This window comes from Phyllostomus discolor, chromosome 5 (genome assembly GCF_004126475.2).
Source record: "Phyllostomus discolor isolate MPI-MPIP mPhyDis1 chromosome 5, mPhyDis1.pri.v3, whole genome shotgun sequence".
Lineage (NCBI taxonomy): Eukaryota > Metazoa > Chordata > Mammalia > Chiroptera > Phyllostomidae > Phyllostomus > Phyllostomus discolor.
In genome coordinates, this window is record NC_040907.2 from 40279028 (window position 1) to 40419281 (window position 140254).

Consider the following 140254-nt stretch of genomic DNA (forward strand, 5'->3'; position numbering starts at 1 on the left):
TTAGTTTTCTATTGCTGCCATAACAAATTTCTACAAACTTAGTGACTTAACACATTTTTTTTTTACTATTGAGATAACATTGGTTAATAATGTAACTTCCAGGTGTACATTATAATTCGGTTTCTCTATACACTGACTATAGTGTGCTCATCACCAAAAGTCTAGCGCCCAGCTGTTTCCCTATATTTGACACCCTTTCTCTGATGTGACGTTGAACATCTTTTCATGTGCCCTCACCCCACCCCACTTTCCCCAGTGACCACCAATTTGTTGTCTATATCTGTGAGTTTGTTTTGTTGGTTTACCCTTTGTTTTATGTATTCTTTTTTAAAAAAAAAGATTTTATTTATTTTTAGAGAGGGAAGGGAGGGAGATAGAGAGAGAGAGAAACATCAATGTGCGGTTGCTGGCAGTTATGGCCTGCAACCCAGGCATGTACCCTGGCTGGGAATCGAACCTGGGACACTTTGGTTCGCAGCCCGCGCTCAATCCACTGAGCTACGCCAGCCAGGGCTGTTTTATGTATTCTTTATTTTATATCTCACATGAGCAAAATTATACAATTTTTGTCCTTTTCTGTCTCATTTAGCATAGCACCCTCAAGATCCATCCATATTGTTGCAAATGACAATATTCTCTCTATTTTATGGCTGAGTGGTATTCTAGAGTGTGTGTATTTGTCCATCTGTCTATGACACTTAGGGTGTTTGCATGTCTTGGTTATTGTAAGTAATTGCTGCGGTGAACATAGGGGTACACATATCTTTTCTGATTGGTGTCTTCATAATATTTGGATAAATACCCAGAAGACAAGTTGATGGATCATATGGTAGTTTTCTTAATTTTTTGAGGAATCTCCATGTTGTTTTTTGTGTAGTGGTTGCACCATCTGCATTCCTACCAACAGTACACAAGGGTTTCATTTTCTCCACATCCTCTCTGACAGCTGTTTTTTGACTTTTTGTTGATAGCCATTCTAATGGGTGTGACATGATACCTCATTGCGGTTTTGAGTTGCATTTCTCTAAAGATCAGTGATGTTGAACATCTTTTCATGTGTTCATTGGTCATTGTTATGTCTTCCTGGGAAAAACATCAATTCAAATTATCTGCTCATTTTTTAATTGGGTTGTTCCTTTTGTGCTGCTGCTGTTGAGTTGTATGAGTTCTTTATATAGTTTAGATATTAACCCCACGTTAGAAATATTTGCAAATACCTTCTCCCATTCAAGTGGTTGCCTTTTTGTTTTGCTGATGGTTTCCTTTGCTGTGCAGTTTGATGTAGTTCTGTTTATTTATTCCTGTTTATTTACTGTTGTTTTTATTCCTCTTGTCTTGGGAGTCAGATTCACAAAAACACCACTAAGGCCAATGTCCTGAGCTTATTGCCTATGCTTTATTTTATGTACTCTATTGTTTCAGGTCTTACATTCAAGTGTCTAATGAATTTTGAGTTCATTTTTGTGTCTGGTGTAAGATAGTGGTCTAGTTTCATTTTTTTTTTTTTTGCATTTGACTGCCCAGTTTTCCCAAACCATTTATTGTAGAGTCTTTTCTTTCTCTTCCATATATTTTTGCTTCCTTTGTCATAAATTAGTTGTCCATATATGTGTGGGTTTTTGTCAGAGCTCACAGTACTATTCCATTGGTTCGTATATCTGGTTTTCTGCTAATACCATGCCATTTGATCAATATATAGCCTTGTAGTATAGTTTGAAATTGGGGCCTGTGGTACCTCCAGATTTGTTCATTTTTCTTATGACTGCTTTGTCTACCTGGGGTCTTTTGTGGTTCTGTACACATTTTAGGAATTTTTTGTTCTATTTCTTTGAAAAATGCCACTGAAAGAAAGGGACTGCAATGAATTGCAGTAGATTTCTTCAGGTAAATAGACATTTTAACAATTTTAATTCTTATAATTCATGAACATGGAATATCTTTTCTTTGTATCTTCAGTTTCTTTCAAAAACGTAGTTTTCAGTGTATAGGTCTTTCACCTCTTTTGTTAAGTTTTTTCCTGGGTATTTTATTCTTTTTCGTGTGACTGTAAATGAGATTGCTTTGCTTATTTCCCTTTCTGATAGTTCATGTTACTATATAGAAATGCAGCAGATCCAATATAGGTATGGCTACACCTGCTTTCTTCTTGATAGCATTTTCATGAGATACCGTCTTCCACCCCTTCATTTTGAGTCTGTGTGTCTTTGGAGCTGAAATGGGTCTCTTCTGAGAAGGATCATATAGTTGAGTCTTATGTTTTACTCCATTAATCTATTATGTGCCTTTTGATTGATGAGTTCAGCCCATTTACATTCAGGGTGATTATTGATATATGTCGACTTACTACTGCCATTTTATCTTTTGATTTCTGATTGTTCTGTATGTCCATTGTTTCTTTCCCCTTGTGTTTCTGTCTGATATTTTAGTTTGGTGGTTTTCTGTGATGTTTTTCTCAATTTCCTCTTTTTTTATGTTCAGATCTGAGCTCTAGGTTTTTGTTTTGTGTTTACCATAAAGCTTGTATAAAATGTCTGACAGATAAAATAGTCCTTTTTATTCCGATAGCATCTTATCTTCAATTGTGTAAGCAAGTTCATTCTTTCTATCTTCTTTTTTATGTTTTTGTTGTCACCAATTATCCCTTTATTTGTGTTCACTACCCAACTGAGGTCACTAAAAATTGTTTTATAGTTCAGTGTATTTACTAGCAAACTTACAGGAACAGCACAGAAGACAGACAGCATTAGAATCATGTACTTGCACGTGGGACAAGTCAGAAAATTACAGTGAATGGATAGAACCTACTGTATGATAAAAATGAAGTAGCTAAAGTTTTTAATGCTTTTTTCCCTTTGTTATATTTAAGTGTTTAACATTCTATACTGAAATAAAGTTACGATTTACTGCTTCTGTTAGACACCTTACTCAAAATTTTGTGTATTTTTCTTTTAGATTGAGATCCTTTCAGCATCTCTCATAATGTGGGTCTTGTGGTGGTGAATTCCCTCAGCTTTTGTTTGTCTGGGAAGCCTTAATTTCCCCTTTATATCTGATGGGTGACTGTTAGAGAGAGTGTTCCTGGCTGGTGATTTTCTCTCTTGTATTTCTCCCCCTCCTGGCCTACTGTAGGGTTTCTGGTGAGAGATCTGGTGATAATTTCATGGTGTTTCTTTTATAGGTTACTGTTCCCCTCCCCTGCCACCCTGCCTCCCAGCAGCCTTGAATCTTCTTTATCATTAACTTTGGGGTTTTAATATAATGTGTCTTGGAGAAGGTCTCTTTGCACTGAGGTCATTAGGTGTTCTGTTAGTTCCTTGTGCTTATATACCCTGTTCCCTTCTCCTTCTCTTCTGCTTCTGGGATGCCCATTATCTTCATGTTGCCCTTTCTAATGGAGTTAGATTGTTCTCATAGAGTTCTTTCATTTTAAAAAATCTTAGTTTTCTCTCCTCTTCAATCTGAGTCACTTCCAGATTTCTGTCTTTGAGCTCCCTAATTCTCTTTTCTTTATGATTTGTCTGCTCCATTTCCAATACTTACTAGTTCATTCTTCATCTCATTTATTGAGTTTCTCAGGTCCAGAATATTTTTTTTAGAATTTCAATCTCTTTGTTAAAGTACTCCTGTTCATTAATTTTATTCTTTTTTTATCTTTATTTTTACTGTTGACACTAGTACAGATGTCCCCATTCCCTACCCCCTCCCTGTTTGCCCACCTCCACCCAGCCTCTGCCTCCCTTCCCTCTGGCCATCACCACACTGTTGTCTGTGTCTGTGGGTCATGCCTATATGTTCTTCGGCTAATTCCTTCACCTTTTTCATCCAGTCCTCTCACCCCCTTACTCTGCTCTGACAGCTGTCAGTCTGTTCCATGGGTCCATGCCTCTGTTTCTATTTTGTTTATCAATTAATTTTGTTCATTATATTCCCCATATAAGTGAGATCATATGCTATTTGTCTTTCTCTGACTGGCTTATTTCACTTAACATAATGCTCTCCAGGTCCATCCATGCTGTTGCAAATGGTAAGATTTCCTTCTTTTTTTTACAGCTGTGTTGTATTTTATTGTGTAAATGTACCATGGCTTTTTTATCCACTCATCTATTGATGGGCATTTGGGCTGTTTCCAGATCTTGGCTATTGTAAATAGCCGTAAATATTGTAATGTTGCAGCGGACATAGGGATGCATATATTTTTTTGTATTAGTGTTTTGGGATTCTTAGGATATATTCCCAAAAGTGGAATTGCTGGGTCCCCTTTTTCTGAGGTTTTTGTATCGTGTTGAGTTTCTTTATGACTGCTATTTTGAATTTTCTATCATTTAGATCACAGTCTTCCATTACTTTGAATTCGGTTTCTAGGGAATTGTAATTTTCTTTTTGCAATACAATGCTACTTGGGTTATTCATGGTATTTGATGTGTTGTTCCTGTTCTGGAGCATTTAAAGTAGTGAACATGCTTCATGTTTAGGTACTATGTTGATTTTAACAGTTCAGCTGGTTGATAATTAGAGGTCTTTTGTTTTCCAGTAGAAGATGCTACAACACAGGTTTTACTTTCTCTTATGTGCATACTACTTGTGTCTTCCTCATCTCTGGTGCCCCATGCTGTTGGCATCTTTGTTGTGGGGGGGCGTGGGCGGGAGGGCATCACTGTGCTTGTGGAAGTCGCCACCTGGGTAATGAGGGTTGTGGGTGCCCCTATGTCTGGGTTGCCTGGTTTTGGGTCACCACCACCATGGCAGGGAGAGGTGGCAGGTGTGGGGGTGACCAGGTTTGTGAGTCTGTCGTGCTGTTACCTGGTTTCCTTTGACAGCTGGTGATATGGCTAGGAGGCTGGAGACCTGTCTCCACTGCTGCCACAGGCTCTGCTGGTAGAAGCACCACAATCCATGGGAGGGAGCCAGGTTCTCAGGTGCTGATGCTGATGCTGGCCCATACCTTCTGCCAGGCAATGGTGCAGGGGCCACACCTCAACACCGCCACTACAGCATTGGCTAGGGATGCAGGCTCCACCCTGGCATTTAGAGAGCCCCCACCTTCTGTCTCCGCGATGCATACCAATACACCCACTTTCAGATGTGCTGATGTGTGACTCTTTCAGGTGTCCCAGGGTGCTGAGCAGAGGAACCTTTATTAGGTTATAAATGTCCTAATTGTTGATTTAAGGGAATATACCAAGGGGGTTGTTTCACTCTGCCATGATGCTGATTTCACTCTCAAAACACAACTTTATCTCATAGTTCTGTAACTCAGAAATTCAGCGGGCTTAGCTGGTGTTTCTGCTTCCAGTCACACAAGGCTGCAAACAAAAGTGTTTGTAGGGCTCAGGTCTGGGGGAGAATCTTTCAACTCTCATTCAAGCTGCTGGCAGAATTTCACACTGCTGTGAGACTGAGTTCTGCTTCCTTTCTAGCTCTTGACTAGAGGTCATTCGAAGCTTTGAGAGGCCATTACCATAATCTGAACTATGGCTCCCTTCACCTCAAAGCCAGCAATGGAATGCTCGTGGTTCAAATATCTCCTGCCTCTTCTTCCACTGCCTAGCTGACTGGCTGACTTCTGATTTTAAGACCTGTGAAGTCAAATAGGCCTCACCTGGATAATCTCCCTATTTTAAGGTCAGCTAGTTAGCACCTTAATTTTATCTATAAAGTCACAAAACATATTTACAGGTGCCAGGGCATGGAGATGGTGGGGGCCAAAGTTCTGCTGACCACAGCCATAGAACAGGAAGGGAAAGCCTAGAAGATCTCAGGTAACGACAGACCTTTATGCTGACGGCTACTGAAAACAGAACAAGCAATGAAGATGCGACCTACGTACTACTGATGATGGGACCATCCATGTTTGTACACCTGAAAGCGGCTTTTTGAAAAAACCTTGTGCTTTAGTTGCTTTAGTTCTCGTTAACAACACATCGAAGTCCAGATCTATAAGCCAACATTTTAATTTGCTATTCCAAACTTAGAAGAAGGAATTTGTATGTATTAGTGAAAATGTTTTTCCTTTATCTCCCAAATTCCATGGGTGGTTGGTGCTTGTGATAGGAAATTTGAAAAGTACAGGAAGTTTGAAGAAGCTGAAAAGAAAATCATCCTAACCCTGTTACCCCGAAACAACCCTTCTAAGGAATTTGTCAGTACATATCCTTTTCCCCCTCTTCCTACTCTTCTCCTAGAATCTATGTTTTAAAAATTCTGAAGATGTGCGGGAGGGAGCCTGGTCAGCAGAACGCTGTGTCACCTGGGAGGACCGCGCGTCTGCAGAAGTGCTCAGACGAGGCAGGGAAGGCTGTGTGGTTGGTGTCATTAACAAGCCGCCAGGGACTTGGCCGGCAAATGAGTCTGTGTGGGTCAGTGTAAGCCTCTGTTAGGGTCAGGGGCCTTTGTATGCTTTTATCTGACAGAATGTTACCTTTACTGGTATGTTTTCATGCAAACTTCAAAGTAAAATGAAGACTGTTTCTATTGAAACTTTATGGTAGATTAGGGTTTCTAGGAGACACATAGTGGCATCACTGAAGCCTTAGTTATAATGTTTATGTACATTAGAGGATCTTGCAGATCCATAGTGTGAGAAATTGTTTCAGTGGGATGATGTAAAGCAGGGGTGTCAAATCATTTTCACCGGGGGGCCATATCAGCCTTGCGGTTGCCTTCAAAGGGCCAAATGTAATTTCAGCTCCTTAACAGTTAAGGAGTAGTTACATTTCTACAGTCCTAAAATTATTTCAGCCCTTTAAAGGCAACCGCAAGGCTGATGTAGTGCCCGGTGAAAATGAATTTGACACCCCTGGTGTAAAGAATGGAAGAAGTGGGGGACTTCCAGCCCAGATGGAGATGTAGGTAGACACACTGTGCCTCCTCACACAACTAAAAGAAGACAACAACAATTTAGAAACAAAAAAACAACCAGTACTGACAGAAAATTGAACTGCATGGAAGTCCAACAACCAATGGGTTAAAGTAGTCATATTCATCCAGACCGGTAGGAGGGGTGGAGTCGGGCAGCTGAGTGGACTGCGGTTGCAGCAAAAAAAGTGGTGGCTGGTGGACCCCAGGCGAACAAGGCAGCAGCAGGTGGACCCAGAGAGGTAGTAGATTGTGGAGGGGCGTGGTGCGCAAGGCGGCTGGCGGAGCAGGTGGTCCCACTTTCACACGCAGATAAACCAGGTGAAACTGGGGAGCGAGACCACACAACCCAGGGCTTCAGCATGGGGAAATAAAGCCTCAAAACACCGATTGGAAACACCTGTGGGGGTTGAGGTGCCGGGAGAGACTCCTAGCCTCACAGGGGAGTTCACTGGAGAGGCCCACAGGATCCTAGAATAAACACAAACCCACCCACCTGGGAACCAGCACCAGGAGGGCCCAGTTTGCTTGGGGGAAGTGGCGGAAGGGACTGAAATCTGGCAGAGGGCCGAGCAAGGGCCATTGTTCCCTCTTGGGCTCCTCCCCCACAAACAGCATCACAATGCAGCAATGCGGGTTGCCCCGCCCTGGTGAACAACTAAGGCTCCACCCCTCACTACATAACAGGCATGACCAGACCCCTCCCCCAAAAATGCTCAAACCAAAGTACAAATCAAAGCCCCAGAGCCAATATTTTTAAGTGACCAAGAGATAGCCAACCTATCAGATACATAGTTCAAAGCACTGGGATGCTCACAGAATTGGTTGAATTTGGTCACAAATTAGATGAAAAAATGAAGGCTACGATAAATGAAATAAAGGAAAATGCACAGGGAACCAATAGTGATGGGAAGGAAACTGGGACTCATATCAATGGAGTGGACCAGAAGGAAGAAAGAAACAACCAAACAGAAAAGAATGGAGAAATAAGAATTCAAAAAATGAGGAGAAGCTTAGGAACCTCCAGGACATCTTTAAATGTTCCAACATCCAAATTATATGGGTACCAGAAGGGGAAGAGGAAGACCAACAAGTGGAAAAGTTATTTGAACAAATAATAAAGGAGAACTTCTCCAATCTGGCAAAAAAAAATAGACTGCCAGGAAGTCCAGGAAGCTCAGAGAGTCCCAAAGAAGTTGGACCCAAGAAGGAACACACCAAGGCACATCATAATTACATTAGCCAAGGTAAAAATGGAGAGAGTCCTAGAAGCAGCAAGAGACAAGGAGACAGTAACCTACAAAGGAGTTCCCATCAAACTGTCAGCTGATTTCTCAAAAGAGACCTTATAGGCAAGAAGGGGCTGGAAAGAAGTATTCCAAGTCATGAAAGGCAAGGACCTCCATCCCAGATTGCTTTATCCAGCAAAGCTTTTGTTTAGAATGGAAGGGCAGATAAAGTGTTTCTCAGATAAAGTCAAGTTAAAGGAGTTTATCATCACCACGCCTTTATTTTGTGAAATGTTAAAGGGACTTATCTAAGAAAAAGAGGATAAAAAACATGTATAGTAAAATGACAGCAAACTCACAATTATGAACAACCACACCTAAAACAAAAACAAAAACAAAAACAAACTAAGCAGTCAACTGGATCAGGAACAGAACCACAAAATAGAGATCACATGGAGGGCTAGCAACAGGGGAGTGGGAGTGGGGAAGAGTGGGAAAAGGTACAGACAATAAGTAGCATAGATGGTAGATAGAAAGTAGACGGGGAGGGTAAGAATAGTATGGGAAATGTAGAAGCTAAAGAACTTATGACACATGGACATGAACTAAAGGGGGGTAATATGGGTGGGAGAGGATATGCAGGGTGGAGGGGAGTGAAGGGGGGAAATGGGACAACTGTAATAGCACAATCAATAAAATATATTTTTTAAAAAATGGAAGAAGTGGGGCTGATAGTGAAATAGAGATAATCACATTGAGTATGGATAAAAGCAGTTATTTTTCCTAAAAATATAGTTCATATCAACAAATACTAACTAGGTACCAGTTTATATTGAATCAAATGGTTTATACTTTAAAAACATAGAAAAATGTTTAGTTTTAAAATCCTATGAAATATATCTGTAAAATTATTCCATCCCAGCCACTTTTTTTCAAGTCTTAAAATTTGAATTGCAATATGTATTTTTGTTTTAAACATCTTCCAACTTCAGAAAAGGCCAGGTACTAAAACTGCAACACTCAGCCCTGGCTGGTGTAGCTCAGTAGATTGAGTGTGGGACTGCAATGCAAAGGGTCACCAGTTCGATTCCCAGTCAGGGCACATGCATGGGTTGCAGGCCACGTCTGTGGTAGGGGGCGTGTGAGAGGTAGCCACACATTGATGTTCCTCTCCCTCTCTTTCTCCCTCCCTTCCTCTCTCTCTAAAAATAAATAAAATCTTTAAAAAAATAAAACAGCAACAGTTGTACACTTTTAGGACACGTTTATTTATGTTACTGCATTCCAGCCTGACAACAGCCCTGTGCAGCAGATGAGGTGAGTGTTCTTAGGCCTGTTTCACTGAGGAGAAAGGGGAGACGCAGAGCTGAGTCATGGAGTTAGAACAAGAGGCGATGTGATAAGATGCAAAGTGTGTGGGACAGACCCATCTTAGTGGAAATTAGTCCCATTGTGACTATAGGGTTTAAAATCCTTCATGTTTTGACCAGGTGGCAAGAGTAACATGTGCATGATTCTCTCTTTTACAGGATTATTCCATGACTTCACCTCCTTCCTTGCCCACAGGCCATACCTTCCCTGCTCTTCTGCCATAGTGTTCACGGGGCAGGTCTGACCGTGATGTGGGAGGGGCTGCAGTTGCCCGAATGCCCTGCCTCTCAGTAGGTACATTTAATTCAGGGGGATCCAAATAGAAATAAATATATTCCCAATTTTGGTACCTTAATCTCAGCTCCCAAAAAAGAAATCTTGGAGCCATTCCCTCATTGTTTCTCTCACGTCTAATCAGTCACCAAGACATCTGTTTCCTTTCCTTTGTAACTAATGGGGCTCCTGGTCTCATATATTTGTATTGCTGCTGTCTTACGGTCAAATGCTCTTTTGCCTAGAATATTGCAAAAACAACTAGCCTCTCCTAAGTTATCACCCATATTGCTGTGATTATTTTTTCTTTTCTCTCTAGACATCTGGCTTCACCTTCCTGAATAAGACCTTTGATAAGAACTCTGTCACATTCTAGCTCCAACCTACCCCATCCTAGCTCATGCCCTTACCCCAGACACAGCACACTCCATTTCTGTTCGGTTTCTTCCTGGTCACCAGACAGCGTGGACTTGCCATCTCTGTGCCTTGTCTACCAAATGTGCTTGTGATTAGGCCAGGCTTCAGTGCCACCTTCTCTGTGAAGCCTGTCTCAATCTTCTAGGCATTTCACTCATATCCATTTCCCTCTCTGAACTCTGTAATACCTTTAGTTCTTGTCTTCTAGCATGAGGTTGGCCTTTTTTCGCAAATGCCACTTGGAACTTGAAAAAGAAAGAAACTAGAATCTTAAGAAGCAATCTCATAGCATAAAGGATAAGACCATGGAGTAAATTCACACCCTGAAGGCCAGAATCACCCTGCTAAAGAGGCAGTGTACATCATTTGAAATACAGAATGTTACTAACAGCTCAGCTTAATTTTCTTTACTTTCATGTAAGTAAAAATATATGTGAATTCTGTTATTTGGATAGATAAATAAAAAGTATTACTTATTTTGGACAACAGGCTATTTTAAACCAATACAGCATAATTTAAGTGATAGGTGAAATTATGAATAAATTACTCTTCAGTATATGGTTCCCAAAAGAAACCAATTTTGAGCAGCATTTTGAGTCCAACTTTGGTTTGTGATAAAGCTGAACACTTAGACCTTGATTTTTTAAAGACTGAACTGTAATTATTTCAAGATTACACTTTGAGTATTTAAAAGAACTGGGTTACACTATTTTTCCAGAATTATATTACACCCAATTTAAATGGACAGCATCTTTTAGAAATTCTAAACACTCGTGCACCGATATTAGAAGTGTGCTCACCATCTGTACAACTCACTGGGTAGTGCCATCAGGCATGATTTCTTACTGTGGATGTGGCTCATTGAGTAAGTGCTCAAATGCTGGCACATGCAGTTTCGCATTCTGAGCCAGCAGTGAAATAGATTCTTAAAATAGACATGGAAAGATAACCTTTTAGGAGCAAAACCTACTAAATGTGGAGGGTTTGTTTTCTCTCCTAAGGTCCTAACGAAAGCTTCCGCCATCTCATTTTGAGACATAGATTGGAACTGGTGTGAGCAGGACTAGTGTCTTAGAACTGGCTCTCACTTGTGCATCCATACATTTGATGTCGCTCTTCCTAAGGCGACCAGCCTTGATGCCTGAGAAAAAAATTAAAAAAGTGTATTTTGAAATAGAATCCAGTTGAGTAGTGAGCAGATTTCTGGGGAATTTCTTATCCAGTTTAATATTTTTATGGGCCTTTAAAATGTCTGTTTGTAAATATGCTCTGTAGAGAAGTTTGATAACATACTCAGGAGACAGAATAATAAGGTCTCTTCCAAAGTAATGCTCATAGAATGGGGCATTGTGTATCTAATTTTCAATTTTTTTCTGAACATAAATGCAGTAGTATTTTCTTGAAACTGATGTATACAACACTGTTAAATATTTAGAATTCATGATTTGAAATATAAAATCAAACCACTTACTTGAAATTTAGGTGTTCAATTAGCACATATCCATCTATAGAAACAAAAATCACTGAAAGTTATAGAGATAATGCTTTGAGATTTTTTAAAACAATGAAATTTTATGGGCAATAAGCCAATAACTTACATTTGCCTTTGGAATTGCGACATATCACTAGATTTTCTTCAGTGACATCAATGACTTCCAGTTCTTCTCCAGGGGTTATTGGCAAATCGAATATCCCATTTCTTGAATTCCAGGAACATGCCACTGCTGTGTTGATGACGGTAATCTCTTTGTCATACTGAAACGAGAAATTACTAATCAGCTATGCTTGTATGGTTTTTGTTTTTTCCTTATAATAAAATTAAGATAGTAACTTGTATTTAGCTGTGACACACATTTAAAAGTAGCAGGAATGGGTGTGGGGGCAATTCCCACTCTCCTTTTGTGGTCAAGGACAAGCATTTGTGAAAAAAACTGATGAGTGATTTGATATCTGATCTCAGGGGAGGTGTTTTCCTTTTTCAACGTTTTTAAGTAGCTGGCCTATACATCCACAGGTACATCACCATCTAATGCATTGCAATCCATTGACTGAAAAATAAAATAGTTCCAGAATATATAGGTCATTTACAGATGTCTACTTCACCAAATTTGGGTGACCAAACATCTCCCCCTGCTCAGGACAATCTTTATTTACAAATACTAGTTATGATTAGGGGTACCTCCCCCGACTCTCAGAACTCTCCTGAATTTGGGAGATGGGTAAGATCGCCCTGTACCAAGTGAGATCTGACACCCAGGAGAGATGCTTCCGAACTGATTTCTCTCCCTTTCTGGGCCATTGTTCAATGTGAATACACAGTGATTTTTAGAATGCAAATTAGATTGGGTCACTTTCCTTTTTATACTTCTAAAAATTCTTCATTGCTTTCAGGATAAGATCCACATTTCTTAGCTTGACATTCCAAATCCTTTATAAATGTCATTCCCCATGCACCCATTTCAGTCCCTTTTATTGAAGCCACATCAGGCTATGGGATAATCCTGAATACACCACCTACCTCTGTGTGTCCATGCCATTGCTCATGCTGTTTACTCTGCCTGGAAAGCCCTTGTTTTCTTTCAGCACCTTGCATGAGGACTTTCATGACTGCTATGTATAATTTCCTGTTTTAATTGCATCTTGTATATATTGGTGTTATAACATTATATAAACATTTTGTCTTTAAAATGAAAGTGGAGGACACTTTTATTCATCCTTGTGCCTTCAGTGCCTGGCACAAATGTGCCCAATATTTTGTGATTTGAGCTGAATAAAAGTGGTTGAAATGGCATACTTTTTTTCTAGTGGAATATCAAGGAAGCCCACCATAGGGGATAGGGAGAGCGATGGGGTTGCTGTCCCACATGAGACAGTCCAATGACAGCAGGGAGAAAAGCACTAGGTGCAAGGCCAGGGTCTTTTCAACAAAAATTTGTTACACCGTTGTTTTCAACTAGTCAAATAACTCCATAGTTTTCAGTAGACATTTTAATGCCACAGTTCAGTAGTATGAAATTACCTACTGCAAACATGTATGTCTTCACAACATGAAGAGCTGCGTGTACCATGTGATGAGGCCGGAACTTGATCCACTAGAAATGGGGACTTTGGAAAGATTTAGGCAGAGAAGTAACTTGGACAAATTTTCTAAGCAGGATACATACTCTGTCTCTCTCACTCCAGTGACAGGCACATGGGAGGTGTTCAGTATGTCTCTTAAATCAACAAATTCTTATTTTGACAGTATGTGAAATCAGAATGGAGGATCTTTTGATTTAGTTGGAATTATGGAAAAATGCTCTATGGACTCTCAATGATAGGATAAGAAGTCAAGGAGCTTCAGATGCTTCATTCATTCATTTGTGCAGTGATTCATTCACTCACTGAACACTGTGACCAGTTTTATGTTGGGGGCTGGGAGCAAATCTACATGAGGCAAAGTCTTTCCTTCCAAAAGGACTCAGGAGTTTTAGTCCCAAATGTGTGTGTGCACACACAGGTTATAATACAGTTCAGTGTGTTTACAGGTAAGTGTAGAATAGATTTTTTAAACTGTGCTGAGGGAGTAACTTTTCCTGGAGGAGAGGAGTTAGGGAGGAGAAGGTGACATCTAAACTGAGCAACTTAGGAATTTTTTCCAGCCAGAGGAAATTGCATATACAAAAGCATGATAATACAGAAATGCATCAGGAAACAACAAAAATATTCATGCCTTAATCCTGGAGGGGCAGAACTGTAACACACTTACAGAATCTCTAGAAACAGAAGTTTCTAGCCTTTGATATTGATTTTTACCTTCAGAGGAGAACATACCTCAAATCTTTCTCTAAAAAGTTTTTCTTTTTCCATTCTGTCCTTTTCTAAGTTTTGCTGCTTGGTTCTGAAGAAATTGCTAGGTGATAGACTGGCAAGAAAAATGCAGGTTGGGTTAAATAAAACTCGAGTTTCCAAATCTTAGTCATCCTATTTCAGGATAAACTTAGGTATAATTTTTGTGTGTGTATAATTTTATATACATTTTATTACATTTCCACCAAAGCAGGTTGTCAAAACCACTAAACAGAGTAATACCAGTTCTTCCCCCCTACAATTAAAAACCTTTTTTTTTTTGATAGCAAGATAACTTGGACTAACATCTAACTTGTTGAAAAATTTAAGTTAAACAAGAAACTTCTCTGAATCAGATTTACAAGTATAACTAATTTAAGAAAGAAAAACTCAAGGAAAGTTATAAACGGTCCCACTCACCCTCAGATTACTTAATAAAAAAACAGTAAGAGTGAGTAAATAAGCCCTGGCTGGCATAGCTGAGTGGATTGAGTGCAGGCTGGGAACCAAAGTGTCCCAGGTTCGATTCCCAGCCAGGGTACATGCCTGGGTTGCAGGCCATAACCCCCAGCAACCGCACATTGATGTTTCTCTCTGTCTCTCTCTCTCTGTCTCTCTCTCTCTGTCTCTCTCTCTCTCTCTCTCTCTCCCTCCCTCCCTCCCTTCCCTCTCTAGAGATGGGTAAATAAAATCTTAAAAATAAAAGAGTCAGTAAATAGCTTATATCTCACGGTTCTCCAATGTTTCAAACCTAATTGGGGAATCAAAAATCTCTGTGCATCGAAGAACTTTCCAGTTTGCTGAATGATTATGAAGAAGATAGAATTAAGAAAATAGTCCTGGTTGTTGTGGCTCAGTGGACTGAGTGCTAGCCTGCAAACCAAAGGGTCTCCAGTTCAATTTCCAGTGTAGGGTACCTGCCTGGGTTTTGGGCCAGGTCCCCAGCAGGGGGCGTGCAAGAAGCCACCATGCAGTGATGTTTCCCTGTCTCCCTCCCTTCCCCTCTGTAAAAATAAATAAATAAAATCTTTTTTAAAAATGAAAGAAAGTGCAGGATGCCACAAAATCCATGCAAAAATTCAGTGCATAAAACTGCATAACCATACAGCAGAGGCTGATTACGGTTTCCTTCTGCCTTTTCCGTCCACTCTTCACATGGGGGCTGGTGCTCCACTGTAGTAGTTTTAGGTATTGATAGAGGGAAACAGGTCAAGCAGGTCTTGAGAAATTTTTTCAGAAGTATAACCTTTATCTCCTTTGTTCTGTCCAAGATTATAGTCGCTGCCAGACTTTAGGCCATGGCCACTTTGCATCAGAAATACCACCTTCCTCTTGTCTTTCCTTCTGCGAATTCACCTGCATACCTGCCACCAGTCATATTTCTAAAATTTAACTGACCAGTCACTCTCTCACTCAAAACCTTTTAATCTCTACCGCCTGCCAGATAAAGTCATACATTTCCATGGTGGGAACACCTTACAAGGTGGGCTGTCATACCTACGACTTTATACCTGTCATACCCATCCCCAGCTTCTCTGAAAACATACCATCTTTGATTAATAAAGGGATAATGACAGGATTGTACTAATATCAAAAGCATTTCTTGTTGGTAGAATATGGTAGAAACCATTCAGAAAGGAATCAAGATCACATGAAAATTGAGATATCACTCTAGGTGTAATGATAGCTTCAATCTACTGCATTTTTAAATTTAATACATTTTCAAATTTCTCCAGTTGAGAATAAGAGTAAAGTATCAGTTTGTTGTAAGAATAAAAAAAGCACTAGAAAAATGTTTCCTAAAAAGACATGTGTAGACATTAAAGTACTAAAAAGCCTTTTTTGGAGGGAGGTGGAGGGTGGGCAGTAAAAGTTTCTATTATTTCCTCTCTTGGAATTCTGTTTTGCTATGTTATGCAAAGGTACGAAGTTTAAGGTGGGAAGTGCTTTCTGGTCTGTGAATACATCTTTCCAACTTGGAAAAAATAAATTACATCAAGTCTAAACACAAAGAAATGAACTTAAAGGAAGGGTCATTGTATGCCATCCTCTGCATTTAAATTTGGTATAAACTAATGCCTTATTTCTTTGGGGGTGTCCCTGTAGGACTTTTCTAGAGAAGTTTCCCAAAGCAGAGACCACACAGTGTTCCCATTTTCATGACTTACTTAGACAAGGGTTTCCTGAAGACACTGGGTAAACCTCAGATCTGCCCCATCTCCTAGCAACTGAGGGGAAGATTGGAGCACTGAGCACCAAGAGAACATCTGAGACAGTAAAAAAAATCACCTCCCCAACAGCCACCTGGGAGCTTGGACCACATGAATGAAGGGTAGATTTTGAATTGATGAAACATTGTTTTGAAATTCTAGCACTAATGTAGACATAAATAGAATTATTTTGTATTTTAGGGAAAGCAGTCTTACTGTATAACACCTAGTTTATTTAAGTTCAAATTGGTGTGTTATTTAAGGTTTGTCTTATAGATGGAAAGTTGCTTCAGCCTGAAAGAAGGCTGAAAATGTTTCATTGCCTGACAGGACTGGCTTGAAATCTTTCTTTGCTCCCTATTCACCAAAAGCAGGGATGATGGTGATGAAGATAAATGTGTGTGGTCCTTTCTATTTTCATATTCTGTGTCTCTTCTAGTCCTCTCAGCTGTACTATAGTTTAGATGCGAGTGTTCTCATTTTGTAGATGAAGAACCCAGAAATCACTGAACCCAGAAACTTACTGACTTGCCTGAGTTTATGCAGCTGGTGAGCGGTATGAACTGCAGCTGGGAAGCGGTAATGTAGGGACCCCTGTGTACTCACCGGTCTGATTCTTCAGCACTTTTTTTCCCCTTTGGTTTAAAAAGCTTCGGCTTCCAAAATTTTACTTTATCTTCATCTCTGAAGAGAAAAATATTTTTGATCCAGTAAATTATGATTAAACTAAACCAGTTGTGAAAGCCATCAGTACTTCCTGCAAAACAGTCAGTACTTTACAATTATGTTTTACAAAAAAAATTAAGAGTCATCTAGAAGTATGTTTTGATAATCTATGACAAAGCCAGAGAGTAAATACTTTAGGCTCCGGAAGGCATAACATCCCTATGATAACCACTTAACTCTGCTCTTGTGACTGTATTTACTACAAAGACAAGTGGTGGCTACGTTTAGCCCACAGACCATAGATTGCTGACCTGGATCTGTAGTGATCCGAATTTGAAACCAGAGGCAAGAGATCAACCTGCTTATCATCACACTTTCTCTCCTTCCTGAGCCTCAGTTTCTTTGCCTCTAGAACCTGAATAATAATATTAACCTCCACCATGACAAAAACTAATCCAACTAGTGTTTGGCATTAGTAGGAAAGGATTCAGGGAGGGGTGAGGGTATTATAGAAAGAACTAATACTTTTTGAGCCTCTACGTGGCAAGTTGTATGCTTTCACATATGTTAACAGATTTTTCATAGTATCCTTTAAAGTAGTCATTCATAAAGCTTTACAAAGAAGGAAATAGATAATCAGAGAACTATCATAGTCACAGAAACAGTGGCTTTGAACCTCCAGGTGCCTTTGACTCTGAAGTTTGTGGTCTTTTACCATACTTGCTGCTTCAAAAGGTTTTTTGGGGACTTCCGGCTAAGATGGAGGCATAGGTAGACACAATGTGCCTCCTAACACAACCAAAATAAGGTCAGCAACAATTTAGAAATAAGATAACAGCTAGATCTGACACAAAATTGAACTATATGGAAGCCGGACAACCAAAGAATTAAAATATACACATTCATCCAGCCCTGTAGGAAGGGCAGAGTCAGGCAGCCAGGTGGAGAGGGGTCATGGCACTAAAATCGATGTGTAAGGGATCCTGAGCGCACAGGCGGCTGGCAGACCCAGTGAGGCGGTGACTGTGAAGTGAGGCACTGCACGCAAGGCGCCTGGCTGTCTGGGCCACATTCACGTGCAGATAAAGCAGGCAAAATTGGGGAGTGAGACTGACTGGGCAACCCAGGGCCCCAGCGCCGGGAAATAGAACCTTGGGACACTGATTGAAAACACCTGTGGGGGTTGAGACTCAGGGAGATACTGCCAGCCTCACAAGAGAGTTGGTTAGAGAGACCCACAGGGTCCTACAAGGTACACAAGCCCACCCACATGGGAATTAGCACCAGAAAGACCCAGAACTGGGGGAGGTGGCGGAAGGGACTGAAATCTGATGGAGAGAGGAGCTAGCGCCATTGTTTCCTCTCAGACCCCGCCCTCACATACAACGTCAAAACCCAGCGACTGGATTGCCCTGCCCTTGTGAACACCTAAGGCTCCACCCCTCATACATAACAAGCATGACCAGACCCCTCCACCCCCCAATGGCTCTAACTGAATTACAAATCAAAGCTCCAGAGCCAATATTTATAAGTGACCAAGAGATAGCCAACCTATCAGATGCACAGTTCAAAACACTGGTGATCAGGATACTCACAGAATTGGTTGAATTTGGTCACAAATTAGATGAAAAAATGAAGGCTATGGTAAGAGAAATGAAGGAAAATGCACAGGGAACCAATAGTGATGGGAAGGAAACTGGGACTCAAAACAATAGAGTGGACCAGAAGGAAGAAAGAAACAACCAAACAGAAAAGAATGGAGAAATAAGAATTCAAAAAATGAGGAGAAGCTTAGGAACCTCCAGGACATCTTTAAATGTTCCAACATCCGAATTGTAGGGGTACCAGAAGGGGAAGAGGAAGAGCAACAAGTGGAAAAGTTATTTGGACAAATAATAAAGGAGAACTTCCCCATTCTGGCAACAAAAATAGACTTCCAGCAAGTCCAGGAAGCTCAGAGTGTCCCAAAGAGGTTGGACCCAAGGAGGACCACACCAAGGCACATCATAATTACATTAGCCAAGGTAAAAATGAAGGAGAGAATCCTAGAAGCAGCAAGAGATAAGGGGACAGTTACCTACAAAGGAGCTCCCATCAGATTGTCAGCTGATTTCTCAAGGGAGACCTTTCAGGCAAGAAGGAGCTGGAAAGAAGTATTCCAAGTCATGAAGGGCAAGGACCTCCATCCAAGATTACTCTATCCAGCAAAGCTTTCATTTAGAATGGAAGGGCAGATAAAGTGCTTCTCAGATAAGGTCAAGTGAAAGGAGTTCATCATCACCAAGCCTTTATTTTATGAAATGTTAAAGGGACTTATCTAAGAAAAAGAAGATAAAAAAAACATGTATAGTAAAATGACAGCAAACTCACAATCATTAATGACCACACCTAAAATAAAACCAAAAACAAACTAAGCAGTCAACTGGAACAGGAACAGAACCACAGAAATGGAGATCACATGGAGGGTTAGCAACAGGGGAGTGGGAGGAGGAGAGAGGGGTAAAAGGTACAGAGAATAAGTAGCATAGATGGTAGGTAGAAAATAGACAGGGGGAGGGTAAGAATAGTATGGGAAATGTAGAAGCTAAAGAACTTATGACACATGGACATGAACTAAAGGGGGGGAATGTGGGTGGGAATGGGTGAGCAGGATGGAGGGGAGTGAAGGGGGGGAATGGGACAACTGTAATAGCACAATCAATAAAATATATTAAAAATAAAAATAAAACAAAATTCTAAAAAGTTAATTCAGATTTTGGTAGAGATTGCATAGAATTTGTAGATGAATTAGGTGATAATATTTTTAAGTATTACAAGTTTCATTTAAATAAACCTTGGAAACATAAAGTGAAAAAAAAAAAGGTTTTTTATTTTTTGGTCCATCATCGATATGAGCAAAACAGGACCCTACTCCATCGAGTATCAGTTTGTCCCTGGTGTCTGCATATCTGAACTCTTCATCAGGTAAATTGTAACCACAGGATATTATGTCACAGGAATTTTTGAGATTTTCAGAGATCATGTGTCATCATTCCCTTCAGATTATGACCACAACTGTCGAACAGTACATCAAGGGCGCAGTGTTGGACCAGCATGGAAGATACAGCTTAGGGATGTCTTTTAAGAAGCCTTCCAGGGCTTGACCTCCAGTCCCTGTCTTTTTCTACGTCTGTTGCCTTGGGAGCCTATAACATGGAGCTCAGCAGTGGTTGGTTTTCTAACTCTCCACTGGCCACTCCTTTCCTCTCCCCACTGTAGGTTCCCAGAAAATGGGAGCCAACCATATACTGTGTGTCCAACACTGGGAGCCAACCATGTGTCCAATGGGCTCTGCTCAGTGCTGGGCACACAGCAAGTGTGCCGTGTGAACCTGTGTCTGGACTTGTTTGGAAGGAGTGCAGCTGTGAGGGCAGGGAATGGGCAAGGCGGATGCCTACTTAAAAGCTTATTTTCTTTACCGATTTTAAAGCAATGCATTCTGAGTATTTAAAAACTGGAAGCAGAAGTAGAAAACAAAATAAGCATAATCTGAGCTCTCCAGGACATCTGAGTCTCCTTCTAAATATTCCCAAGCCCTTTTAAAATGGAATTGATATCACACTATACTTAAAATTTTTCATTCTGCTATTTCTGTAAGTATTTCTCTATGTTACTGAAAACTATTTAGGACATATTTAGCATATATTTTAATGTTTATGTTGAGTAGTATACCATAATATGCTTATCAAATTATTGGAAATTTGGGTAGTTTTAAATATTTCATTTTTATAAATAACCTTGAGGCAGATATTTCTGCACACAATTTTTTCATGTTTCCTTTATTTTTATTTTATTTTTTTTACTAGAGTTAGTTTGAAGTAAAGTTACCGTGTTAAGGGTCTGAACATTTTAGATACACATTGTCAAATTATTCTTTCAGAAAGATCATATCACATCAATTCATACCCATGCTGACCATGTGAATATTATGGTCAAGTCTTTGCCTCTTTGTCAACTTAATTTTGCCTTTTTAGGGATCTAGTTAGAGGACGTAATGAATTTGGCAGGCTAAGGATTGTTATTGCCATCATGCAGGTTCAGAAACTAAGGTTCAGAGAAGTGAGGTGACATGCCATAGGTCTCACTGGTACCAGGTTGTAGAAGCTGTTCCAGTGTCCTTTTCAAGATCCCCCTCTTCCTTCTCTTGCTGACTCACTAGGAGATAGTCCAGTGAACAGAAGGAAATGAAACATAAAGCAGAGGTCTGCATTATCTAGCAACAGTTCAGCCCAGAGCAGGTTGGGCTAGTCTTCGATCTAATACCCACCAAGACATGACGTGCAAACTAGCCAGGCTTATAGGAACTCAAATACTAACTTCCCTCTCTCTTCTCCTTCCAAACTGTTACTTCCCATCAATGTTCTATGTGCTACAAATGTCATTAATAATTGGTGTCTTTGAAGCCAAACAGAAGATTTACTCTATGACATGAAAATCAGCCAGACTTTGACAGGCTAAGTGATTTGATAAACATCATTTGTTCTTGAAACTTTCCTCATGTGCCTACCACATCTTAAGTGCTATATTAGGAGCTGGAAAATGGGAATAAAGAAGATATGGTTTCTACCAGAGGAATTCACAATTTAATAACAACCACTTAAATTCTCTGGAATAACTTTGCCTTCATTTCTTTTACCAGCTTAAAACACATTTTGATCATCTTTCACCTGAGTGATTGCAACGATATTCTAACATATATTGGACTTCCAGCTTTCTCCAATCTGTGAAAGGGTTGGATTACTCTTCTGGAAGTGTAGCTCTGATTACATTGTACCCTTCCTCAGAATTCTGTACTTCCTCCTTTGGCAGCAGAGGGCAGAATAATATTCTAAAAGGGCCCTCCAAATTCAAAACTACTAGATCCTGGGTAAAAGTTTTTTGTCTAATTTTTGTCTTAACAAATTGCTACACTTTACACATAGTGTAAGCACTATGCATAGTACCCTAACAGTCCCCACCCAATCAGCTAAAACCAGACAACACACTCAACAGCCTACAAGCACAAAAGACAGGTGTGTACTGAGGAAGATGTTAGTATCAGCACTACAGTATTACACAAGATTGACATTCGGTCAAGGACAAGGTAGGAGATAGGAGATTGCCATACTGGATTTTTAAAAAGCCAAATTCAGCTCTGTGCTTTTTATATTAGAGAGAGAGAGAGAGAGAGAGAGAGAGAGAGGGAATGAGAATGCAAACATGGGAAACAAAATTAAAGGATTAAAAATGTATACTAGGGCAATAGTAACTAAGAGATCAGCAGGCATACAATATCAGTAAAATTATCCTGTAAGACAATGAAAATCACTAGGATACAGAGCACAGTGTATAGCAGGAAAGAAGAAGGACTGGGCATCTGATACTTGGGTTTCAATCCTTGGTCTAACACCAGCTGTGTGAGCTTGGGCATGTAATTTAACCTCTGTGCCTCAGTCTCTCTTCTATACAGTCTATATAATAATAGCATTTACCTCACAGGATTGCTGTGAGATTGAATGAGTTAATACATATTAAATACACAAAACAGTGACTGGCACACAGAAAGAGCTATATAAGTATTTTTGTTAATACTATCATCAAGGTACTAATAAAAACTGTTTTCTCAGACCACAATGCACATAAGCTAGAAATGACACTGGAATAGAACAGACAGCATGGAAATCTTCAGATTCTGGAAGTTGGTACGACACAGGTGGTCCTGCAGATCGGGGGGTGGGGGGGAATAGGGGCCACTCAATCATGCTAGGGCATTTATTTACATGGAAGAAAATTTAATTGGGTCTCCACTTTCCTATACATAGGAAAAGTCATTCCAGATAGATCTAAGGTTTAAGTGTAAAAGACAAAACTAACAGTTTTAGAAGAAAATGTGGGAGAACATCATGTTATCTTGGGATAAAGAGTTCTTTAAAAGATAAAGCAACAATCATAAAGGGTAAATCGATAAATTCAAATACATTAAAATTAAGAATTTTTGTTTATCAGAAGCAACAAACTTTCCCAAACACCTGTTTTCTGTTCACACAGATGTTCCCCATTTGTCAAAGTGTGACCTAACCTTCCTGCTTCAGCTTGGCACAGAAACTTTCCTCACCTCCTGAGCAATGGAAATGGCTACCTCGTCTGAGCTCCCAGATTATTTTGCTCATTTTTTTTAGGTCCCTCATTAACTGAATTAACAAACTATGTTTTGGTATAAGGTCACATGATACATATTGAAAGCCACAGTCCCTACCTCAGGGAGTTTCCATTTAAAGGGGGAGAAAAGAAAGAAGTAAGACCACTATGACTATGAGAAAAATGTTCTGATACAAAAAGGGTATCTAACCCAAATATATAAGGTGAGAGAGGGCTGCCTGGGGAAAGTAAAATCTGAATTCCGTTGTAAATAATGAGGGATAAAATAGCTAACTGGGCAAAAACCATGGCAAAGTGTTATAGGTAGAACTAGTCTTTTTTCCTTAAATTCTCACCTCCCGGTAGAGGCCTCCTCAACTGTCTACTCTGAAATGACTATCAGTCCTCTCCCAACACAAACACCTTATGCTCACTCTCTTTCAACATATCTGAACAACCAAATTACAATGTGAAATTATAGATTTATTTTTTATTAATTTATGTGTCTCCAATCAGAAATATAACATATCTGTTTTCACTGCTGTGTATCCAACACCTAGCACAGTGCCTGGAACATAGTGCATGCTCATTAAATATTTGTGGAATGAATTGATGACGTTGGCACAAATGTGAAGCTTTAGAAACGCTGGATAGCTTGTTGAGTTCAAGGAACTCCTAGTAGTACAGTATGGATGAAACACTGGAGTAGTGCTTGAGTGGGAAGTACAGATGAGGCCGAGACTTTGTCAGGGGCTGGATCGCTAATGAATTTTATGTCTTACTAAACAGTTTGTATTTCATTCTAAGAGAGACTGGCAACCACTAAATATTTTTAAGCTGGGGATAATTGGTTTTGTGACATGATTGCATTTGCACTTGAGAAAGTCTGAGGAATAAACTGAAGTGGTGGTGAGATGCATTCAGAAGGTTGCTGCAATAATCCAGCTGAGAAACAAGGAGGGCCTGCATGGTGCCTGTGCAGGGTGGATGGAAAAGTGGGAGTGTTCTGAGAGTTACTGGAACAGAAGAGGGTGCAGGGCAGGAGTGGAGGCACCATGGACAATGCCTAGGGTTTTGGTTTGGGCAACAGTGTGCTCATTGAAACAGTCACCAACAGAGATTAGAAGAAAGAGGCCATATTTGGATGACAAGGGTTGAGGTTACGAGTTATTACAGAATTCTGAGTTTAAGAGAGCTAGTTGCAGGTTTATTAGAGTGGAGAAGAGAAATCCAACCTCAAAATGTAAATTTTGATATCATTGCCATAGTGATGACTAATAAAGCCTTAGATGTGGAAGAGAGCATTTAAGAACACATGAAGAATAGAAGAGAACTCAGATAGGAAATCTGAGGAGCATGATTTTGAAAGGGTTGCATGGTAGAATTAGAACCAACACAATACACACACAAAACAAAAAACAAACAGGAGGAGTGACAGCCAGAGATGAGAAATAAGCAACAATGATAATATGGAAACCTGGGGAAAAGTCAGTATTTTTTTTAATGGTCGGCATAGTCAACAGTTTAAGCTTTATAGTGAAGCCAAGACTATTAAGCACTTAAAAGCACATACTGGATTTAACAGAGAAGTTATTAGTGACCTTATGAAAAATGAGTTCACTGGTATGATAGGAACAGAAGCTCAAAGATAGGGAGCTTGGGAAGATGAGCTGACCTTTATTTTCAGCCATTTAGTGGAGAGGGAAAGAACAGAGAAGTAGCTAGAGAGGGGCAATCAAGTTTTGGGATATTTTTCTATTTGGTAGACTATAGCTCTTTAGTCTTTGAGAACAGAGGTGTTGTCAGGTAGTTGCTTGCTGTCTTCCATGCTGCCTTGTCCACAGGAGAGTATTAAATCAGTGTTTGTTGTACTGAAATAAGTTTCAAGTCTCTAGATTCAAAGATAAGAAACAGATTATAGAGCTCCAGTGACTTTTGAATCACCCACCACTGTTAGATCATCTATGTTTTTATTGTTTTCCCCTCTTGGTGGGAGGATATAACAAGTTGACTTTCTGTCCAGCCTCCAAGCATCAGACATGGCCCTTTGACCATATTTAATAAAACACCAGGAAATGGGTGAAATAACAGGGGTAAAAAAAAGGTAAATTGACTTACTTTGACTCTTTTTCACTTATGTCCACATCATGATGGATGATAACTTCCTGAGACCTACGTTCTAGAGTCAAGATGGGATCAAAATAGTCCATTATTAGGTGGTTTATACAATCCCTGGCTTCTCAAAGTACACACAACTACCTCACTGTCCAGGTGTATCCCAAAACCTATTTCATCAAAATCTGATCGTAGAATACAGATGGGCTGAAAGGATCAAAGAAGGAAAAGTTCTTATTTGGGGCGAAATTCAACTGAGGAACGTCCTGATATCTCAAGCACATACACACGTACACACACGTTTATAGCAATTTGATTTCCAGAAACACGAGCTACCAAAAGGATCAGTTTAACTAGGTTTCCATCATCCTAGACCTGGATAGAGATGTTATACTGCTAGAATAATAAGAGGTTTTTTCTTAATTCCTAAGGGGGAAAAACAGTTTAATAGTATATTAATGTTGATTTTTTCCCCATGATTTTTGTTTAAGATTATTAGCAACTTCTACTTTATAATAATTTTGCATAAAATTGAATCTGACTTAGTACATAACCATAGCCAGACATGTTCATTTTAGGATATTTGCATTCCTTGGTGCTCTACACAGAAATCCACAATGTCCAAGCGATTCACCACCTGAACTAGCTTGAGACCTTCTGGCCTAACTATTCATAATTTACATTCAATTATTCATAAATTTGAATGGGGTACAATGCATGACCATTCTAAGCTGGCTTTATTTGAAAAACATAGATCCAGGATATTTCGGGAGGCTTGTAGTTTTACCAGGCTCATACAACCATTTGTTATGTCATTCAGTAAACTCGTATTTGTGGAATATAACCTGCATTTGAATTGCCAAGTTAGAGTAAAATTAAAGTAGCCACCACAGCTAGAGCCCACAAAAACCAACAAACAACAACAGACATGGCCCTCTTTCACTGACAGCTTCAGTTTCCTGGACACGTGTGGAGAGCATACTGTGTGTGTGTCAGGCTCTGTGCTGACTTGTGCACTATTGTTTCTATAGCAAAGTGAACGACACTGCGATGACCTATCCTGGATTCATTTAGTGTGTGTACTGCACTGTAATCATGCTCAACTTATTACATCTTAATTAGGGTGATACGGCTGTCACTCCTTCAAGAGGCTGCGTGGTATAGTTCAAATGCATGAGCTTCGTAATCAGAGAGACTTGAGTACAAGTCCCAGATCACTGAAGTTTGGATGTGGGTCTTGGAACCTCCCAGAAAGAGATGGTACCATCATTTTTTCTGGGAGTTTAAGAGGCCTGGTATATTATAGACACTTAAGAAACGTTACTTAGTACTTGAACAACAATTAAAAATAAATAAATAAATGCAACTTCAAAATTAAAAGAAGAAATGTTACTCATCTTCCCCAAAATCAGTACTGCTCTTGTGCAAATTGTGTTCTTTGATTGGGATGTATCAATTGTTCATTACGTGTGGAATGCAGGAAGGATATGGCCCCTCTTTCCCTGCCCCTGAACATGCCAATGATGAATAGTTTGTGCCAGTAGTAAGCGGATGTCACTTACCTAAATTGGGCAGCGAAATGGAAAATGCACTGTTGATTGACAAAAGACACAAAAGGGTTAGGAAAGAAAGCCATGTTTGGAATAACAGGTTGATGACTAGGTTTCAGATACAGCTGCTCCCAGTCAAAGAGGTGAAGCACACCTTTCCTGCACCTTGTTCTGCCCACCCCCACCTCCCTTTAAATGAGCTTATTCCTCCCAAGTGACCACTTATGCCCCCTTTCCTAACCAGACAACCTCAGGCTACCCCACAGCCCTGCCCTTCTCCATCCACAGGATTCTATTTCCACACTCTAACTTCCCAAGATGTCAATCAGACACACACAATGTGGGACGAGTGCGGTGAGAGTGAACAACTCTCTGGGGACACTGGGCCCTGCCTATCTTTATGCAGAAGCCAAGGGGGTGAGGGGAGAATTCCAGGCCAGGTACAACTGGAAGATAGTAAATTGCTAAGAGGAGAGGGCACTGTTTGGTTCTCCTTAAATCTCATCATTAAGATCACATGAAAGGAAATATGATATAATAGAAAAAAATGCCCATGTATTTTAAAGCAATTCAGTTCAGCCCTACAGATATTTTGGGGACACTCACCATGGGCCAGGCCATGTGCTAGCTATGCAACACAGTTAGACACAGTTTCTGTCCTGGGATTTAGTGAGGGAGACCAAAGTAAATTGATATAGCACTCGGGGGCTGGGGGAGCATAATAAAGGAATGTCCAAAAAACAGCACTTCTGGGAAAATCAGCTAACCTTTATGTATGTCTCAGTTTCTTCATTTCTCAAATGCATCCCGTCACCCATCTGAGACAGCTACTTTCATCTCGGATGAGTGTACCTAAGGGAACGTGCCTGGGACACAGTGGATGCACAATGCTCCCTGCCAGAGTGTCTATAAATCCACCGGATGCTGCCAGCACTGTGATGTGCAGGATGCAGTAGAAGTCAGAGAGAGCATTCTCACCTGTATCCAACTTATAAGGGACTGTAGGTGTCTTGTTAACAATTTTTATTGGAAGCACCTAACCTTACAAGCCCGGCAGGGGCTGCTGTTAGGTCTCACTGACCACTGGAGCTAAATGCTCTCTTCTTCCATGGCCATGACTACAATTTATAAACCCTATAGTCTGTTGAATCTGTTGGTTGATCTATACCCATCATACAATTAGACTTAAAACTGCATAATTTGAAGTCTTATAATGGAAAAGAACTTCAAAATAGAATAACATAATTCCATGTCAGCATATGTAATGACCTTGGGTAAATTATTTTACCATCTCCTGGTCTCACAGACTACAGATCTGTATGTGTATCTATATCCCTGTATCTCTGAATTAGGCAGAGAAGTGCCTCCAGAGACTACCAGGCTCCCTTTCACTGTTTGCAACAGGAAACAGGTGGTATGGGTGCAAAACAGAAGCAAATTGCCCACAGTTACGTACTGAATAAATGGAAGAGCTGGAACCAGAAGCCAGACTTTAGGCCTCCATTTCTTGCTATTACCAGTGAAAATGTAACCTCCCAAACATTGGTAATTAGCTGGGGTGATCACGGAGGGTCCTTTCCAGGTCTAAGACCTTGAGGTACATGGACCATTCAGCTGAAAAGTTCATCTTCCCTCTCCACACATTGCATTTCTCAAGAGAGGCAAATTAGAATGTAGACAAATAAAAATCACTGGAGCTTGTTCGAATAAGAAAGCATAAAAGGATGTAATTAATAACATAATGCTTAGTGAAAATAGGAATATATGCCAAGGATAATAAGGTCAATTTCCTTTCTGGACTTTGCTGAATACTTTCCCTCTACCCTTTTCTCATCAGTCTTCTCAAAATGGACTTTATTATTTTTTTACTAGCATCTGTGGTGTGGTTCACTCAAAGATTGGCAAGTAGAGGGGAGGTGATAGCCAGGGCCTTTGGCTTTCCTCTCTGATACCCGCCCCCACTGTGTCTGAGAACAGGATGGAGACCATCAAACTGTGTAACTACCAGGCCAGCACTACAAATTCTCTCCTGAAAAGACAAATAAAAAGGGACTTTTTACCTTACATTTTCTTTCAACTTGGTTGTCTTCATTTTAAATCTATCCTTTTCTTTCTTGAAGAATCTCTGCAGTCTCTTAAGTGCCTTTCCATCTAAACTAAGAGGAATCAGGATATAAACACAGCGTTTGAGAGAGCACTAGAAATGGCAGGCTGGCATAGTTAAAAGGATCAGGGGCTTTGGTGTCGTTTCTAAAACACCCCACTCGAGGACGAGCAGGAAAATGCCTTATCAACACGTCTCTCTTCTTCTTTGTTTTGGTGCCAATATGAAGTAGCACAAACCAGTCAGCCACAAAGGGAGCTCTTATACATCAGTGCAAACTTTCATTTATGATAAATGGTCTCTATTTTGCAATTTATGGAGGAAAGTCTTCCTTTCAGAGAAGATGACTCATGGGAGCAGAGTTTACAAATGATACTAGAAATAAATTATAGGACTTCCTGGCTCCTAAAATTCACGTCACTGATTTTTAATTTTCTGAATGATATAATACAACAGTGGTGGTACACTGATTGCCCAGCTGATGAATAAGGTCTTTCCAAATATGCTCTTGGGTTTCAGGGGGTGGGTAGGGAAGGGGAATGAAACATCCACACCATTCCACCCAGCATTGATCCCCTTTTTTTCTCTCAACCCTTATACTTCTTGCTTTTGACCATTGCTTTTTTCTTTTCCATAACATGCCCCTAATAACTAAACTTGACAAATAATGCCCACTTGAATAAATATTATTCTTGACAGCCATTGATTTCTTCCTGGAAAAGTACTATAGAATTGAAGCAAGGTTTATTGGCAATTACTTCTTTCTCACTTATCTTCTAATGCAATATTAAAGTCCTCTATTCTGGGAGATGGTAATTTTCTCAGAAGAGAAAGCAATGTGATTTGAAGTTTATGCCATGTGACTGTACATAATTACTAGTATTCTATGTACCACAATGTAGTATTACCATAGCTTACCTGCACTCTCTAGGCAAGTCCTCCCTAAAGAAGGTGGGGGCAGGGAAGGGAGTCACTTCTCAAAGTGATTTTCCTGGATGGACTAACAGGAAATATCATTAGCCAGGAAGCCAAGAAAGAGAGAAACTCACTCTATCTTGGTGGAGTTGCTCTTTGTTTTGTATACATCTTCATACATTTCTTTACTATTTTCTTCTGAAATTAAAAAAAAAATCACCCATTAATTGACATTAGTTCTGATTCATATTTAACAAAAAATTATTGGATACCTACTAGGGGCTAGAGTACTCTGACCTTTATTTTTTTTTTGTTAAATAGTTTTTATTGAAATGTTCATATTTTTATAAGCATATGGTAAAAGTAATTAAACCTCTAGAATAGTATGTGCAAATGAAAATTAATATTTGCTTCCACCCCTGAGTCACAGTGTGATTGATGTTGCCAATGAAAGTTGGTTTATCAGCAGATTACTTCCTTCTACTCTCTCCTTTTGCATGTTTAATATGTATAGATCAGAGTCCATTAAGCATCAAACATTTTGTTGAGCTCTACAGAAATAACGGAGAACAAATGTATCTTGAATGATCTTTCCCTTCAGAGCATAAGTTTAGCCTAGCCAACACATGGGCTTAAAAAACACAGATATACTTTGAGTCCCCCCAGACCACAGAGGATTTTCATGTTCACAACCTGACTTATATACCTTGAATTTAAAAGAGTCACTTAACTTTTCTGTGCCTCATTTTCCGTTTTAAAATGACGATACTGTGTTTAATGATCTCTAAGATGGTTTCTCCCTCTAAAATTATGACATTTTTAAGAAGGACAAATACAACTGAAGTAGCATTTAATTATCCCTCCTCCATTATTTTTTCATTCATTCATTCAACAAATATTTTAACAATGTATTGCATGGACCTGTCATTATACTGGGGGCTAAGGAAAATGGTAAGCATAAAGGAGGTAACCATCTAAGAGGGAAGACAGTCACTATTCAAAGAATCACATAAATATAAAACTGTAACTCTGAGAAGTGCTATGAAAAAGAGAGCCATGTTACTCTAAGGTTGTACATCAAAGAGATTATTCTCTGGAATAATGATTGAGCTGACCTCAGAAGAAAAGTTAAGAGTCACTTAGGCAAAGGGGTACAGGGAAGGAAAGAACATGCCAGAAAGAGGGAACAGCAATGGCACACACCCTGCAGCGGGAGCTTGGTGGGTGCCAGGCAAGTCAGAGGTGCTGGAAAGTCAGCGTGATGGATCTCCAAGGTGAAGACTGAGCACAGCTGAGGGGACAGGTGGCAGAGGCAGACAGAGGCAAACCTCCCAAGGCCTGCAGACCATGTGACGTGGGTTGTAAACGTATTGGGAAGCCCTGTAAGTGTTTTAAGTCAAAGCATTCCTGTAATCAGACATCCACTGTGAACAGATCAGGAAGGAAGCAATTTCACAGTGAAGCTGCTTTTTTGCCCCCAGAGCCCCATTACCAACATCGTCACCTTCACCAGTCTAAATGCATTTACAAACACAGGCCTCAGAGCACTTCCCTGGGCTTCCTGTCACCCTGCCCCATTGGTAATATTAAAAATATGTACAAACAAAAGACAGTTTATCATTAATCAGCCACAGCTGCAGTTCCTACTGGCAGTTTCTGAAACGTCTTCCTATACTTACCACTATCGGAGACAAATGAGTTCGAGAAGTCTGACTTTGATCTGTGGGGAGAAAAGAAACAAAGACCATTAGTCAGTCCCTCTGTGCCTTTAAAGTCTCACCCCACAGCTGAGGGGCTGGAATGAACTTACCCCTTTCTCCCAGGGTACTCAACATCATCATAGGTCTCTTCTGAGGTGGAACTGGGCTTAAAGGGCCTTTGGCCTGGTGTTCCTATAGTCATCTCCAAGGCCTCCACGTACCCACCTGCAAGGAAAGCAGAGACACCCTCTGAAGATAAAGCACTATCATGAACGCATTCACATACACTGTGGCAACAGAGGCAAGAAAAGGAAAAGGCAGGTTACATGAGCTAAAACTGGTTTATAACCTTGGTCTCCATGATCCTTTGGCAAACCACTTCCCCTTGCAGAGGCTCAGTTATGACTCAGAAGCTGGGATAGTGATGTATAACACCTGCACTTACATGATTGTGGCAATGCATTTCTGTGAACGGGGCTAGTGACCCAATAAGCCAGCAACTCCTCCCTCTTCTTGGATGGTTCTTCCTCTAACCCTGACCTCAAATGCTGGAGTCCTCCAGGGCGAAGCCCTTGTGCTTCTTTTTCTACCTGGATGACCTTACCCAGTTCTGGGCATTTTTTTTCTTAAAGAAAAATTGATTGGACAAGGTGATTGAATACATGTCAACATTTAATATTCATTTAATGCTGGAATCAGCCAGGAGGTGGTTTACCAGGCGGAAAAATTTGGGGGGTTGTCTGCACAAGTAGCTAGGCTGTGAAAGGCAGGGACCAGCTGATGTCACAGAGCTGTAATTTTGTCATTACCATAAAACTGTCACCTTTTCTCTGTTGGCATAATTAATGGTTAGATTATGGGTAGTTCAGAACCATTTTCAGACATGAACTATTAATCAGAAATAAGCAGTAATATATCTGCAAAGTAAACAATAAGCAAATTGAGTTGTGACTATTAATTAAACGAACCAAAGAACAAGGTTCTTCCCTCTAACATGAAGTCAGTCAGCGTCTAGGCCCCAGGCTGTCAGTGAGGGTCAGCTCCCAGAGGCCAGAGGCCCTGCTTCTTAAGGAGACATCAGTAAACTTTTCCAACACAAAACAAAGATGCCAAACACAAAGTTGCTGAATTCTTAGTTTGGGACAATTTTTTTTCTTTTTTTCTTTAATCCTTCCTTCCGGCAAATACAAATGTAAAAGTTTATGATTTCATTTTACAAGTGTAGACAACTCCCAAACTGACAGCTCTCACTTGGACATCTCCAATGAAGTCTAGATACTCTGTCAGCCCTCACACCATTTCCATTTGCTTGTCTAAACATATTGTGTTCCAAAGCAAATGCACAATTTCTCTCTGCAAGTTTGCTCTGCCTGAAATCTGCTCAACTCAATAAAAAGTGGCAACTCTGTCCTTTCGGTTGCATCCTCTCTCACATCCTACCTCCAATCCACAGCTCCACTCTCACATTACTTCCTGAATCCAAACATACCTCACCAGCCCTGCCGCGGCACCTCCTCTAAGCTACTGTGGTCTGTCAGCTAAATTATTGCAGCAAATGCCTAACAGGTCCCCTCATTTATCTCACATTCTATTTTCAAGACAGCAGCCAGGATGATTTTTTAAAATACAAGTAAGATCATTCCATTCTTGTGCTCAAAACCTTTCATTGGTTTTTCAAATTTCATTTAAAGTAAATGCCAAAGCCCTTCCAATGGTCTAAAAATGCCCATGCACCATCTGCCCCTCACCATCCCTGACCTCCTCTCCAATTGTACTGTCCTTCAGTCACTCTGCCCTCCTCCCACCGGCCGCCTCGCTATTCCTCCAACACAGCTGGTAGGTTCCTGCCTCAGGATACTCCAATTCTTTTCCCCTGTCTCCAGAACATTCTTACCCTAGATGCACATATGGCTCACTCCCACATATGGTTGTACTTCCTTATGTTTAAGGTCTTTGAGGCCATCAATGAGCACTTTAAAACTGCAACTTCTAATGCTTCCACCAGCCTCCCTAATTCTCTTTCCTTTATTTTGTTCCGCATCACATTACTACCATTCCATACAGTGGCAATTTTATTACTTATTATCTGTCTCCTCTGGTCATAATGTAAGCTTCATGAAGACAGGAATTTTTGTCTGTCTTATGTGCTGTGATACCCACAGCACCTAGAACAGGGCTGGCACATAAAAGGTACTCAAATATAGTTTTTAATATTGAATGATTTCAATGCATATATCTTCTAACAAGAGAGTTTTGTGTATTAAATTCAGAGTGTTATTGGTATTTTAAAATTTATACCTACTATCTTATTATGTGCCTTTTATTTGCTCTATTTTTTTCCCTCATCTTCCTTTTTCTTGATTCACCAAAATTTCTCTTCATTCAGTTTTGTTATTTTTTGGTTTGGAAGGTATGTGTGCTATGCCTGTATTTTAACAGTTACCCTACTATGTTCTTAAATTTAATTAAAGTATAATGTACAGGAAAGGGCACAAATCACAACCTCAACAAATTTTCTCAAATTGAATATATTCATGTACTATTAAGCTCAGAGATCAAAAAACTTAACAGTGCCAGTGTCCCAGAGCGCCCTCTTGTGCTCCCTTCTAGTATCTATTCCCTCCCACAAGAGAACCACTCTCTTAGTTTCTTTCTTTAAAAAAAAAATGTATATTTATTTTTAGAGAGGGGAAGGGAGGGATATAGAGAGGAAGAGAAGCATCATTGTGTGGTCACCTCTTGAGCACCCTCTACTGGGGAACTGGCCTGCAATCCAGGCATGTGTCCTGACTGGGAATCAAACGGGCAGGCGACTCTTTGGTTTGCAGGCGTGTACTCAATCCACTGAGCCACATCAGCCAGGGCCACTCTCTTAGTTTCTAATACCAGAGGTGAATTCTGCATATTTAACTTTATATTAATGGAATAATTTAGAATGTCATCTTTGGTGTTGCCTTTCAGTGAATGTTAAGTTTGTGAGATCCATCCATATTGTTGGGTATACTTGTAATTTCTTCATTCTTATAACTGTTGTGTGAATATACTATAATTTGTTTCTCCATTCTACTTTTGATGGATATTTGGACAGTTTCCAGTTTAAGGCTATTATAAAAAAAGAATTCTGCCACAAACAAGTTGTATATGTCTTGGTAGACTGAAGTATGCACTTCTGTTGGATATGAGAATAGGCATGGAATTCTGAGGTTACAGAATATGTGCATGTTAGGATTTAATAGAAAACAGTTTCCCAGTGGGGTCATCCCAGTTTATGATCCCAACAGTGTAGAAGAGTTCAGGTTGTTCCATAACTTCACTAACACTTGATATATTTAGTCTTTTTTTTTTTCTTTACCCATTTTGGTGGCTATGTAGTGTAATTTCCCTGAGACTTGTACAGCTTTATATATATATATATTGTAATTTCCCTGAGATTTGCCTTTTGGATAACCTCTTTGGTGAAGTATTCACTCAAATATTTTCCCAATTTCTCTAAATTTCTTTTTTTCTGAATAATTTCTATTTTATATATTCTAAATACAGGATGTTTATAGAAATATAAAATATTTCCATTTCATATTTTCTGGACAGAAGGGTGTTTATAGAACTCACATACATATTTCATATATGAGTCCTTTGATTCAGTCTCCTGTCCTAAATCAAATATCTTCCACTCTGTAATGTGCCTTTCATTCTTTGATTGGTATCTTTTGATGAATGTATCCTAGCTATTCTAACTCTTTTCAACTTAAAGTGAATTAATATTGTTACTGTCAGTTGAAAACCTTAGAAGTCTTCAACTTTGATCACCTCCCCAAGGTATGTACTATAAATGTCAATATTTTAGTCCTTTCTCCTAATTTGACATCAATGTTTTATTTGGTTAATATTTTTGCTCAGCTTACTTTCTTGCATCCAGAATTCTCCATGTGGGATTATTTGCCTCCCACCTGAGTACCTGCTTCAGAAGCTCCTTTAGAAAGTTTTGGTCATTAAAATAGCTCAGTTTTTGTTTGTCAGAAAATATTTTTTTCCTTTCATTTTTCACAGGCATTTCACTAGTTATATAATTCTGGGTAGACATTTAAGATCTTTCAGCGAGACTTAATTGTTATGTTTGCTCTTCCTCCTCTTCTTTATTTAACTAACTAGTTTTGAATGTTTTGTAGGCTTTACTTTTAACTGTCTTTTTATTGTCAAAATCTTGGAGCTCAATCAAGCAGGGTGAGAGGCAAATCTTCCTGAAGCCTCTCCCACCACCCCTGAGCATGATGGCTAAGAGCAAGGACTCTGCAGGCCCCCTGCCTGGGCCAGAGGGCAGGCTCACAGCTTCACAGGGATGGGACCTGTGGAAAGGTGAGCTCAGGCTTTCGGGCCTCAGGGTTCTCATCTGCAACAAGGCGTGGTGATAGCCTGCACTCTCTCAGGGTTGTCCAGTGGACTAAGTAAGCTACAAAGCAAATACTGCAGAACCATGCTGGTCACATAAGAAAGATTTGAGAATGCTTTAAAAAAAAAAAAGAAATCTTTCAGCAGTATTATATTCTGCTTAGACATTCTTAGTTTTAAGAACTCAACAAACTCCTACTTGTTTGATTATGGACAACTGGTCTTTTCCCTTGGTGTGCTTTTAAGGTATTTTCAGATATTCTCTTATTCTTTAGTATTCTTCAGTTTCTCTAAGATATGACTAGCTGTAGATTTCTTTTACTTTTTCTACTTCAGAACTTTAGTGTTCATGGATCTGCATATTGATTATCTTTCAACAATTCTGAAAATTATCAGATATTGCCTTTTTAATCTATTATTTCCTCTTCCCCATGCCTTCTAGTGTCCTTTCATAGAATTCTCATTTTATGATGGACATGGACAACAGGGTGGTGATTGCTGGGGGGAGGGAGGTATAAGGGGATTAAATGGTAATGGAAAAAAATATAATAAAGATTACATATTTTTAAAAAAAGATTCTCATTTGCCCTGGCTTGTTTGGCTTAGTTGGTTAGAGCATCATCCCATAAACCAAAAGATCATGAGTTTGACTGCCAGTCAGGGCACATGCCTGGGTTGCAGGTTCAGTCCCCACTTGGGGCGCATGCAGGAGACAACCAATTGATGTTTCTCTCTCTATGTCCCCACCCTCTCTCAAATCAATACACATGTCTTCAGGTGAGGGTTTAAAAAAATGACTCTCATTCTGTCCTTCATGACTCTTGTTCTCTCTTTCATTCTTTTTCAATCGTTTCCCCTATAGAACGAATTTTTGATAATTTCCCTATAATTACCTACTAGTTCATTTATTTCCTCTTCAGCTGTGTCTAATCTGGTGTGTAATCCATTCACTGTATTTCTATACTTAGTTTATCAATCATTTTTAATCTTTTTTCCAATCTGTTTATTCTCTTTATTTTAAAAATATTAAATATAGTTATGTTTTGTATCTTATAACCATAATATCTGTAACATTTTGCAGGTTGGTTTCTGTTGTCTGTTGTTCTGTTAGTTTTTACTCACTGCGATTTGTTTCCTTGTGTGTTTAGTTTTGTTTTGTTTTTGTCTATGAACTGTTAAATTTTTAAAAAATCACTTTGTGGGAATTATTTAAAACCTTGGTAAAGGTAGAATTTCATCAAAGAGGATTTATGTTCACTGTTACCAATTGTCTGGGAGAGCTACCAAGCTGGTACCACTTTAGATTCAACTGGGTTTCTTTTGGACCACACAGATAGGGTGAATTTGAGCTGTGGATACGCATGAGGATTAGCTTTTGATAACTAATTTAACTTACAGGTAAAAATGGGCAAATTTGCTTCTTCTCAGTGGGGTTTATGTTGCTAATTGTTTTATTTTTCCAATCAAAGGAGCAATATTTTTACTTTGTTCATTTTTTTTCAAGAGATCTACTTGAATAGGATTATTTAAATAAAAACACTCACATTTTTTCTCAAACTTTCCTGTTTCATACTCACTCTCTCCAACTAAGCATTTTGTGTTACCCATCATAAGTACTGTAAAAAACTTATTAGTGGGTTCAGCAACTCCCTCTGTACTTTAGTAATATGTGTGGACTGCTGAGAATAATCTTCTTCAGACTGTTCTCATCACAGCATAATCCCCAAATCTATAGTGACCCACCATGGGCATTACATAATTGTATGACAATGTCTTTCAGCCCCAAATTCTGGGCTCTCCTTTAACTATTTTATTTACTTCAACTTAATTTCCTCTCTTCCATTTCTCCCCCTATAATCCTATCCATTTCTCATCTTAAGTCATGAATTTAAAAGTAATGCTACCTCTGTGCTTTCTCCTTCACCTAATCAGAAATGTCTCCCCTGCCCCAAATCTTTTTTTAATTAAAAATGTTTACTGTAGTAAGAACACATGAGAACTACCATCTTAGATTTATAAGTACACAGTACAGTGATGTTAACTATAGGTGCAGTCTTGTTTATTCTTGAAGTGTGGCTGTAACCCGTTGGGGTCCCAACTTTATGCAGGAGTCTCCTATTATAAACTCCCTCTGGGCAGGCCCTGGGATGGAGCCCCTACACTCTGCCTGTCCTGCAGTAAAATAGGAGCTCAGGGGATTCAGAGCTCAGTAAAACCCTCAGGGCAAAACTAATTTTGGTGCTCACTTCTTCCCAGGATTCCTGGTCACTGCAGGTATGTAAATGTTATCTTTTTATATCATTTCTATGATACTTCTATAAATTTTAAAAACTTTTATTCTTTACTTGTTTCTGTCAGGAGAGCCAGATTGTCTAATCTACTATTGTGTCAGAAACTAAAGTCTGATTTATTCTTTCATTCTTTTGCTTACCAAGATTTTGTTAGGCAGCTCAAGTACGCCAGACACTGTGCCAGGTTATGGAGATACAGAGAAGAATACCAAATGGTCTCTGATCTCAAGATGCTCACAGTATGCCATGGGAGACAAGCATGTGCGTGATGAATTATAATGTAAGGCATGCTGTAATTTTTCAGAAATAAAAACGAATGAAGAGCACTAACAGTTATTTAGCATATGAACCAGACACTTTATATGCAGTGACAAGCAGCACTGGGAAATATGTGGTAGTAACCTCATTTACACAAGAAAGTAAGGAAATTTTCCAAGGTTACAGGATTAGTATGAAGTGCTCCTGGGTCCCAGAATTGGTCCACTCTAAAGCCTCACACAGCAGCATGGCCATCCAGTTGTTCAGTGTCATGGAAACAGGGGTGGGAGGACTTGTGGTCCCTGGAGTGTGGGAATGAGGATGGAAGGAGGTTAGCGAGGCCTCAAAGAAGTGACTTTTGAAATAGACTTGAAAGGACTAATAGGACATCAGCAGGTAGAGAATGAGCATAAAGGCATTTCAGACAGAGGAAAGAGATCAAGCAAAATTATAGGAGCTCTTAAGCACATGCCATAGTCAGTAAGCTGAGAACAGAGCAGAGAGTGTGCAGGGAAGAGGGTGTGTGGCAGGGATGAGGCCAGCTAGCCTGGAGGCACCTTGAGTCTATCTTATGATCACTATACATTTATTCCTCTATAACTGGATTATGACACTTTATGAAATGTCAGTAGTTGGCTGTGGCTTACTGAGCTGGAGTAGACATCTGTTTTCTTTGTCTATCCTGTGTCTACCTCCACCTCTCTTTTCTGATAACAGCCCTCTGATTTTCCTTGGGAAATCTTTCAATCTGGGGTTATGTAGTTTTTCTAGCACTGACTCTACCCCCAGCTCTAGGAGTGAGTTTATGACCCAGGCTGGGTCAACCAGAGCATCGTATCCCCCACTTGTAATGACTGGTTCAGGGATGGCACGTGACCCAAGCAGAGCCAGTGAGACTCAGATCTGGGCCTTTTCTTATAACTGTTGAGAGTATAACAGTTTGTTGTTTTCCTCTGGGATTCCTGAGAGGATAGCGTCTAAGTCTGTCATTGCTAGATGCCATCTTGCCTCCACAAGGGTGGAATGTGTCTAAAAATGGAGCTGACCCAGAGCAGAGCAAAGCCAGGAGTAGAAAAGTAATATTGAGTCCTTATAATATTGTTTGTGTCCCTGGACCACCCAGACTTTCTGCTAGATGAGGCTCCTGTTTTTCTTTTCTTTTCCTTAAGAAAGTATGATTTGACTATTACTCACTATTATTTGCAATCAAGTGAAGGTAAAATGCAACCTAAATAAAGTCAAATAACAATATTGTACTACTATATCATCAGGGTATCGATTACTTGGGCCTACACAAAACACTCAACAGGAGCTGGTGGATTAAAAAGGGACTAAATATTTGCTGAGTACCTATTATGTGACATACTTCCCAGTTTAGTCTTTTTATAAATAAAGAAATCAAGCTTCAGGAATATGAAGTTACCACATGGCTAATAAGTATTAGAATCCAGATCAAACTCAGGTCTTCTGCTTCTAAATACAGTGGTCTTTCCACTACTGCTCAGCTGCCTCACTAAGTCAAGTTATTCGGTACATAACAGATGTTCAATAAATACTTAGAAAAAGTTGAAATCTTGGCAATGCACAGCTTTAGAATGCATTAGTGGTAAAGAGAAGCAGGAAGAAATGGAACTTACATTGGCCTTGGAAGTGCCTGAGCAGCTTCAGGTCCTTGGGGTAGGCCTTTGTCTGGATGGTGTCAATCACAGCATCCTGCTTTCTGGCCAGCATGCTCTCCATATGTCTGTGAACCTTCATCATTGGGGCTTTCCCTGGTTTCTCTTCATAGGCACCCACCTAAATACACACAATAGGAAGAGGGCGACGGGGCTTTGACTTAGCTATTTTGTTCTTTGCTTACTCATGCTGTCATCTATTCATTCCTCACAGAGAGCAATTATTTATGGTTTTATTTAACACTCTCTTACTAGGCTCTAAGCTTCCTGAGGACTCATACTGCATCTTTTGCTCACCTCTGAATGGCCAGTGAAAGCTGGGCACAGAGGCGGCTGCAGCAGGCAATAAGGATATAATGGAGCACTGACTGCAGGGCAGGCTCTTTAGCTATTTGATTGTTCTTAATCTTCATTAGTCCTCTTGACAAAGAGTTTGGAAAGGTTAAACAGCTGGCCTCTGGTTGCACAGCTAATAATATACTGAGGCCTTTGTGCTCATAAACCTTTGTGCAAATAAACCTTTGACCTTTGTGCTCTTGACACCTAAGGGATGCTTTGTTCCTTTTACCTGACATTTCCTCTTTCCACCCACCATTCTCCTGTTCCTTATCAATTATTTCTGTCATTTGTTAAACACTTACTGAAGGTGAGATAACATGCTAAGCTCTGGAGATAGAGAGATGCAGTAAACATGGTGGTTTACACACATGAAGACAATACATGCAAATAACTAAGGTATAATGGGGCAAGATTTTTACAGCAGTATTGCTTACTAGGGGATGGAAACAGAGGAGGAGGTCAAATATCTTGGCTCAGAGACAGCATTGGGAGAGACTTCAAAGGCAGGTTTCATTAAACTGTGTTTTTTTTTTAGAATAGTTTTAGAATGGAAGTAAGACATTGGTTGTGGCATAAAGGAACACCTGGCAGATAAAGCAGCATGTATGGAGGCTCAGGTAGTTGAAGAAGTGTCAGTGTCCTCAAGAGGGCAGCATGGAAGCCACAGACCAGGGAGGATCTGAAGGGCCAGCAGGAAGAACAGGGGAAGACAACAAGTGGACATGATGGTACATTTGAAAGTACTTGGAGAAAGCTAAAGTAATCAATAGATATAAGGCATGGAGTTTCCTGCATTCTTAGTGGGATCTGAGCAAATTAAGAGGAGAATAGAGGAGGGGAATTCTTTTTAGTCACATAACCAAGAAGGATTCATTTAAATGGGAAAGGTGACAAGGAAGAAATGAAGTCAACGTTTCACATACATATGTCAGCCACCTTCTTTCGGTTATGTATTTACTAACTTATAGCTTGTATTTGATATCAAAGAGCACTGCCCAGCTAGACCACCCACTGCATCTGTCCAACACATTCCAAATAACTTCTCACAATATCTAAAACTCAAATCCACTCTATGAAAGTAGAAATATGTCCCTTTGGTGGTAGCCCAACTCCATACCTGGCTCTCATCCTGTGGTCAGCACTGAGAAGGAATGCAGCCTGCTCTTGCTCTTGCATGATCAATATTCCTTAATCATGCTCCTCTCCTGTCTTTCTGATAAACCTCTTCCTGATCTCTGGCCTCATCATCCATTTATGGCCCTGCCCCTCTGCCCTCTGGCCTTGACACAAGATGCTGCTTTACTGGCTCTGGTCCCTGTCTTTCATAGTTAGTGACTTACTCCTCCAAATTATGCTGCTTTGTGATACTCTATAAACACCTAACCTGGTCCAGCCTGGCCTCTGGGCCAACACACCAGCGTGGGCTCCCACCACCACCAAGCTGTCTGACTTCTCCAGTTTCTGCGGATGAAACTGGAACAATTTGATATTATAAGGTATCTATACAAGCAGCTATTATACAAGTATCTAGAATGTTTTATGCACTGGTAGTAGTCCTGGTAGAGTTTATTAGTTAAGCCTCCAATCATACCACTTTGGAGGGAATAGTGTCAATTGGATATTAATGTACACAAATATACAGTATTTACTATTAATAAATATTAATCAGCCAACTAGTTAATTAATTGACAACAATAATACATTTCATTTTTATGGTAGCTTATGGCCTAAGAAGCACTTTAATTCACATTATTTCATTTTATGATCATGATTGAGGATAGTCATGGGGATGGTAGTTGGGTAAGATTATTGATTCTGACTTCAGAGATGAGATGACCGAGTTTAGAGGCTAAGCCACTCCTCTAAGCAGGGTTTAAGAGCACAGAACCCTCCCTCTGGGGTTGTGCAAGTGCAGGATCAGCCCCTGAATGTTTCTTTGTATTTTGTCCACTGGGTGCCTTGATGACCTCACACTAGTCCCAGCCCTGCTTCTAAGGCCTGGAAAGTGCAAGGCTAGAGCTCATTGTGAATTGTCACATTCATACCCTTGATAAAATGCCTTCAAAGTCCACCATACCTCCTGACTTTGTCTCTCTGGAGAGCTACATGTCTCACCCTCTACAGTCACCCCATGAACTGCTCCTATCACTCAGCTGAGCTGTACCGTTTGATCTGGAACCCTAGAATGCAGATACCTCAAAAAGATGGTCTGAATGTAGGTCCCTTTCTCTTTTTTGAAGTTTCAATTCATCTGGCTCTTTTTCCTTCATTGTTTTATTGGCATCTTCATGTTCAGGGCTGAAATGAGAAAAAATACCAGGAAAAAATTAAGTTTAGAATATTTAGATAATAGTGTACTACTAGATCCTAAAAGAAATGAATGGGAAAAATGAATTCAAACAGATGTGAATCCCTCTTCTTCATATATATATTTAAAGATGAGGGCTCTCAGGATCCAGTCCACCACAGAGAGTTCCTCTGAGTTTCTGCCTGCTCCAATTAATGCCAGAGTAAATTCCTGCTCAAAATCTCTAATAACCCCCCATTGCATGTAGGAGAAAATGTAAGCCCCTTAGTGATCTGGCCCCTGCCTTTCTTTCCACCCCATCACCCTCTGCTCCACCCCTGCACCTTTGCTCTAGTCAAGACTCTGGTGATTTCCAAAAGCCACAGTGCTACTTTGAGCAACTCTCCCTTTTTATCTCTATTTCCTTGGTCAGACATGCCTTTGACATCTTCTATTGCTGAAATACACTGCACCCTTCTCAGCTTGTCCAAATCATCTTGTCTCTGAGAATCTTTCCCTGATTCTCCTGAGCAGTCCCACCTTCTTATTTGCTCTTCCAACACTTAGTCCTTCTATCTTGTATTATAATGGGCTGCCTAGGTATCTGCCTCTAGACCTCCATGACCCCTTGTCAACTGACTGAAAATCAAGTTGCAAGGAGGCAGCATTCTTTTATTCATTCTGTGTATCCCCACCGGTGCTACAGAACCTGTGGTCGCAATAGCATGGCACCCGGCAGAGAGTGTTCCCTAGTGACATGAATGACAGCCATGCACCAGTGTGCAGACAGCAGGAGTGGAGGAGAGATCAAGGTGGAGAGTGTAGTGAGGAGCAGGACCAAGGACAGAAGGCTGGAGAGCATCACGTCCATGTGAGAAGTTCTGTTTCTGGCATTATGTGAACTGGATAACACTACAACCATGTCTCCATGGAAAGCAGAGAAGAGCCCTCATATGAAAAGGAGGGGGCACAAAGGAAGGAGAAAAACCAGAAAGAGGGGACTGTTCTGAAAGACAGCGGAGAGAGTTTGAAAGAGTTTCATTCGTTAATCTAATTACTATGTACTCTTGTCCACCCTTCAGGCCATCCCTGGTTCTTCTGTCATGAACAGGGGCTGTGAAGTGAGGGCTGGGTTCTAATCCTCACTGTTTGTCTTTCTAAAAGTCTAAGATTAACCTTTCTAAAAATCAAATGTTCTCATCCATAAATGAACAGTCACAATGCCAATTTCCATGGTTGCCATAAGAATGAAATGTGATAAAAATGTTGAAAGCCTCGCATTGTTTATAACGTGTAATGGACTCTTAATAATTGGTGTCCTTTTCTTCATCACAGCATTTGCTGAGTTAGAGTCACCCCATTTTTTTCATTCCCATTGCAGTTGCTATTCCTGCATTTACCTGCCTTGTTGATGAATGTGTCCTCTGTAATGCATCTTCCCACCCCTCAGACCCTGTCCAAGGTGGACAGACCCTAGTTTCCACACAGGTGGGTCTCTATAACTAACTCTCAAATTAAATTTAACATTGTGACTTATAGGAATCCTTTCAGGATTTTGAAGATCTGCTATGCAAAAAAAGAATATAAATACCTCAGTAACAATTTTAATAATGATTACATATTGGTTAGACTGAATAAATATTAATAAAACACATTATGAAAATTAATTTCAACTGTTTCTTTTATCTTTTGAAATATGGCTAGCAGAACCAATTTAAATGACATGGACTTGCACAGATTTCTGTTGGAAAGGGCCGGTCTAAATGACATGTTAGGGAGCGCCGGCCACTCCTGCATCCAGCTTCACACACTGCCCTAGCTTTGTTCCTGCGGCACTTTATGCTCTGCGTTCTCAAACCATTGGTGGGTCCTGTACCAGCCTCACTGGGTAACACTTGTTGCCTCATACTTTTTCTGTACCTGAGACCTGCATTCTACCATTTTCACCTGGACAATTCCTATGTGTCTTTCAAGCTTCAGCTCAGCTCTCACTCTTGGAGGAAGCATGCTTGGAGCCCCTCCTCTGTCTTTGCAACTTCCACAGCAGTGATTATATTACATTGTAATTTCCTATTTATGTGGTCATTATGACCTCCAAATGATCCCCCCACCAACCACTGCAGCCTTCACTCCCATCTTGAACCAAGGCTAGAAAATGTATTCTATTCATTTTTGTACCTCAGAAGCTCACAGTGTCTGAACAAAGTATAAGCTCAAGGAATGCTGAACTGAGTAATTGCTTATTTGACATGTGCCCATCATATGTCCACACTGTGCTAGGTGCTAAAGGGTTAACCATGGGCACAGGCAGGAATCAAAGAGAGGGACAAAGGGAGCCGAAGCAGGCACCCCAATATTCAGCACCTGTGTTTCTGACCTCAGTCAGGAAATTTTGATACTTGCTCCCTCAGAGCTCACCAACTATGTTTATTCTAATGCATTAAAAATAACTCCAGGGGGAAAGTGACTCTGAAGAGGAAAGTATGACCACTGCTATGTGCCAACACCCTGCTCTGGGTCAGGAGGCACGAGAGCTGCCAGGAATACCAAGAACAAGGAAACATGGGCCCTGCCCACAGGAGCTCACAGGCAAGAGAGTGGGGAGGGGAGTGAGAATGAACTGGCATGTTAACACACAAATGCATGGTGACATTAGTGCATACACGTGTGTACCTCACAGTGGTACCACAGCAAAGGAACTGGTTACCACCCCCTGAAGGAGAGGAAATCGAGGAAGACTTCTTATAGGAGGAGTCATTTGATGGTCAGCAGGAGTTTGCCAGATCATTAAGTTGGGGTGAGTTTATTAAATGAGCAAAGGCAAAGAGACTTGAAATAGCATGGCTCATTTTGGAAATTTTAAGTTCTTGGGGATTCCCATGATTGTCACATGCCTGTCGGACTGTGTGACACATCCTCTAATCCAGGGGTCCCTAAGGGTGGTAGCTAGACCTCCGTCACTGCTACAGTCCCAGTGGCTCGCACACGCTGGGAATTCAGGGTGTGCTGAGTGAGGGGAGTGTGGGCGCCTTCTCTGCACCAGGTACCTTGCACAGCACGGGGTGCTGCCCCAGGTCAGGCACTGGAATCAGAGTGGGCCCATCCAGGAATACCAGGTCAGTCATCAGAGAGGCAGTGCCTGGGCTAGTCCTTTTCCTTTTGAAGATAAAAACTCACCTAAGTTCTTGGCAGAGAAAACTCTTCCAAGGCTGAAAGTAAAAGGAAAATGGTCATTTTCATAAGTCTACCCTAATCAATCGGGTCTCTGGCTACAGGTCATTAGAGACCGGATGAACAGGTGAGGTGGGCGTGATCTCAATACAAGCAAATGTAGACACTGACAGCAGAAAACTCCATCAGCCATTGCCAGGAGACTGCTGGTCAGTCTGGAAAGAAAACAAGCACTTCTGATGTTACAGTGTATGCCAGGGGGAATGTATGATTTCACTAAGAAAAACAAACTGTTTTCTGCCTACCTTTCCAGGAATGCACCTGTAGAATAGAAAACTGTTAAGTTGTATGAGAAAGTATGAACTTGTGATATGCAAGCAATACAGGGGTGGGCAAATGTAGGTTTATCGCTGTTCATATGGAACAAAGACATGCAGGCTATGATTATTGCAATGGCTTTATTAACTCAAAAGAATGTCACAAGGCAACTGTGAACCTACTCTTGCTCACTCCTGTATTTCAGTGGCCAAATTGGCAAGTGTGCAGGTCATGCTGGGAATTCTCCCTCCCTGATCGTGCACTCTGATCAAAAATCAGCTCTCACGTGATCTAGGTTTGACTCCATTAAAATTATATCCCAGTGACAACAACATGGCCCTCCACGTATTTAGTCATCACAAAGTTGATGCCAGTCAGTATTAGGGATGTAGCCGAGAACCCTGAAGGAAACAGAGAATACCTCAGCATCCAAAATGCTGCCGCGCCATGCAGGTCCAACAGGTCTGTGGCTCTCCTTTTAGGGGAGCCCCGCAGGCCTTCATTCGGGGACTGCTGGGTTTTCTTTTCTGTGTAATTGTAGCAACCTGGATGGCAGCACTGGTAGAGTAAGTCAGACAGCCCTCGCTCTAGGTCTCTGCTACGTTACTAACAGGTGGACTCCCCTGGGCCTTGAGGTCTCACCTGTAAAGTGGAAGCACTGCTACCGTGTGTGCCCACATGCTTGGCACACAGCAGGGACCTGGTACACACGTGTCTGACCACGTGAGAGACTCAGTGTTAGACACGAAGATACTGAGAGTGGAAAGGAGTGACGAATGTCAGGAAACAATTACAGCGAACAGGGTTGAGGTGGTTTGGTGTGAGGGTGACCAGCGCTGAGCGCCTACAGGGCCCAATAGCAAATCCCAAAGAAGAGCAGGGACTGCGGCCACTCAGCCCCTTGTGTTCCAGTCACCAAGAAAGGGTGGCAATGGTTTCCAGCCACCAAGAGTCAAGATACAGAGATGAACATAGTATACATCTGAAGACTAAAAATGTAATTGAAAATTAAAAATACTTTCAAGCTTTTTTTTATTTTGCATGAGATAAAATTTGGTCCTTTGGAGAGTTCACTTTACAGAAAAGTTTATTACTTGCTGGTGTTGCCAGGTAAGTGAAGCATTTTAATGGAATGCTTCTGTGTTCACTAATAGGAATAATAACCATTTATAGTTATCTAGCCACAATGAGCAATCCTTTCCAGTAAGCATAAGAAACCTCGAGCAGGAAGTTAAAAGATCTAAACTAAAGGTACTCAATGAGAAAAGAGTAGAACCTTAACTGACCCGGTCTCAGCATTAGGTAAGTGCCTACTGTGTGCTAGGTACAGTACTAGGTGCTTACCTCCTCTGTCTTAGTTTTCTCAGCAATTCATTGAAACTAGTGTTGGTCCCCTTCTGTATTGAGCATCTACAGTTGCAGGTACAGTAACCACAAGGCACATGCTTCCTGCCCTCATGGAGAATGCACCATTTTACAGAAGATACAGTGGAAGCTCAGAGAAGCAAAATGCATGGAGCAGACGGCAGGGACTTCCTACGAGACTGTTTACCTGAATTTACCTTACATTCCTTCTCACAATGACCCCAGATGTGGGTATTTCTGTTATGTCTAGTTTATTGGTAAGGAAATGGAGATTCAAGGTTAGGCAGCCAGCAGCTGGGATTGAGGCCACTGATTCTGTCTGGGCCCTAATCAATCTGCTGCATTGCCTCCAAGGGGTCTCCCAGCACTGTGCCCACCAGGAGCCCAGAAAATGGGCCTTCAAGGGTATGGTCACTCTGTGAAAGCACGGGGCATAAGGACCTTGCTCTCTGCAGAGACAGTAAGGGCCCACTGGTGCTGGCTGCTGTAGACAAGGGGCGGGGAAAGAACGAGGATCATATCATCTCTTCCCACCCTTCCCCTCACACGCCCGCTGTCCCTGATGTTACAGGGCGCAGGCTTCAGAGTCTCATCAGTCGGGGTCTGGAAAAGCCTCAGAAATCAGAGGAAAACTGAAAAAAAAAATGACATTTTCTCCCTCTTAAGACACTACTTTAGAATCAACTCTGCACCCTTGTTTTAGTTAGAAATTTGTTAAGAAGAGAGGAACAATACCTTTTGGAGTTCTTCATTTCCAACTTCATAAGTTGCTAAAATAAACATGAAAAACAATTAGTTCAAGGCAGTGTCTTATGACACCATTTTCTCACAGCACCCAGTGTCAAATCAATTGTTAATGACGGCAGAGTTCAGTTTTCTTAACCTTCATAACACCGATCTGTGTGAAGCTTTGTCTCGGTAGTTTGGGAGATTCTCAGGTCACTGATCACAGATTTAATTTCTGTGGGGATTTCCAGGATGGAACATGCAGTCAATGAAAACATTCGAAACAATTTTAAGTTTCCTGTTTTGGTACATACATTCCTTCTTCGTGATTAAGAGAAAGCACTGAGATTTACTGGTGGCACTCAGAAGGCAAACTTGAAGGGAAAAGGAAAGGAAAACAGGCCAGAAAGAGTCTGAATCCCACTCCAACCAAACGAACTCCACAGCAGGCCTAACAGTGTTTTCTTCCACAAGTGTTTGGTTTCCTCAGTACAGCTTGGCGAGAACCGACCACCACTTGGGCTTTAATACCTGTTGATTATTTCAACAGTTCTGTGGATTTTAGTAAATAATATGAAGCCAATCTAACAAACACAAGCAATGGCAAGAATTTGGGTTCAAATCCCAGTCTTGACACTTCCTGTGAGACTGTAGACAGATTGCTTCCTTTCTTTGAACCTCAGCTTGCTCATCTGTGAAAAGGGGTCAGTTGGTACCTGCCTTAACAGAGATAATGGGGAGATTAAAAGGAGGTGATGTAAGAAATGGAACATACCCAGCAAATCACCATTGTATAGAGAGTGATATGTTTTTGATAAAATTGCTACTTTGATTTTTCCTTGCTTAAAAATTATCTATAAAAGTTTTCTCCTACTGTTAACAAATATGCATGCATAATAAGTAGGACTCCTTGCCCCCATTTCTCTTTCCTCTCCTTTTGCTAGCAGTCTGAAGCTTTCATTTAGAAAACTGACCAACATGCAACATTCCCAAGCCATTATTATTCTAAACATACAATCAGTTATTAAAGGAAACCCTAGGTTTTCTTCAGGGACTACCTACATATGGTTGTTGACACACAGACCTAAAATTCTGTGTAGATGATTAATAATATGTATGTCAACTTGGGTAATTGTACATTATTACTTTCATGGGTTTTGATTTAAAATGTTCTAATATTGTTTTAAAAACTTTGTCTATGCCCTGGCTGGTCTGCTTAGTGGGTTGAGCACTGGCCTGTGAACTAAAGGGTTGCTGGTTCGATTCCCAGTAAGGGCACATGCCTGGGTTGCAGGCCAGGTCCTGGTCAGGACATGTGCGAGAGGCAGCCGATCAATGTCTCTCTTGCACATGGATGTTTCTTTCCCTCTTTTCCTCCCTCCCTTCCCCTCTTGCTAATAAAGAAATAAACACAAAATATTTTTTTAAAAACTTTGTTTAGCTATTAATACATTTAAAAATATTGCTTATGATGCAGATGACCTCATTCAAAGTATAGATATTTTTTCCAGTTAAAGAAAGTGATAATTCCTTCCTTCCTTCCTTCCTTCCTTCCTTCCTTCCTTCCTTCCTTCCTTCCTTCCTTCCTTCCTTCCTTCCTCCAGTTTATTTAAAGAATTAACAAATCATGGTCTGTTTGCTTCTCTTTGCCCCTGGATGGGGAGTTGTTGCTATTCTGTCTCAGAAATGGGGAACAAAGGCTCAGAGACACTGCACTTGACAAGGCTGGAAAACAAAGATAATACACAAAGTTAACAATACATTTATAATTTTATTTTTTTAACAGAATGGAGGTTCTTCAATGATGTTTTGCCATCAGAACTTGCTCTTGAGTTAGGAAAATAAAGTACAGAGGACCCCCTATGGTCAGGAAGGGACTAGGAATTGTAGTAAGAGGATTCAGCCCTGGCTCACTTTTCACGCAGAGTTAGATAGCTCTCTCCACTGAACAGCTTTGTCCCAGCTGGGAGAAACTATCACACGATGGGCCTCAGCACCCCTCCACCTGCTGGACATGGTCATGTCTGGCAGGCCCTCGGCTTTTTCTCTACGTGCTAACTCCCTGTGTGACCTTGGAAAAGTTTCTTTACTCCATTTATACCAGGATGTGAGATGATTATTACTAATGTTGCAAAAACAACAATTGATTTATACCGAGTTGTGGTAATGTGCATTTTCTAAGGGATTGTTGCATTTTTCTAAGTTGTCAGATTTATGTGTCATAATATTCCCTTACTCTTTTGATGTCTGCAGGGCCTCTAATCACACCTGTTTCATCCCCAAGGTTGTTAATTTGAGTCTTCTGCCTTTGCTGCTTTGTCAGTCCTGCTAGAGCTTTGATCACTTTTTTGATCTTTTCGAAGAACAAACTTTTGGTTTCATTGATTTTTCCCTATTGTTTTACTTCTCCCAAAAAACATTTATTTCTGTTCTTATCTTATTATTTCTTTTCTTTTACTTGCTTTGGATTTATTTTGCTCTTCTTCTTCTATGTCCTTGAAGCAGGAACTTCGATCTGAGGCTGCTCCTCTTTTCTGTGAGCAGCAGGTCTCCAAACTTCCCTCTCTGCTTGCTTGAGCTGTGTCCCGCCAATTTGTACGTGTAGTATTTTCATTTTAATTCGGTTCAGATATGTGTTTTGATTTCCCTTGAGATTACTCTTTGAGCCATGGATTGTTTAGAAATGTGTTGTTTTGTTTCTAAGTGTTTGGGGAGTGTCCTGTTATCTTTGGTTATTGATTTCTGGTTGCCGAGTTTGGGCAGTTTTCAGTAACCATTTCTGCACATGCTTTTTCAGTAGGATCCCCCTCTCCTTTCTTTCCAGGACACCAGTTTAAGACTCTTGCTATCGTCCCGCTGACAGCTTGAAGCTCAGCTCATTTTATTTTTCAGTCTATGTTCTTCTTATTGTTTAGACTGGGTAATTTCTGTTGTTTCATTCAAGTTCACTGATTCACCTGTTCCCTTTATTCTGAGGTTGAGCCTATCCATGGAGCTGTTCATGTTTCTTGTTACATCCTTTAGTTCTCAAATTTTCATTTGAATTTTCTTTCTTTTTTTATTGTTCAATTATAGTTGCCCCATTTCCCCCCATTACTCTCCCCAGTCTGCTCCCTCCCATTCAATTCCCCCCACATTGTCATTGTCCATGGGTCCTTATAATTTCTTTTCATATACATTCTATTTCTTCAGTAAAACTTTAAAAAATTTGTTTCAGTTATGTTCATAATTGCTCAGTGAAACATTGTTATAACAGCCGCCCTAAAGTCTTTGTCAGGAAAGTCTAACGCACCAATCATCGCAGTGCGGGCATCCAGTGATCACGGCTTTACATTCAAGTTGAGACTTCCCTGGTTCTTGGAATGACGAGTGAATTTTTATTGAAACCTGGACATTTTGAGATTTATGTTACGACACTCTGGATATTATTTAAACTTTCTCTTTAAGCTGGCTTTTCCTGGCAGCACGAGGTGGGAGGCCTGCCTTTCCTCTGCCAGATGGAGACAGAAATCTAGGTTCCCCACTTCTTGTCCTCCTTGATACCCAGGCGAGAAAAGGGTGCTGCATCACTGCTGGACAGGGGTGGAAGCTCTGGCTTTCCATTTGTTTCTGCTGCTAACACCGCAGTTGAGAGGGGTCAGAGTGCCTTGTTATTGCTCCCCACATGTCCTCCTTCACACCCTCCTGGGCGGTTGTGAAAGTCCTTACTCTTTGCTAGGTCTCAGCTGATACCATCCCAGCAGGGAGGGGAAGGGGCACCTTGTTACCGCTGGGTGGGGCGTTGAAGTTCAAGCTCCCCATGTGGTCTTCTCTGGAACCATTTCAGCAGGAGGGGCAGGTGTGCATCATTGCTAACTGACGAGGGTGGTGTCTCGGCCCCACTCAGCATTTCTGTGGGGGTGGGACCACAGTGTTCTCTGGGATGTTGGGCTGGAGTAGAGTGGTTATTGTCTAGAGGATTTCTGTCTGTTTAGGCTTCCCCTTTGGCTAGAAAGAGGAGGCTTTTCTTTGTTGGAGCTGTTTTTGTCTCTGCCTGTTGGTGCTTCCAGGTTGCTGGCTTCTTCAGCTCTAAGTCTGAGACACATTAGCAAGAAGAAAACCAGGGAACTCACCACCTACCCTTCCAGGGGTCCTGAGGTCCTAGCTGCTTTACCTTCTTCTTTCTCCCTTTTCAGAATCTTGTAATTTTCTTAGGCTTGTTTTGTAAATATCCAGGGTTTTAGTTGCATTTAGCAGCAGGACTAGGGAAAAATATAATGTATCTGCTCAACCTTCCCCCAAGCAGATTTCCACTTGAGCTTAAATGTCTTATTTTATCGAACTCTCAGGACAACTCCACAAAGGACGTATTTTGCCCATTTTACACGTGAAGAAACTGAGGTTCAGAGGTTACACAACCAGTAAGTGGTGCAAAGAGGATGGAAGAGTTAAGTGAACAGGTACAAGAGGGAGTAAGATAGCCCATGTCCTTCCTTTCTTTTTTCTGTAGGGTAACCGTAGCTTGTCTCTAGAGAGAGGCTGGGATAGGAGTGGGGACATATAACAGAATCATTTTGATCCGAGGCTTTAGTTCCTCAGCGTCTCCAACCCTGGCAGGTCTATAACTATCTCCCACAAGGGCACGCTCTCTGGCAGGGGACACCCTCTGCACTCTAACCCTTTCCTACCCTACTCCTTTTCTATCACCCTATGGTTTTCAGTAGTATTGCTGGGGCTCATTTTCTGGGCCCTCTCTTCTTTCAGTTAGAGACACTTGCCTCCTTGGCAGCGCCATCCATGAAGCAAGTACACAGAGGATCTCTCAGCAAGGCTGAGGAGGGGCTTGGGTTAGTGGTTCTTTCTTCCAGTTTCTCAAATGATGCTCCTGACTGGTCGAACTTGACCATTTGTGGCCTGGAGAGAACAAACGTAGGTCTGGAGACCAACTTCCTGTTTCCAATCTTCCGCTTCACCCTACACCATGAGGATCCTTGTCTGTGTGCAAACCCCATCCCTCCAGCCATGAAGAGCTCACCCTGTAGCCCATCTGATCTGAGGGAGAAGGACTTAGGCAAGAGGCCTGAGTAGAATCTCAGGAGCCACCTGGGAATGGGTGATTTGCCGGGTCTCATGCGGTCCAGAGGGAGAAGCTGCAGGCCTTAACTGGAGCACCTCCTTGGCCCTGTGAGCCCTAAGTCTTATAGAAAGGCATGCAGCTCATATGTAGCTCGAATGGGACCCCTAGCCCTTGTATTCAAGGTGTAGTTTGTGGACCAGCAGCATTAGCACCCCCAGGGAACTTGCTAGAAATGAAGGCTCTCAGCCCTGACCCAGAACTACTGAATCAGCATCTACATTTTCACACGATCCCCAGGTAATTTGTGGGAATGTGAGAATTTGAGAAGCCATGCCATCATGCAGGGCCCCAGACAAGCCAGGTATGGGCCAGCATTGCCTTTAGGGGTAGTGGGGACAGAGTTGCTCTTCTCATGGCTAGCAATTTACAAGCCATATGGGAAAATCTAGACATTGCCCATGTAGGAGAAAGTGAGTTTTTTCCAGTAGTTCTTCAACCCCTTATTACCTGGGAGAAAGAAGGGAAAGTTCAATGGGTCCTGACTCTTACCCCACAAGCTTTGTAAGAATGTATTCTCCTAAGTATGTATTCTGTAGCCAAATGACTTCCTTTCCAAGAGCTTTGGGCTTCTTGTCTATACCATAAAGAGGTTGGACCAGAAGATCTCTTTCTAACCCTCCCGAGTGAAGCTAAACCTCCTTGAAGGAGAAGCAGCATAAAGTGGTGGAAACAGTGTGGCTCTCAGAGGCAGGCTGAGCCCATTTCACATTATATCTCTACCACATACCTCTTATGTGACCATGTGTAACTCAATTTCTGGCCTTGAGGTTCCTGACTCTAAAAGTGGGTGAAAATCATTCTATCATCAGGGGTATACACAGAGGACTTAACACAGAACTGTGGCCTACAGCATAAGCTCAGTAAACAGTAGTGTTTATTCTGGCACCAACATCTATACCTTTTGTAGAGAATCAGCTGATCTTATAGGCAGAACAAAGACAGAGAAACTTGTAGAAATGCTATGAGTCTCTGTTTCTTCATCTTCTTACCTGACAGGGTCTCTTTTATTGCAGAAAGGTCTGAGCTTTTTTGGAGATTCCAGGGGCAGGAAGACTTAGCCCTGAACCAGTGGTCAGATCCATTCAATGAATCCTGTGCTGCTGTTCAGGTTAAACACAGGACCCTAATCCACATGGCCTGTTATCTCCCTCTGCACACACAGATTTACTGGGGAGCTCAAAAAGGACACCATAGGAAGAGAGATGAAGTTTCTATAGGAGGACAAGGAAGGAAAATGAATCATCATATCTTCATTTTCCTTCCACACAGTGACCAAAGGCAAAGCATCCCAGTGGATTGGTGGAGAGACTAGATGACGGTAGAGAGAAGGCAGCCCTAGGAGGCGTGAGGTAGCACAGATGCCCAGCGGGATGTATTTATGTTTTTGAGGGACTAGACAAACAGCAGAAGAAGAAATTAGATGGTAAAGCAGCATGGGTGTGAATGTTTAAACTTATAGTGAGCCGAAGGGAAATACCATTTTTGACACATTTTCAGTCCATATGAGGCTACATTATTAATTGGCTTGGTAGACTTACCATCAGCAATTTCTGCTGCGGTGCACAGGTTAGTGTCATTGTCAGAGTGTCTCCGATATGAAAGTGTTGCCTCATAATTATGCAGTTCTTCAAATTCAGCACTGAGAAGCATAGAGATAAAAAGGTTAGTTAAAATAAAATGTTTCTTAAAACATGTTGTAAAACTCTTTGTATTTTTTCCTATTAGAGAGGTATAGGTATGTCTGGCCAATATGGTAACCTCAGCAGATATGGAAGTCATGCCAGCTCTACTCTAAATACATAGAAATTCTGCATGAAATATAACAATGCAAAGAATTACACAAAGAATTCATAACTCATCTGCAAATCAGTAAAGTAAAACTCCCCAGGTGACATTGAGAGGGATCTCACAATTGAAGATGTAAATGAGAACTGCAGCCAGGGGTGGGGGGTGAACTCAGGAAAGTTGGAATTAGAACAAGGTCTTAAGTTTGGTTGGCTGGGATTCAATGTCTGGGTCAGAGGTCTGAGCCACAGGCCTCATCTGAGTGGGAAGCTGAAACTGAGCCATCAGCATCAAGTCCAGATCACAAAATGCCATCCCATTTTTAAAACAAATTCTAAAAAATATCTGTGCACTCTCCCAGGACTAGGCAGGGAAGACTGCCATCTGACTGTGGCCCTAGAGCTAAATAAGAGTTGCCGTGAGAATTTAGAACCTTGAAAACCCACCACCAATGCACAGGTGTGGGTTCTAAACACCCACTCTCTGTGTATTTCAGAAATGCAAAGCCAACAGGCTACTTGAAACCCAACCCCTCTGGTAAAGCACATGTGAGATCATTTGGTAAACATGATTGCACAGCCCATGACACCCGTGGTTTCTAAAAGAAATGATTTCCACTTAAAACAAGCTTCTAGTCAAAGTGCATACCCCACAAGGAGGTAAGACACTGGAGAGTCAGAAGATATAACTTATGGGAGAATTAAACAGCATAAATACATGAAAGCGACTTTAATATAAGTACGTTTTATGTGTTCAAAGAAATGAAGTGAGGGATAAAAGGCATTAAAGTGCATAAAAAGAGAAAATGCGGATTAGAAGGCATGAGAAAGAAGTTACAGAAATCATAAATATAGTTCTTGAAATAAAAAATTCATGTGTAGGCTGAAAAGCAGGCTGGATGCAGCAGAAGAGAGAATTGGTCAATTAGTTAGGCCTGAGGAAGTTACCCAGAGGGTAGCACAGAGAAATTAAAAGATGGAAAGTATTAAAGGAAAAGTTAATAGTAAGGAGGATAGAATGAGAAGGTTATACACACACACACACACCAAGCAGAGGTAAGAAACACGACAAAACTGGAAATGTTATAATCAGTTCTCTGCCAATAAACTTGAAAATCTAGAGAAAGTCAACAAATTTAGTGAGGAACATAAAATTACCACAGTAATTGAAGAAGAAATAGAAGGACTGATAGGCCAATAAACCACGTAGGGGCTTGAATCAATACCACTGTTTCCCCTACTCACCTCCACACTTCGCCCACCTGTTGCTTTTTCCTCCACCTAATAGTTTTATCAGCGAGGTTTCATGACCAGTATCAGAGAACAGAAAGAGGAAACCTGCAGTATTCATTTTTAAATGGTAGTATAATGTTGTTATGAAAACCACAAAATGACTAATTAATGAAATAAAAATATAGCCCAGTCTCACTTAACACATTTTAGCACAAATAAAATAATGGAAAAATGAATCAGTAATAAAAATAACTAAAATAACTACAAATTTCCCAATACTTAAAGGATGACTCAACATCAGAATTTCTGTTACTGCAATTAATCATATTGAAACAATGAAAGTGAAAGAAAACTCACCCAGATTATTTTAATAGATACAAGAAAGCATTCCAACTAGATAAACTTTCTTAACTAGATTAACCTCTAACAAATTTAACAATAGCAAAATGGAACAAAGAGTTCATATAGAAACTGTATTGGAAATTCCTGCAATAGAAAGACAAATAAACCCATAGAAAATTGGGCAAAAGCACATGGTGGACATTATGGAAGCCAACAACCTCACAGTAAACAGGGAAATAAAAATCAAGACGATGAGAATTAGTTTTGCACCCTTCAGTTCAGCAACAATTTTTCTCAGCTGGAAAAAACATCTCATTTAGCATGAAAATGGAAAACAAGAACTCTTCATACCGGATGGACAGTAAGAATTAGCACAAATATTTTGGAGGATAATTTTTCAATATTTAGCAAAATTAAAGTTATTTAATTATTCCTGTTTAGCACTTCTAGGTAAAAAAAAAAATAACTAGAGAAAGTTGCTCATATTCACCTGTAAATACATAGGATGATTACTGCAGCAGCATTTGAAAGGGTGAAAATTTGAAACAATCTTAACGTTCTTCAGTAAAGGAATACATGAAAAGCTTACATGTTTAGTAAAGAAATACAGGCAATGTGTAAATACAATGAATAAACTAGATTTCACATGCATTAACAGGCAATATGAAAACACAGCTCTGGAAAAAAATCAAGTTGCAGAAGGATAAAATATGATGCCATGTATACAAAAATGTAAACTATATCTTCAACATGTGTGAGTTTGTAGCTGAAGTAGAAGAAATACACTAACTGGGCACACTCCTGCCTTCACAGCTGGAGTTGCCTCTGGGAAGGGAGGGTGAGATGGAAGGGACTCTAACTGCACCCATAGCAAATGCAGAACAGCTGTGTCACACCTGATGTGGACAGTGAAGAGGAGAAAAATTACCATAATTCTCCCACCTTAACACAAGTGAGGTCTTAGCATGTTGGAATTCTTCCTGCTTTTTTCCATTTATAGGCATGTCCAATAGTTGTTAGACAATGAAAAGGTTAGGGTGCTCTCTTTTCTTTTTGTGTCCCCATTTACTGTTATAACCTGAGCACATTTCACCCGATTGTTTTCCCTCCTTTGTTTGTCCATGCTGGATTTTTTCTGGTATCTTTTTTCATGGCTCTGTAATATTTTAAACATGTATGAAGAGTTAATTTTGCTGGAAAGAAAGAGTAATAAGCTCTAATGCAGCAGTAATTTTTCCCCTCACTACTTCGTTCCCTTACCCCTGCAGGAAGTAATCCAAAGAAACTTTCTTAAATTATAGACTATCCCATGTATCTCATGCTCCAGGGCCTAACAATCTTATCAGGTCTATGGCATGTTAACTTGATTAATAAGAAACAGTTTGTGGAAAAATCGAAAGATGTCAAATCAATTTCTTGTACTACTTTTGTCAGAAATGAATAAATACCTGACTTCAGCTGATCAAAAAGAATTTCACTCAAATGTTAAAAAAAGGCATCTTCAGATCAATTGTCTTTACAGAAAGGAAGACTCAGGATTAATGTTAAGAGGGAAAAAGATATTGTAGATATATTTAAACCTCCCTTTTTGCTACTGGCAAATGTCTTTTATCTTTTTCTTGGTCCATTAAAACCAGATTTGAGATTTGCCTTGATTTAATGCAGTGTGGGTTGATATAAAGTACTTGGATTGCAGGGAAGAAATAACTCTATGAATTAAATATATCTATGCTTCAATTTCTTTCTTTCCACATTTATTAGGTCTGTAGTCTATCTCCAGTACTGTAGACATTAATGGGAGGGAGTGTAGAATTACAGACTTGGAGCTGGGGGTCAGACAGATTTGAATTTGAATCCCAGCTCTTCTACTTTCTAATGATAAAGCATTCAATAAAGCCCTTAAACCTTAGTTTCCTACTCTACAGAACAATAATAATAAAATCTACTTTAAAGGTATATTTGGCTATTGAATGAGTTTCCATCTTCACATAGTCCTTCTATAAAAAGTGTGCTAGTAATATTACATTGGAAGACAGAAATTTTAGTGTTTTTCTTTCAAATAAGTTTTGGGGTTTGCCTTTTGGAAAGTTCTTTTCATCACTGGCATAAGATCAGGTCTCTATCTTTCCTGATTTTCTTATATGAAACCTCTGGTAGTTTAAACACTATATAATAAAACATGTTTTATTATGACATATTTTTAATAAAGATTTTATTTATTTATTTTTAGAGTGAGGGAAAGGGAGGGGGGGGAGAAACATCAATCTGAGGTTTGCACCCCCTCAAGCGCCCCCTACTGGGGACCTGGCCAGCAACCCAGGCACGTACCCCGACTGGGACCCAAACAGGGATCCTTTGGTTAGCAGGCCAGTGCTCAATCCATGGAGCCACACCAGTCAGGGCTTATTATGATATCTTGATGATATCTACATTATCTGTGTTCAAGAAGAAACAACAGCTCTGTAAATGCAATGCAAGGGTTAAAGATGGCTTACAAAAGCAGATTCTTTTTCACTGTTTGGACCTTTGGAGATCTATCTTCAAAATGAATTTTTGAACAAGTGGGCTCTCTCTGGCTAAAGCATGGACTCGGGACCTCCTCTTATCTTCATCAGCATTTGTCATGTCCAGCTTGGGCCACAGTATTCTCCTTTGGAGAATAATTTGGCAACCTCTGTATTAGCTGTACATACTGGAGAAGTGGGACACACAGCTCATTCAAACATCTGTTCATTTGATCAAACAATGACCCTATGTTAGGCACTGGACTTTCCACTTAGATTCATCGTATTCATCTCTCATTGGCTGTGTAGTCTGAAGCAATCATTTGGGTTCTCAGAGCCTTAATTTCTTCATAGGGTCATTGTAGGAATAACTGAGTTAACATGTGGGAAATACCTGACAGGTACATTTCCTTTCTCACCTTCATCTGCATCACATTATTTGAGGGTGGGTTAAAAAGTTTCACTGCAGGACAGTTCTGGAAAATCTAAAGAGCTTACATTAAGTAGAAAGATTGAGACTTGAATAGCAAAACATGTAATAGGGGTTTATTTAATTAGGGGGGGATAGACCTAAGTTGAAAATCCAGCTTCTTCCACTTCTTGTTTCAATGGGACACACATTTTGGAGACAAGAAGACCAGGAGTAGCTTAGCCAGGAGTTGCTGTGTGCGGCATTCTACAAGTTCTTGGTGACAGGGAAATACGAGACCATGTGATTCTTCAATGTCCCAAAGTCCTGACCTGGCAAAATTACTATTTCCAATAAATACTTTTGGCAGGACTATTCTCTTCCCAGGCCTTCACCCTAAGAAATCTTTCTCTTCAGTTAAATGACTGGTGATTAAACTTAAAAAATTACAACCATACTATCTAAAGTGGATCTCAAAATGTATTTGTGCTAGGTTCCCAAAAATACACGCAACAATTTTTAAATGATGTTTTCCTTTCATGAGCTAATAAAACTTCCATCTTCTGCCTTGACTGGTGTGGCTCAGTGGGTTGGGTATCATCCTGCAAATTGAAAGGTTGCTGGTTTGACATGCTGGGGTTGTGGGCCGGGTCCCTGGTTAGGGGTGTGCCAGATGCCACTGACTGATGTTTCTCTCACACATAGATGTTTCTCTCCCTCTCTTTCTTCCCTCCTTCCCCTCTCTCTGAAAATAAATAAGTAAAATCTTTTTTAAAAACTTCCATATTCTATACTTTAAATGACCAACAAAGATGAAGAATCAATGAAGCAGTCAGGCAGAATAGTGATAAGGGGCCACAGGTTTTGGAAAGAGATAGGTGGGTTGAATCTCAGCTTCACCTGTGATCTTGGGTGGGTAATTGGACTCAAGTCTCTTCTTCCTTGACATAAATTAAGTAGTAGTGGTGGTAGTGGTAGTAAATGCTTAGTGGAAATTGGCAAAAAGTATTTATTACCACTACCACCACTACTACTTTTCCTACCATTCCACACTTCTACCACTTGAACTTGAACTTCTACCACCTCTGCCACTAGCTCTCCTACTTCCTCCATTTTTATGTAATACACACATCTATGTTTGTGCACATATATTCTTATATATGACACACATTTACATATGATATATGTTTATGTCTATAACTGTGTATCATATATATGTAGATATGCATTTGCATAGACATGTATGTGAGTATATACACATGTGTGTGTCAGCCCAACCCTACCACCATACATATCATAACCTTACTGCTTCTACTATGACTTCCACAACAACAACCACAAACAAATAAGAAAATACAACGTCACCAATGTTGTTCAATCCAGGGCAGTAGGGATTAGGGTTGTTGTTGTTTTTTTTAATTTATAAATTTATAACCCAATTCTTTCAATAAAGGATCACAAAACTTTTTTGATTGTGAAAGTTAATTTTATGCATAATTTTGACTGGCCACAGGCATCCAGATTAAATATTGTTTCTGGGTGTGTCTGTGAGGGTGTTTTAGATGAGATCAGCTTTTGAATCAGTGATCCACCTGAAGACAACAAATACAAAGGAGGAATTTGCTCCTTTTCTTCTGCCTCGCTGTTGAGCTGGACATGTCGCCTCATCTTTTCTGGCCCTGAGCTGGGATATACACCATCAGCTCCCCTGTTCTCAGGCCTGTGGACCCAGGCTAAGTTACAGCACCAGCTTTCCTGGGCCTCCAGCGCACAGATGACAGATCATGGGACTTCTCAACCTCCATAATCTTGTAAGCCAATTGTTTATAATTAACAAATATACATCACATGCATGATATATTGTAGATAATCAAAGATACATATGTATGTATCTGAGTTGTATTGCTGCATGTGCATATATACATAAATGTATATGCATGTATGTATATTTCCCTTTGCTTCTCTGGAGAATCTAATACAATGACCAAGTCAATGTTGTTAAAGAGCTACCTAATTTACAGAACTTGGCACCTCCTCTGGCCTCAGTTTTTGGGAGTAATGTGGTTAACTCTGAAGCTATATTGTCAAATCAGAGAGCTCATTCACAGGAGGACATGTAAACAATAACAACAGCTAATGATACTGAGTATTTACCAAGTGCCAAACACTTCCAACTACATGTATCAATTCATTTGATCCTCATCGGACCCTATGAAGTAGATACTGTCATTCTTTCCACATTCATATGAGAAAACTGAGACATAGCTCAAGGCCACAGAGTGGTAAGTAGCATGGCAGTAATCAGAAGCCGGGTATTAAGCCCCAGAATCTAGGTTCTTAACCACTATGTAATATAGAATTTTCCAGAACAGAGGCACCAGTTAAAATCAAACACAGCATGAGCATCTCCCACTGCAATGGAAGTCATCAAAGAAGGCAGCCAGAGGAGTGCACAGCACAGAGGACCCCAGAGGACTGAAAAAACAATAACCAAAACCCTAATGAAGAAGATCATGTCTGCTCAAGGTGCAAAAGTAGGGAAGCTCTGAGATTCCTCATTTATAAACTCAAACACTCATGCACTCTTTGAACAAACTACATTCACGTTAGCTGTTGTCTACATGATTGCATTTAACCTCCTCAGCAGCACTCTGAGGCATTTTACAGCTGAGGAAACCGAGGCTTGGAGATCTTCAGCAACTTGCCCAAGACAGCACTCTTGTTAAAAAGCAGAGTGGGTCTGGAAACCTGGCCTTCTGATTCTTAATTCATTGCTCTTTGCCTCTTAACCACAGACCACTCTAGAACCCAAGAGAAACTGAGAAATGAAAATAACGAAGCACAGGATGAGGGTGAAGGCCAAGGAGCTTACAAGTGGGTTTTGAATGATATTTTTCAAAACTTTGTTAGACTAATTCAATAGTTTGACAGATCAAGTCTTCCATTAGCCATTCAAATGGGAGAAATGTGATGGGGAAATCACTGTAATTCTCTGGGCCTGACATCATCACCTATAAAAAAAGACCAGTAGTATTTAACCTGTATTTTGAAGTTAGGACAAAATCAATGAAACCATTGGTGAACTTAGGAATGGCTCTAAAAGCATTTGACTTTCCACTAATGCAACTGCTAAAGCAGGTTCTTAATAATTCAGTGGCAACTTCCTTAGCATGAAACAAAGTGATCTAAAGCCCTCATTTTCATCATTAAAGCCAATCTTTAAAATATATGCATTTCAAATTTCAGGGCATCTGCTTTGAGGTGGGCCACATGATCTAATCCCATTTTCTTTATATCAGGTCTCACCATAGATGTGAATGACCTTCAGGAAAGTCCTTCTCCTACTACCTTCTCGAAGTAGCCCTCCTCTCCACCTATTTCCTAACATTCTTAATCATTGTCATAATTTTAAAATTATTTAATTGCTCTTTTTAGTTTCATAGTTTTTAAAAAGATTTTATTTATTTTTAGGGGGGGGGAGGGAGAGAGAGAGAGAGAGAGAGAGAGAGAGAAACATCAATGTGCAGTTGCTGGGGGCCATGGCCTGCAACCTAGGCATGTGCCCTGACTGGGAATCGAACCTGCGATGCCTGGTTCGCAGCCCGAGCTCAATCCACTGAGCTATGCCAGCCAGGGCATAATTGCTTTTATTAGTTTAATTTTGTCCCTCCTGCTCTGGGATCTTGTATATCACTCACTGCTAGGTCTCCTGTGATTCATACAGTGCCTGGCACATTGCAGGCTCCCGCTGTCTTCATTCTCCCGTTATACAGAAATACTATAAAACCCTAGACAGACAGGGCGATGATGTCACATTGTTCTTTTTCTCATTGGGCTCCTCCTTTGCACCAGGCACTGCTCTAGAATATAAAAGCAAACAGTAGACAAGGCCCTTGCCCTCAAAACTCTCATGGTCTTCAATAATACAGAAGGTACATAGAATAAATGTTATTATCTGCAGCATTTATAAATACTAACAGGAGAACAAAGCAGCCTTCTATATGGAATAGATGGTACCTTGGGGGAGGAAAGATGAGCTATATAGTCAGGGAGGCTGACATTTAAGCACTTAACATTTGCTTGTGTTATCATTATTTTCTTGTTTTTCTTCCTGGCTAAAAATGTGTATTCCATGAGAGACTTTGTTTTGTCATCTATTGCATTACCATCATTTAGGACAATGTCTGGCACATACTTAGGGCTCAATGAATATTCATTGAATGAATGAACAAATAAATGTACAAATGAATGAATGAATGAATCCTGCATGATGAGAAGGAGCCATCAGGTAAAGACCTGAGAGAAGACAACTCTGTGCATAGGGAAAAAAGCGAGTCTTTCTGCTTGGTTGGATTGTGCTTGTTGTGTTTGAGGTGATGCCAAAGTGCCAGTCAGTGGGCTGAAGAGAGGAATCAAGGGAGAGAGGGGGTTAGGGGAGGGGTAAGGAGGGGAGAGTAAAGAGGAGTCAGAACATCTAGGACCACCTTGGCCCTGATAAAATTTGCAATTTTTGAATTTTTTCTAAACATAAAATGGAGGTCAAGTGGTCAGTGGATAGTTTGATTAAGTAAACATTGAACTCAAAGTATACTGAGTCCATACAAGAAGGGAAAGAGAACCGTGACAGCTAAAATATTAATAACAAGCTTCCTGGCAGAGTGTTGCTAGCTGGACACCAGGCTAAGAAGGATCAGAGGAAAGAGGATTTCATGTGGGTCCATATCTTCACATGGCAGTACTGCTTGCCTGGTACACTGGGGCAAATAAAGAGCTCGGGTTGTCCTAGTTACTTAGCTTTGTTTACTATTAGAATACTAGGGCATTGCATGTGCCCATCAATGCAAACATTCTTGAAATGTTTTCTTTATCCATATAAAAGCTCATGGAAGGTAGTATCCATCTATCTGTGCATTCTTCTCCCCGTCAATCTGTTTATCCGTCACTCCATTGGCCTACCACTTACTTAGTCACTAAATAACTATTACTTGCATGTCAACTTCCTGGGGAAACAAAGGTGAAAAGGATGGACAATCCCTTCTTTCATGGAGTTTACAATCTAATAGATATCTCCCTGAATTCTTCATGTGGGAAAAATTCTGAGACAGGACAGTATAGCTGAAAAATCTCTATAAACATAGAGTCCTGGATTCACATCCTGGACAAGCTCTGTATTATCTTGTACTTTAGGGCAAGTCATGACATGTCTGAGCCCTTGGTTTCTCACCTACAAAAGGGAATATGAACTTTGCCCTCCTAAGATGGTCGGGAAGTAAAAACAAGCCTGACAGATGTAAAGGACAGAGCAATGCCCCACACAAGGCCATACTCAAAGATTAGCTTCCCTTCAACCTTTCCTTACACCTCTCCTCATACAAAAACAGGCTCCAAATAGGCAATTTGTAATTGTCTGATTTGTTCTTAAAACCATGACTTTTTTCCAGCTTATCATTAGAATGCCACTAAAGAGAGAAGACAAAGGTTGGTTCCAAATGCTTCTGTACTTTAGCTCCACCCTGGCCAGCCTCCCACACACAGATCTTTCTGCAGACAGAAAACGCAATCCTAAGGCAGGCCTCCGAGAACACTGGCCTAGAGAATGTCCAGGCTCAATTTGCAGAGTAGGCCACAAGTCCGTTACACCATGCCCAGTTTTGTCATAGGTAAAGAACCCATGTGATTCCTCAGTAAGGTGGCTGGGAGTGGGGCATGAGAGGCTGTGCTCTGGAGCCAGGCTGACTGGGTCAGTCCCTGATACTACTGATCCAGTTGTATCACCCTGGATGACATAACTCACTGGATGGGGTGGCTGTAGTTGAAAGTTTTAAAATTAGAGAGTGGACCTAAATATAGGGTACAGGCTTTGTCTATAGAAAATTCTCAGTAAACAGAATCTTTAGGTAATTATTAGAAAAGGAATAGTGTTTGAAAACATGAAAGAAGAGAAAAAAATCTAAGTAAATCCACTGCTTCTAACCTTTGAAACGCAGGCTAAACAGTGACCTTGTTATGTCCCTGAAGTCCAATTAAAAAGGGATAGTAAGTTATTGAAGTGGCTTAAGCTGACGCCACCTGAATGTTTTGAGTCTGAAACTTCATTAGGCACAGGCTTAAACAATTCCTTCTCCTCGCTCTTGCCCCAAAGCAATTCCGTTTAGCACATGGGGACTTGGGGGCCCACTTTCACAGCCCCAGGCGTCAGGCACATTAGGAGCCTGCTTTGCTGCTGGTCAGTCAGAGCAGGTCCACACCAGTCACAGTCGCCTAGAACACAGCCGTTCAGGAAAGAGCTCTGCCCTTGCCAACAACTTAAAAACTAGCCTTTAGAGATTCTGATCTTACATGCAGAAAGGCACAATGACACACTGCTTTTGTTTCAAGTAGAAACCATCCCAAATAGCTTTCAGGAAGGGTCTGTCTTGTACTGAGCACTCTGTATGGGTTCATATCAACAGTGACAGAAAGCAAATCACCACAAGTTTCTCCAGATTCCTATCTTTTTCTCACATTTCACTCCCCACAGCTGATCCAGCCATTGCTGGCATTCCTCCCAAACATAACTCGAGTCCACTGATTTATCTCCATTTCTAACCTTGAACATGCCAAGTTATTCTACCTCTCTGCGACTCAGTTTCCTCATCTGTGAAATGGGATGGTTCCATCTACTTCTTGTCATAAATGGCATCATATATGTACTTCCAATAGACACTACATAATTGTTGGTTGCCATTTTAATGTTATTATCATTGTTTTGTTGTTGTCCCAGTGGTTTCCTAGGCTGTCGTCCTCTTTTCCTGGCTTACAGTTCTCCTATAGCTTCCCAATGCATTTTGAGCAAAATTCCAATTCATTCCACGACTCACAGCATCACTGCCATTCCCCTATCACACTGTGTTTCAGCTGTGACCTCTCCCAGAGTGTTCTTCTCCTAGGCCTTCCATGACTGGGTCCCCTTAATTCAGGTTGACATTCTCAACCCAAATGTTAGCACCTCATACAGGCCTTTCTTCACTATCCTATACTTCCTCAATTTCAATCCCCAAGTATTACCCTAATACTCAAAAACATTTTCCTTTAGAGCACTTACTACTATTCAAGTAAGGAGTGGAAACGCATTTTGTTTGGCCACAATGTTATTCTTCTGATATCATTATTTTACTTGAATGCCTGTGATAAGGTATTTATTCCCCATTTCCACAGCATCTCTCTTCCTGGCTGTCCCACACGGGTCCTAAACAGTCCCACAGTCTGCATCTCTAGGAGGGAGGCATTGATGTTTCCCACTCAGCGTGGGGTAGAAATGTCAAAAACACAAATACAAACGCGTGTTCCAAAGCAGCAGGTTGAAAGAGGTCATCCAGATTCATAATAGGCTTAGATTACCTTTTAAAGACTATCTTCAAAACAAAAACACAAAATTAAAAAGTTCGGGAAAGAAAGTGGGAGACTACTGAGATCCACCCACAGACCAGAATCTGAGAAACACTGAACTGTCTGAATCTTTTCTGCTTCTGAAATAAACAGTTTCTCCCTTCCTTAGTGTCCAGTCTGAGATTTCCTGAGTCAGGAGTATGCTCTGATACTTCCTAATGGGAGAAAAGCCATATCTATAGCTAATGAATAAAATATTGGCCATCTCTGCTAAGTACTGATGGAGGCCCAGTGCTGAGAGCTGCCCTGGGACTAACCTGCTTTGCTCACACAAATAGGGGCTGCACGTCAAGAGGGATGCCAGCCAGCTTGGTTCGTGTGAGAACGTGATGGCAAAGAACAACCTCCAAGGAGTCATTTCACTGTTGGGAACTAATGAGATATTAATATGCCAGAGCCAGCAGAGATGGAGGGGGCAAGGGTTGAAGAAACAAAGACTCAGGGAGCATCTTCTGTGTTCACTGTGATGTATACAATTCATCTCAATTAGTTTTCAATAAATTAAATATTATTGTGTCCACTCTGCAGATGTGTATGTTAAAGTTCTGAGGACAGGTCTGAACCTGACTCCAGACCTGAAGTTCAGGAACAAAAATGGTTACTGCAAATGCACTGAGTTCTTAACGAGATGATTAAATATGTATGTGTGTGTGTGTGTGTGCATTCCATTGAAATACAGCTAAAACACAAAGACTCTTGTTTTATAAGTGGTGGTTGAAAAATGTTTTTTTGTTCAAAGAAGAATGTAACCCTTAGATTTTTTTAAAGAACTGTCATGTAAAGAAGGGATAAAGATAGTGTCCACTGTACCAATGAGTAGATCTGGGCGAGGTGGTTGTGAGTCTGGGGTAGGAAGGTTTTTTTTTCTTCCCAGCTCACTGGGATTTCTGAATAAACAAATGACTGTGTGTGCACATGTGTGTGTGTGAATATGTGTAAGATTTTTTTATCTACTTTATACACTGCTGTCTTCTCAATGTACAATATATAAGAGGATTTGGCATATAGTAGATGTTCAATAAATGTGTGTTAAAAAAAATAAAACCTGCCCCAACAAAGAAAAACGCTGGACTCTCCAGGTAATGAGCTCCCCATCAAAGAGTTTTTAAAGAGACTAAGGTTTTGAGCATGAATTCTTGCCTTTGGTGGAAGGTTATACAAATGCTAAGGAAGCTTTACTGAACACTCCAAATGCTAGGCACTGTGCCAAACACTTCACCCTTGTGATTTCATTTAATCCTCACCATAGTTGTGTGAGTTAAGAACTACCACTACCCCATTTTACATAAGTAGAAACTGAGGTTTGTAGAAGTTAAGGCATTTGTCCAAGGTAACATAGCTGGTAAGTAGTAAGGCATGAATTAAAAATCCAGGTTTTTGTTAACATTACTCCATATGCCTTGGCAACATCAGATAATTGCTGGGTCCCCTTCCAGCAGTGAGGTCCTGCTCACTCCTTTCCTAACACAGTATCTGTGCCAAAGACTAATTCCGTGAACATGGGTTCTTCCCAAACAGGAACCAGTTTCCATGGAAGGTGTATCTAAGATTGCTCAGCATCATGGCATTTACATGTTCAAACTAATTTCTTTTTTCTTAAAGGAAGAACATGACAATAATTTATTTTGGACTATAGGACTTACATAGAAACCATTGGACATTTTTTACAAAACTAATCACAAATGAATTTGGAAAGCTAGATGATATGGAAGATTTCTAGTAAAATACACTTCATGAATATCGGCCTTTCCTCCAATCTCCAGCAGAGATAGAAAGTCTAAAGAAAACATTATCCATAGAAATAGGACCATCTGCCTATAGATGATTCACACACATTTAAACACACTAGAATCTCAGGGTTAAATAAGCTGATTTTACGCTTGCTCATTTATCAGTTATGTCAATGCTACTTCCTCAGTTCAAGAGCAGTGAACATTTGCCAGTGATGCAGGGTGGAGAGAGGGATGGTCCCCCAAATCAGGAGTCAAGTATCTGAATCCTATTCATTGCCCAAAGCAGGGGGGTCATGGGTGGCCAGAATATGTTGTCACCTGGGCTGAGATAAGGGAATAGATGAGGGTCCAGAAATCTGGCAAGAAGGGACAACACCCTTACCTCTACTCTGTCCCTCACCCATTTCACAAAGATGATTAAGGGTGGGGCCAAAGTCTGTAGGTGCCTGCAAGGGACCAGCAGCTTTATGCTACCTGAAGCTAGAGGAGAACACGCAGGGTCACAGACATTTATGGAGTTCAAACTAATTCCTTATTATTGATAAAATGAAGTTCAAAGTCCTTCGTATGGCACTTACGGCACATTAAGATCCAACCTCACCTCATATTTTCACCTATTAGAATATATTTTAAAGATTTTATTTATTTATTTTTAAACAGAGGGGAGGGGAAGGAGAAAGAGAGAGAGAAACATCAGTGTGTGGTTGCCTCTTGTACACCCCCTACTGGGGATGTGGCCTGCAACTCAAGCATGTGCCCTGACTGGGAACCGAACCAGCGACCCTTTGTTTCACAGGCCAGAGCTCAATCCACTGAGCCACACCACTCAGGGCCCATATTAGAATATTTTTGTCTGTTCACATCCTCCTCTTTGTTATTCCTGCCTTGCTTTCAATTATATTCTAGCTCTGCCTATACTAAATAGGCATTGGTTCCTCCATTTGTCCATCCATCCATCCATCTATTCCTTTATCCATTTCTCCCTCCATCATTCCATTCACTAACCAACTGCAAGTCAACAATGTGGTTAACCCATCTTACAATCTCACATAAGGGAATAAAGCACCTATCTAATTCCAACCCACCAAGCAGGACACATCTCAAGTTCTTTCTTCTTCCATGAAGCTGCCCCTCAGATTCCTGGTCCCTCTTCCTCCCTTCTGTCTTTCACACTCACAACTGAGGTAGAACGAATCTCATTTCAGATCAGAGTAGATTCAGTTCTAACATCAATATGAAAGAACAATATGGTCAAATTGCCCACGTAAATCCCTTAGGCACAAGGTGCCACATTAGAGACTGACTGCTGTTTCCCTGTACTTGCCCATCACAGCAAGTCTGTGCCCAGGGCTGAAAAGGATTGCTGCTTCTCTGATGAAAGTATGAGAGAAGTCAGCTCAGTTTAGAGCCAAGCTGCAGCAAAGATGCAGGTCTAGCCAAACACTTTGATCAGGGCGTGCTCAGTCATACTGGGACGCTCACAGTATGCGAGGTGCGAGGGAACTACGGCTGACTCAGGGTTCAGGGTTCTTCAGAATGCCATTGTCCCTTCACATCGTCACACTGGGGATGATGCTCCTCTAGTAAATAATGCAAACCGTTGTTTTCCTTTGTCAAAATGCATGCACAGAGAATGCATTTCTACTGACCTGCCTTGTGCTGTCCTGTAACTGGAGCCACTAACCTAGGCATTCCTGGAGCACATGAATTGCACAGTCAGCTCCTTACTGAATACAATTGTCTCACCTATTCCTTGGTGTACAAGATCCTCCATGATTTGGTTCCTGTCTATCTTGACAACCCCATTTCTTTTCAATCCTTACAACACTTTCTCTACTCTAACTCTACTTAACTATTGTATTTCCAGTTTCCAACATAAGATGTGTCACTTTATCCTTCCTTCCTCTACCTGTGGGCCTCTTCCCATGTTATCCAGCCAATGTTGACTCTCAATACTCACATCAAATATTTGCTCTTCAATGCTAGTTTGATTGGATTGATGCTACTATTCTTCACCCCTTCCTAGAACCCTGCATTTCATTATGTAAGGTTTCAGTGCCTGGGATCCCACTGTGACTCTGGGTTGGTCATGTGACTTGCTTTGACCAACAGGATGCTAGCAAATGAGATACAGCAGAGGCTTGGAAAATGTTGTGCCGTTGGGCTTGTCTGCTGCCACTGCTAGGAGAACATTCCTCAGTTAGCTGGCTGGAGAGTGAGATGGACAGTGCCAAGTCGGATTGTACCAGTCATCCCAGCCACAGCAATCCCAGCTCAGCCAGAGGCAAGCTGACCCAGACAGAGGAGCAGCCCCAGTCGGTTTGCAGCTAGTATGTAATAAGTCTGGAGGGCTAATGCACAACGTAGTGATTAGAGCAAAAACAAATACTTATTATAAACTTCAAAGTTGCTAAGAAACTAGATCTTAACTGTTTTCAATACATAAAAAAGAAAGAATTATATGAGGTGATGAAGGTGTTAGCTAAGGCTGCTGTCCTAATCATGTTGCAAAATATGAATGTATCAATTTGACAGGGTGTGCACCTCAAACTTACACAGTGTTACATGTTGGTTATATCACAATAAAAAAGTTGGGGCAAACCTGTGTCAACATCACAGCCCTGCCAGTGACAGACGTTCTGAGCCCTGGTGTCTTTAGCTATAAAATGGAGACAGTGGCAACAACTTCACTGCCTTCTTGAGAAGATGAAATGAGAACATCTGTATCAAGTGGCCAGTTCAATGCACAGCACACATCAGCGGGCTCGACAGTCTTGGGCTGAGTGCATTAATGAGCTGGCGCTTCTGCGATAAAATTCTTAGAACGTGTGCACCAAAAACAGGAGGTCCTCTGTAACATGCCAACATGCGGTATTCTGTTTAATATTCAATATTCAGCCTCTAATTCAATTTATTACTATGGAAGCGCATGTTTCAATTTACTGAACCCAACTGTACGATAAATAAAAGTACCTCAGAGGACCATCTTTGCAACTTAACATCAGCATGTTGTTAAATGCGGTTTATTTAACCTCTCATCTAAAACAAGAGTTGCAATTTGTAGCTTATAAACCTGCTCTTCCCACAACCCTTTGGAGAAATACCAACCCCTGGTCCATGCTTGCTGCCCGCTCTTGGGCAGGCTCACCAGCCTTGTTGGCAGGCTACCCTCTTACACAATTAAGAAACAGGTACTCACCTCTCTAGAGGTAGGCAGCCCTCTTCCACAGCTGCTGCAAAAGCAAAAGGAAAAGTGAAAAACAGACGTTAGCGGCAGCCTTATTAAAGCAAGTTATGTTTGTGCAGTGACCTGACCCTGGAGACAGAATGTGGATCTGCAACTCACCTGTGCTCCAAGCCTCCCCTTCCCCCATCATGCAGGGGATCATCCCTCCTGCCCTGCAGCCCTCGCCCACACTTTATGGGGCCTAATTAGGAGTACAGTCTCTTATATTAGACCTTGACCTCTTGGAGTACCAGAATGTCTTCTGGGTTTTTCTCTTAGTCTCTTCTGTATATCTCAGGGCCTGGCAAAGAGAGTATAGCTACTCAGTGCCTGACTGAAATAATAATACTGCATTTATTGAGCACTTACTCATGTGCCAATAACTCTCAAGTCTTTCCATGCCTCATCTCATTCATTTATCCTCTCAATAACCCTAGAAGATGAGTGTTATTATCATCCCCATTTATAGGCAAGGACAATGAGGCTCAGTGAGTAACATGAGGAAACTTAAATAGCTAGTGAGTGGGGAAGTGGGGATTTACAAAGCCCATTTTGAAACAAAAGCCTCAGTACTTTGTTCTATGTTCTCTGACAGCCTTCTTCCATTTCAGAGAGAGGGTTTGAGGCCTAAATTATTCAATGTTTATAAAAATCATGCTTAGCCTTCTCTGATATGGAGGTGGCCACAGCCTTAAAGTATAACCCTAAGAGAATTTTATTCCGTCAGATGATGTAGAGCAGTTTTTCTTGAGGTGTGATCCCTGAGCCACCGACATCGACAGCCCCAGATGGCCTGTTAAAAAGGCAGATGCTCAGGCTTCTAACCCAGACTTAATGAATCAGAAACTCTGGGGCTGGGGCCCAGCAATGTGTTTTAGCAGGTCTTCTAGGTGATTCTGATGCATGCTGAAGTGTGAGAACCTCTGAGTTCAAGAAACGTAACCATGAGGCTGCCCAAGGCTGTCAAATGAGCAATGAACTTGAGGTAGCTCTCTTAGTGGACCCCCTGCCGGCCCTCATGGTCACAGTGAACCATATGTTAGCCCAGCAATCTGTGCAACCCCAAAGTGTATGTTTACCTCATGTTTCATTAGAGCAAACAGAAGCAAAGGTGTTTAACATGTCAACAGGATCAGACTGCAGCAGGGGGTGCAGAGGGCATGAGTAAGTGCTCCTTTGTGTAATAGAGGAAGACATGTAACAGCACAGAGAAATGGCTCCCAAGGATGCTTCCAGTCCCAGAAAGGGCCAGTGGGGGCAGGGATGGGAACCCTTCAAGAATTACTGAAGGCAGATCACAGAGGCCTGAGGGACCCTGTCATGACTGCAGGTCAAGTTCAAACCGATTGCCTCCCTGCCTCCCTTGGCACTCCCTCCCCCTCCTCCACAGCACAGGTTGTGTTGACAACACAGGCTTTATAAGAAACACAAAGGCTCTCTGCCTCCCTGCCCTGCTCCTTTTCGTTTTCTTCCTCTTGGACGGATTCCCAGTGATCAAATGCAATGCTCTCAGGGGAAGCAGGCTGGCTCGGGAGCGATAAGGGGCCAATTCCCGCAGATTTGTCATTTCACGGGCAAGCTGCCATGGCCTCTACATGAGAATAAGCAGTGATGGATGTCCAGCCCCGTGGAAAAGCAGTTCAGCACTGTCACCTGGGAGCTCATGCGGAGAGGGAGGTGACTGGGAGAGAGTGTACCAGAGTCAGCTCAGACTCCCCCAGCTGGCTGAGGGGGTGAGGGGAGGGGGGCAGTGCATTTCCTCACCTTCCCTGCTGGTCTTGGGAAAGGCAGCCGTCTGCCTCTGGAAGGCCTGGAGGTTCACGGCTGGAGGCTTCGGTGGCTTCGTGGGAGGAGGACCCAGGGACTCCACGGAAGGCAGTGGCTTTGTTTTGGGAAGCTGGTGATGCTTGACATCCAGCTGTTTCTCTGAATACAAATAGTCCAAAATGTAGGTTATTAATCATTTCCATCACGTGCCTTGTTGGGTGAAACCGACCAGTTTCCTTGTCTCACTCTCTCACTCCTCCCCTCCGATCCGCTCTCCACCCAGTGGCCAGCAGGTCCACGTCAAAACGCAAATCTGATCTAGTCACCATCCTGCCACCCAGAAGACGAAGCCTGATTTCTTCAGCATGACATCTGTTCACTCCCTTCTTTGGCATTTGAACAGCATACCACACAGCCCCAGTCGACATTTCCAGATTATTTTCCTATTGGACTTCAGTCTCCTACTTCCCTGACCTGCAGCCCAAATGTCTTTCACTTACACCATGGGCTTCTCAGTTCTCTAGATTTGATTTTTAAAGCCTTAAAAAGCTCTCCTATGTCCAAGATTTTGTTCATGCCATTCCTGGTTCTAGAATGCTGTTCCGTTATTCTCTCTTGCCAAATTTCAACTCTTTCTTTAGGCCCTGCTCCAATGACACCTCCTCTAGGAAGCCTTTCTTGATTTCTATCAGAAATTAAGGTCAGAATGCATAACTCTAACTGGTATCCCCAATGCACATTACTAACACCTCTCCAGCGGTCTTGTGGCAGGTTAGAGGGGCTGGTCTAACTTCCCACCGAATGTAGGCTCCTGTGGGCCGGGACTAGGCCATATCAACCTTTTCCCAGGACTAAGCACAGGGCCTGATTCACAGGACATAGACAATATCTATTCCCTGAAAGAATTCTTCAGGCACTTATGACAGGCAAATAACATGTGTGCTATGAAGAGGAGAATTAATCTCTGATTCCCAGGACTCAAAGTCTAGGACAGCCTTCAAGGCTGACTTTGGGTCACAGGCATCTGTGGATTTTGTGTCCTGGAATTTTGCAGGGTAGTCCCAAGTTTTTATATTTTATCCTTCTGCACTAAAAAGACAAATTCCAATATTATATATAAAAATTGTATCTACTGCTTCTGAAAATAGCACAAAATCTTATAGTACCCAAGTACTTTGATTTTGGCTGACATGATGCAGTGGTTGATTACATGGGAAACTAAAGGAGCTGGCCTGCGTTTCCCGAACATGCCAGTGTGACCTTCTCAAAGTCCTGCTGTCCTGTGCGAGCGGGAAGGGGGGCTTCCTTCTTGCCCTCCCAGCAGCACCAAAGCACCTCTCTTCTTAGGCTGTAATTTTAAGTTCCAATGTCAGTAACCTGTCTTTATCAAATTAAGGAGAAGACACAGTGAAAACAAATGATCACTCACTTACTGGGCCCCTAATTTTTACCAGGCACTGTGCTCGGTTGTTGACGTGGGTTGTCTCATTTAATCCTCTTAATAATTCCCCTGGGTAGGTAACCAATCCACCCTTCCTTCTTTCCTCCCACTTACCCTTCCTCCCACTCATTTCCTCTTCTTCCCTATCTTTCATCAATAACCATTTATCCACTGTTTCCAGGTATGACTCTAGGGGCTGGGGATGGAGTCATGCCCTCACATTGCTGAGGTCACATATGTGACCTTCCCAAGTCAGCAAGATTTAACTTAGAAAAGCACAGTGAGCTCTCCCGCCTCATATGTGCAGATTAGATTTCCTACCTGGGGGCCAGCTGTCAAGCTCCCTCTCATAGATAGGCTGGGAGGTGCTCCCTGCTGGGGCCCTCTCAGGAAGGGACTTTTCTAGGCTCTTCCTTCCATGTGGAGAAAGTAGAAAAGTGGGATCTTCTGAGGTGATTTTCTTTGCACATGATTTTCTTTGGGCCATCAGGTACCTCTGGGAAGGAAGAGTCTGGGATTCTTTTATTTGCAGCTTTTTCCTGGGCTCCTCTAGAGTAGTAAGCCCTGTGGTTTTCTGATCTTCTTGATGGGAAACCCTACCTCCACAATTGGTAAGGCGAAAGGCTGATGACATTTCACTGTTCTGAGATGAGACCTTCTCCCAGTTCCAGAGCTTGTTTTTGAAGCTACTGGTCACCACCAATTTCTTCTCATTGGCTATCTTAGCATTTGCCTGATTCACATCTAAAAGCAGAGAAGCCGTCTGTGAATTCACTGCAGAGTAAGCAAACCTTCCTGGAGGTCCTGGGGAATCAAAACATTTCTGAATCTCACTCCTCTGTGCCAGCTTCATTTTCTGGGCTTTAGGAGGCTGGGGTTCACCACCAGAACAATATGGTGGAGGCTGATTGTGGTCAGATGAGGGCAGTTTTCCATTGGCCCAGGTCCTTGTTGACTGTGTGCTTCCAAAGTCCCCCTTATGAGAAACACTTGCTGGGAATTGACTAGGTCCTGGAAGAGATGGCATGTCAAGCTTTTGAAATTTAGCTTGGAGTTCTTTGAAGTTTCTTAATCTTTCCTAAAGCATGAAGGAAAATAGAAAGTCTTATTATCTTCAGAAAAAGCAGCATGATTAGCTAACTTCACTGTGCCTGCTAAGGGGCTCTCAGTGCCAGTGCAATGCCATTGCTTACTGTGCAAGGTCAGCCAGCAGTGCTACTGCCTATGAGAGATGGAATGGAAATAATTGTATTCTTTCTGAAACCCTTCCAATATATGTCATTTCTTCACAACATACAAAAATATTTGTAAAGGAGATAGTATTAACAACTGCTGATAAATCTTTTGATACAAACTTTTTTGATGGCTTCCTCCTGCCTATACAAACAAGTTCTAAACCCCATAGCATGGCATTCGAGGTTCTTCACAATGCAGTGGAATTATGATCTCCAGCCATAGCTCAACGATGACCCTTAAACTGAACAGGATTATTTACAAGCTTTTCGAGACTTTGTACTCTCCACCACCCTGACTTGGCTTGTGTGTTCTTGCTTCACGAAATGCATTCCCCGCCTACTTCAACTGCTTTTTCTTACAACTTCAATGTTCGCCTTCTTCATTCCTCTGGATGACAGGTGGAACTAACTCCTCTGTCTCCTTGGTTCTTGCATAGATCTTTCTAACTTGGCTGTGGAAATTAATACTGTTCAACTGGAGAAAAGAGCAAACTTTGGAACCAGGCAAGTGTGTGTTCCAATTCTGACATTGCTCTTTATCATCAAGGCAAATACTTTGGAAAATTTGGTATTTGCAAGGGAGTCTCATTTTAAAAATAAATTGCCAAGTGGTAGAGGGATGAGGGCTACCTTTGTAGAGTATCCATCACTTCACATAATAAATAAAAGACATCTGTCAGAGGCTAGATGATCCTCTTGTATTTTTGACTCCCCTTGGAAGTCTGTATCCTTCCTTCTAAACTCAGTTCAAATTTAGTACACAAAAATGGTGGCAGTAACTGTAGGCCAACCGTTGGGGTGGAGGGAGAGGCTTGCCCGGGGCTGCACAGTGTATGGGTGGTCCCGGTAGGTAGGGTTAGGGTCGACTCCTGCTCAGTGCACTTCCCACTGCTCACTAGATCTAGTTTATTTTTGTAAGTTCATTTTATCATCTTTTGTCTTCATAGGAGGACATGTGGGAGGAGATTCAATGGAGCTATTTCAAAAGAAAGAACCCCCATCTTCTCCTGATCATCTTAAAGTGAAACAGAACTACCCTGGGTTCTATTCCTCGGGGCTCTATGGCCTGGCATCAATAAAAACCATGAATCCCAATGCCAGAGTCTTATGAAAAGGAAAGGAACTTTTTATTCAAAAGTTATACAGGTTTAGAATAAAGGTGGAATTCTACCATTAAATCCCACACCCATTAGAAACAAAAAACACCCACCAGCACACAGTCCTGCCTCCTTTTGCCAAACCAGGCCAGTCAGAGGTACCACGTCTCAGGAAAAGAGACAGAAGCCTGTAGCTTAGTGGGGCTGCATTCCATCTGCATTCCAGTTTGCTGTCTGTGCTTAGCCAGGCTCCTGCCCTTAATTCAAACCTGTGTGGCTCCTCCTCATGGTGGGCTGGTGGGAGTCCTTTTGCATCCTTTCAAACTATGTGGCCAAGACAGCCTTCACCACTCCCAAGCCACATGGTCAAGAGAGCAATGCTTGCCCCACAGTTGGGTTTAGATCTTGGCACAGATCTTCCTGCATAACCCCATTTCCAACTCCTTCCACACCGCATTACAGCTGCCCTTCCCCATATCTCCAGCCCTTCTTGGCTGCCATTGGTATTGCAGGCAGGCATGGCCCTGTGGTGTAGGAGCTGCCTCCAAGCCACTCTAGCAGGTGCAGCAAGTCCCTCCAGCTATATCTGGAATTAGAGTCACACCCATCTCCCTGGCTCCTAGTGTGGCCTACTTAACACTACTGAAGCACTGGCCAATTTCTTTAGATATGCAAAGTAACTCTCAATGTCGGTCCTCCACTTTCATTCCCCCAGCCATGTTAAGTGAGGGTTTCCCCATTTAGGGGAACCCCGATATTCCATGTTACAAAATTTCCTAATTGCATGTACACAAGCTCCGTGCCAATGACTTCTAATTTTGCCAGCGAGTGAATGTTGAGTGACCTTTTCTCACTGTACTTATAGTTGACTCACACCTGCTGTCTGAAGATTTAGGAAGGGAGAGAAATTGAACAAGAAACATGAAGTAAGTGTCGCTATGTGGTAGACACCAGCACTGGGCATGGAACCAGGAGATCTGCATATGAAGCTCAGCTTTTCTATTTTCTAGTTGTGTGTCTTGGACAATTTACTTCCCTCCTCTAAACCTTATTTTCCTCACTATGAAATGGGACTGTTCTACTGATAGTTGATGGTTATTGCAAGGTCCAAATGAGATAGTAGGTATACATACTTCAGTGGTTAATATTTTTAAAAATATGACAAAATACACGTAGCTTAAAATGCACTACCTTAATTTATTCAGTAGTGTTTAGTAAATTTCATGGCTGTGAATGTCCAGAACTCTCTTCACTTTGCAAAACTGGAGCTCTATACTCATTAAGTAACAACTCCCTATTCCCCCTCCCCCAGCCCCTGGCAACAACCATTCTACTTTCTGTCTGTAAACTTAACTACTCCAGGTGCCTCATGTAAATGGAATCATATGTACTTGTCTTTTGTGACCGACTTATTTTACTTAGCATATTGTCCTTCAGGTACATCCATGTTAAGAGTGTATTGCAACATTCCCTTCCTTTTCAAGGTTGAATAACATTCACAGCATGTGTATACTACCTTTTGTTTATCCATTCATCCACTGATGGACGCTTGGGTTGCTTCCACCTTCAGTTGTGGATAACACTGCTGTGAACATGAATGCACAGAATATCTCTTTGAGACCCTGTTTTCAATTCTTTTGGGTGTATACTGACAAGTGCAATTGCTGGATTATTCCATTGTTAATTTTTTTCTATATCTTTTTTAAAAAATTTATTTAAATTGTTGTTGCAGTACAATTTTCTATCTTTTACTCCCATCCCAACCCGTCCACCCAACCCTCCCCTCCTCCCTCCCATTTCCACCCTCCCCTAGTTTTTATCCATGTGTCCTTATACTCATTCCTGTAAACCCTTCCCCTTTTCCCTGGAAATTCCTCTGAAATTCCCTCTCCTCTCCCCTCTGAACTCTGTCAGTCTGTTCTTTATTTCAGTATCTTTGGTTGTATTTTGCTTATTTCTTTGTTTTGTTGTTTAGGTTCCTGTCAAAGGTGAGATCATACGGTATTTGTCTTTCACTGCTTGGCTTATTTCACTTAGCATAATACTTTCCAATTGCATCCATGCTGCTGCAAAGGGTAGGAGCTCCTTCTTTGTTTCTGCTGCATAGAATTCCATTGTGTAAATGTACCATAACCAAGTGTTGGAAGCAACCTAGATGCCCATCAATAAATGAATGGACCACTGTTAATTTTTTGAAAAACCATCATAGTGTTTTCCATGGTAACAGCACCATTTTACATTCCTAACTGGAACATTGGTTCCAATGGTTTTACATCCTTGCAACACTTGTTTTGTTTTGTTAGTTTTTTTTTTAAATAGTAACTATCCTAATAAATATGAGGTGGTCAGTGGTTCATATTTTAAAAGGAATATAATATGATTATTTTTAGCTTTTTACCATCTGAAGCCACATGCACTACAATGTTATTGCTCAGTAAATTTTAGTCTCTGTATGGGTGATTAGAAAAAATTCTGGCAGGAAATAGAATTATGAATTGATTGCCTCCAAGCCAAGGTCCTGTATAAAAGTCATTGGTTTTAGAGGAGGCAAACTTAATTATACCTGGCTCATTCTATTTTAAAACAAATATTCATTAAGTGTTTACTATATGGGTAAAAGATTGTTTTAGACAGTCAAGAACTCCACTTTATTTGTTATTTATTTATTTTTAGAGAGAGAGGAAAGGAGGGAGAAAGAAAGGGAGAGAAACATCCATGTGAGAGAGAAACATCAATCCGTTTCCTCTCATATGCCCCCCAACCAGGGACCAAACCTGCAACCCAGGCATATGCCCCACCATGAATCAAGCCAGCGACCTTTTGCTGTGAAGGACGACAGCCAACCAGCTGAGCCACAGGTCAGGGCAGTACTCTACTCTTTAATATTATATTCTAATGCTGAGGTAGGCAGAAAATACACAAATACACAAGAAAATATTAGAGACAAGTACTATGTGGAGAATTAAACAGATGATTCAATCAAGGGTGACCCTGTACCCAGTCACTGATTTTCAGAGTTACCATAGAAGAGTCTTTTTTTTTTTCAGCATTCATTTATCAAATCAAGAGTTGGTCTGGGTGATCACCAAGCCTCATCCAGCTTTAACATTTATATTTTATTTTCCTTTAAATGAGAAATAGATGTGATGAGTCCTATTATTTATTATTCATCATCCATTAATAGGAGGTCAGTGTTAAGAATATGAGGCAAATTGAGTGAAGATGGGTTGGTAGGTGGCTGAAGGGGAATTCCAGTTAAAAGCATGTTCCATTCCTTTGGGCCCATTGGTAGTCAGTAGCCACATCCTACTGATCTTCAGTCTTAAGAAGCCTATGAGCCTGGACCTTCTTCATTCAAATGCCACTGTCTTCAAATCCTCTTTACTTATTAAAATGACTTCCTCCTGGTCTCTCTGCTTTTACTCTGGGCCCCTCTAATCCACCATTTACCTACCTGTTAGACAAATCTGACTAAAAACACAGATCTCATCATGTACTTCACAGTTTAAAATCCTTCCTCAATATTTTCAAATACAGCTGAATTTTTTGCTAAGCATATAAGGCCCTTCCTAATCCCAACTCTGTTAATTTTCTGATACCACATTGGGCACATCACAGGCATGCTTGCTTCCTTCTGGCCTTCCTGCATTACCTACACTTTCCCATACTGATTTTGCTCTTTCATGTCTCTGTACCTTTGTATGGGCTGTTTCCTCTGCCTAAAATTCCCATCTTTCTTCCAATATCTTGAACTAGCAAACTTCTGCTTGTCCAAAATTGAACTTGTCGCCTTAAAATCTTCACTAGTTTCCTATTCTGTGCCAGGCATTGGGGTTACAAAGATGAATAAGACATTCCTCAAACTCTGACACCAAAACCAGACAAGAATGCCACAAGAAAAGAAAATTATAGGCCAATAACCTTGATGGACATAGATGCAAAAATCCTCAACAAAATATTATTAAACCAAATTCAACAATACATTAAAAGATCATACACCATAATCAAATAGGATTTATGCCAAGGATGCAAGTTTGGTTCAACATCCACAAGTCAATCAAGGTGATACACATTAACAAAATGAAGAATAAAATCATATGATTATCTCAACAGATGTAGAAAATCATTTAACAAAATTTATCACCCATTTTTTATAAAAACTCTCAACAAAGTGAATATGGAAGGAACACACTTCAACATAATAAAGGCCATATATATAACAAACCCATGGGTAACATCATACATATTGGAGAAAAACTGAGAACTTTTTCTCTAAGACAAGGGACAAAACAAGAATGCCTACTTTCACTAGTTTTATTAAATACATATAGGAAGTCCTAGCCAGAATGACAAAGCAATAAAAATAAATAAAATGCATCTGAGTTGGAAAGAAAGAAATAAAACTGTCCTTATTTACAGATGATATAATATAACATATAGAAAAGCCCCAAGGATTCCACTAAAAATGGTTAGGACTAATAAACAAATTCAGGAAAGTTGCAGGATATAAAATTAACATACAAAAATCTGTTGTGTTTTTATACACTAATAAAAAACTATCAGAAAAAGAAATTAAGAATACAATCCAATTGACAACTGCATCAGAAAGAATAAAATACCTAATAATAAACTTAACCAAGGAGGTGAAAGACTTGTAGCTGAAAATTATAAGACAGTGATGGAAGAAATGGAAGACAACATAAAAAATGGAAAGATATTCTGTGTTTATGGATTAGAAGAATTAACTTTGTTAAAATATCCAAATTATCTAAAGCAATCTACATATTCAATGCAATCTGTATCAAAATTGCAATGGTATTTTTCACAGAAATATAAAGAACAACATTTTTCAAATTGTGTGGAGCCACACAAGACTCCAAGTAGAAAAAAAAAATAAACCTTGAGAAAGAAAACAAAGCTAAAGGTACCACACTCCCTGATTTAAAACTATTTTAATTTGTGGCAAAGGAGCCAAGAATGAACAATGAGGGAAAGGACAGTCGCTTCCATAAATGATGTTGGGATAACTGGACAGCCACATGCAAAAGAATGAAAGTGGACTTATGTCTTACACAATACACAAAAATCAACTCAAAATCAACTTAAAGACTTGAACATAAGACCTGAAAGCATAAAAATCCTAGAAGAAAACATAGGTGGTAAGTTCCTTGACATCATTCTTGGCAATGATTTTTTGGATCTAATTCCAAAATTAAAGGCAACAAAAGAAAAAAAAATAAACAAGTGAGACTACACCAAACTTAAAAATCTTCTGAACATCAAATAAAACCATCAACAAAATGAAAAGGTAACCTACAGAATTGGAGAGGGTATTTGCAAATCATGTATCTGATAAGGGGTTACTATCCAGAATATATATTATAAAAACTCATACAACTCAATAGCAAAAACTAAACAATTTAATTTAAAAATGGGTAGAATATTTAAATAGATATTTTCCCAAAGAAGACATACTAATGGCCCACAGGTACACGAAAAGGTACTTAACATTGCCAGTCATCAGGGAAATGCACATCAAAACCACAATGACATATCGTCTCAAACCTATTAGAATTGTAACCAAGTGAACCAGGGCTCATGCACATGTTGTTTTGATGCATGACCCAACAATTAGTGTTGAGGGAAACAGATTTTTATTTACAGGATTTCCACCGTTGGGAGGGGGTGATGGTCATTGAGAGCACTCCTGCTCAAAGCCTTGTTCTCCTATGAGACCCAGCATCTCCTTTACTCTCCATCAGGCTATAAGACAAAAATATGCCCCAAATTTCCCCATATCCTTATCTGTTCTTAAGCCAGCTGTGCAAACAGCTCTCCATCCCCTCTAGAAGGCAGACTCATGGGTTTCAGAATCACCCATCCTCTCCCAGCAGCTCTCTCCTTCAGGATCTGGGGTACATTGTCCTCAGCCTTCTGAAGTAGCCCAGGAAAACATGAGCCATGTTCTCCAGGCAGGTTTCCCAGCAGGTCTCCTCTTTCTCTAGTTGTTAATCCAAAACCACGTGGCATCTCTGTATTACAAACTGTATGGCAGGTACCTCCTTACACACCAGACCTCATGGCCAAATCACCATGATTCTTTTCTCATGGTTCCCTCTCACATGGCTGCTACCCATTGTCTCAGCCCTGATAGCAACCAGCTCAGAGGAGTAGATGTAGCTCCTCCCTTACTCCATGCAGCATGGATGAATCCTCAGAGAAGCAAAAGTAGCTCCTTTCTCACTACAGACTAGCACTGCTGCTTGCTGCTTCCTTACTACCCCATGGCAGACCAGCCTTCTTCTCTCTGCCTTCCCTTACTTTAAATGCTGAACTGGAGCTTCCTCTGTGACCTCATATCCAGTGCCTCCTATAATGAGCTACTCCTGCCAGTTACCCCATATCTTTTTACCTTCTTTTGGCTGCCATCTTTAGTTAGGGCAAGAGTACATACCCTGTGACATGGAGGCCTCTGCCTCTCTGCCTCTCATACACGCAAAATAGAAGTCCCCCTCCCACCCTACTCCATCAGGAGCCACTAAACATTCTGAAAGTCACCTAGGCCTTTTGCTCAGGGCAATAGCACAGCTTTCAACTTGCGATTTGTAATGCAAAGTATCTTAAGACATATCATATGCTTCCCCCATCCCCCAACCATGGGCTGTGGGGAATTTCTCCTATACTTTGGGGACCCTTTTCTCTGTACCCCATTACAGAATAGCTGTTATCAAAAAGACAAGAGATAACAAGTGTCGGAGAGAATGTGGAAAAAAGGAAACTTTTGGTGGGAACTAAATTAAATTTCATTGTTGGTAGAAACCTAAATTGGTACAAGCACCATGGACAACAATACACAGGTTACTGAAAAAATTAAGAAGAGAACTACCATATGATCTAGCAATTCCACTTATGAGTATTTACCTGAAGAAAACAAAACTCTAACTCAGAAAGGCAGATTCACCTCCATGTTCATTGTAGCATTATTTATAATAGCCAAGATACAGGAACAACTGATGTATCCATCAATGAATGAATGGATTAAGAAAATATTATATATATGCATTATATTATATAAACATGGAATATATTCAGCCATAAAAAGAATAAAATCTTACCATTTGAGACAATATGGATGGAACTTGAGGGCATTATGCTAAGTGAAATATGTCAAAAATAGAAAGATAAATACTGTATAATCTCATTGATATGTGGAATCTAAAACAAAACAAAACAAAAACTTACCAAGCTCATAAATACAGAGAATAGATTGGTGGCTTCCAGAAGTGTGTGACAGGGGCTAAGTAAAATGGTTGAAGGCAGTCAAAAGGTACAATTTTCCAGTTCTAAGATAAATAGGTCATGGAATGGAATGTTCATCATGGTGACTATAGTTTATAATACTTTAGTGCATATTTGAAAGTTGTTAAGAGTAAATTTTTTTAATATATTTTACTGATTATGCTAATACAGTTGTCCCATTTCTCCCCTTCATTCCCCTCTACCCTGCATACCCTCTCCCACCCACATTCCCCCCCTTTAGTTCATGTCCATGTATCATAAGTTCTTTAGCTTCTACATTTCCCATACTATTGTTGCCTTCCCCCGTCTATTTTCTACCTACCATCTATGCTACCTATTCTCCATTCCTTTTCCCCTCTATCCTCCTCCCACTCCCCTATTGCTAAGCTAAGAGTAAATCTTAAAAAAGGAAAATTGTAACTATGCATGATAGTGGAGTTACTAGACTTATTGTGATGATTATTTCGAAATGCACACAATTATCATACCATTATGTATATACCTAAAACTAATATAATGTATGTCACTTATACTTCGATTAAAAAAAGACATACACACAAAACAGTCCCTGGCCTTTTAGAGCTTGGCAGAATGACAGAGGCAGACATAGACTGATCATTTTAACACGATACACAAAGTTACCAAATCATGACACAGAGTCAGCTGTGTGAGCATAGAGAAGAGGCCATGATGCGGGGAGTGGGGTGGGGGGGAGCACACACAAGGCTTCCTAGAGATGATTCCTCACATAACACAGGCAGTCAAGCAAAGAACAGTTTGGAAGACAAGTTCTGACAGAAAAAGAGCATGGAAAGACAAGACACGGAATATGAAACAGCGTGACATATACGGAAAGATCAATTCCATCCAACTGGAACCCCAACATTAAGGGTGTAAGACTGGAGAAGAAGGTCAAAAACAAATCTCCTTGAAGTAATTGAGCTTAATCTTTTAAGAGGATGGGAAGCTACTGATGAGTTTTACATAGGACTATGTCATGGTTAGATTTACAGTTCATGCTGATTAAAGACAAGAAACCAATTAGAATGTTGCTACAATGGTCAAGTAGAAATGATGAGAGGCTGGAGTTGGGCAGGGTTGATAGGAGTGGAAAGAAGGTGACAGACGAAAAAATATGCTGCGAGTAGTTCAAGTAGGTCCTTGAACTGACCCGAAGGAAAGGGAAGGAAGGACCCCAGGATGATACCCAGTTTTCTACATTGGGTAAGAGGATGTTGGTTCCTGAACCTAAGACTGAAGACTGGAGATAAAAGCTGGGGAAAGATGATGAGCCCAGTTTGGAATATATGAGTTGCCTTCTTAGGGGTACCATCCACCTAACAGGTAGTTATTTACATGAGTGTTGTGAGGTTTAGAAATTTAGATTGGGAGTTATTAGTGAGCACAGAGCTTAAGAGTGTGAACCCTCGAGTCAAGTTGCCTAAGGTCAAATTCCAACTCTGCCATTTATTAGCTTTATGACTCTGAGCAACTTATGTAACTTCACTGTATATTTTTCCTTATCTGGGAAAATAATTGTGTTCCACCTCATAAGGAGTTATGGCTAATCCCTGAATCCTGTGAATGTCAAAAAGGACTTTGCAGATGTGATCAAGTTAAGGATCATCAGAGTGAAAGATTTTCCAATGCAATCACAAGGGTCCTTGTAAGAGGGAAGCAGGAGAGTCAGAGAAGGAGATGTAACAACAGAAGTGGGGATGAAGGAGATGGGGGTTGAAGATCCCACATGAAGACTGAGGAAGAGGCCGTGAGCCAAGGAATGTAGGTAGGCTCCAGAACCTAGAAAAAGCCAGGAAATGAATTCTCCCCTAAAACCTCTGGAAAGAATGCCCTCAGCACACACCTTGATTCTAGACTTCTGTCTTCTGGAACTGGAAGATATTATCTTTGTGCTGCTTTAAGCTGCCAAAGTGATGTGTTAAAGTGGTACCAGGAAATAAATACAGTTTCAGGAAAGAGCAAAGAAAGGGAATATGTAAAATGAAGTCCCATTAACTTCCCTTTCATAATGAGGGAAAAATTGACCACATGCTGTAACTGCAGAGGCTCACTTTAAAGCAAAAGCTCACAGAGGTGGCACTATAATACCCTACCGCCCACAGACAACAGCAGAGCTAGGAGGCACTGTGAAAAACTTCCCAAATCCTGCCGATGATCCTTCAGGTCTGCCAATGGATTTGGTTAATTGTCTGAAACTATGGACCTGGTAATTCAGGTGTATAGCAGTTAATCCACATGTAGGTAGAAGGCAATGCAAAGAAATGTATGGATTTCGCTAACTGAAGAGAGCTTTCAGCAGGTTGTTCCAAATGGCATGCAGCAGATAAAACCACAGGTCCAAATTTGGGTAAAGAACTGTATGATAAAATACCCCAAGTTTTTCCAAAGAATACTAATGTGTTCAAAGACCAGATGAAACTGTTATTTTTATTACTCTAGTCATTTAGAAAAGACATTCTTACAGTTTTCAGGTATTGAGAATGTCAAAAAAGAGGAAAGAGACCCCTTTTCTTTTTAATACTAAATTTTTAAATGGATTAGAAAATGAACTTAATACTCTAGTGAAAAGAAACCAACTTAACTGGACCTCTCTAGGTACTTATGATTTATTTAATGTGGTTAGTCAATTATCTAAAACAATAGAGGAAAATTGATAAAAGGAAAATTAATCAGGTTCTGGATTATGAAATTAAAGCAGTGCAACTCATGAGTTTACAATTGTAATAAAAATGCCATCAGATTTGAAAAAATCCAAAAGGATTCTCTAACAGTAACTGAAAAACTAAAATTTGCAATTATTACAAAAACAGAAAACCAAAACACCAAACTAGTCACTGGAAAAAAATGTTGTAAGCTCAAATGGTTATAGAAAAAATAACAATCTTAATACCAGCAGCACTAAAATGGAATAAGCCTGTTTCAAGGATAAAAGGGGGATATTTCCTTTGTTAACTACTAATTCGTTAGGAGAAATTGAAATCTCTCCCTATGATATTTCCACTGCTGCTCTAGCAACCTATTCTGTGCTAAAGCTCAGCCACCTTCCCATTTTCCTTCCTTGGAGAACTGAAACTGTACAAATGGCGGGGGGTCTCTAGTACCCCTATTGTGATGGGGTACAGGGCAAGGGGTGCCTAGGAAAATAGGAGAAAACCCACACAGCCCATGGGTTGGGGGATGCAGACAGTAGAGATACTTTGCAAATCTATAGCTACTTGATAGTTAGTTTAATCGCTTTGCTACTGGCTCAGGGTGAGGTGGGCATGACTTTCAGGATACATCCTGATTTATGATGTAGCCAGGGTGTTGGTCCCCCTGGATCACCGAGTCACTCTTGTCCTGACTGGGGATGGAAGTCAAGAGAATGTAAACTATACGGGAAACTGGCAAATGTGGCTCATTGTGGGAGGATTCAAAGATGAGGACGCACAGGAGGCTCTGAGTCAGGTTTGAACTAAGGGGGGCAGCCTCGAGGGGATCCAGCCATGCGGTTTGAAAGGGTGCAGAAGAGCCAGGAGTGAGGAGGAGAGTGGTGATGGAGGGTGTAGAAGAGCCACACTGCCAGTAATGAGATAGGCGCCACACAGGCTGCGGGAACTGGTCCGCCGTGGGCTAGTAAGAAAACAGGCATGCTCCTTCGATTGTGCCTGCTCTAGCTGACTCTGGAGCCACCTAGGACTCTGCCTTGTGAGATGCTGACCTGCTGCCATGCCAACCTGGACTTTATCTGGACTCTTCTGACTTGTGCCTTTCCTGGATATTGCCATGATCCAGTGCACCGTGGCGCATGTGTTTCTGGACTCCAACACAGAGGCTGCTGACCATGTACCTCAGATCCTGAAGGAGAGCTACTGTGTGAGGATGGTGACTCTGGCACCTTCCAGGGAGACTGTAGAACTGTGTGTGCAGCCGGCTAAAGATAAGGAAATGGGGAACTTTAGGGGCTTTTGGTTAATAGCCTTTTGGAAAGCAAGGGAAGTGCTGGTTCTCATGGGAAAGGAGGGCTCTGAGCATAAGTGCCCTGAGTCCCCCCAGGGTTGGAATATTGTAAATAAAAACCTGTTCCTTCTGATACTGCTTGTTGGGCCATTCACCAAGGCACTGCTCGTTGTCCACTCACCACATGGACGGGCCCCTGTCTGCTCAGTCACATTACTATTTCTAAATGCACCATTTGCATTCGGCAACCTTGGAACCCTGGGCTGATAATCTCATCATGACTGTAATTCACTCGCAGACCAACTCTTAATCTTAGGAAGTTGACTTAAAGGAAGAACCTTTGGAAAACACTGAAATCATCTGTTTCACAAACAGTTCATATCTTAAATCTTTGGGACATTATCAGGCTGGATAACAATCACCTCTAAGGTTAAGGTCACTGAAGCTCAGCTACTCCCACAGGCTGAGTACACTCAACAAGCTGAAGTAGTCCTTCTCTTACCAGAGCTTGTAAATATAGTAGCAAAGCACGAAACAGCCAACTATTGATACAAGCAGCAGATATGCCTTTGGGCTTGCTCAGGATTTTGGAATGCTGTGGAAATGGAAGGTTTTTTATAAACTCATCTGGAAAACCAATAAAAAATAGCACTTAGGTAAAATTGGATCCCCCAAAGCTTTAGTAATTATAAAGATTCCTGGACACATGAAAGAGGATTTGAAATTAGCAAAAGGAAATGCAACGGCAGATCAAGCTGCAAAACTGCTGTGATGCAAATGCCAAAGCCACAGCTTTTAGTGTCTTCCAAACTGAACCTAGTGAAATTGATACAAAAAGACAGCAACAGCTTTCCTTAACTAAAGAGGGATGGCAGGTAGAAATGAATGGAAGTTGGCTGTAACAACCATAAACAATTGGGTCGGTGGTGTGGACCACAGAAGAAACTAGTTTTACCAGCATCAATTCAAGAATGAGTTTTGACTTACTCTCGTCATGAGTCAACTCACTGTGGCAGTGACCAATCATTGTTAGGGCCCATTAGTATTTCTGAAACCCCCTCTCAAAATTGCCTCAATCACACATGAGAAATGTCTTCTTCATCACAAACATAATCCCAGAAAGCTTTGACATAGTTCAATGGAACATTTTCCCTTACCTTCAAGTCCTTCTGAGGTATGGCAACTTGATTTTATTCAATTACCTCAAATTTCTGGATACCAAAATGTGTTAGTAATGATTTGCATGTTTTTTTTTTTCCCATTGGGTTGAAGCTTTCCCATGTAGAAAAGCAACAACTCAAGCAGGAGCAACAGTACTTTTAGCCCCACCCCCCACCACCAGAACTACACAGTGACAGGGGAACTCATTTTACAGGACAAATACTGAAGCATGTCTGTGGAAGTTGGCTGATATTGCAGCATTTTCGTTGTGCCTACCACCCCCAGTCTTTTGGGCTGGTGGAAAGGACAAATGCAATAATAAAATCTCAACTGGCACAATTTACTGAGAATATTAATATATCCTGGCTAAAGGCTCTACCAATTATACTAATGAATTTATGTTCTGCTCCTTTCGGACAACATAACTTGTCTCCATTTGAGATAATTACTGAGAGACCTATGAAATGGATTTCCTGTCAGAAAGATTCAATATTATTAAAAGGAGGTATAATATAATATAAAACTCTTACATAGATTTGAACAACAACACCAAGCTTGTAGAGATCCTTCAATAATAATAAATATAGACAGACTTATGAACTGAAACACCATGATCTCCAACCCGGAGGCTATGTACATGGGAATAGACACCTCATCCAAGATTCTCTGCACCTCAGAAGGAAAGTGCCAGATCAGGCTTTGTTGACAATTCCTTATGCTGCTAAATTAAAAGGTGTTGACTTACAGATTCATATTTTTCCTTTTAAAAGGGCAGATCAGCCCTAGTCAGTGTGGCTCATTTGGTTGGAGAGTCACCTCATAAACCAAAAGGTCATGGGTTTGATTCCCAGTCAGGGCACATGCCTAGGTTGTGGGTTCAGTCCCCGGTCAAGGCGCATGAGAGGCACCCAATTGATGTTTCTCCCTCACATCAATGTTTCTCTCCCTCTTTCTCTCCCTCCCTTCACCTCTCTCTAAAATCAATAAGCAAGAAAAAAATAAAATTTAAAAAATAAGTCAAAAATTCAAAAACAATAAAATCAATAAGCACAATGGAAGATGAGGATTTAAAAAAAGGGAGGATCACCTCAAAGACTGTTAAGACTATCTTAGTGGTCTTGCAGCCAACGTTAGGATGTTGACTAAGTAACTTTGTGTTTCTGCTTATTCCTTCTTGCTATTCTTTTAATAGAAATGTTTTTACTCAGTGGGCTTTTACTTTTGCTTAAAATAAAAACCAAAGTAATTGTTGGGTTTATGGCTAAATACCCGTATTTGGTATATCTAGTACTTCAGGTTTACCCTGGTGGGTTTCTCACCCATCCCCCCCGTAAGGGACTGGTCCAAGGGACTGATTGGAAAGGTCTTACAAAAAGTGATTATATAACAATGAAATCAAAGTACAACTTGAAGTTCAGCAGGAATTACGTTGAAAACATCTGACAAATGACCTATTAACAAAACCATGGAAGCAATGGGTCATGGTGCCTCCTTTTCCTGCAATGCTGTTGTCCTTGAGGTCAGGCACTTGGGTCAGGATTTGCTCACTGGTGCAGGGCCAGCGCCCAGAAGCATATTTGGCCTATAGTGGGTGTTCAATTAGAATTTGGTGAATGAGTGAACCCCTGATGTACAAGTCTTTCAGCATCCCTTCAAGAAAGGGACAGCGTCATGAGTATCCCCCTACTTCCAGGATGAGCACCCGGGCTTACAAAATGTTTGATGAACAAAGCAGTGCAGGAACATTTAGGAAAATGAGCAGGTCCACATAATCCATGAACTGTAGTGACAGAATTTCATTTTTTTTCCTTAAGGGTATCTTACAATGCATACAGAAACAAATTATCTAATTGTTATAACAACAGAAGATAACTCTCAAACAGCCCTGGAAGGTAGCCTTGGCACACTTCTGACCTGGACTGGCAGCATGGGGAAGCAAAGGTCAGGCTGATGCCAGAGAAATTGTGGAAACAACCTAAGATAAAAGATAGTGTGTCCTCTAAACAGAAGGGGTTTATCTCTTTGATATGGAAATTAACCAAGAAGGTAGCAAGCAGCCAAGAAAACAAAGACATTGCTATTTCAGAAAAACAGGGAGACCAGTTTGTAAAATAGCTACAAGTCTGAATTCCAGTTCTTTAAATGCAGCATTATTATATTTACAAGACTGCATTTAACCTAAGTAGGTGAAAGGACTGCATCAAACAGAAGCCTCTCATTTAGAATTTATTTTAGGAAACCTAAAGAACAATGATAATAGTAATAATAACAAAAGCAGGTGTTGCATGTCTTTGACATATAAATGCCTTATATGACATTACCATGTGCCAGGCACAATGATGATTTTATTGTGTCTTTTTTTGTGTATTACCATTTAACCCCCTTATATGTCCTTCCTTCTGCAATAACTGTACTGCTGTTTATGTCCATGACTCCTTTTACCTTTTTGCTCCATCCCTCCATCTGCTACCCTCCCTGCCCCTTAGTTGTCATCCTGCTCTCTTGAGTCTGTCTCTACTTTGCTTGTTGGTTCAGGTTGCTCATAGATTCCACATTTGAGTGAAATCATATGGCACTTGTCTTTCTCTGACTGGCTTATTTCACTCAGAATTGCAGGTCCATCCACACTGTTGCAAGGATAAATTTTTTTCTTTTTTATGGCCAAGTAGTATTCCATTGTATAAATATTCCATAGTTGTTTTACCCACTCCTCTACTGATGGACACTTGGGCTGCTTCCATATCTTGCCAGGCACTATTCTAAACACTTACTTTATTTAAGTCTTTTGTCTAACCCAGTGTTTTTCTAAGATCTAAACCAAGATATGGAGTAAGGCATTGAGATAGAGCCTAAGAAACTTGGCCCCAGTCACAGCCTGGAAGGGTCAAACCTGGCCTTCAAACTCATGTGTCAGGGGTCCAGACCCCTGGTCTGGACTCCTGAAACCCCTTATTTGTTGCTGGATCTAGAAATTTTGGGCATGACCATTTTTAGAAATAAGCTAATATTTGATCAAATGAGCATCAATACTATAATACTACCTTCTTGGGAAGTCTTTCCCCCTTAGCTAGTTTCAGAGAATTAATCACTTTCTGGGTTTTCTCCCCCATCTTCATCATCCTTAGTAGCAACCATTCTATGTATCTTAGTGCTCACAATAGCCCTCTAAGGCTGGTATTGCTACTGCCCCAGAGGCTGAGTAACTCTCCCAGTTTACCCAGTGAGAATGTGGTACATGAGTTGAAACCCTAGTCTCTTTGTCTCTAAGGACTGATCTTAACTATTCTGCTAATATACCTTACTTATAAATTTAACTCTATTTCACAGACATTTCATAACCAATTATATATATGTCATACTTTAGAAGTTATGTCAAAAAATGTACCTCTCATTACACTTTTTAAACTAACAAAAATCTTAGGAAACCAATTTACATTTGCTTTTAAAATACTTTCTCAGGCTTTTGGTTATTTATTCTGAGATGAGCAAAACACTGGATCTAATATAATCAGGGTATTTTTAGATTTTTAACAAATTATACTATTAATGTGACCATGCATTTTGGATTTTCAAGGTAGTCCTGATTTAATGTAATTTAAAAGGTGGTAAGAAAATGCAGAGCCAGATAAAACACAGTTTAGTGTTAGACCCTTTCAAAATGGATCTGCAAATGAGCATAAATTCTGAGTCAAATCACACGTCCTGATTTCTATTTTAGAAAATACAGTCCAGATAGCTGCCCCACCCTCTCCAGAGTTTACCCTGATGTGGCAGGCTGCCTGGTGACCCTGTCCCAGGTCACAGCTCCCTGGGCTCACACCTCCGACTGCAAACAGCACACCACACTCCTAGTGGCAGGAGCAGGGGCTACAGGCACACAGTGAGGCAGCCCTGACTCAGGAGTTGACAGTCTCATCAGAAAAATATGCACAAATTCCAAAAGGAAAAAATACTATTGTGAGGCAGATTACTTGATTTAAAAAGAAAAGTCAACTCATTTTTGATTTTCTGCAAATTGCTGAATAGTTCCTTCTGTGAGGGAGAGACAATGGCCACATAAAACATTCCTCTCCTGGTCAACAAACACAGGGGCCTTAAGAGAAATGCAAGCTCAACATCCAAAGCACAGAGATGGCAGCAGAAGCCAAGAAATTATGAGCCCAAGAAGAGAGGCAGTAATAGTTGTCAAATCCTACCTAAGACGGAAAGAAATAAAAGGCCATTAAAAATGGCATCTGAGTCATCCTTCAGGAATAAAAGGGCTTCGATCCAACCTCCACTGGTCCAAGAGCCATAGTAATGGCAGAACAGTCATGTTCCTGGAACTGGAGATTAATTCTGAAGCCCCCAGGAAAAGGTAAGAACAACAGAGCATAGAAGTGCCGTTTGAAACCTTCCCACCCGTCCTCTGAACAGACACAGGATAGAAAGGTTAAAAGCTTACATCATAAAGGAGTAAGAATCAATAACTGCACACCCCATTACCCATCAGGTCAAATCAGTACTGTTTTCCAGCCTTAATGTTAGGTAAGCGCAACAATCCCAACTCTGCTAGAGGTGTGAACTTGAGCAAGCTACTAAATCTCGCTGCAACTATAAATCGGGTTAGGAATGCCCCCCACATGGGGTTTTCGTGAGATTTCAGTTAAGTGTGTACAAAGCCACTAAGCAAGTGTCTGGCCGCTGATCGGTGCCCTTGGTAAGACTGCCCCTCCTCTAGCTGCAACCCCGCAGGCAGCAGTCTGAAAGGGAGGTGTCTAAAACTCACCATACCCCCTGTAAAAGCCCCCCTCCCACAGCTTTGACACTGCCCACTGCTGATTTAAAGGTAGCCCACAGAGCCCTGCGATGTTCTAGTAAGACCACCATGCCTCCCTCACAGCACCCCACAAATCACGGATTAAAATTGCCTAAGCCTCCAACCCTTTCTCGTGGGCAACAGTTAGCTAGCGACTCCTCCTCTGAAAGAACAGGCCAGCGTGTTTCATCTCTGTTCACTGGGTTGTCGTCAGAAAGCCATGCCAGCCTGCTAACACCAGTCCTCATCTCCCACAGGTCTCTCTAACATGCCCATTTGAACCCCATTTCTTACCCTTCCCTCACCTCCACAACCCTTCCACTGAACAAGGTGGAACTCACAACCAGGGGTTAGCAAAACTCCTCATGCCCTCAATCTCTTCCATGAACATGCCCTTCGCCTCTTTGCTCTGACTCATACTTGTCTCTCCATAAGACACAGCTTCCCCAGATGCAGCTGTTTTCTTCCACACTCCTCACTCCTGGGCCGGGAGGTGGGAAAAATGTTCTCTTCGCTCCTCATTGTCACATCCACATCATTTCTCCTTCCTCAGAAATACCAACTCCTACAAACAAGGACTGCAAACTCAACTCCCAGCTCCTCCCACAGGCATCTGCCACGTTCCTGGTCACTCCTCTTTATTGATTGAGAACTTTAGCACTTGCCACACTCCTCTCCCTCCACTACCACTCCCATGACAGTGAGAAACTTAGAAGCCCTATAGACAACCCTGCTAACCCTGGTTCATTTCTGATGACCTTGTCTTCCACCCTACCTCAGCCACAAATGTCCAAGGACACAGCCTAGGCTTTGTCATTACCAGTAACTGGACTCTCTCCAGCTGATCAGTTTCAAAGATCCTGCTCTTGGATCACCACCTCCTATCTCACACACTTTACTTGCCTAATCTGTTAACCCAACTCCAGCAAATATTTGGCCCCATAGGATTAACTCGTGGGTCTCAATGCTTCTTCCTTGTCTACTATCCCATGCCATCTTCATTTCTCCATACACCCAGATACATCAACTCCCATGGATGATAAATCAATACTCTTGCCTCCCTCCCACTTCATATGTATTTGTACCTAGGTAAAAGTACATGCGATGAGGGGTGAGAAAGTTGGAAAATTTTAGTTTAAGTAATAGCTAATAAGCTTTGTAATCAATGCATGTAAAAGCTGTTGTTCCAGGAACTGAAGGTGCCACCCACCCTGACTCCAGGAGATCACAAGCAGTTCCACCTTTGTGCCTAGGGAGGACTGCAAGCAATCAAGGTGGTATCTGAGCTACTGTGCTCCAGGGTGAGATGCCCACTGCCCAGGACACAGCTAAAGACAACTGCCCAGGGTGAGAATACTGCAGTTTTTCAATCCTATTAACTTTTCCCTGAATTCCAAACCCCTTACCTACATTTTGTTCTCCTTATGAGAAGGGCCACTTTAAAATGGAATTTAAGATGGTCTGTTAGGGTACAAACCCATCACCAACCATCTGAATGAATTGCCCATAAAGATTCAATCCCTGTCTCTGCTTATTGGGTCTGGTAGATGACAGGCAGCATGAACACTGTTTTTGTCCGGTTACATGTGTGTCTAGGATTCTAACCATGGTTAACCTTTCTCCCTCTTCTCTATTTGTACCTGGAATGCACCCCTGGTAGCTCCTACTTTGCAAAAGAGCTGTGTGAGAGCTGGAATTTTCTGTTGGAGCAGGATCATGCAAGAACTCAGAGTCCAAGCTAGGGAATTACAATTTTATTCAGTAGACATTGGGAAGCTTGTACAGGTTGTGAGCAGGAGAATGACACCCTAGGTGACCTGGACTCATTCACAGCACTGTGGCCCCCAAACCCCTGACTTCTATGGGATCAAGTGCCTCCCGCTGCATACTTCTGTCTCAGTGCTCATCATGATGTAACTTAGTTGTTTTCTGATCTGTCTCTCCCACCAACCTCAACCTTTTTCTACTGTAAAGACTTCATGTTTATATCACTTTATCTTCAGCTGATATCTGGGCCAGCTAAATAGAACAATTCAAAACATTTGACCCATGTGTAGTTAAGGCACTTATGTAAACAATTACCTATCCAAAGTCTATGTGTGGGCTCAGTGAACATACAGTGCGGTAAAGAATTGGTTTGCCTTGGCCCATTCAGGCAGTTCTTCCCAAAGGAGGTGAGGTTGACCAGTAAGTAGGTTTGCGCTGGAGGGAGGCAGGAGTTATAAAATCACTTTAGGCTAAAGGAACAGTATAGGCAAAGGCATGGAGGCATGGAGGTCCAATGTGTTTTCAGGTGAGCAGATTGGAGTGGAGAACAAGTGACACGGAAGAAAGAAAGCCATTCTCAGTTAACGCCTTCAAAGCTTTCACTCAGAGAAGGAATCAGGAATTTTAGTTGCCTTTAAAGGGCAGTAAGTAACAAGATATTTTGGTGCAGAGAGCCTTTCAGTGGATTTAATATCTTATCACTCTGCCACTTTCCTGTCTACAGCTGCCCGCACCCTTTTCTACCTGGGGGCCTTTCTGCCATCCACCACTAATTGCAGAGCCATTAGAACCTTCATCCAAGAATCCCAAAGTACTTTGGCACCATCTGCCCAGCATCCAAATTGCAAACCTGTGTGTTAGCCAACCCTCTACACCATCCCGTCCACCCATGCCTTCCCCTTCGCAGGAGCTCAGGCTTCAGCTCTTCCCCTTTCTTTGGAAAATTGCTTGGGTTGTCTAAAATTTAGTTTCAGCCTCTACAAAACAATACTGATTAGGTCTATAATCCCTGTACAAAACCCTTGGGCCCAATGTACTTTGGAATTCAGAAATTTTCCAATTTTAGGAAGGTAATATATTACAAATTTTACATATGTGGTCTGAGGCAGCACGCTGTGATCAAACATGATACTATTTCTGTAGTAAAACACATTAATATTCATGTAATGCAGAATAAAGAGCACAAATGTCTCCTGTCGTTTCATGTAGGCTTTCGAACCACAACAGTTATGAAAAGTAAGCAGTTTTCAGAGCTTACTGCATTTTGGCACTGAGGGTAAGGCGGTCATGGACTTCTTCCTGTCCATTTCCCAGGGTTCTTTCAAGGCTTAAAGAAGAGTAGAAAAAGAAACAGAAACAATTATCCTAACTCCAAGCGTCACAAATGGTAGCTGTTACTATAGTTACTCCTTGTCCATCTGGTCATCTTCTACTTAGATTCCATTCAATCATTTTCTGACTGGTGACCTGGCCTCACTCGAACATTTCTTCAGTGATCTGGTGGCTCTAAAATATAGTTCTGGGCATGTCCCTTCATTTCTGAAAAGTTAGCAAGATTTCATGACTACCTGTCAATTAAGTCCTCAGCTTCTTTTCCTCCTTGATCTGGTCCCAAACCAACATGACACCTCTTTGTGTGGCAATTGTGCCAAAATCCTGGGGTTCCCCTATCGGACACCTTCATTTCCAGAACCCTACCACAGCCTGGGCTGCCCCTGCCACCTGGAATGTCCATGGCAGACGCTTCCCATCCCCCAAATTCTACTCAGCCTTCTAGGCACAGCTCAAGTGCTTCCTGCTCCAGGAAGTGCCCTCATCACTGGCCCTTTTACAACTTAACCTCTCCCTCCTCAGACTTCTTCTGGCGATGGTGCTTAAACCGGGCTCCCACTGGAAATGCCTGAGGACTCCTGAACCTGACCCACTGAAATGGAGCCTCCGGGCAGTTTACATGAATCACCTTGAATTCTTACTGTATAGCCAGCTCAGCATCTGGCCCAAGGACAAGATTGGGAAACGTGCCTGACTGCATTTCATCTGCAAATCTTTGGTCTTAAGTTCCTTACCACTTTGACTCAAGCAGATGCCCCATCTTCCCTAAGAGTCTGTGAACTCCTTTTCAGCAGGTAGAAAAACCTGCCTTTGGAGAGAGCCCATGGACTGTGGGGCTCTGTGCTTCATCCTAACACATACTCAATAAGTTTTTGCCAATTTTTGAATGAAATGAGTGAACAGATTTCTGGGGGAAGGACTTAGAGGGGAATACTCTTTGAAAGAGCTTTCTTAGAGGCTTACAAACCTAAGTTCATGTCAATGACGCATCTAAAATGCAGTTCCGATGCTGTCACTCCTGTCAAACTTGTTGATGGTTCCCCACTGTGCTGAAGATAAATTATACATTCCTTAGCCGTACACAGAAGGCCCTCTGATCTTTTCCTACCTCTGTCTCCGGCTTCATTTCCCACCACGTCCCACCTCTAACTTGCCCCTCCAGTGAAACCGAACTTGCCTCTGTGCATTTGTTCATGCTGTTCCCTCTGCCTGGAATGCCTTTGCAATTCTTACTCCCCTAGCTACACGTATTCAATCTTTCGAGATTTATCTCGAAATTGACAAGTTATCAATCCCTCCCAGAAGCTTCTTCCAGTGCCTATGTTGGGCTGAGAGTACCTGTTCTATGCTTTATAGCACCTTTTGCTTACTGCTATCTTTCCATTTGTTGAATTTTATTAAAATTATCTATGTGTCTGCTTTACCCACACTGTGAAGTCCTCGGGGGCATGGACCAGGCTGTATTTTTTTTTTCTATTCACACTTCTATAGCTATGCCTAGGCACACAGAGCATAGTTCGACTGTATGAATTCTTATGAACTGAAATGAGCTGACTAGAAAGAATTTGGGAGTATTTATGAATTGACAGAGCTGAGGAAAAATTAGGAGTAATTCCAGACCAAAAAATATGAAAGGTGCATTGAATTCTTATTATGTTGCATCTCAATGTTACTATGTTTTTAGGCACTGTGCTCAGTATCATGTGTGTTTTGTTTCAGTTACTGTAATTCTTACAATGGGCTTCTGAGCCCTTGAAGATGGGGATGAAACCAAGGATCAGAGTTTTCTGAAGCTCGCTCAGGTCACAGAGCTAATGAGTGTCTGCTCCGAGGTCATTGCCCAGCCCTGACACCAAGACCCTTTCCTCCGGTCACAGATTTTCATTTGTCTTTTCCCAAATTCAACTAGCAATTATTTGCTGCATGCCTACTGTGAGAAACATAAATGAATAAAGAGATGTGGGACGTTTCTTCATGGGGTCCACAGCCTTTTGGGAAAGAAGGGTAAGCAAACAGATGACAGTACCCCACAGTCACTGCTGTCACTGATGGGGCAGCGCCAGGGCAGGCTGAGGGAGAGACTGACCAGCTCTGGGGAGTGCAAAGACGTTCCTGGAGAAAGCCAGCCATAGAGAACTAACGCTGGGCCACCAGCACGGTGGGGGACGTTATAGGCAGAGGGGCATTTGTAAGACCTAAAGCCAGAGAGAGCCAGGACTGTGGCTGAACTGGGAGACAGGGAGGGGTAGAAATGGGGCTGAGGCTGCCACAGAATGGCCCCCAGGCCATTGAAAACAAACTTTATCAACCCACATTTGCATTTTGATGGTTCAAAATTCAGGGACCATACAGGGAGGGGGTGCCTTAGAAACGGGTACTTTGCAACCTTCAAACCTACACATCCTCACACTCAGGGCTCAGGCCCATCTGGAAACCCTCAAGCATGGTGCATGGTGAAAAACAAAGGTGGACAGCCATTTGTGTCAAACAAATGAGGTTTATGATGTGTTTTAGGAAATCAGAAAACCAAAAATCCAAACGAAACCGAAACCACCATGGGTTCACAACTGCTTCAAGATACTAAAAGGTTGCTGGTTAACTGCATTTTATGGTGGGGGTGAGGGCCTCAGAGGAAATACTGGGCTATGCCTTTCAGAGGCCAAGCTCAACACGCAGGTCCCAGCAAAGGGGCCAGAGTCTGACTTAGTTAACAGTCTGGGGCGAAGGGCCTGAAGCCAGAATTCACAGTCTCTGCACATAGGCCATTTCCCAAATTGCTCCAGCCTGGCCTCCCCAGAGACATTTCCCCATGCTTGTTTGGCACTGAAATGGCCGGGGGGGGGGGGGGGGGGGGGCAGAGCGGGGGAGAAGAGGGAAAGTTCAAAGTTCACCAGGAACTGGCTGCCAGCAAGTGGGAAAGTCCAACCACAGAGCGTCCTTATTGGAAAGGGCTTCCTGCGCTCCACGCTGCCCCCTTGCACCCCAGACAGAACAGTCGCTCAGTGTCCTTTGAGTCTATGACAGTTTTATTTAAAGTGCAGTTTACAGAACACCTAAAATAGAAGGCTTGAATAACCTCTTTGAGCTACTTTATTGCTTTCACCCTACACCATATGATGTAAACGCTTTAGCCAGTGTGGCCACTTTAATTTCTTAGATTTGCTTTTTATATTAGAGCCCCAGCTGCATGAAGAAACAGTCCGAGAAATCAAAGACACTATTCTAAATCCAACGGGGCCAGATTTTACAGGTGTGAGATGATTTTGTTGTGTTCTCTAAAGAAGAGAAAGCAGCTTCTGTCTGGTTTTCTGTCCTTTCAGTACCTTCTTTCTACAGCTATAGCAGTGGAAGTCATTGTTAAGATCTGGAGTGCCAGTCACCCCATCATCATCATCATCTGGGCCACCACCATGGCCAGCCCCCACCATGCCCAGCCCCCACCCCAATGCCACACCATTCACTGAGTTTGTGGAACCGCAATAGGTGCTTTTCAGAAACAACCTCAGATTCTCCTAACCACCTGGTAGGGCAGATATCATTAACCCCATTTTATAGATCAGAAAACTGAGGCTTGGAGAGAGAGCAGTTTAGCTAAGAGGTTAAAAACCATTCTGTGGACTTGGGAGCCAGATAATCTGTGTTGGAATCCTGAACCTTTCACTTTTAGCTAGTGTTAGAACTTCACCTTCATCATTTCAGTTCTTATCAATAAAGCAGCAACAATAGTATTTACTCTATTGTTGCCTGTTAATTTAGACAATCCATGTTCAGTGCTCAGTACAGTGTGCCTTGTATCTACTTTTCTAGAAATGCTAGCTATTATTATTATTATTATGTCAATTATTATTAGTGTTGTCAAAGTTTGTATCACTATTCAGAGTTAAATTTAGATTTAAAAATCAAATCTCATTCTAAAACTCAAGCTCTTTACCACATTGGGCTGAAACTTTTCAAGCATTATTTTGTTTAGTTTGCCACCGCACTAGGAAAAATGATTAACTCCATTTTACAGATGAACAAACCAAGGCTGGAGGGGCCACATTACTGGCCTAATACTGAAGCGCTTGTAAGCGGCCGACCCAGACGTGCAGACCTCAGGCCCCTGGCTCTTTCCAACACATGGCCACAGCCTCAGTTTTTGCCTCCACACAGTCAATGAATGCAGCTAAAGAGTGCTTGCAAGGCCCTTCATCTGGGACACAATTTCTTCAGCCAAAATTGTTGCTCAGCGGTCTTTTGCTTTCTGAATATATATTCTGCTAATCCACTCACTGAACCTCAGGACCTTCTTTACTCAAAGAAGTTTCGAAGCCAGAGCCCCTTGTGAAAGAGGTTTACAGCTGCAATTAGTTACACACCAATCCCTGACGGGGACTCCCAGCAGCAGCTCCCAATTTCCTTCACCTTGGGAGGGTGCCAGCTGTGTGCGGCCAAGGGCACATTTCTTAGCCCAGCTGTTTCCTAAGAAAGAAGCATCCTTGGCTCCTTGGAGGCAACCATAAACTGATGGATTTACAGAGAAACTTTGTGCTGTAGAAAAAAAAAGCATCAACTAGAAGAGGCCTGGGTTCCTCGTTTGGCTCTTCCGCTCAGTAAATGTGTGTTTGGAGGCAGTCACTTGATAGCTCTTCCCTACCTGTGAAATAGATACGTTGATTTACAGCCAAGCGTTAACTAATGCTTCTTGCATCAGTAAGAGGCTGAATAACAGTAATCTCTGTCTAGCCTTCCTACATGCCTTTTCAGTCGTTAAGTTTACTCAGTCAACAAATGTTAATCCTCTGTATTAGATGTAAGCCCCGTCTACCAAACTGCATACCTGCAGGAACACCAGTCAGTCACATGGCGATCTCGTAGACCGCTCACCTACACGCCCGTGTAAGCTGTGTGCCCTGGATGGTGCAACTCAGTGGCCCCACTGCAGATGTAAGTGTGATAGTAGTGAACAGATGTTCTCTGTCTCATGGAGCTTACAAGCAAAGGGGTTGTTTTCAAGGACAACAGAAATCATTCATCAGTTGTTCATCCAATAACTACTTGAGTCCTGCTATGTCCTAGGTATATGGAAATGCATTGTAAAACACAATATAGGTATATTATCTTTTTTAAATATTTCATTTATTTTTAGAGAGAGGAGAAGGGAGGGAGAGAAAGAGGGAGAGAAATGTCAATGTGAGAGGGAATCGTTAATCGGTTGCCTTTTGCATACTCCCAACAGGGGACCAGGCCCAAAACCCAGGTATGTGCCCTGACTGGGAATTGAACTGATGACCTTTTGGTTTGAGGGACGACACCCAAACCACTGAGTCATGCCAGCCAAGGCCAGGTATACTATTAAAAGCTTATTTTTCTCTCACATTCCCCTCTGAATAATTAAGCTTCTCGTCTCATGTCCTCTAGTTCATTCACTGCACTAGATGCATTCCTCTCTTTTTGACTCACTGTGGGTTTCCTGACCTCGTGTCTGGAGCTGAGAAGACGACTGTCCTGCACCTCCATGCTTTTACACACATTTCGTCCTCTACCTGGAATGCCTATTTCCTTTTTTGTCAGAAAAGTGTCTGTTGTGCTTGACTGAGCACAGTCAATTGCAATTCCCTGAGGACACCTTCCTCAGGTATGCAGTGAGAGGAGGGATTCCTGTGTGATCCTGGAAACCCTGCATTTCTCTCTGTAAAATGGGGATACAACTACTCACATCATGGGAAGGCCATGGACGCGGACAATGGCCGGGTGCCTGGCACGAAGGAGGCCCACAGTAATGACATTTTGGTAGAGAGAGCTGTGATATGGATAAAGAGAGTGATAAATGGGGATGATGAGGAGGAGGTGGTGGAGGAGAAGGAAGAGAAGAGGGATAATGACATTCACGATGGTCTTAATTACCATGGTGATTTTGAGGGTGATGAAATGATTACATGTGGCAAAGAGCATGTAAGGAAATATGTATCAAATTAACTAACCAATGGTTTCAGGTGGTAAAGTCTGTTCTCAAAGAGTAGCATTTTAGTTTCTAATGATTGAAATGCTTCCATTTTGGCTTTCCCCTCCTTCTGCACACACCGACATGGAGTATGCACAGGTTTTCCTGGAGCTCTCGCTCCAGTCCGCCCCACTGGTTCTCCTCCTGTTGTGAAGCCATCACACAAAATCGCCCTCTTTCTCCCACGCCCCTCTCCGTGTCCCACCGTGTCCCTGTCCAGCCCACAATGCTGGCTAGAACAATGGACAGCAGCAACTGGACCTGCTCCCCAAACATTCGGTTCTGCTTTACTTCAACCCACACAGCCATTTCGTACTGCGCCCTGAGAGTTGCCCTCACTTCTGTCATCTTAATCTGCAAAACACTGAAGGGGACCCTGGCAATGAAAAATGACAACGGCAACTATACAGACATGGTGTCGAACTGATCGGCTCAGAGACACTAGTCTGAGGAAACCACGGACCGAATAATTGAAGGGCAGAATGAGGTAGCCTCCGCTGAGTAAAATGCATGGCTGCATTGAACATTAACTGGAATTGTTTTTTGTGTTAATTGACAAGAGGAAATGATAGGGCTTTGATTTCAGAGGATGCTGGCAAAAAGAGAAAACATCATACACAATTGCTTTGTGTTGAGAGAAAATAAAGGTGAAAACTAAGAGTGAGGTCATCTAGAGCCTCACTTTGTTCATGTGTAGATTGGGTACTTTCTGACTTTGAGAATTTGTGCTAAGGATTAGAAATCCCTGAGTCTGACTTGATACTGGTCCCAGAGCAAACCGTTAACAAATCCGTATTGACGAAATGAACATGCATACATGACACGTGTTAACCACAGTCTCATAAGAACACACAGAAATTATTCCTCACAGAGCTTGTAGTGGCCTGAAAACATTGGCTGAAACACTTGTTGACCAACTGAAGATACAAAATCCACTCTTTTTTGTTAACATTTAAAATGCAAATAATTGTATTTGTCCTGTCTACCTTGCAAGATTCTTATGAATATCAAATAAAATGAAATATGAGGATATTTTGAATAGAATAAAAAATTAAAAACAACCATAATGCAACACAGATTTAAGACATTGTCTTTAAATGTGTATTAATGATGTCAGTCTGACACAAAAACATTTTCCAGAGAGAAAGAACAGTTTATCCTTGGAATTGGCAAACTAAAAAGAAGGAACAATTAACTTGCGATTTCAGCATCTAACATAGCACCTGCCACATGGTGGGGACTGAAAAAATGCACGCTAAATTAATGAATGGCTGAATAAATTTCTTGGGGACTGGAGAGAGGGGAGGGGCATTTGCTGAGCATATACCCACTGGCTCACAAGCAATTTGAGGAGGAGAAAGACAGTTAATTCATGTTGGCTCTCTCCTTCCCCTCGGACCCCACGCCGTTCTCACCCTAGTACTTGTCTGGCGCTGTGTGGAGGATGCAGTCCTTAGCAGAGGCACACATGCCCCCAAATTTCTCAGCTGCCACTGTTCCCAAACACAGAGTGCTACTTTCTGCCGCAGTTCCTTCGTACACGCTGTTCCCTACTCCTGGGATGCTTTTCCCTCTTCCATCCCCCACTGCTGGGTGACCACTTTCCATCTTTTAAAACTGGAATCAGAAATTACCTCCCTTCAGAAGGTCTGACTCACCCAGGTCAAGTTAAAACACTCTTTCTCTCTGCCCTCTCAGACCATCATATTATGAAGATTACATTATAATTGTTGCACTGTATTACAATTGTATTATTTTGTGCATCTTATTAAACTCAGCAATTTGAGGGAGATCTAAGTTGTGTTTTTATTTCATGAGCCTTTGGTCCCTCGCCTGTTAAATGAAACATCTCAGGGGTCAGGCAGACTTGGGTCAGCTCCCAGATCCATCACTGCATCCTGGGGGTGGGTGACTTAGACCCAATGAGGTTCATTTTCTCCACTTGAAAACAGGAGCAGTAACGTTACTTATCTTTCCCAGGCAGTTGTGCAGATTACATTGTATTATTCACAGGAAGAGCTAAGTACAGTGTGCCTTGCCTCCAAAACAGTATCTATGGTTGTGGTGTCTTCATTTCTGTTATTTAACCATTTAAGCCATCAGAGTGGGAGAAATTAAATCAAAATTCATTTACACAATTTTTCTTTTTACAATGTGTGACATATACTCTGAAAAAAATATATAAACTGGGAAGTGAACACTGGCCAGGAAAGGCCAGGACCGTGATGGGCTGAATGATAAACCCCTTCCAAAGATGCGCATGCCCTAATTCAGGATCTGTGCAACTGTTAACTTACATGGTAAAAGGGAGCTTGGAAATGGGGTGGAGAGATTATTCTAGATCACCCAGTGGGTGCAAAGTAATTAAGGGTCTTTATAAGGGGGGGAGAGGAAAGTCAGAATTTAGAAGATGCAAGGGTGGAAGCGGAGGTCAGAGAGAAGGAAGACGCCAGGCTGTGGGTGTAGAAGCTGGAAGAAGGGCCAGGAACCAGTGAACGAAGGTGGCTTCTAAGCTGAGAAAGGCAAGGAAAGCCACCCTTTCCTGGAGCCTCCCGAAGGAACAAGCTCGGCAGGCCCATTGTAGGTTCTGACATCTACAAAGGCCAGAGAATGATTCTGTGGTGCCAGCAGCCACCAGGTGTGCGGTCGCCTGTTAGAGCAGCTGTAGAAAACTCAGACACACACTCTGAGAGGGAAACTGTGGGGTGTGTAGTGGTCAGGTAACTAAGCAACTCCTTAATCTTAGAGGCTTAACCTAAAGGTCGATCTCTGCCTGTCTCTCTCTCTCAGGCACATGTGTGTGCACGTACTGCATGGCTGATGTGAGTTGTGGGGCAGATTCAGCTTCTCCTACCCCTCAGGGACCCACTTTCTAGCGATGCCACCATGCAACACATGGCTAAAAGTCATGGGCCTAGAGTTTGAACCAAATGTTGGACTTGAAGCTGGCAGGTGCTCAGTGGCAGCTATCATACTGCGCTTTGAGTTCATGAGCCAGAAAAGGGTAAAGAAACATGGGGGCGATGAAGCTGGGAGTTATTCAAATTCTACTTGCAGTAAAACAATGGGTTTACCAACAAGTCAAATAGCCACCACTAACCATAACCTCCCCATGAACCAGAAATTCTCCTTTGAGATCAGGTTTAAATATAAAATCTTTGACTATCAGAAGTCAACATGGTATCTGAAGACTCTCTGATTCAGCCGGTCGTTTTACAGGTGAAGGGTCCGAAGGCTTGCCCAAGGCCCCATGGACTCCCTGCCAGGGCTGAGGCTGCTTCTCTAAGCAACGCTTTTCCTACTTGTGTGGGCAGGAGAACTGACCCAGAGAAAAACTCACATAGATCTTTAAACCATTTTAATAAGATGTACCCAGATATTATTGTTCCAGTTTCTCAGTTAGGAAAGCTGAGGTTCCGGGAGTTAATGTCTCAAGGGATGGAGCTTAAACTTGAACCTCTGGAACCCTTGCCCGTGCTCCTGCTTTGCACTACACAGCTTCCTCTGGGTGTATATGGCCTTCTCTCACCTAGTGCTGGCGGCAAGAAAAGGCAATAACTGGAATCCCCTTTCATCCCTTACAGGGCCCCTGCCCCCCTGCCCTACCCTCCCCCCTGCCCTCCCCCACCCACTCCACCACACCCCTGGGCTGGAGTAGAGCACAGCCAACACTCCCAACAGTGAATCCACAAGTTGAATGTTCCTGAGTTAGTCCTGTGAAGAGGCCAGGTGGCCCAGTTGGTTGGAGCATTGTCCCGTCCACCGAAAGTGTGTGCATTTGATTCCTGGTCAGGGCACATTCCTAGTCAGTTTGCGGGTTCTATCCCCAACTGGGGTATGTACAGGAGGTAACCAGTCAATGTTTCTCTCTCTTTCTCCCCCTTCCTTTCCTTCTAAAGTCAATAAAAGTATATCCTAGGGTGAGGCTTACAAAAAAAATAAAAGTCAATACCTCTTTAGCACTGCTAAAGGTAGCAGAGATTTACACCCCAGAAGGTAAGGACGAACACCTTCACGAGGTGATATGTTAAAGTGTTCATTGGAAAACACTCAAATTGTCGCAGCTGTGTTTTAACAATTTTGTAGATGAGGGCATGGCCAGTCTCATTTGTTCTGCATGGAGATTTATTACCATTTTTCATTGTGAATGCATAATGTGAAGAGATGTCTTTTCTGAAAGAGAGACTTGAGGAACAGTTACAATGTTTTGACAATGCCATTTTCCCTGGGGGTTATAGAGGGTCAAAACTGCTTTTGTTTTTCCCAGCAGAGACTCAGAGGCAAGTTGTGTCCTTGGGTTTCATGGCGCCGGGGTGGAGGGATGCTTCTCTGCTTACAGCTAGCTCTGTGCCTTTCCCTAAGCTGATTCTACTCTCCTAGAGTGCCTGGGAGAGAGGACCTTTTATGAATGTGTCCTTTAGTCCTTCAGCTTCTGCCCTGGCTGGTATGGTTTAGTGGATTGAGTGCCAGCCTGTGAGTCAAAGTGTTACTGGTTAGACTCCCAGTTGGGGCACATGCCTGGGTTGCTGGTCAGGTCTCCAGCATGGGCCATATGAGGGGTAACTACACACTGATGTTTCTCTCCCTCTCTTTCCCCCTCCCTTCCCCTATCTCTAAAAATAAAATAATAAAAAAATCTTTTAAAAAACCCAATAAAGCTTCTGGGTTTGAAACATTTGACTCTCATGCCACCACCCCCTAGCTGTGTGTTCCCCCCCAGCTGTGTGTTATCCAACCTCTCTGGGTCTCTCACTGGGAGTGCCCACCAGCCTAACATACAGGGGTGGGCAAAAATGGGTAAATAATACAACAGTAAATAAGACAAGAACAAACTGTGTTTCATACATGTATTCACAAGTGTACACCTACTTTTGCCCACCTCTGCATAAAGCACTTAGCATCAGGCCTGATCTACGTTTGTAGACAAACTATCACGTCGGTGTTATTAGACACACTCAGATAAGAAAACTGAATCTCAGAGAAGATAACTGACTTGTTCAAGGCTATGTAACAAGTGAATGACAGACCTAGACTCAAATTCTGGTCTTCCGCTCTAACACATTTTTATAAACACCTGTCCAACACACTGCTCGTTATGATCATAACGAAGAGGAACCAAGCCAAGAGTTAGGAACGGGGACCCTGGAGTCACAGGTGTCTGTGGGTGTGTCCTGACTCTGCCTTACCTGTAACATGCAGGAGAGAAAATAGCAATATCAAAGAGAAAGAAAACTTTATATTTCTCCAGTATTATGATCCAAAATTGCTTATTTATAAAGCATATTATTTGTAACTTCTCCATATTTAGTATTCCTAACAAAATGTTCAAATTAATCTTTAAAAATCATCCCAAGAATTTGCTGTTTTAGACTTTTACAGGTGAGAAAAACCAAACCCAAGAGTCATCTGTCAGGGAGGAACGCCGTCCATGGCCCTGAGTGTTTCTATCGATCTCGTGTGTTCCATGCTATGTGGTGATAAACACTTCTCAGATTTCTTCTCTAAAAAGCTAAATACACCTGCCGCATTGGGGAGGTCAAAATAGCAGTGTGGCACAAACACGCCCCAGGTTGATGGAGGAAGGGCACTGCATGGAGTATTCACATGAATTCTCAGAACTAATTTGCTGATAAGGCCCATGTATGAGTTTGCTAGGCCTGCCATAACAAGGTACCCTTGATCCTATGGCTTAAACATTAGGAATTTGTAATCTCATGGTTCTGGAGGCTGGAAGTGCAAGACCAAGGAGTCAGCAGGGCTGGTTCCTTCTGAGGGCTGTGAGGGAGACTGTTCCAGGCCTTTCTCCTTGAGTGCTAGAGGGCTGAATCCATGTCCACAGGTGTTCTCCTTGCACCTTCATTTTGTCCCCCTTCTGAGTGTCTCTCTGTGTCTGTACTGCTCCTTTTCATAAGGACACTAGTCACATTGGGTTAGGCCTGCCCTGATGACCTCACTGTAACTTGACAACCTCTATAAAGATGCGATCTCCAAATAAGGTCTCCTTCTGAGGTACTGGGAGTTAGGACTTCAACGTACGGATTTGGTGGTGGGGTGGGGTGGGGTAGGGGACATAGTCAACCCATAACAATCCATTTATTATTGCTCTTACTTATTGTTATTTTAGTTGGTAGAATTACCTTTTTGAGCTCAATGAGCTTTTCTAAGCTCTTTATAGAAAACTCAGTAGATAGCTAAGAGGCACATAAATATAATGAACTCCCTTTACAAATGAGGTCACTGGGCACAGAGAGATGAAGTGACTTGCTCAAAGCTGAACAGCTAGTAAATGGTAGAGCCAGAGAGTGAAAGCAGTCAGCTACCTCAGTCCGTGCCTGTGTAAGCAAAACCTAGTCCTTTCTCTCTAGGATCTCATAGCCCAGACCTTGGTCTATTCAGTGGGCTGGGGCCTTGCAAGGCAAGGAGAGGCTACTTGTGACCAAGGAAGGCTTGGGAAGGGGAAGGCTTTTGAGGGATGGGATATGTTAGTTAAACCTTAAATGGAGTGAAACTAAGTATTCTGGAGAAAAGAGTGTGCAGGCAGAAATAACAAGTTGAAACACAAGAGGTGAGGGGCCAGGAGGCTGGAATGAGAGCCATAGGGCTGGTACCGGACAGAGCACCCTGGCCTTGTCAGCCAGGCTAAAGGGCCTGGGTTCTACTCCACAGGTGATAGGGGACAACCAAAGGGGACTCAGCAGCAGAGGGACATGATCAGCTTCACCTGTCAGAAACATCTCTTCAGTGAGGGAATGTGGGTACACAGTTTGGGGAAGAGAAAGTTTGACTCAGTGGGAAGTGAACAGTGGGTCAGTGCTGGGGCCAGCCCTGTGGGATAGGACGGGCTGGCTGGACATCAGCCCTGCAGTTTTACAGGCACTTAACATTTCACCGTCAAGGACCAAACAGCACAGTCCATGAGGACTCGGCAGTACAGTTTCTCTGCAAAGACAGAAATGAGGTGGCCAGTCTTTTGGGACTGTGAATAATTAAATGATCTTCCCTTTTCCTTCTCAGAAATGAATGACCTGATCTAAGTCCCCAGGGCACTCTACGCTCCCAAGAGCCATCTCGTGACAAAAGACCATCTTTACAGTATGACCCTTCTCAGTTGGCTGGTTTACTTGTCTTTTTTTTCTTTTTTTTTTTTAACATGTTACCTTGTCTTGTGATTTATTCATTAAGAACCAGATTATTCAGGACAAAACCTCTAAAATTGTTCTTGAGGGCTTGCTAAGTGGTCTCACAGGCTTTCAGGACCTGGCAAAAACAAGTCACACATGACCTTGAGGAATTCTGCAGGCCCAGAAAGTCAGAATACGACAAGACCTCGGGCGACATTTAGTTCACCTTATTGGCCCCCTTGGTCTCTGAGATAAAGTACAAATGGCATTTAGGGTCTTTCAATATCTAGCCCCTATTTTCTTTTTGGGATTTGATTCTGGCTGCTCTTTCTTTTTTTATTTTAATTAAACTTTAAAAAAATGTCTGCTTCATCAACCTCTCATTGCAGGAGGGTCCTCTGAACTTTCACCCCATCATATTGCTCACACCTGCTCCCTCTGCCTTGTCCCCTGCTTCTTCTCTCTTTCCTGACAAAATGCTACCTTCTCCCCCTCTGAGTTCGGCTCAGATGCCAGTTCCTCCAGTGCACCCTAAGTGAACCCACCTGGGCTCAGCACCCATTCTCAGGCTCTCATTGAAGCTTGTGCCATTCTTTATCACACTACTTTTCATATAATGCTGCAATTGCCTGTGTTCTTGACACTCTCCCCTGCAAAAATGAGCGACTGGATGGCACCTACGAGAGGCCCTCTCTCAGAAATTCTAAGATACAGCCTGACTCACAGAAGACAGTTGGTAAATATCTACCCAATAATAAAAGAGTGGGGTATAGTGATCTGCTGTCTCAGAGTTTATTGTCAAAATTAAAAAGCTCATTAACAAGCACATCCACTATATGTGAGGTGCCATGGATAACTAGCTACAAAGTATGTTGTCACTTTCTCCTTGTGGGCCTCGAGTTTTTCCTTCTCTAAAATGGGACATGTTAGACTGGTCAGTCTTTCAGAAATCTCCCAACTCCCACATTTTATTATTCAGTGACTTGATCAAATCACTTGACTAATAAGAGGCAAAGATAAACATGAATACAGGTCTTTCAACTACAATTTCAATCTTCATTCATTAAAATTCAAGTGCCATTTTATAAGCATTCCAGCTGGAAACATTCACAATTCAGAAATGCTATGTTTTCTCTTGCCAAGACTGTGTGACTAAGTGAAAACTCACCTGGCTGGGGAAATGCCATTGGGTAGAACCCCACCCTCAGATTTAGAAAAAGAGAAACTCATCAGTAATTCTCTGTTTGGGTGTCTATACTATACACTTGTTCAGATATGTACTGATGCAAAACAAACCGCTCCTTAATGGAATGGCTTAACACAATAACTATTTTGGCACATCATGTGATTTTGTGGGGTGAGAATTTGGGCAAGGCTCAGTGGGGCGATTCTTCAGTCCCACAGGGCTTTGATGAAATTCACTCAGCAGCGTCTCACTGGTGGGTAGGTTGGCCAGGAGAGCCCTGCTTCTAGCCTTGTGGGAGTGCTAGGTTAGGCTTAGCTGGAACTGTCATCAGAGTGTCCTCAAGAGGTATCTCCAGCACAAAAGCCTTGGGGTACAGACCTCTTACAGGGGGCTGAGGGCTGCAAGGATGAGCATTCTCAGGAATAAGGTGGAAGCTGCATGGCCTTTTATGACACAGACGCTAAAGTCACATAACGAACGCCCGTGTGTCCTACTCCATCGGCCAAGGCAGTCATGACTCTGCCCAGATCCAAGGGAAAGAGACACGGACTCTCCCTTTTGATGGAAGAAACCTCAGAGAATGTGTAGGCACGTTTCAAAACCCCACAGTAATACACACTCAACATTACGAGGCACCCAACATCATGCTAGATTATGAAGATCTACTGTATTTTGCTGTGTAGAATGTGCTTCGGTGTATAATGCTCACCCACGTGTTTGGCCCAAACTTTCAGGAAAAAGATCTTTCATCTTAATTTTTAAATTCAGTTATTTATTAATTTTAGAAACAAAACTTATTATTGTATTCCAGGATATTATTTTGCGCACAGCTATCAGTATAGCTTTCTAGAGTTACGCTTTTAACACAGAAGCATAAATGAAAGAGTTAAAAACATGTAAATACGAAATTAGTACTACCCATGTATATAATAGGCATCCTTATTTTTCTCCTCAAAAATTTGGGCAAAAAAGTGGGCATCATACACAGCAAAATACGGTATGATTTTAATCATACCTCCTGCCTGGGCCTCTCCTTTGAACTGAAAACCCAAACATCCAGCTGCCGAAGGGGCCCCTCACCTTACAGGTTACTCTGTCTAAAGCTGATTCCTGATCTCTTTGCAAACCTGTTCCATCTTAAAGCATCTCATTAAATGTCAACTCCATTCTTCCAGGTGCCCAGGCCTCACACCTGGGGCTCACTTTCTTTCACACTATTTTTATCCCATCTATCAGTGAATCCGGTTGACTCTGCCTTTTCTGACCAAAATCTGACCATTTCTGCCACCTTTACCGCCAAGACTCCAATTTCAGCCACTGAACCTTCTTAGATTTCAACAATAGCCTGCTACCAGGGTAAACAGCTTCTAATCTTGCTCTCCTTTATAATCTGTTTTTAAAACAACAATAGCCAGGTGATCCTTTCAAAATATAAATTGGATCATGCCACTGTGTTGCTCACGACACTCAGGTGCTCCCCATCTCACCCAGGGAGAAATCTGGAGTCCCTGCACCACTCTCCAGAGCCCTGCCTGGCCAACCACCACCTCTGACCACTCTCCCCTTTGCTTCCTCTGTGCCGGCCACACTGGCCATTTTATTACTCCTTGAACTTACCAGACAAGCTTCTGCCTCCAGGCCTTTACGTCAGCTGTGATCTGTCTAGAAAGTCCTTACGATATCCAGAGTCAACCCTTGCACCTCCTCCAAGTGTCTGCTCTACACTTACCTTCCATTGTTGCCTGGCTTGAAATAATCCCATTTAAAATAGCCTCTCCCACTGCCTCACAGTCCTTAAACCCTTCCCTGCTTTGCTCTTTCACATTGCACTTGCTGCCATTTGACCACATACATGTATGTGTTTATTTGTTTCCCCACTAGAATATCAGTGTCATAAAGGTAGACGTTTTGGGCTGGTTTACTGCTGAAACTGTAGCACCCAAAACAGGACCTGAAAACACAATGCAGGGACTCAGAATATATGTATTAAATATATATAAGTATATATGTTTATATATGAAATATATATATATATATATATGAAATTCACTCAGTGGCATCTCACTGGTGGGTGAGCTGGTTTGGAGGGTTCTGCTTCTGGCCTTGCAGGAGTGCTAGGTGTGTGTGTATATATATGTATATACACTCACACACACACACATACACTATATATATAAAATGGGTATCTGTTGACTTTTAAAAATAAAATTCTTTTAAAATGGGGAATAGCCCATACTTCTCTTTTGATCTTCTTTTCCTTTTTCTGAGCAGAAAAAGTTGCATAACCACATTTGCTTATCCCGTAAATATGTTATTAGCTGATATGCCCTTTTGCACATTTCTCTAAATTGCCCGACATTCTATCTGTTCTCCTGTTGCAATAATCCTTGCTAGTGGTGCTTGGCTTATACCTGATGCTGAGTATCATTACTGATAAATCTCCTGCCCTGCTGCTGACCAGCTGTGTGATACTGAGCAAGTGACAACATCCTGGCCATCAGTTTCCTCCTCTATTAAAAAAAAAGGGTAAATGGCATTGACCTTGCTGTATTGCCATGCAGATAAACTATGTGAAGTGGTTTATTTACATGCATGACCTGGGGCATCAGAGAGGGCAAAATAGAAGTCTGTTTCCTTTTCCTACAGCCACACTAAATCTATTCACCCTCACATTTGTCATCAAGGAGGAGCTTACAAAGTTGCTATATTGCAAGGTGTGGGGGACAGAATTTGGAGGAGGGGAGATGGAGGCAATACCAGTTTGCCCCTGCTCACTCTTTCTCAAACCTCTGTGGGCTGAACCCCAGTGATCTGCCTCTGACAGACAATGCCCCAGACCCTGGGGCAGGGGGAGCTTTTTTGGAGGGGCAATACTGAAACGAATCCCCTCTCTCAATGTAAATCCAAGCATGATTCACCTCAGAACATGGCTGAACCGCAAATGCCTGATAAAGAAGATATGGAAGCAAAACACACCTCTGCTCCCCTTGGAAAGAAACTGATTTATTGAGGAGAGGAATAGAGAGGTAGAAAATTGGAGAAGGAAAAAGCAAGATGCAGTCTGTCAGGCAAAAGAATTCTCCAACTATGCAAATAGCACTCAGTCATCCAAGGAGGAGGGAATTCCACCTGGCTTTGGGCTGTGCACTTTCCCAAAGGCCATCTCCATTTGTACAAGCACCTTCAATAATCTCGTGAGCTAGTTATTCTAGTAGTACCCTAAGTCCTCACTCAACATGTTGAGAGGTTCTGCAACTTGAAACAACCAGTTTACAATAGGCTAATTGATATAAACCAGAGTTAAGTTCCTATGGCATCTCATTACTGTTATAAGGGAAAAGCCTTGAATGAAACCTGTTGGTAATCCTACTTTGGAAGCGAGGGACCCTGGGACCCAGGAGGAGAAATTCACTTGCCTCAGGCCACACAACTAATAAGGAGCAGAGTCCATGAAAAGCCACAAGCATCACCAGACAGCCCTGCCCTACACCCTCTGCCCAGGACACCCACTAACCACCAGCAGGAGACAGAGTCCACAAGAGCAAATGAAAGAAGCCAACAGGCACTCAGACCAGGCTGCAAGGCTAGATTAGAAATCCAGCAAGCAGGATGAGAGCTAGAGTCCCTCATGCTACCAGTCCTGAGGGCCTCGTGCCCCCTTCCCTTCTGAGGGGCCCAGAACACAGTACAACCCTGCTTCAGCCCCATCTTCCCCGGGAGCAAGGCCAGTATGAGTGCACTGCACTAGCACGGGACCTGTTCAGTCCTCTCCAGGAGGCGGGGTGCACTGGCGGCCTTTCCTCCCAGCTCTGTCCTGGGAGGAACTAGACCAGGTAAGTCAGACACAGAGAAAACCACAGCCAAACCCACATGCCTTACCTCATCCATGGCTTTCCTCCGAGGCAGCGTCTGAGAGACAAACCCAGCTTCCCAGAGCTGGATCCTGAGGCCAAGGGCAGCCTTTGTTGTGTCTGTGCTGGCCGGGGAGCAGTCACTTCCCGCGGCCTGGGACACACCTGAGCCCAGGCTCTGCACCTGCCTCACCTGGGTGGCAGCTCCTCCCTCTCCCGGGACTGGAGCATTCCCGCAGGCAGCAGGGCTCACAGAAGCCTCCATTGCCAAGTTTTGCAGGACCAGGCACCTGCAGTGGGGAAAGGGAAACTCTTCTGTCCAAAGTCTGACTGAGCCTGGCCCTTCTCAGCAAGGGGCACTCCCCACTGTTCTCCAGCAGGCTGATCTGACAGTCACTGTCCAGGGGAGTTCACTGTGTACTGAGGCGGGGGAGTCAGTGAGGAATGGGGGTGGTAGGGCTCTTGTTAGTACATAACACTCAGCTGGACAATGTAATCTCCAAGGGCACAGCCTTGGCCTATCCCTGACTGTAAGGATGACTGTGAAGGGGACAGAGAGTGCCTAAGCTTGCAGGGAGATTCTGTGGAGGCCAGGAAGGGAGCTGCTATGATGGAGCATGTGGTTTTGGCCAGGCACTATCTAGCACTGGGATACATTTTATACTTAAATCCTACCACAACCCTGGGAAAGGGTATTAACAGGCCCAGAGAGATCCTGTAACCCACTCATGGTCACAAATGTAAGAAGTAAAAGCAGCAGGATTTGAACCCAGGCCTGCCTGACTCTGAAGTGATTTTGTTTTGGTTTTTGCTTTTGTTTTTATGACAACTGTTACTGGAACCCTCCCCCCGCCCCAGTTCTCAAAGAGTTCACACCTGTCCTGGGGGTGGGGTCTGGCACAGCATGTAATTTGTGCTGCGGCAGCTGCCCTCTGTGTGACTTTTCTTGCTTGTTAGGGCCAAGCTTGTAGAGTGAAAAGCTTCTCCTGCCTTGTGCAGTGGAGAGGAGTGGAGGGCAGGTGAGGAAAGTCCACCCATGTACCCATTTCCTCTATGAAGTTGTGCCTATACCTGGCTCATCATTACAGCTATCAGGGAATCTATGAAAAATTAGGTCTGGGGTCTGGGAATCTGGATTGATTTTAAATAAGCTTCTTAGGTTAGTGTGTTTTAATAATTAATGCCTTGCAATAAGATACAGCTTTTACATCATGACTAGGTACACAGACATACACACTAAAATAAAAATTTCTCAAAACAATAATCACTCTTCCTTTGTGTGTGATGCACTGATGTTTTCCATCCTTTTCTAAGCTACGACGTACCATTGAAATAAAAAAATCAGTGGATAGCACACACTACTACACTGATTTCATGACTCACAATCTGACCCACGCTGCCTTGTGGGCTCTGCACACTCAGATTGCAGTCCACTCCTCCAAGCTAAATGAGGGACTGGCCAAGGGCGGCCAGTCTCTTTCCCTCACACCCGGTCCTCACTCTAGTCCAAGGCAAGAATGCCTTGCATACATATGCAAGCAATATGGTGAGGAATCTTCTGCAGAAACTCTCAGGAGAGCATAGAGCCCTCCTCCCAACCCCCACTGATAACTGGGAGGTCAAATTCCCTTTGCTGTTAATGCAAGGGCTCCCCCTGGTGGCCTCAGCCAACATACAAATGAGGAGGGGGTGGCAGTGGGCCAGGAGGGCTCTCACCTCCCTGGACCCGAAAGTACTGGGGGAAGCTCTGTGCTTTTTGGTCTGGTTCAGGACAAACGACAATGGTAGGTCATAGGATGCAGTGGGCACTAATTACTGGTTAGCTCTCAGGGCAGAAGAAGCAGGCTTAAGAACCATGACTCTTGGAACCCTGCAGGATCCTCTGTTATTACCTTACTATCCTCTCAGTGGTAAACCCAGTCTCCCCACGAGCTGTTGACCTTGGAAATATCAGCAACCCCCTCTGAGAGTATGTCCCTCTTCTTTAAAACTGGAGAAGAGGGCTGAGAAGAGGGCTGGCAGTCTTGGCTTAAGGATTAATGTGCCATGTGAAAATGTCTACAGGCACAAAAAATTCAGTTCCTCTTTCTTTTCCCTCTCTTCCTTCATTAGTGGTGGTGGCTGTGTCAAGGTCAAAATGCACGTGCTACACTTGGATGTGCAAATGAAGTAGCAGGGTTTTATTTCCCTGTAATGACCCCAATTTGCTTGTGATCCCCATCCTTGCATCTACTTGATGTAATGAGAACTCATGCATGCTGCCCTCGGAGGGTGCAGGCAGAGCAGGCCGCTATAAAACTTGGACATGGTGGGGAGGGTTTTGGAAGTGAAATTTGGGGTTGGACCTAGCTGGATAAAGAAGTATGAGACCCCACACATCCACATGATGCTTAGGTGGCTTGCTGCCAGTTCAGGCCAGGATGACGCTCTGTGATTTTCACTTAACATGGACACAGAGGTGCCTGAGTGTCCACTGCCTGCCGGGGACAGTGCCCCAGACCTTGCAAACATCACCTTATTTAGTTCTTATTTTAGTCCTCATTTTCCAGGTGAGGAAACAGAGGCACATACAAGTTCAGTCTCGGATTCAGGGTAACACAGCAGGTGGAAGAGCAGAGCAATACAAGCAGTTTCTGCAGAAGGTTCCTCACCATATTGCTTGCATATGTACGCAATCACAACCACACGGGTTGCTTCCTTTTAAATCTTACAGAAATGCAGAATAATAAACTCAGAATCGGAGAGCATGATATTTGTTTTCCCCAAACTCAATTTTGAAACCAGCAGTGAGAAAGCTTACCAGATAGCTGGGCTAAAGTTAGTCTCAAAATCTTCCAGACCTTTCTGTCTTTCAAGCCCCTAGCTTCAGTTGGCTTCTCCTGTTACTGGAGATGGTGTGGCACACTCCCCAGGAAGGTCCCATCCATGCTTTGGCATACTGAGCAGTAGAAATCAGTATTTCCAGCATGTCCTTGGTGCTTCCATACCTTACTTTCAGTCTTAGATATTGCCTGTAGCTTTTCAGTGTTTCCATTCATGTCTCACTTGTTCATTTTTTGGCAAACATATTGCTTACCCTTTGCACCATAAGAAATGGTTTGTAGCAGAACACTGTGATGTGAAAAAAAAAGGTTTTAAGAATATCTGAAAATGGGCCCTGGATGGTGTGGCTCAGTGGATTGAATGCCAGCCTGTGAACCAAAGGGTCGCTGGTTTGATTCCAAGTCAGGGCACATGCCTGGGTTGCGGGCCAAGTCTCCAGTAGGGAGCACACAAGAGGCAACCACACATTGATGTTTCTGACCCTCTTTTTCTCCCTCCCTCCCCCTCTGTCTAAAAATAAATAAATAAAATATTTTTTAAAAAAGAATATCTGAAAATGTGAAATCATATGCATTCACCTCTTTCTAGCATAAATGTTAAGCACTAGATTTTATATGATGACAAAGCTGGAGCAGATAAATTGATTGTCGGAATTAGGATGGTGCTGCTGGAGTACCCTATTCTTAATATTAAAATTATTGTTGGTTACATTAATCATTTCTGAGGATTTCCAGTGTAACATGCAATTTATTTTGTATAATTTATATCCTGACTACCTACTTTCAAGAGAGAGAGAAGAGGAAAGGAACTTAAATTTATTGAGATCCCACTGTGTAATGAGCTACATAGTTTGCATACATTTTCTCCTTCTCCTTGTGACAATATGGTGAGATAAGAGATGTTACCCTTAGCTGACAGGTGAGGAAAATGAGGCTCGGGAAGGTGAAGACAAATGCCCTGGCCAAGCATAATGCACGCCTGACTCTCCATCTGGACTCTGCTCTACCCAAGGCTATTGTTCCTCCCTCCATCGCATGCTGCCTCCGGAAGGACTTGAGGGAGTGGACGATACAAACCCAGTAAAGCAGGGTGGTTAAAAGCGAAGGAAGTAGCACGTAGAAGACAGGGAGGTGGGAAGGTAGAAAGGGGTGGATGAACAGTGCAGAAATAGGGTATGATTACTACAAGGTATACAATTACTTAAAGACAAATCATTTAAGGATAAAATTACTTAAGGGTAGAATTAGGTAAGGATAAAATTATGTGGGTTCAAGAAAGGGCCTGCTTCCCTTTTTACCAGTTTGTAAAAACTATAATCCAGCTTGTTGATCTTTTGCCTTGAAGGAAGCTCACATCTCCATTTTGTGCTTCTTTAATCATCTTAGTGGTGTATCACAATTTATTAAGGGCTCTCTGGGAGGGTGCTAAGCAAACATGATCAAGGCAAGTTGCTTTTTTTCTAATGGCCTGTCACCAAGAATCTGAGGACCTGCTTTGTTCCAGAAGCTGTGCTTGGATGTAGCGACCCTTTAGGTTCTTTATAAGGAAAATGTCTTCCTCCACTAACATCAGTTACGTCATGGATAAAGCACTCAGATGAATTGTTAAGATGTTTTCTGATCTGCTTGTCTGGTTGAAATCAAAGGAAGACCACTCCCCTGTGGGAGGGAGGTGGGTTTTCCTGCAAGTAGGGAATCATTGCCAGTATCAGCCACTCCCATGTCCTATCATTCCAGAAACGTGACCCCTCAGATGGAAAGGTCAAGCCAGGAACACTCTTCTCTCTTTGAGCCTTGTTTTCCTGGGTCTGGATGTCAAGCCACAGAAATGCCACATGCTTGGAGGCTCAGAGGACAAAGATGTAGGAGTGAGTGGTAGTTCTCTCCATAAAATCTATTGGTCAAATGGTATGTGATTATGAATCATGATTTGGGTAGCTGATTCCATATGCATTTGTCAGATCTATTAAAGTATAAGAGTTAGAACTGCTTTCCTTGTGAGGAGTTAGGGAGGGATGGCATCTCCCCCCTGCTCATGTGCACATCCCCTTCTCTCTCTAACTGTTCTCCCTTATATGCCAAGCTTATGTTTTGGGGGCTTAAGACATGTGTGTCATCATTCCTGGGTGGCAGGGGTCAGATGACCTTTGACCTATAGCTATAGGACAAGTGTGTGGCAGGGAGGTGGTTCAATGGAAAACTCAAGATAAAGATGCATAAATTCCATTAAAAAATTGGGAACTCTCTGTTTATTCCACATGCATCAACCCCCCAGTCGTTGGTAAAATGTAGTATAGTGAGATATTTAACCTCATTCTGGCATAGTGAGGAACCGTGTCCTCTGAGGTCAGCATGACTGCAGTATCAGTTAGCAAGAGACCCCACAGGGCTGATGAGCCCAGAGGAAAGGTGAGGACACTCAGGTTTCTGAGATACAGCTTCCTCTCCTCACACATTGGGGGGGCATGAAGGTTATTTTATTAGGGGAGGTAAGATGCACAGAGAAAATGCTTGTATTCACCAAATCCAAGTTCCTTTTTCTTTTATTGGTTATATGAGAAAACTACATTTCCCAACCTCCCTTGCAATTAGATTTGGGTGTGTGGGAAGTTCTAGCCAATGGAATGTGGGAAGAAGTAATGAATGTTGCTTCTAGTTTTGCTTTTTCTCTCCTTTTGCAGCAGCCTCAGAAGCCATGTACTTAAGACAAAACAGAATTACAGCTCTGGCTGGTGTAGCTCAGTGGATTGAGCTCGGGCTGCAAACCAAAGGGTCACCAGTTCGATTCACAGTCAGGGCACCTACCTGGGTTGCAGGCCAGGTCCCCGGTAAAGAGCACATGAGAGGCAACCACACATTGATATTTCTCTCCCTCTCTTATTTTCTTCCCTTCTCCTCTCTCTAAAAATAAATAAATAAAATCTTTTAAAAAAAGAAAAGAAAAGAAAGATAACAATTACAAAATGGAAGGAGCCTGGATCCTGGAGCCCCTACTTCTAAGAGAGCTAGTAAAGAGATCTGTCATCAGATTATGATATAAATAAATCTTTGTTATATGAACCTATTAAAATATGGAGGTTATTTGTTACTGCAGCATAGCCTATCTTATTCTGATTGATACAGCTTCCTTACAATTCATTAGTGAGTGATAGTAAAATTGGCAAAAAACAAAACTTCAGCTATAGTAAAACTGTTGGCTGACAGAAAAAAGAAAAAAACAGAGGAAGCAGGAAGGGTGGGGTCAGGAGATAAAGAAACTAATCCTGGTGTGGGTTTAGTCAATCTCTGGAGGTTTGAGTCAAAGATCAGATTGTTATGCCTAAATGACTGCTGGGAGTAACAACAGGCATCCTTTATTTATTGAGTACTTACTTCATGGTAGGCATAATAATTCATCACTTTATATATAGTAAATATATATGCCATTCAATCTTCTCTATAATCTTACAGAGAGGGTGTCATCACCCTCATTTTATACATAAAGAAACTAAGGTACAAAGAGATGACAAGTTTCTTTTTGCCTCAAGGCAAAACAGGCCATAAGAGATAGAACTGTGTTTAAATTCAGATCTGACTGATAGGAGTAAAGTCAAGTGCTGTTAACAACAATGCTATAGGTGATAACTAAGTGGACTCTCACGGGGTGGCATCATTGTAATTTAGGGGAGGGCTGGTGTCAGCTAATGAGAGAACTACTGACAGCATCTGGGGGAGGGACTGCAACCCCTGGGGAAAGAACCAGGCAGTGCCTAGGAAGTATCAGGGCATCCGGCATACACACCAGGATTTAGGGACCCACAGAGAAAACCAGAGTGAAAATCAAGAATAGAGGCAGATGGTTAGTCAGGAGAGCCAGCTACACACAGGGAGGGCTTGGGGACAGATGAGGCACATGGTGCGCTGATGACCGAAAATTCACCCAGGGAAGGATGCCCCCTACCAAGCTTCCCCCTTGGTCAGGAGGTCTGAGCAGGCCTGGGCCTTTTGGTCAGGGCCTCCAGACCTGCTCCGTGTAGAACAGGGACAGTCAGGGAGATGGACTAGAGGGGGTCCTTGCCCTGGCACTCGCCAGTGGGCAGATAAACCTAAAACCACACATTAATTCTCTCTTAGAAACGTGGAGAAAGTGCTATGATTTTTCACCAACCCAGTACAACCATTTACCGGCTGTTCCTTTGCCCAAGTGACTTGTGTCTTTAGCTCCCATCTTCCTGATCTATAGCATGGGGCTAATGACTCAACCCCTAGATGGTTCTGTATATGAAAGGATAGAAGGTATTTAAAGACTTGTGCATGGTAACTGACGCCTGCTCTCCATGCAGTAAGGGCCAGATCTCTCCCCTCTTTCCTCTTCATAGAGGAGGGCATGTCTATCTTTGCCCAGAGGTAGAAGGGAGGCTTCACAGTGGGAACAAGGCTTGATCTTAGTCCAAAAATCATCAGGGATGCAGCAGTTTGGGGGAGAGGACAGCCGTGCAAAGACCTGCCTTCAACAATGAAGTCCCTCAAGTAGGCTGTTTGTGGGATAAAAGTTTTTGAAAGCTTGGTCTCTCCTTACTGGACTTGCTATTTCTGACCTTGGGCTAAAAGCAGCCCTACGTGTTGTACAACCTTCTCCGCTTTCTTGTCTCTTTTCTGGCTCAATAGCTAGTTATCAGAGTGGCCAGCCACTCGGGCCCCACCCTGCCAAGAGCTGGCAAGACAGCTTGCAGGGAGGTGATGTGGCCAGGCCTCACCACCATGGCCCCTTGTGACAGATCTTGGCCAACTCTGAATGAGGGTGCAGGATGGGACACGCCATTGGGCCTCGTTCAGGTTGAAAGATGGGAGTCTTGTCATGGAAATAAAGGGCTTTCTGGGAAGGTGGTGGTGGTGGCATGTGTCAAAGAGGCCTTGTTTCCCACTGTTTCCCGAGCAGGTGGGAGGATGTCCTCTGTCCTCCCAGAGGTTGCTGCTTCAAGCCAGGTGGCACTGAACTTGGTCAGTGTATTTATTCAAAGGCATTCATCACTGTGGCGTTTTATCACCTAGGAAAACATTTGTTGAATTAAATTACCTCATGTGTTGCTTGGAGCCCCCTAGTGAAGGAAGCAGGGCACTTAATATATTTATAGACGAGAGAGCAGCAGCTCCGAGAAGTACTCGAAAGGATTCGATCAGAGCTAAGATTTAAGGTATGGCATGGAGGGTCAGAGGAGGGAATTTGGAAGTTTGAAGAAGAGTGTTAAATACAAGGAACTTGGAATCTAGAAGCTCCATGCTCGCCCTGGTCCCCCAGCTCACCAACAGCCAGACTTTCTCAGCTTCCACCCATATCCCACCCACATCCATATCTGTAGCCCTTCATTCATTCAACAAATGTTTGCCTAATCTCTACTCGGGGTTGGGTAGGGCTAAGAGGTGCTGTGAAGAACCAAACGCACACTGTGCTTCCCATCACAGGACCTGGTATTAGGGACTCGGGCATTAAACAGGTGAATCATTATGTGATTACTCATACCCCCAAGTGTGATGAAGAAAAATAACAAGGAATAAATTAACAAGGGGCCCTGCTGTGTAGCAGGTGGCTAAGCAGTCTAGATTGTACTTGAATTCCAGACCCATTCACTCATTTATTCAGCCAGAGCTAGGCTCGGTTCTGTCTGTTGAGTTGTAGATCCAACTACCTGCTGGACAGCTCGCTTGGGTCTCTGTGGACATCTCACGCTCAATAAGGCCATAGCTGAACCAATGGCCTGATCTCTGACACCTACTCAAGGGGCATCGGGCACACCCATTGTCCCAAGCAGAAGCCTTGGACATTCCTGACTCCCATCGACTCTGCATGTCTCCGATGCAGCTGATGGTGCCTCATTCAATGACATGCAGCAAGCATTCACTCTGTGCCCATTCCTCTGTCAGGCACTTCATATTCCCTGGCACAAAAGAGGAACAGTCATTACCAGAGGCTTGCAAAAGGGGATGTAGGTTAGGCTTCTGGTGCCCCTGCTTCCAATCTCCCACCTCACATCTAAAGAGCCTTCTTACCCAGATGATCTTCCTCAAGACAAATATGACCATTCAACACCTCCTCTGACCCTCTAATGCCACAGGGGAAAGTCCAGAGACTTTCCCAGGACACACAGGCTCTTCAGACTTGGCCCAGAGGAGCTTCTGCAGCCTCGGGTCCTGTCACTCGGCTGCCTGCCCATCGCTGTGCTGAACTTCTTCATTCCTGGGCGTGCAGTGCTGTTTTTCCTCTGGGTGTTTGCTTATCTCATTCCCTCCACCTGGCATGCTGTCCCTCGTATACCCACCATCCACCTGTGCATTCCCCCTAACCTTCCAGAGCTGTGCAGGTGAGGCTGGTGTCAACCACAGGCAGGGGGTTTACCCAATCTTCTCTTCCCCCATTTCCCTCACCTTTCATCTCCTAACCCACCTGTGACTACTCAACACTCCTGTTTATACCTATGTGCTAACACCTCTGAGCCTTCCATAAACTCATCATGGACCCTGGGATTTCTGAGGATCTTCCAAAGGACTTCCCAGGTGCCCACTGAGCAGGCTGTCAGCTGGAGCCACCTCAAGGCATTCACCAGGGTCTCCCTTTCCAGCACTGGCTCATCCTTGCAATGGATGAGGGCCCACAAAGGGCCCACAAAGACAGCAGAGGAGCCTCCCTCTTGTCACCACTCAGGATGCCCATCACGGCAACACTGGTGTCCTTGGGTTACCTTGCACCAGACAAAGCATGAAGAACTTTCTGTGCATAAACTCATTTTATACTCACAACAACTCTGAGGCAGGCACTAAGTCCCCTTTTCCAGATGAGAAAACTGAGACTCTGAGATGTCACACCGATTGAGGTCACCAGGCTACAAATGTGTGAGCTGGGAGTGTCCCCTGGCCTTCCTCACCCAGACCACATACTCTCAAGTGCTGTGCATGGACCACACATGGAGCCTCTGGGCTCTGGTTCAGCCCATCAGCCTCCCTCTGTCCCTCTGTTTCTGTGTCTGTCTCCCACAAGTGGACAGTGAGGCCTTTAAGGGCAGGAGTTGGTTCTTACTCACCCTTATCTTCTATATTTAACCCAGCGCTAGACCTGCAGCAAATGCTGTCTCAATAAGTATGCTACCTTTCAGGGGAGGCTTCATTACCCAGTACTGTTTTCCTTTTCCCACTTTAGTGCTAAGCTTCTTCTCAATAGCTAGTTTGCCTCATTTATAGTAAGCCCATGAGGGGTCAAAGTGATTTGAGAGATGTGAGGGGCAGGAAGGGGCAGAAAGGTGGACGGCACCATCCTCTTTACTGTAGCAGAAGCTTTAACCTCTAGCCATTCCCAGATCCCTTCCAAATGTATGTATTTGGCCTCCAGACCATGGAAATGAAATAATGTTCTGGGCAGCATGGAGGAGACCATCCGGCCGTGTGCTGGCCTCATGCACAGGGGAGCATTTTAGCAGCCAGGCTAATACTCAAATCTTCCACTTTGGCCACAGATGTGAATTTTCCTTTTATCTGCAAATTGCACTGGGCTCCAGGAATAACTGTAAATTGGCCTGGCTCTGGCTTAAGTCATATATCAGGCCTGAGGAGTGGTAAGATAATGAATCCTTCACCATTGTGCTATGGGTGCCGGCCAACAGCCCTGATTTTTGGATCCAGCAACTGTTCTGATCTTGATGGTCTCACTCCATACGCAGTGTCTTCGCCATCTGTCAGTGATGCGACACCCTGCCAGACCCAAGAGTGGGTCAACTTGAACAAGGGGTTGGGGGTGGGGATCCAGCTAAAAGAAGTGAATAGAGTTCAAAAAAGATATTTTTTGGCTATAGGAGGAAAAAGAGATTGATAGGAAGTGCCATGAAAGTTTCTTAGACAGTGGACATAAAAAAAACCTAAATGAGAATTAAACATGGTTGTCTATTTATCCACCCCTTCTCCATTGCTGGATGAGGAAATGAACTAATGGAGCAGCCGGAGTCCAGTTAGGAAAGCAGAACTCTAAACATTGGAGAACAGAAGAGCTTTAAGTACAAAGAATTGGTGATACCTGGAATGGAAGAGCGTAGGGACCCAAGAAGGGACTGTCAGAAAACCCAGAGATTAGCAACAGCTGGAAGCAACTAGATTGGAGAGACAGTGAGGAGGTGATGGTATCAGGACCCAGAAGCTGGAATCACTCAGAGGAAACCAGAACCACTGAGAGAGAAATGGCCAGTGGCATATAAACTGGCCTGAGCCATATTCCTGAGGCTTTTAGAGAAAGGAGGAAACACACTGGTTTCTCCCTTCCCCTCATCCTTCAGCCTCCTTTCCCTGCCTCTCACGGCCAAGCACAGGCAGAACCAGCTGATGCAGGAGCCTGAGCCTGCAGCCTGCAGGGATCAGGCACCCTCCACAAGGAAGAGAGCAGGCCAGGCAGAAGAACAGATCTGGGTACAATCTCTCCTGGGCGAGCAGAGTGATAAATAAAAACATTTCAAGAGAACAAGTAAATGCTAGAATAGATCTTTCCTTTCCTTTCCTTTCCTTTCCTTTCCTTTCCTTTCCTTTCCTTTCCTTTCCTTTCCTTTCCTTTCCTTTCCTTTCCTTTCCTTCTTTTCTTTTTCTCTTTCTTTCTTTCTTTCTTTCTTTCTTTCTTTCTTTCTTTCTTTCTTTCTTTCTTTCTTTTTTCTTTCTTTCTTTCTCCTCCAAGATAAAAGAAAGAGCAACAAAGTCCTTTTTGTGGAGGAGAAGGTTAGGGAGACTTCTTGGAGAAGATAACAGGTTGGTTGGGTCCTGAGTGAGGTGAGGAAGCATGAGGGGAAAGCGGGCAGGAAGGCATTTCAGGAGAGGCAAGGGTGTGAGCTGAATCATGGCTTCTGGAGGGGTCCTGGCACCCCCAGGGACCAGAGAAAGCTTTAGCAGGGCAGGAGTGCAGGGTGTGTGGGCCCCTGGAAAGTAGCCCCAAAGAGGCAACAGCAGCAAGTAGGGGTGGCTCAAGGCCTGGAGGGCATGCTGAGGGGTTCAGATTTAGCCTCCAGTCCAGGGGAATTCAGCTGTAGGGCAACTGAACAAGGGCGAGGGTGGTAATCAGATCATCTTTGTTGTAGAGACAGCACAGACCCCTGGGATCCTCTCTTCTTCTATCCAAATGTAACACTCATGTGCCTTCCTAAGTGTTCACTCTTTACCATTTGTTCAAAATATTTTTGGAATTCTCCATTGACAATTCTCTTCAGATCCTAAGATATATTATTTGAAAAGATAAATCTTTGTTTTGGAGGATAGATTCATGTTTTTGTTTTTTAAACCTTAGAGGGGATTGAAAATCAAATCCAACACATACTGTGGTCAGTTGAGCCAGTGCACTTTTTTGGTTGAAATGAGGTAAAATAAATGCATTTGCAGCTATGGCTATGTCACTGGAGTTTGAATATCACCTCTTTAGGTGACTGCTCAGAAGAGCAGCTCTCATTCAGATGTCTAAGCAGCCTGTTGGAAAATAGATTGCAGTATTTTATGATTAAGCATCGTATGATTTACTTTAGGCATATGAAGAGCAAATGAGAAGAACAGTCCCTCCCATTTGTGTAGCATCTTAAGCTTTCTAAAATGCACAAAAGCAAAGGGAAGTACAAAGAAATAAAGAGCGGGAAAAGACAGCAGAAGAGCAAGAAACTGCACTATTCTTAAGAGACTTTTTGAATGCTGCACTGTCAAGAGAGACAGGAAATCAATATCAGAGTACATTTCAAGAAGTCAATATCTGAGGATATTTTAGGAAATTCATTGTTAAGGGTTAGGAAGTTGAAAACTATCATGTCCAGTTAACTTACAGATTTCTGACACGTTGGGTGGTCACTTTGCGTGATCACAAAATACATTTATCATCTATGCCTACAACTTGTTTTTGCTTCAAGGAAAATAAACATACCAATTGTAGCACATGCTTTTAATAGCTTATCTAGCTTTCATTTTTCTCCTGTACCCTCTTTCTCCTACTTAAAAACATTCTTAAAAAAATGTGTGTTTTCATTCTTTCCCCACAAGCCAATGTGATTTAATTAAAGCTGAGCCGGAGCCTACTTCCAGGTATGGGTTCTGATTGGCAGGTCATCAGCACTTCAACAAAGTGATTGGTTCAGGGGTGGGCATGTGATCTAAGCCAGTCCAATCAGAAGAATCAGAGGATTCTTATTTAGAATACTTGGGTGAGATTTCCTCTTACTCTCAAAGCACACTAGGAACATGTAGTAGCAGGAGCTGTCAGCTGTCTTCAACTGTTAGGCAAGTTAGGTTTAGAAAGAAGCTTACTAGGCAGAAAAGCAGTGGAGACACAGAAAGAACCTGGGTCCATGATCTTCTGGGTGGATTAAACCAGCCCTAAGGCTTTATCTACACTTGAAGTCCCTAGCTCTGGAAGCCAATAAAATTCCTATTTGGCTTACTAGTTGTAGTTGGGTCTTCTTTTTCTTACAGTAGAAACCTGGGTGATAGCAATAAAATACCCTTTTAGAATGAAAACATAGCTTATGTGAAGCACAATTGCTTTTTAACCAGCATTTATTGCGCACTGAGCCTGTGCCAAATGTTTTCACACATATTATTTCATTAAATCTTCATATATCATCCCTAGTTTTAGTTGAGGGAGCTATGTCTCAAAGAGATGAACCAACTTGCTTTAATAGTTGGGGTAATTAATGGCTGGCTGTTACAGCAAATAACCGTCAAATCTCAGTGGCTTCAGCATATGCTTGTTTCTTGATCACATCACAGTTTGATGAGAATCAGGTGGCTCTCCTGGGTGGGTGTCCTTTAAGTGACGACTTTAAGTGTCCTCTAAGTGTCCTTTGGCTCATTCCCTTTGTGTGACCCTGACATCTTGGACCATCTCGTTTCCGTTGGTGTGCATACAGAGACAATGTGTGGAAACTCGCCAGGCGTGCTGCAGGGGTAAGGCCCGAGAGTGCTGTGTCGCCCTGCCCACATGCCATTGGCCAGAACCCACTGCATGGCTCCCAGTTCCAAGGGAGGCTGGGACAGTCAGTCTTCCAGTGTTACTCTCTGTGTCCCTGGTGGAGGGCCATCTCAGGATGCTGAACAACTCAGCTTGTCAAGGGGAGCTGGGATGCTAAAGTAAGCATTGCATTTCCATGGCCTTCTATTTCTCCTGTTCCCCACTCCCCACCAGCTTCCCCGGCTCCATACACATTTATGTTGTGTTAATCCCCTCAGTAGTCAGTTACCCTGCTTATGTAAAGGTCAGTTTGTGTTTTTTCCCATAGTATCTTCTTGAGGAAAGAAGAAACTCTCAGCTTCTCTGACATTTGGCAGACCATAGAAGCTGTTACTACCACGGAGAAGTGTTCACTTGCATAATAATGCATCAGGGATTGATCATTTACTTATCCTCAAAGCTGATGGACTTTATAGGAAGAAGTGTTCTGTAATGCAGACGTGACTGTGAAAAATAAATCAAATTTCACTGTGTACTTAAGGGAAAAGAATTATTCAAACGCTGTGTCTGCAGCTTCGGATCCATTTACTGAGCCTGCAATCCTGGAAGTGGCCACCAGGAGGAGTGCTCGGCCCATCCCTGCACAGTCAGCTATTTTTAGAGGCTGCTTCTAGCCTCAAGGAAGAGGCCAAAGATATAAAAGACTATGATATATATATATTTTCAAACCGGACCAACTTATAAATTATTTGTGAGTCCAATAAAAGGCAATTATCAACATTTCCTACTATTTCAAGAGTAATATATTGTGTGTTAGAAAAAGATTCAATTTATTTCATGACTATGATTCAGACAATGGAAATTGGGAGCCACCACAACCAAAGAAAAAAGATTGTAATCCTGAGTAAATCTCTGTCTTTAAAACTCAAATCAGAGGGTGTGGATTCTGGCCTTGGTAGGCACACATGATTTTCCCCGAGGCAGTGGAATTTCACGGGCTTGGGAAGGTGGATGGGTGTGTGTGTGTGTGTGTGTGTGTGTCTCCACACAACCTCAGTGAATATGACTCCTTATTTTCCCCAGTGCACAGAGGGGAACCAGAAGAATTTTGTCGAAGCTATTGAACAATGAGCATTATAGAAGTCCCTGAGGAAGTACAGTTTTATTACTGCCAGCTCTAAAAACATAGAATATCAGGGAGCTCAGTAGATCCTGGTTTTCACAACCAGGTTGTTGTGTTAAAAAGGGCCCTTCTGCCCGCTCCAACCAGCCTGATGAGCAGCACTCTTGATAAGCAGCAGCCTTGGGATAACGGGGCAGGCGTGGCCTTTGAAAGGCTCCAGAGAGACAGAGCTTGAACCTCGCCTCTGTGAGGCAGTAAAAGTGAGACTTTGGACAGCTTACTTAACCTCTCTGATTAAGTAAGTTTCTACAATTTCTACAGAATGAACGGAAAGATGATGTGCAATGAATACCTAACACAGCAGCGGTGATCAGCACTTTCTTTCACAAGTTCTCTTGTTTCCTTCAAGATGGCAACACATAAATTTGAACTGAGTCTGATTTCACATTTTCACAGATTCTGAGCCCTGGGGCCTGGATTCCTGAGGATGTACTTTGAAGCCCTGGCAGAATTGAGGAGTGGGTGGTGGTGGGCCCCCCTAGTGTGGGAGTTCTCTCCTGCATCCCTTAGCTCTGAAACAAACAGGCTGAGTAAGGGAGTGTTCTCCAGAGCTTCTGGCATTCACCTGAGCTGAGACATGCTTTCTCAAGGACTGGGGACAAAGCAGTGGACAGTGGAAATGAGATTACACAAACCCCAAGCTCTCCATCAGCAGCAGTGACTGCTTAGAACCCTTCCTCTGACTATGTGGAAAGCAGACTACAGGAGCTGATAAGGTTGACAGCCTCAGCTTGTATCTGGGGAGTTTGGAAGTGCAAGGTGTAGGGCTTGGAAGGAGGGTGTGCTGCAGTCACCTTGCAGATTGCCAGGACTCTGGGAGCCACATCAGGGCTCCAGAACTGAAAGAAAACTGATGATCCCAGAAAGACCATCATCAAGCCACGTGGTAAGCCTGACATCAGCTCTCTACCTACAGAACTGGTGCTGAACATGTATCTGTTCACTTCTACTCCTTCCGGTCTGATTCCTGTTTGCACTCAGGCTCTAGTCCAAGACCACAAGCTCATCACTGCCTCTAATTCTCAGTCCCCGCCCCCCTCCATCTTTCTCCTCCAGCTCCCAGTCTTTCTCTGTGTCCTGGGAGGCTGACCCTCACAGACTGTACCACCTGGGTAGCTCCCACCACCCACCTCATGGCCCGCACCCATTAGGCTCTTGTCATAACCTTTCCTCCCCTTGTTTCCCCAACCATCTAAGTGCTAATGGCTTTCCACTCTTGCTAATCTCTCTGGGCACCTCACCAGTTGCTGTCCATTCCCTCAACCCTGTCCTTACCCCTGTGAGAGGTCCTGCCATTAAAATCTCTCCTTTTGAACTACCCGAGGTGAATTGTTTTCTAACTGGACCCTAACATATATCATCCCTTTGTAAACATTCATTTATGTATTATCTTGTTTTAGAAAGGAAGTTATAAGGGTATATAAAATATAAAATCACCATAGTTAAACGTGGAAATAAAACATGGGTACAAAGGCATATGTTGGAACCAAACACTAAGAACACCACATAGCTTCATAACCGCTCTGCTTGGTTATTGGCAGGCCATACGTGTAGCCCTTGTTTTCCAGATGTCCACAGATAAAGTATCGCATCTATTAAGTTCAGAGTCTATAACGTACAAATAAGCCAATTACCCTGCACAAATGCAACTGGGCAGAGATGAGTGTTTTAGCAGCGTTCTCTTAGCTGTAATGAAAAGAGACTTATGCAGACTGCACAAGAAAAGGAAGGAGGTGGGGAGGGTGTCACCATAGTGATGCCCTTGGCAATGAGGGAGAAAAGGAGATCCCAGGCCTCTAAAAACAGGAACCAGAGTGCAATGGCCTCTGTGAGGCAGTAACTCTGAGACTTTGGACAACTCACTTGACTTCTCTGATCTTCAGTTTCTACAATATGCATCTCACAGAATGAATGGAAAGATGAACTGAAACAGTTTGCATGAGTACTTAGTACATCAGCTGTGGTCAATAAGTATGAACATTCTTTGATAAGTTCTCTTGTTTTCTTAAAGATGGCAACACATACATTTGAAACTGGGCCTGGCTCTGCATTTTCACACATTCTGAGTCCCTGGGCCTGGATTCCTGAGAACGCACTTTGAAGCTGTGGCAGAAATGAGGAGAGGGCTATGGCACCAGAGGCCCCTGGCTCTGGGGCCCCTCCAGGGCCCTCTGCGGAAGGGCTTGCTAGGTCTGTGCCCTCGTGTTGCTATTAGCACACCTGAGCTACAGCCAAGTGTTGGCTTCTTTCTGCTTCTCTTTCCACCAGCAACCAGCTTCTTCACACGTCTTTGGTCTCCCTCAGAGCTTCCGGTTGCTCGGGCTTCCACAATGTCATGCTTTCTGTCTGCACATCACATCCATTTACACAGTGTCTCTGTTCAACCCCATTGACTTTCTCTGGGTGTCTAACCACCTCCGTTGCTGCTAATAGCTGGATTTTCCTTATATCTTTCAATTCAGGATCCTCATAACAAAAGTCTGATGGGCAGAATACTCCATGTTGGGCCACGTTGTAGCTGGCCTTTGGTCAGGGGTCCACATCTAGTGTAATTGGGGGCTATCAAGGAGTCACATGCTGAATGTGGTGGCTCCGAGGCTGTGGTGTATGTGGCCAGGGCAGTTTCTTTTAGGAGAGGGCAGTGGACAAGCCAAACACGGTAACTCATATTTGCTCTTTGTAAGAGATTGTGAATGACTTGTGGACATCTGTTGATTCCGCTCCACTGAAGCCCCGGGGGTCTCGCCCTCAGTAAGGAATCCTTGTGCTGATGTGCTCTAGCCCTGGAAGCAAGACCCTGGAGAGCAGAGAGAATGTGGCCTGGGTCAAAACAGTAGGCATTTGAGCTTGGTTAGGGTTTTGGTCCTCAAGGCCAGCAGAGAGTGAGCTCAAGACTGCAAGGCAGATGCTGGTGAGGATGGAGCAAGACTCTGGTCTGGACTGAACTGGCTCGGGACATGGAGAAGGTGAGCTACGAGTGGGGTCCCCGGGGCCCTCTGGCTGAGCAGCGAGGCTGTGGCAGGCAAGCACTCTCGCTTAGCTGGTCCGGATAGTGTATCCCTCTAAAATTGGGCAGCCATCAGAGCAGAACTTTCCTCAGAGTGATTAATGACGGCAAAACTGAAATTCTAATTCTGCCACATATTACCTGTGTGACCTTGGGCAAATTACTTGATTATTGAACATGTTTCTGCAGATATGAAATGCAGACAATAAGATCTACCTTCTTGGGGCTAAGACAAGAAATACGTGATATAGAGATAAGTCCTTGAAGACTAGGCTCTCAAAAACAGATAGTAATTTTTATGATTATAATAACTGATGGAGCTACTGACCTGTTTTCTATGACAAGGCAGCCACAGCATCTCGGGTTAGACAGGGCTGTCTGGGTACTTCACTCAGCTCATTTGGTGTGGGTTGAATAATCTACTGTGAGGTGCAGATTTGAAAATATTTTTTTTAAAGCAGTCGTACAAGGAAAGATAGCTCTCCCCAGAGGCACAGCAGGCTAGAAAGCATTTTCTTGCACAGAGACGCAACAATGGCTGGGTCCATCATAACATTACCGTCCTCTGAAGGCCAGGAGGTTGTGAGGGAAAGTGCAGGTAACCTTGACCTCCTATTCCTGACCCCTTCTCTCAAGGCGGCCTTCCTCCAGGATCTGAGACCCTTTGTTCACAAGAGCCTGTATGCCATGGAGTCATTGAATTCCACCTGCACTGTGCAGGGAGGCCTGCAGGGGGCAGGCCACTGAAGACCTCTCTCTTCCCTTGGAGGGAAGACCCGTCCCTCTTTGGAAGCTCAGGGGGCCATTTCTCTAGTTGTAAGGGAGGGAGTGCCCGCGTGGTCTGGCCTCCAGCAGCAGGCTGGATTATCTCTCAAGAGCAATTGGCACCTACTTTGGCTGAAGTCAGTGAGGTTGTAAAATCACTTCCCTGAGGCACTCCAGCAGCCAGTTTGGAGATGAGTGGGGAATATACATGATTCAGGGGAACCTCTCTTTCCAGCACTGGGGCTCAGTGGGTTGTGAAGGAGACATTTGTGAACAAAGCTTACTGGCTGTGGCCTGAGCTTCATTCTTGTCTAGAGGGGCTGCAGATGGGAAGGCAAAAAGGGATACATCTTTGAGCAGGTTAAAATAAACAATCCTCGGGGGCGGGATGCATCTGTTTCACTGGGATCATAGGACACTCTTTGGCATTGGGGGAGAGGGTGGGTAAGTGAAGAAAACTTCTGATTCTAAGCCCTCAATGTAAGAGATACTTAATAAATTGAATTATTTATTTGGGGCCTGGCACTGTGTTAAAGTCATTTACTAAATAGGTCCTCATTAGAGCATTACAAAAAATGTATGAGGTTGGTATTTCTGTCCCTATCTTGCAGATGAGGAAGCTGAAGCTCAGGGAAGTTAAGTGATGAGTCTAAGGTCACCCAGCCAGAAAGTTACTCAGCTGACCCCCTAGCCTAGGGGGCACTCCCGAATTTATGCCAGGAATTCAAACCTGGATGCATTTATTATTTCCAAATAAGCATCATGCGACCTAAAGAGAGAGTTAGCTGGCACATTTGTTTTGTACTCACAGTCCATGCGAGATCTGGCTAGAAAGGTTAACAGGTAGTCGAGGAGTTAGAGAAGAGTTGACTCTGTCCCAATGCCCTGTGGTTTAGTGGGTTGGAGGGGATGGGAGACTTTACCCAGACTGAGTCCAGACTCATGCCGATCCACTTATGATGTAGTATGGGATCTCAAGCGAGTCAATTACCCTTTAAAACCCTCAGTTTCTTCGTCTGCTTAAGTGGATTGCTGAGATGGCTGTCAAGGTCATGCGTTATTGGATGGTAAAGGCTTCACAGATGTCAGGTGCACCCTCACCTTTTCCAATTCTGTATTGTTGTGTAGCTAATCACCTGGTGGAAAACTGCAACAATCTTTTATTTTGCTCATGAACCGGAAATGTGGCCCAGGCTCAGAAGGGACGTCTCATTCTTGTTCCCTGCATTTTTGGCTGGTGGCTCATCTGGGGACTCTCTTCCAAGTTGGCTCTCTCACATGGGTGGTAAAACGGCTGTCAGCTCCTCTCCACGTGCTTCCCTCCACAGCGTGGCCAGGGTTTCCGCAGAGTATGGTGGCGAGGTGTAAAAAGCTGATGTCCCAACAGACAGGAAATGAAACCTGTCAATTTGTTAAGTCCAGGGCCTGAATCTGGCACAGCACCCCTTCTGTCTTATTCTATGGGCCAAGCAGTCCCAGAGTCCAGATTCCAGAGCCAGGGACATAGACCCCCCTGTTCATGGGAAGAGTATCAGCTAGTTTAAGGCCACATTTTAAAATGGCTGTGCCACCATCACCCTTAGGCCACAAATTATTTACATTTATTCTACATATTAACTATTCTCAGAGACTCCCAACAGCCCCCAGACTCTCATCCCACTATGGTGTTAGGTTCAGCCTTGAGGTTCAGGACCTTGTCATGTAGGCAGGTCCAGGTGTCCATGAGGCTCCTTGGACACAGTTCCTCAGATACAGCTCCTTCTTGATCAGAAGTCCTATCAACTTAAGAGACAAGTCACCCACTTCCATGTACAATAATGGGACAGACCATACCAAACCTTCAGAGCAGCAACGTGCAGCAGAGGCCAGGCTGCTGGGTCAGAGTCTGGCAGAAGATGGCTTGTAGCAGCCTCGGGCCATGGACCAAGCACAGGTGTGGTGACAGATGATCCAGGTTCAATATAGACTCCACCCCTGGTTTTACGGGCGGTAACAAGTAGGTGACTCCATTCCTAAGAACCTCAATTCCCTTTTCTTCAAAGTGGGACTCACACTGTCCATAGGGATGATGTGAGTGCTGGAGACTGGCATATACCAGGTCTTCAAACAAGGAGATTTGAAATATGAGATCTGCTAATAAACTGGACATAATGATACTTAGTTCACAGAGTGGATGCAAGGCAGAGTATATGAAAGGGATTTGTAAACCGTGAAGATTTATGAAAGAATAATGTGTATGTATGTTTGTTTCTTTTCTTAAAGCCCATTGGCTGCTCCCCAGTCAAGGCCCCAGCATCAGCAGAGTGGGTCCCTCCCTGGGGCTGGTGACGGTTTGGTCCGTGAGGCTGAGCTAGAAAAGGGAGCTGCTGGTCAGACATTAGTCAAAAGTCTTTAGACTTTTCCTTTCCTTTTAGGTTTGCCTTTGCCCTGAAGTCACCAGATTTCATTTACATGGGTTGGCATGCACATCTGGTAATCCAGCTTTTTGGTTCAGGGAAGATTTCTGGAACAGATGAGCAGACTACTCTGGACTGGGGCCAAAAGGGCAGATACCAGGGGTGGTAATGTGGTTTCTTTCTCTGGGAGACAATGATGAAGCAGAATGAGCATGGGTGTAGAATCAAGCAGACCAGGGTTCAAATTCTGGCACTGTCTCTTCTTGATTGAGTGATATGGAAAAAGTCCCTTCACTCACTGAATCCTCAGCTATCTCATCTGATAAGTGGGGAAATGATCATTCCAGCCGACAGAGTTGCTGTGAGAAGGCTCCAAGGCCATGCATGGAAAGAGCTCATTTCAATGCTTGATGCAGAAGCCTTGCCAAACAGATGTTGCTTTATTATTATTGGAAGAACGTGGCATAATAATATCCACCTAATCAACTGGTATGAGGATCGGATAAAGGGCATGCAGAACGCTTCGACAGAGCTAGGCGTGTAGAAAGAGCTCAGGAAATGTGAGTCTCTCTTGCTACCGCCATTGCTAATTTTAACTTTAGCAGTAATAGTGTTGATCACACAACTAAATTTCTAATATTCCTTGAAAACTTCTAGAGGCTTGAAGACAAAGTTTAAATTAGGTATATATACATTTAAATGCCATTTGAAAGTTTTCTCCTGCAAAAGCTGGGTATATAAGCAATAGATTGGCACTGAGCAGGGGAAGCAAAGCAGAAAGAGAAAGAGATGAGCCAGAATGAGCCCAGTGCCCACTGTTATCAACAGTCCAGGTGAAAGAGTGCACAATGAAATTTCCGTTTTGTAGGTGACACCCAAGTTTTTAGGCAGAGAGAAATACTGGATTGAGCAGAATTACTAAACAATGGGAACTAGGGGTACAAAACATATATTTTCCAGTCATTGTCTTCAGCTAAGCTCTGTTCAAACCCACTTTCCCACATCTTATTGGCAAATGCATTATTTTGGCTGCTTTCAGCAATTAGGATAGGCCCATCCTAATTGATCTATTCTGACCTCCTTGTCCCAACCATACTACTCTCTGGTCCCTCCTTAGCTATGTTTGTGTCACTGCAGTAAGTCTCCTGCCTTAGGAAACCAGGAGAGAAGCAGGCCCGGTCTGCATGTTTTCCTAAGTTCCTGAGCCCCAGGGGTGCCTCTCTCAAGAACTTTCTATGTTCCTGTCCATATCAGCACAGCCCTGGGCTGAGACCTCAGGTCCTGTAACTCAGTGGCAGACTGGGGAATAAAATGCTGCATCATTTGACTGCTGTTGTATATGCTGTATAACAACTATCCCCACACTTAGTGGTTTAAACCATACTTTTTCCCTCACACATCTGTGGTCTACTAAGGAGCTCTGTTTCAGGTCATGGCAGCTAGACTGAGTCTAGATCTGGCCGAGCAACTCTGCTCCACCTGAGGGTGTGCAGGTTGGCTGAGCTGACCTATCCTAGGTGTCACTTTTCCTTTGGGACAAGAGGACCACCCAGAGCATATCCATGAGAAGATAACAGAGGTGTAAAAGGCACCTCTAAGTATTATGCCCTCATTCAACTATGTCCAAAAGCAGGAAGGTAAACAAGGATTCTCCTTGCATACCTTTTTCAGTGCACTAGGGTAGACAAGCTTTGACAGAACCCTCAGCAACTCATTGGCCAGAACTCAGTTGCATGTGCATCTTCAAGTGACTCCCTGGAAAAGGGAAAGAAAGGACCATCATGGACTTAGAAAGTGCTTGTTGAGTGAGTGTATTCTTATAGAAATGAATTCTCATAGTAATCCTCCTCTAGGTTCCAACATCCCTTTTAGGAATATGCAGAAAGATTATGTGGGCTTATGGAAAAGACAAAAAAAAAGGAGAAAGAAAGAGAAAGAAAAATTCCATGTCATATTTTGTTGCTGACTGAGCTATTTAAATGCAGTTGAATGACTTCAGTAAGACAGAGGGTTAATATACACAGAACTTGAAGGTTACACCAGTGCTTTCCTAGTATCGGGGTTCATATTCAATAAAGTAAAGACAGTTGCAGTAAGGATCTTAATAATGATTATCATAATATGTTACAATTAGCTAACACTAATAATTGGCTATTACTAATACTTTAGTACAGACGAAGTGCCAGGCACCTTTCTAACTGCTTTACATATATAAATTCATTATATGCGCTGCTCATGAAGATTGATGTGTCCAAGTGGCCTCGGTGAACCATACATCCTGATATTGATACCCTTGTGCGGTCCCCTCCTATGCTGATCCTGGGCTTGGCCATGAAGCTGGCTTTGCTAGTGGGACATTAGCAAGTGTAATATAAGCAGAAGCATTGTCTCTTGGAAGTTAGCAGCTGGGCTGGGGCGTAGCTGAGATTGGACTTCTGCAAGATAAGAGGCCATGGAGAGAGAGCCCCTGAAGGAGGCAAGGCCACCGTTCACGCTCCAGCCCCAGCTGAGCCCTCAGCTGAATGCAGCCCATGCATGACCTTCTATCTACAGAATCCTGAGACATAATAAATCAAAGTTGTCCTTGGCCACTGAGTTTTGAGGTAGTTTGTCACACAACAATAGAAATGGAGACATTTGGTACAACATATGTGTGCAAATTCTGTGGACACTTTACATGAAGAAATTTCTTCCTCTTCTTTCTTACTATTTGTGATCCACCAGAAAAACTAAGGGGATATCTGTGAGCCTCATAGTTTCACTCATTCATTAGACAAATGTTTGGAGTGCTCCACCCCAGGCAGTGTTCTGGGCCCCGGGGACACTGCAGTGAGGCAGTGAGTATGGCCCTGCCTTCCCATTGCATACAGTTTATGATTGGACTTGTTCTCCATAACGCCCTGCAAAAAGATGAGTAGAGCTCCCCTAACCATATCGCTTGTTCTCTTCATCATCTACTATGTATCTGTCTTCCACCTAAGCGTGACTTTAGTGTGCTTGTAATCCCAAAGACAGGAAGCATAGGCAGACTGTAAAGCCAGACCACCTGGGCCTGAAGTCCTCTCTCTCCCCTACCTCCTTCTAGTCTCAGTTTCCTCATCTCTGTACTGGGTATAAGAATTCTCATCTTTAATTAAAAATAAATTAAAAAATAAAAGAGAATTCTCATCTAATG

General features: G+C 42.4%; 1 protein-coding gene across 3 annotated transcripts; it reads right to left on the minus strand.

Moving 5' to 3' along the window:
• Positions 1-9273: 9273 nt before the first annotated feature.
• Positions 9274-116529, minus strand: FYB2 (FYN binding protein 2). Of its 3 annotated transcripts, none has more exons than XM_036026158.1 (20): positions 116008-116528; positions 75511-76267; positions 73746-73907; positions 71955-71985; positions 54861-54961; positions 48216-48250; positions 45804-45835; positions 42535-42637; positions 39962-40121; positions 31500-31614; positions 31369-31409; positions 29824-29887; positions 28731-28826; positions 26683-26711; positions 25124-25184; positions 16790-16867; positions 13959-14049; positions 11744-11900; positions 11617-11650; positions 9274-11286 (listed from the first exon to the last, which is right to left on the minus strand). In XM_036026158.1, the coding sequence occupies exons 1-20, from the start codon at positions 116242-116244 to the stop codon at positions 11265-11267; spliced, it is 2406 nt and encodes an 801-aa protein (XP_035882051.1). In that variant the 5' UTR covers positions 116245-116528; the 3' UTR covers positions 9274-11264. The 3 variants fall into 3 exon arrangements, with proteins under 3 accessions (XP_035882051.1, XP_028369968.1, XP_035882052.1); XM_028514167.2 differs by having other exon boundaries at positions 71955-71988; XM_036026159.1 differs by lacking the exons at positions 9274-11286; positions 11617-11650; positions 11744-11900; positions 13959-14049; positions 16790-16867 and adding an exon at positions 22922-24896 and having other exon boundaries at positions 71955-71988; positions 116008-116529.
• Between the last annotated feature and the right edge of the window lie 23725 nt (positions 116530-140254).

What these genes read in the sequence shown, in the direction of transcription:
- FYB2 (XM_028514167.2), bottom strand. Translation starts at nt 116,244, where the DNA reads ATGGAGGCTTCTGTGAGCCCTGCTGCCTGCGGGAATGCTCCAGTCCCG. An exon ending in AGCAACTCCACCAAGATAGA is followed by an intron (nt 28,827 to 29,823) that starts GTGAGTTTCTCT and finishes GATTCCTCTTAG; the next exon opens with TTTAGATGGAAAGGCACTTA. An exon ending in AGTGCTGAAGAATCAGACCG is followed by an intron (nt 14,050 to 16,789) that starts GTGAGTACACAG and finishes TTTTCTTGCCAG; the next exon opens with TCTATCACCTAGCAATTTCT.